This window comes from Rutidosis leptorrhynchoides, chromosome 4 (assembly GCF_046630445.1).
Source record: "Rutidosis leptorrhynchoides isolate AG116_Rl617_1_P2 chromosome 4, CSIRO_AGI_Rlap_v1, whole genome shotgun sequence".
Lineage (NCBI taxonomy): Eukaryota > Viridiplantae > Streptophyta > Magnoliopsida > Asterales > Asteraceae > Rutidosis > Rutidosis leptorrhynchoides.
This window is the reverse complement of record NC_092336.1, coordinates 216,287,150-216,431,328: the sequence shown is the minus strand read 5'-3', so window position 1 is coordinate 216,431,328 and position 144,179 is coordinate 216,287,150.

The window sequence follows — 144,179 nt, the reverse complement described above, 5'->3', positions numbered from 1 at the left end:
ACATACTAAGTAGTTTGCATAGTCTGCAAACCATGGAATTTCATTATAATCTATCTTCAATAGATATTCATCAGGAAAGTTGTTGTGTATGGCCGATTCATTTAGAACTTCTAATTCAGGATTTTCAAGACGAGAAAGATGATCAACGGCAAGATTTTCTGCTCCGTTTTTATCTCGAATTTCAATATCGAACTCTTGTAAGAGTAAGATCCAACGGATTAATCTTGGTTTAGCATCTTGTTTCAAAAATAGGTATCTAAGAGCAGAATGGTCGGTATAGACCACCGTTTTTGCTAGAACGAGATATGAACGAAATTTGTCAAAAGCAAAGACAATAGCAAGGAGTTCTTTTCCAGTAGTTGTGTAATTCGTTTGTGCTCCTTGTAATGTCTTACTAGCATAATATATAGGATGAAATCGTTTTTCAATCCTTTGTCCTAAAACGGCTCCTATTGCAAAATCACTTGCATCGCACATTAGTTCAAACGGTAGATTCCAATTTGGAGTTATCATAATCGGCGCATTAGTGAGTTTTTCTTTAAGAATATTAAAAGATTTGATGCATTCATCTGAAAAGATGAATGGAGCATCTTTTTCAAGGAGTTTATTCATAGGAGTGGCAATTTTAGAAAAATCTTTTATAAAACGTCGGTAAAAACCGGCATGACCTAGAAAACTCCTAATTCCTCTAACATTGGTGGGATGTGGAAGTTTAGCAATAACATCTACTTTAGCTCTATCCACTTCAATTCCTTCTTTTGAAATTTTATGACCAAGAACAATGCCTTCTTTAACCATGAAATGGCATTTCTCCCAATTAAGTACTAGATTTGATTGTTCGCATCTAATAAGCATTCGTTCAAGATTAACTAGACATGTTTTAAAAGTATCACCGAAGACTGAAAAGTCATCCATGAAAACTTCCATGCATTCTTCTATCATGTCGTGAAAAATCGCCATCATGCACCTTTGAAAGGTTGCAGGGGCGTTGCAAAGTCCAAATGGCATGCGTTTATAAGCAAAAGTACCATAAGGGCACGTGAATGTGGTTTTATCTTGGTCCTCGGGAGCTATTGGAATTTGAAAATATCCGGAAAAACCATCAAGAAAACAATAGTAACTATTTCCGGCTAATCTTTCCAACATTTGATCAATGAAAGGTAAGGGGAAGTGATCTTTTCTAGTGGCGTCATTTAATTTTCTATAATCAATACAAACACGCCATCCTGTTACAGTCCTAGTAGGAATAAGCTCATTTTTCTCATTTGTGATGACAGTCATGCCACCCTTCTTAGGTACGCATTGAACTGGGCTTACCCATGGACTATCAGAGATTGGATAAATTAAACCTGCATCAAGCAGTTTAATAATTTCTTTCTTAACAACATCTTGCATATTAGGATTTAGTCTTCTTTGGCGTTGCACATATGTTTTATGACCTTCTTCCATAAGGATTTTATGTGTGCAATACGAAGGACTTATTCCTTTAATATCATGAATCTTCCATGCAATAGCTGGTTTATGAGCTTTTAGCACAGTAATGAGTTTAGATTTTTCATTTTCAGTAAGAGAATACGATATTATTACAGGTAATTCAGATTCACCATGTAGAATAGCGTATTCCAAATGGTTTGGAAGTGGTTTTAACTCTAATGTCGGTGGTTCTTCTATCGATGATTTATATCGATATCTGTCTTCTTCTTTTAGCATTTGAATTTCTTCTGTTGTTGGTTCATATCCATTAGCCAAAAGTGTAGCTAACATTTCAGCTTCTTCAATTGGTTCAGTTCCTTTACTTAAAGAACATTCTCCTGTTCCTTGTAATTCTGGAAATTCTTCTAATAATTCTGCATGTGAATCTATAGTTTAAATATAATAGCATGTATCATCTGCAGATTGCGGTTGTTGCATGGCTCTATCAACTGAAAAGGTAACACTCTCGTCCTCTATACTTAAGGTCAGTTTCTTACTGAACACGTCTATTATTGCTTTAGCCGTGTTTAAGAATGGTCTTCCTAATATGAGAGGAACTCGAGAATCTTCTTCCATGTCCAGAATAAAAAAATCTACTAGAAATACTAAAGTACCAACTTTAACTAGCATGTTCTCCATTATCCCTCTAGGATATTTTACTGATCGATCTGCTAGTTGTATACTTATTCGTGTTGGTTTCAATTCTCCAAGGTCTTGTTTAGTGTATAGTGAATACGGCATTAAATTTATACTAACACCTAAGTCTGCCAATGCTTCTATTGAACTAAGACTACCCAGAAAACATGGAATTGTGAAACTTCCTGGATCAGATAATTTTTCTGGTATCTTATTCAACAGCACTGCAGAACAATTAGCATTCATAGTAACAGCCGAGAGTTCTTCCATTTTCTTTCTATTTGTGATTAGATCTTTCAAGAATTTAGCATATCTAGGCATTCCTGAAATCACATCAATGAAAGGAAGATTTACATTTATCTGTTTAAACATATCCAAGAATTTGGATTGCTCGACTTCAAGTCTCTCTTTTCTCATTTTACTCGGGTAAGGAAGTGGTGGTTGGTATGGTTTAACATAAGGTTTATCCTTAACTGTGTTATTTTCATTAACCTTTTCAACTACCGGTTCTGTTTCCTTATCTTGTTTAGATTGTGGTTCTTGTGGAGTAGGAATAGCTTCATCAGAAATTACAGGCATTTCAGGTGGTTTAAGTGTAATACCACTTCTTGTGGTAATGGCTTTAGCTGTTTCATTCCGGGGGTTAGCATTTGTATCACTAGGTAGACTTCCCGATTTTCTTTCACCTATCAACCTTGCTAGGTTACTTACTTCTTGTTCTAAATTTTGAATAGAAGCTTATTGATTTCTAAATGCTTGAGCATTTTGTTCATTGGTTTGTTTATGAGATGTGAAAAATTGAGTTTGAGATTCAACTAGCTTTGACATCATATCTTCTAAATTTGGCTTTTTATCATCGATTTGTGGTGGTTTGTTTTGAAAAATAGGTCTTTGCTGATTGTAAGTATTATTGGATACTTGTTGATTGCTAGGACCTTGTTGGTTATTGTAAACATTTCGGTTATAATTCTGGTTTTGATTGTAGATTGGTCTTGGCGGTTGATAATTATTCTGATAATTATTTCCAGGCCTTTGGTTTATGTATGAAACTTCTCTCTTTGTTCCATTGTTAGTTCAATACTGAGACAATATTTTATTAAATGTGGTCCTCCACACTGCTCACAACTAAATCTTATTGAGTGAATATCCCTAGTAATCTTTTCCATTCGTCTCTCGACAGCATCTATCTTTGCGGAAATGGAATCTAAGTCATGGCTAGAATCGGCTCTAGCTTCTTTAGATGATCTAAGGATCTCTTTTTCTTGATGCCACTCATGTGAGTCGGAAGCAATGTTATCAATAATTTTATAAGCATCAGTTGCTGTTTTCTTCATAATAGAACCACCAGCTGCTATATCGATGTCTTTCCTTGTAGTGATGTCGCATCCTTGGTAGAATATTTGTACAATTTGACAAGTGTCTAAACCATGTTGCGGACATCCTCTCAATAACTTTCCAAATATTGTCCACGCCTCATATAGAGTTTCATTTGGTTTTTGTGTGAACGTAACAATTTCTCCTTGAAGTCTCACGGCTTTAGATGCCGGAAAGAATTGTTTAAGAAATTTTTCAACTAAAACATCCCATGTATCAATCGCCCCTTCAGGTAACGATTCTAACCAATCTTTGGCTTCTCCCTTTAAAGTCCAGGGAAATAACATGAGATATATATGTTCATCCTCAACTTCTCGGATTTTAAATAAAGTACAGATCCTATTAAAAGTACGAAGATGTTCATTTGGATCTGCCTTCGGCGCACCACTAAATTGGCATTGATTAGTTACCATGTGTAGGATTTGTCTTTTGATTTCATAATCTGGCGCATTAATGTCAGGTTGAGTAATTGCGTGACCTTGGCCAGTGCGTTTAGCTCTCGTTCGGTCTTCCATACTTAGAGGTTCCAGATTCTCCATGATTGAATTTGTTGAATCTGAATCACTAGAGGATTCTGATTTAATGGGTTGTTCGTCGACAATCTCCGTTTGAATGATTGGTGGTTCCGGAGGAAAGATTAATGGTTCAGGATCTCTGAATTGTCCCTGACTATCCTCCGGATTCTCAATTGTGAGGTCGGGTTCAAAAAATGGATTATCGGAAATTTGAATTGGAGTACTTGGTCGACTGGATGATGATTCTAAAGAAAAATCAACGGCGACAATATTTGCTAAATGTCTTGATCGAGTTACAGGTGGTGAACGTATGAAAGATGGTGAACGTTTTGCTCGGTGCATTCACTGAATATCCTATTAGTTATAAAAGATAAAAATTATATAAGTTATCCAATTAATAGACTTTTCTGCTTTTGCCCACGTTTCGAATAGCCAAAAGTTGTAGCAGGGAGCCAGAATCCTTTAAATCGGAAGCTCACAACTCATCCACTAATAAATCCAACTATTACTACGAAGCAGAAAATTTAGGATGTCTATCAATTTAACCACTTAAAATAATTTTTCGTTGAAATTTAAAGAAATTTAGAGAAGAAATAGAAAATTCTATGTCCTAAAAAATAGGCGTCGAAAAATAAAAATAAGAAAGGCTCGCGTTGATACTTAAAAAGGAACTAAAAACTAAGAATTAAAAGTTACTTATAAAAATATTAAAGCTTAGAGAAATACTATATCCCAAAACGGCAATAACTTAAAAAGTACTAAAATATTAAAAACGACATCGCAAAATTCTAAAGCACTTAAATCTTAGTCTAAAGAAAAAGTACTTAAGGGATTTTACGGCAAAGCCTAAAAATCTAGAAATAAAAATAACTACGGCAAAAACTATGACTTAAAACTAAATACGAGCGAAAAATACAAATATTACGCTAAAACAAATAAAAAAATATAAACTTAAAGTTGTAAAAAGTATAATTGTTATAAAAATATTATTTTTTATATTATTTATTTATAAAAGTATTAATTTTATATATTATTAAAACTAATTAAACTAAATAATACAAATTAAATAATAAAACTAAACTAAATAATAAATAAATACCCTAACCCTAATTAGGGTTTTAATTAAATAATAATAATAATTATTACTCCATAATTATTGCAGTTGGCAGTCAAATGTGGCGTGTCAGACAGGGCCATGCGATCGTATGGTCCTCAAGTTAAAAATCCATGCGGTCGCATGGAGTAGGGTTTCGGGCCAAACTTTGGGCTGCTACAGTAACGGGCTGAGTACTTTTTTTTTTGTTTTAAATTTATACAAAATATATATAAATCAATCAAAAACTTAATTTAAAAAAAATAAAATAAAGAAATTTAATATTTTATATATATTTAACAAACTCTTAAAAATATATAAATTTTTATTTTTCTTTTCTTTTTATATTTTCGTAATTTTTTTTATATTTTTAAAAACGAAAATTTTTACAAAATAAAAAAAAACTTAACAAAATTTTAATAAAAATCTTTTTTTTATAGCGTTTCGCTTCCGGCGTTTATGTTGTTCCCCGGCAGCGGCGTCAAAAATACTTGATGTGTGCGAGGTGTACTAGGAAATAGTTATATATTTATTATGAAATACTATTAAATATGATACAATTTTACACAAGTTATTTATTTATAGAGTGGATACACCTAAACCTTGCTACAACACTTATAGGCAGTGTACCTAATCGTACAGTAGTGTAGTTTTTAATAAGTTCAGTTCGTCCACAGGGAACTCGCCAAGTTTAACGCTATATTTTTAACTTATAATTGTAAAAATACAAAAATATATATATAAGTAGTATTATTATTATAAAAGGGGGTTTTTACCGTTTAATAACCGGTTTGTCAATTTTTAAAACTTTAGTCGCAGTTAAAATCTAATGTAAAATATTAAAAATAAATATAACTTAATTTAAAGCGTAAAGTAAATAACGATAATGAAATTGCGATAAATAAAAATGCGATAAATAAAATAACGGTAAATAAAATTGCGATAATTAAAAAGTACGATAATTAAAATGACAATAAATAAAAGTGCGATAATTAAAAGTGCAATTAAATATGAAATAAAGGAAATTAAATATGAAATAAAGGAATTTAAATATGAAATAAAGGAATTATGCTTATTTAAACTTCCGTAATCATGATGTTCGACGTGTTGTTTTAGTTTATTACCATGGGTTAATTGTCCTTTGTCCTGGATTATTCGATATGTCCATACGGATTTGTCCATAATAGTCCATCAGTCATAATCATAAAGTGCGAAAGTCATCGTCAAATTATTCTTATTCCCGAAGTCAAATATTCTAACTAATTGGGGATTCGAACTGTAACAAGGTTTTATTACTTTGTTTAATGAATACACCAGGTTATCGACTGCGTGTAAACCAAGATTTTACTACTTTGTTAACAATTACACCAATTACCCTTGAATGTAATCCACCCCTGTTTTAACTAGTCCATTAACTATTAATCCAATTCCGTGTTCGGTAAAATGAACAATTATTGGTATTTATAGATATCCCGCCCACCGTACCCGATTAAGCGTATGTGGTTATTTATAGATACGTCAAATTATAACCTTTATATTAAATTAACGAGGTATCGTTAAGTTAATATAAAGCCCATTAATAGCCCATAGTCTAATTTTCACAAGTGTTGTTCTTTTATCCAAACCCCAATTATGGTCCAAAGCCCAATTATCCAATTTTAATATTTAGCCCAACATCACGATTGCTTCGGCATTAAATAAGCATAATAATAACTTAGCTACGAGACATTAAATTAAAAAGGTTGAACATAACTTACAATGATTAAAAATAGCGTAGCGTTACACGGACAGAATTTCGACTTACACCCTTACAACATTCGCTAACATACCCTTATTATTAGAATTTAAAATTAAAATTAAAATTATAATATAAATATAAATATATATACGTTGATAGATTGGAAGAGAAAAAGATGGTGTAAAAGATCGCTCAAAACCGCTAAATTTATAGGCCTGTGGCCACAAAAAGTGGCCCATGCGATCGCATGGAGAATAAGCCTACAGGCCATGTGATCGCATGGAGGTAGGTACCAGCTCACATCATTTTGTTTTCAAGCTTGTCGACGTTATTTTTAAATATATATAATATATAAATAATTTATATAATTATTTAAATATTATATTATATTCTTGTGCATAGTTGACTCATAATTTTTAGTCCGTTGCGTCGAGCGTTGAGAGTTGACTTTGGTCCCGGTTCCGGTTTTTCGAACGTCCTTGCGTATAATTTAATATCTTGTATTTTGCGTTTCGTGTCTTGTACTCTTGTAATTTTGAGACATTTCTTATCAATAATTGGAACCACTTTGATTGTATTTTGTACTTTTGAGCTTTTTGGTCATTTGCGTCTTCAATTCGATGAATCTGTCTTTTGTCTTCACCTTTTATTATTTAAACAAATATCACTTGTAAATAGAACAATTGCAACTAAAAGCTTGTCTTTCTTGAGGGATAATGCTATGAAATATATGTTCGTTTTTAGCATTATCAGATATAGACACCCTGGACACTTAAGGAAAAAGTTCTCAAATAGGAAAAACTTTGGACTTACTTGCGGTAGAGAAATCGTTATCTCAACTATGGAGAGTCGCATGGATTCTGATTATAGTTAGGGTATGATTCGTCACAACGTTTTATTCTCTCGAAGTTGTTGAATACTAGAGTGATAGAAACCTTAAATCTAAAGACCTTAGTGTTATGACTAATTGTAAGATCCTGTTTTCTTTTGGGTCTGGACGCCGTCCAACAATTTGGGACGCCGTCCTAGATCGAAGACCTGTACGCCGTCCAACAATTTGGGACGCCGTCCCAGATCGAAGACCTGGACGCCGTCCAACATTTTGGGACGCCGTCCAGGATGGCTGGCAGGCATGTCTTTTTGTTTTTAATATTTTAGATGGGTAAATTGGTAATTTCACTTGGTGGACGAATTAAAGGCCTTAGGATCAGTTTGGTGAGCTCATTACTTCATTTCTCAACCACCAAACATCATCCATTCATTCTAGAGAGAGAGGGGGTGGTTAAGTGTGAGAAAGCTTAAATCGGGGAAGAAGAAGCTCATTTTGGGTTAGAACTCGGGAGTTAAAGTTGTTCATCTCCTCGTTAGCTTCGTTTTGATTGTGGTGGTAAGCCCTAAAATTGATTTCTCTAGTAAATTTGTTTAAGGGTTAGGGTTAGGGTTAATGTTGTACATAAAACCCATGTATGAGTAATTTGGGGTTTTTGGGTAAGTTTGGGTCATGAAGACCCAATTGGTGACTAACTTAGGGTTTTGAAAGGGGAAATGGTGTAAATGGGTCTTAAAGACCTAAGTAAATACTAATACACTTATAGTTAATTGTTAGTGGGTGTGATTTGGGTTGTGGGTGACCCAAATGGGTGTGTTGACCTAGAAATGGGTCAAATGGGTTTTTGATGACCTAGGTTGTCTTGCATGTATGAAAACGAGTTAACTTTGTGGTTAAAAGTGTGTTAAGACCTTAATTGGCTAAAGTTAGGGTTTTTGGTGAAGTTAACCCATTACTAGGGTTAAAGGTGCAAAATGGGTCGGGATTGCACTTAGGGTCAAAAGACTCTAGATTGTTAAGTGAGTTGCTTGACCGACTTGAGTTGTAAATTGATTATGTGCTAAAATGTAATAGGTACGTTACATTGACGTTGCAAGTTCGATTATCTTACACGAAGACTTTGAGGTGAGTGGAATAATTATATGTGTAGATATATAATGTATCTATTTGTTGTAGCGTGAAATGTGTAGTGTCGAGGTGCTAAGACATCATGTTTCACGTGAAGAGTGTAGCATCGAGGTGTTAAGATGCCACTCGGGTGTAGCATCAAGGTGTTAAGATTCCACCTAGGAGTGTAGTGTCGAGGTGTTAAGACACCACTCTGTAAAATAATGAGTGTTGCATCGAGGTGTTAAGATGCCACTCGGGGTGATGTGCCGAGGTGTTAAGGTGCCACCCTAGGGGTTAGTGGTGCGAGGTGTTAAGTGCCCTAACGGATGTTATGAACACCGATGGCGTTTTCGCGAGCGCCGTTCCCTTGTACTATTGGTTAACCATGGTTATTTGTGTTGTAAGCATGTTATATTATTCGAGTTATATTTATATGCGGTTGTTATGCTAGCTTGGGGGTATTGGCGAATTATAGCTTGTTATTGCGACGATAAGCTAATGTTGTTTGCTAGCATGTTTGCGGTTGTGTAAGTGTATGCAAGTAGGTATAATTATATATGTATTCGTATAATTATTGCATTCACTAAGCTTTGCTTACCCTCTCGTTGTTTACTTTTTTTATAGGCTCGGGCGTTGACAAGGGTAAGAGCATTCAATTGGATTAGTGAACTCCCGCTTGTTTTGTTAGGGGATGCTTTTGGGTGTTAGCTTTTGGAGTTCGACCGAGATTGGGTAGTTTAACCCCAAACACCATGCTCTAGTGTCGTTTGGAACTTAAACTTATATTTGGTCGAAACTTTCATTTTAGAACGAAACTCGTAAAATGGGCGATGTGGACCCGTTGATGTAAAACTTGATTTGATGATGAAAATCTCTTAGTTTCACTTATATTGACTTGTGGTAAAAAGGTTTTCGTTTGAAAGTGTCGGGAAGCGGGTTTTCCGCTCATGTGAGTTGGACCCGTGATCAGTGGCTGGAAGGCCATTGGGACGCCGTCCCAATTCCTTGGACGCCGTCCCGGTTGGTTAAGCTGGACGCCGTCCCAAAACTCTGGACGCCGTCCCACCTTTCTGAGCTGGACGCCGTCCAGGATTCTGGACGCCGTCCAGATGCACTGACATACAAATTTTTTTTTTTGGTACGCGTTTCGAGTTTATGAAGTCGGGTTGTTACAAGTGGTATCAGAGCATGGTCTAAGGGATTTAGGTGACTTGAGATAGGCGCCTAGACTTAGACTTTTTGTGTGCGCGTTTATGCGGGACTTGTAGGACTTTGGGTCGGATCGGGATTGGTTTGTGCATAGGTTTATGTAAACTAATCATGTGCTATTTGTTATGTATGTTTAGCGGGCATCGAGCGAGATGGACGTTGTACTAGCAAGTTAATGCGACGTGCTCGCGTAACAATGATTAGCTACCATTGTTACGGGTGTAAATCGTGTCAAACAAGTAATGTACGACGATTGTTGAGCGAGATGGAGTAGTGTGGCGTATATGTATGTATATATGTAATCTGTCCTTCCGTTTGTGGTTTAACCTAATTCGTTTTATAGAATGAAGACGAGAAACGGTCCCGATCATGATAACGGAAGTACAAGCGAGGACGCCGAGTTCTCAACCAAGGTCGAGGCCGTCTTTAAGAAGTTGAAAGCGGATTTTCTTGCGGACGTTCGAAAGGTCTTTCAAGATTCGGTTGATGAGCAAATAACCGATCTAATTAATGAACGAATGAAGGCCACTATCGAAGAGGCCCTTGACGCTAGGAATATCTATCCTCGCGGTGAAGGAGGCGAAGGAAGGCGGGACTTCCACTACAAGAACTTCAAGGATGCTCAACCCCCGATGTTTAATGGGGTGCGAGATCCCTTGAAAAGTACATGTTGGATCTCCGATATTGAGGGAGCTTTCCATACCGCGGAATGTCCTCCCGAAAAGAAGGCGAGGTATGGCTCTAGTATGCTACGAGAAGAGGCTAAGTTATGGTGGGATGATAAAATCAACTTGTATGGTGAGGAACAATGTATGGGCTTGACGTGGGAAGAGTTTAAGAAGGAGTTTTTCAAGGAATACCGAACTTCTTCTGATCTCGATAGAATCCGGGACGAGTTGCACCATTTGCAACAAGGCTCAATGGACTTAGTTACTCTTAAGTCTACATTCTTGGCAAAGACTCATTTTTGCCCGAAATATGTGGGTGATGATCATAAGCTCATGAAGGATTTCTACCGTACTTTGAATGATGAGTACAAGGGGAAGATTAGTCGGGGTATGGCTAAGACTTTTGATGAATTGTTTGAGTTGGCTCGGGGTTTTGAGCCGGAGGTTCCAAGAAAGAGTGATTTCATGTTTTCCAAAAGAAAGTTTGAAGGTTTTAGTTACTCTAACGCCTCAAGCAAGAAGAGCAAGAGCAAGAGGGGGGCCGAAAGTGTCAATAGTGCAAAGAAGGGCACAACCGGTGGGTTTTCTTATACGTGCTACAATTGTGGGCAACCGGGTCATATGGCTCGTGAGTATTCGAAACCACGTTTCGGAAACAAAATCACTTGTTTTAATTGCGGCAAAGAGGGGCATAAGAAGCCGGAGTGTCCCGATTTGCGAAATGACAATGTGAAACGGTTAGAGAAGGCGGCGGGTACGGCTAGGGGTCGCAACTACTTGATGACCAATGATGAAGCCAAACAATCGCACGAAGTTGTCTCAGGTACTTACATGGTTAATTCTAATCCGGCAAGGATTCTTTTCGATAGCGGTGCAAATTTGTCGTTTGTGTCTCCTAAATTTGTGCCTAAACTTAATAGACCCTTAGCTAAGTTAAGTCGTCCGATAGAAGTCGAAATAGCGGACGGAAAGACGGTGCTAGTGGTTGATGTGTGTGAAAATTGTGATGTTGTTTTTGGTGCCGAAACCTTTAAAATTGATCTTATTCCAATGACCTTGGGCGACTTTGATATTGTCGTTGGTATGGATTGGCTCGATCGTTATAGAGCCGATATTGCATGCCATGATAAGTTTATTCGTGTGAAGACTCTAAGTGGGGGAGAGTTAATTATTCATGGTGATAAGCGAAGGAGACCGGTGCCGATATGCACTTTTGCACGGGCACGTCGTTTTGTTGTTAGTGGTGGCATGGCTTTCCTTGCTCATGTTGTTGATACTCGCAATGAGCCACCACCTATTCGTGAAATTCCGGTTGTTAGTGAATTCGAAGACGTTTTTCCGGACGAATTACCGGGTGTTCCGGCGGAAAGACAAGTTGAGTTTCGTATTGAGTTGGTTCCGGGAGCTACTCCCATTGCTAAAACTCCTTATCGTTTAGCACCAACGGAAATGCAAGAGTTGTTAAATCAAACCCAATAGTTGCTCGAGAAGGGTTTTATTCGACCGAGTGCTTTGCCATGGGGTGCTCCGGTGTTATTTGTGAAGAAGAAAGATGGTAGTATGCGTATGTGCATTGATTACCGTGAGTTGAATAAAGTGACGATCAAGAATCGTTATCCATTACCTAGGATTGACGATTTATTTGATCAACTTCAAGGTGCAACGTATTTCTCTAAGATCGACCTACGGTCCGGCTATCACCAAATGCGGGTCCGCGAGGAAGACATTGAGAAAACGGCTTTTCGAACGCGTTATGGGCATTTTGAGTTCGTGGTTATGCATTTTGGTCTTACGAATGCACCGGCGGCATTCATGGATCTTATGAACCGAGTGTGCCAACCTATGTTGGACAAGTCGGTAATAGTGTTCATTGACGACATACTAGTCTACTCGAAAAGTATGAACGAACATGAACGTCATTTGCGTGAAGTATTGAAGACGCTACGAAAGGAGAAGTTGTATGCAAAGTTCTCCAAATGTGAATTTTGGCTAAGGGAAGTTCAATTCCTTGGTCATATTGTGAACAAAAACGGTATTCAAGTAGATCCGGGGAAGATCGAAACGGTGAAGAGTTGGGGACGACCGACTGCGCCTACGGAAATCCGAAGTTTTCTCGGATTGGCCGGTTATTATCGTCGGTTTATCCAAGATTTTTCTAAGATCGCTTCTTCGTTGACAAAATTGACAAGGAAGAATGAGAGATTTGTTTGGGAGAACGAGCAAGAAATTGCTTTTCGATTGTTAAAAGAGAAGTTGTGTCAAGCTCTGGTGTTAGTGTTACCGGAAGGTGTTGAAGACATGGTGGTTTATTGTGATGCTTCCTTAAATGGTCTCGGGTGTGTTCTAATTCAAAGAGGTAAAGTCATCGCTTATGCCTCTCGACAATTAAAGGAACATGAAACGAGGTATCCGACTCATGATCTTGAGTTAGCGGTGGTAGTGCATGCGTTGAAAATTTGGCGCCATTACTTGTATGGTGTCAAGTGTACGATTTATTCGGATCATAAGAGTTTGAAACATCTCTTTAATCAACGAGATTTAAATTATCGCCAACGTAGGTGGATGGATGTGGTGAAAGACTACGATTGTGAAATACTTTATCATCTGGGTAAGGCGAATGTTGTCGCGGATGCCTTGAGTCGAAAGAGTCAACATCCGGCGATAAAAGTGGGATCGTTACGTTTGATTATTTCCAACGATTTTCTTGAGAGGCTTGGCGAGATTCAAATAGAGGCTTACGTTCACAACAAGCATGCGGAACGAATCGTGGGCCAATCGGAGTTCATTACTATGGGCTCGCGTGGTTTGTTGTCTTTTCAAGGAAGGGTGTGGGTGCCTAAGATGGGTGATTACCGACGGGTGCTACTTGATGAAGCACATAAGTCAAAATATTCCATTCATCCGGGCGCGACAAAAATGTATCATGACTTGAAGAGAAATTATTGGTGGCCGGGCATGAAACGTGATGTTGTAAAGTACGTTGAGCAATGTGTCACGTGTTTACAAGTAAAAGCCGAACACCAAAAGCCGTATGGTAAGTTGCAACCGTTAGAAATCCCGAAATGGAAATGGGAGCACATTACCATGGATTTCATTACAAAGTTACCTAAAACGGTGAGAACCCAATTCGATTCGATTTGGGTTATAGTTGACCGATTGACAAAAAGCACTTTCTTTCTTCCCATTAAAGAAGCGATATCGTCGGAGGCCTTGGCTAAGTTGTTTATCAAGGAAGTGGTCTCGCGACATGGGGTTCCTATATCTATTATTTCGGATCGAGATACCCGTTTTACATCTCGGTTTTGGGAAAAGTTTCATGAAGATATGGGTACGCAATTGAAGTTGAGCACGGCGTATCATCCTCAAACGGACGGTCAAACCGAACGTACGAATCAAACTTTGGAAGATATGTTACGGGCGTACATCATTGACTTTGGTGGTAGTTGGGATGAGCATTTGCCTTTGGTGGAATTCTCGTACAATAATAGTTATCATACTAGTATCGGGATGCCACCTTACGAAATGCTTTATGGGCGTAGGATTCGAACTCCCGTTTGTTGGGGAGAAGTGGGTCAAAGAGAGATCGGGAGTACCGATTTGGTTTTAGAGACGAACAACAAGATTGATATTATTCGGGATCACTTGAAGAAGGCTCAAGATAGACAAAAGTCGTATGCCGATAAACGTAGACGAACGATCGAATTTCAAGAAGGTGACATGGTGATGCTTAAGGTTTCGCCATGGAAAGGTATTATTCGATTTCGAAAACGGGGAAAGTTAGCTCCTCGGTTTATTGGGCCATTCAAAGTTTTAGCTCGTGTTGGTGAAGTTGCTTATCGTTTGGAATTACCCGAAGAACTTGCGGGGATCCATAATACATTTCATGTTTCCCATCTCCGTAAGTGTCTTGCGGATGATTCTTCGTGGGTGTCGTTAGATGAGATTGAGCTAAATAATAAGTTAGAGTATGTTGAGGAGCCGGTTGCTATACTTGATGAGAAGGTGAAAATATTGAGAAATAAGGAGGTGAGGACTTTTAAAGTTCAATGGCGTCGAAGTATAGGCTCCGAGTTTACTTGGGAGCCCGAAGAGTTTGTCTTGGTTTATCTTCCTGCTTGTCATGAGGCGTGGATTGCGAGGTCGCAATCCGGTTCAAGTGGGGGAGAGTTGTAAGATCCTGTTTTCTTTTGGGTCTGGACGCCGTCCAACAATTTGGGACGCCGTCCTAGATCGAAGACCTGGACGCCGTCCAACAATTTGGGACGCCGTCCCAGATCGAAGACCTGGACGCCGTCCAACATTTTGGGACGCCGTCCAGGATGGCTGGCAGGCATGTCTTTTTATTTTTAATATTTTAGATGGGTAAATTGGTAATTTCACTTGGTGGACGAATTAAAGGCCTTAGGATCAGTTTGGTGAGCTCATTACTTCATTTCTCAACCACCAAACATCATCCATTCATTCTAGAGAGAGAGGGGGTGGTTAAGTGTGAGAAAGCTTAAATCGGGGAAGAAGAAACTCATTTCGGGTTAGAACTCGGGAGTTAAAGTTGTTCATCTCCTCGTTAGCTTCGTTTTGATTGTGGTGGTAAGCCCTAAAATTGATTTCTCTAGTAAATGTGTTTAAGGGTTAGGGTTTGGGTTAATGTTGTACATAAAACCCATGTATGAGTAATTTGGGGTTTTTGGGTAAGTTTGGGTCATGAAGACCCAATTGGTGACTAACTTAGGGTTTTGAAAAGGGAAATGGTGTAAATGGGTCTTAAAGACCTAAGTAAATACTAATACACTTATAGTTAATTGTTAGTGGGTGTGATTTGGGTTGTGGGTGACCCAAATGGGTGTGTTGACCTAGAAATAGGTCAAATGGGTTTTTGATGACCTAGGTTGTCTTGCATGTATGAAAACGAGTTAACTTTGTGGTTAAAAGTGTGTTAAGACCTTAATTGGCTAAAGTTAGGGTTTTTGGTGAAGTTAACCCATTATTAGGGTTAAAGGTGCAAAATGGGTCGGGATTGCACTTAGGGTCAAAAGACTCTAGATTGTTAAGTGAGTTGCTTGACCGACTTGAGTTGTGAATTGATTATGTGCTAAAATGTAATAGGTACGTTACATTGACGTTGCAAGTTCGGTTATATTACACGAAGACTTTGAGGTGAGTGGAATAATTATATGTGTAGATATATAATGTATCTATTTGTTGTAGCGTGAAATGTGTAGTGTCGAGGTGCTAAGACACCATGTTTCACGTGAAGAGTGTAGCATCGAGGTGTTAAGATGCCACTCGGGTGTAGCATCGAGGTGTTAAGATGCCACCTAGGAGTGTAGTGTCGAGGTGTTAAGACACCACTCCGTAAAATAATGAGTGTTGCATCGAGGTGTTAAGATGCCACTCGGGGTGATGTGCCGAGGTGTTAAGGTGCCACCCTAGGGGTTAGTGGTGCGAGGTGTTAAGTGCCCTAACGGATGTTATGAACACCGATGGCGTTTTCGCGAGCGCCATTCCCTTGTACTATTGGTTAACCATGGTTATTTGTGTTGTAAGCATGTTATATTATTCGAGTTATATTTATATGCGGTTGTTATGCTAGCTTGGGGGTATTGGCGAATTATAGCTTGTTATTGCGACGATAAGCTAATGTTGTTTGCTAGCATGTTTGCGGTTGTGTAAGTGTATGCAAGTAGGTATAATTATATATGTATTCGTATAATTATTGTATTCACTAAGCTTTGCTTACCCTCTCGTTGTTTACTTTTTTTATAGGCTCGGGCGTTGACAAGGGTAAGAGCATTCAATTGGATTAGTGATCTCCCGCTTGTTTTGTTAGGGGATGCTTTTGGGTGTTAGCTTTTGGAGTTCGACCGAGATTGGGTAGTTTAACCCCAAACACCATGCTCTAGTGTCGTTTGGAACTTAAACTTATATTTGGTCGAAACTTTCATTTTAGAACGAAACTCGTAAAATGGGCGATGTGGACCCGTTGATGTAAAACTTGATTTGATGATGAAAATCTCTTAGTTTCACTTATATTGACTTGTGGTAAAAAGGTTTTCGTTTGAAAGTGTCGGGAAGCGGGTTTTCCGCTCATGTGAGTTGGACCCGTGATCAGTGGCTGGAAGGCCATTGGGACGCCGTCCCAATTCCTTGGACGCCGTCCCGGTTGGTTAAGCTGGACGCCGTCCCAAAACTCTGGACGCCGTCCCACCTTTCTGAGCTGGACGCCGTCCAGGATTCTGGACGCCGTCCAGATGCACTGACATACAATTTTTTTTTTTTGGTACGCGTTTCGAGTTTATGAAGTCGGGTTGTTACACTAATAAGCCATTAACAACCATGAGAGTTAAGTATTCTATAGGACAAGCTAATGGTAAGCTGACAGAGATAGAGGAATAATTTAAGGTAGTACCTTAAAGTTAACAGGTGGGTCATTTGGAGACGACCTCATGTCAACAAAACTTGAAAGTTTTAAAGTAATAGTGGAAAGGATTAGTTACCTACGCACAAGCAGATGTTATTTGAGAAGATTGATAGAATTTTTCACGGTAGTATAATAAGATTTGGTTGGAATGAACCTTAAGATTAACCTAACACCCATCAATTTGGGAAGCTTGATGCAATAGTTGGAATGGACTTTAGTATTAACCCAATACTCATCAAGTTAGGAAGCTTTGATGGAATAGTTGGAACGGACTGGCTTTCAAGGATGAAAGCGAAAGTTATTTATAGTGAGAAGATTATTCGTATACCTCGCGATAATGGTGAGCCAAAAGCCATTTGGGTTACTTCAACAACCCGAAATTCCACAATGAAAATGGTAAGGAATAACAATGGATTTCATCACGAAGCTACCGAAAACGGTAGGCAGTTATGACACTATCTGGGTTATCGTTGACCGCCTCACCAAATCTGCTCACTTTCTAGCCATGAAGGAAACCGATACAATGGACAAACTTGCACAATGATACATGAAGGAAATTGTATCCCGTCACTTCAGCGATTCAAATTCTATATTAAAGACTACCCAAGAATCTTATTTGATCCTCATTCTTACGCGACTCTAAATCCTAACTTATTCCAAGAGATTTCTTATTTGATGATAATCACACCATCATCCTTCTTACTTCGATATTAGTCATACCAGTTCAAAATATTTCCAAAATAAATGGGTGGTTAATTCTCATCCTCATACTCTCCCATTCGTATCTCACTTATAAGCAACAGCCTCACACTCAAGCATTTTTGGTCAAAGAACTTATGTGCTACTAATAGTCATCAACCACATTTACATTCAATAGTTTTCATTACCTCGTGACATTTTTTGCTCAAATATCACCCGAAATTTTCAAAAATCTTTTACTCGGTCCTCATCAATCTTTTTCCAACTTGTAACCTCCGAAATATGAAAATTTTGTTTACCACAATTTTACACACACTATTTTACGGAACGATCCTCTCGAAGTTTTATAAAAATAAATTTATTTTATTGCCATTTCGTGCAACTTTTTGAAATCGTATAGGTTATATAAAATAAAGTAAATAATTACTAATTTTTTACTAGTACATATAAAATTTTACGTTCACTTTTACAAATCAATTCTCTTATTCAAAGGATATTTTACTTAGAATAGTACATGTTGTACATAACTCTAGTTTACTAAGAACTTCGTTTCTTTTCTTACATTGTCACCTAAAACGATATCTATAAAATTTTCGTTGCTTATTATAATTTTTTTTCGTTGCTTATTCGTATCCAAGTCATCATGAAGACTTTACAACCGTTGAAACTGAGAGATTCATGTGTGTGTGTGTGTGTGTGATAAAGGCACTTACTGCCACGTCATGCAGAGCCTTCGGGCATCTACTAACACCTAAACCATTCAAAATTTTTACGTTACCCCAATGATCTTAATTGCCACACCTGTTGGAACGATGCTCTTTCTTAGATAACTCTAAGTCCTGACTTATTCCAAGGGATTCCCATTTAGTGATTTTAACACCATCAGTATTCCGACTTTAATATTAGTCATAACCTGTTTGGCATTTTGCAAAGTCAAGAAGCGATTAACTTCTCGACCTCATGCTCTATCCTTCATACCTCACTTTTTAACAACGGCTCCGCACGTGAACATTTTTGGCCCAAAGACTTATGTCCTGATAATTATCAAAATTACATTTAATTCATTAGTTTTCATTACCTAGTGACATGTCACCCGATAATTCAAAGATTTTTCACTTGATCTTTTTCAACTCGTAACCTTTGAAATACGAAAAACTATGTTATCAAATTTTTTTTTACACGGTGTTTATTTGTGCGGTCCTCACGAGATTTATGGACAAATGAAAGTAACAAAATTTATCTGTCAATTATGCGATTTATAAAATCATATATGTATGTATATAATTAAGTTAATAAATTTACCTTTACTTATTTTGGTTAGTACATACTAAGTTATACCATCAAATTATTTAAAATCGCTCCTTTATTGAGTTGTTTAACTTAAGTCAAATAGTTTTGTACAAAATGGTACACGTTGTACACACTTCTAAATTTACTAAGAACTTCGTTCCGTTTATGTTGTCACATCAAACGTTTAAAGGTTTTTCAAAACTTCCTTGGTTGATTTTATTAAAGGTTTTCGTATTAGTCTACACCATGTATGGATCACACTTCTTCTCGTCCTCCGTTTAGGGATAAAGCTTACGATTAAGATCTTTGTTAAAAACTCTTGAGGCACTTTGGATGGCAGTTTCATAAAATTTGTTAGGAGGTCTTTGCGCTCATAAAATGTTCCTCTTAAGGTTAGACATGGCAAAAACGTGGGCCGATAAATCAGTTTTCTGAGGTACGCTCAGTGGTCACCCCATTGTAGGAAAGGCACTAGGTGGGTTTATACTCGCAATATTTCACGGTTAATCGCAACACCCTCGTAAACATCATCTCTATGAATCAGTATGTTGAGGTACAAGAAATCATTTTTGAGATTCTTTTCACTTGGAGTAAACCATTCTTTATGACCAAGGGTTCACGTATCTTCTCATCCACGCATCCCCTTAAGTATAAGGATAAATTCAGATCAACTCACTAGTTGTAAGAATTCACTCTCGTTCAAAGATCACACCCTTCGTGCGATTTTCTTTCGGAAATGTAATGTAAATTACTTTAAAAATCTATGGATCTTGTTATCCTCTTGGAAGGGATTGCTTAAAACATCTATAACGCTGATGTGGTTACTCTATATATTTCTTCCTCCGTCAATTGCAGCTATGGTCTTTTTCCGAAATTAAGGGGTTAGTAAAATCCGTGGCTAACACTATCTGAAATGTCCCGTTCTTATTGATTAAAAACGTTCCATATTAATTGATTTCGTTGCGAGGTTTTGACCTCTAATGAGACGTTTTTCAAAGACTGCATTCATTTTAAAACAAACCATAACCTTTATTTCATCAATAAAGGTTTAAAAAGCTTTACGTAGATTATCAAATAATGATAATCTAAAATATTCTATTTACACACGACCATTACATAATGGTTTACAATACAAATATGTTACAACAAAATAAGTTTCTTGAATGCAGTTTTTACACAATATCATACAAGCATGGACTCCAAATCTCGTCCTTATTTAAGTATGCGACAGCGGAAGCTCTTAATAATCACCTGAGAATAAACATGCTTAAAACGTCAACAAAAATGTTGGTGAGTTATAGGTTTAACCTATATATATCAAATCATAATAATAGACCAAAAGATTTCATATTTCAATACACATCCCATACATAGAGATAAAAATCATTCATATGGTGAACACCTGGTAACTGACATTAACAAGATGCATATATAAGAATATCCCCATCATTCCGGGACACCCTTCGGATATGATATAAATTTCGAAGTACTAAAGCATCCGGTACTTTGGATGGGGTTTGTTAGGCCCAATAGATCTATCTTTAGGATTCGCGTCAATTAGGGTGTCTGTTCCCTAATTCTTAGATTACCAGACTTAATAAAAAGGGGCATATTCGATTTCGATAATTCAACCATAGAATGTAGTTTCACGTACTTGTGTCTATTTTGTAAATCATTTATAAAACCTGCATGTATTCTCATCCCAAAAATATTAGATTTTAAAAGTGGGACTATAACTTACTTTCACAGATTTTTACTTCGTCGGGAAGTAGGACTTGGCCTCTGGTTGATTCACGAACCTATAACAATATATACATATATATCAAAGTATGTTCAAAATATATTTACAACACTTTTAATATATTTTGATGTTTTAAGTTTATTAAGTCAGCTGTCCTTGTTAGTAACCTACAACTAGTTGTCCACAGTTAGATGTACAGAAATAAATCGATAAATATTATCTTGAATCAATCCACGACCCAGTGTATACGTATCTCAGTATTGATCACAACTCAAACTATATATATTTTGGAATCAACCTCAACCCTGTATAGCTAACTCCAACATTCACATATAGAGTGTCTATGGTTGTTCCGAAATATATATAGATGTGTCGACATGATAGGTCGAAACATTGTATACGTGTCTATGGTATCTCAAGATTACATAATATACAATACAAGTTGATTAAGTTATGGTTGGAATAGATTTGTTACCAATTTTCACCTAGCTAAAATGAGAAAAATTATCCAATCTTGTTTTACCCATAACTTCTTCATTTTAAATCCGTTTTGAGTGAATCAAATTGCTATGGTTTCATATTGAACTCTATTTTATGAATATAAACAGAAAAAGTATAGGTTTATAGTCGGAAAAATAAGTTACAAGTCGTTTTTGTAAAGGTAGTCATTTCAGTCGAAAGAACGACGTCTAGATGACCATTTTAGAAAACATATTTCCACTTTGAGTTTAATCATAATTTTTGGATATAGTTTCATGTTCATAATAAAAATCATTTTCTCAGAATAACAACTTTTAAATCAAAGTTTATCATAGTTTTTAATTAACTAACCCAAAACAGCCCGCGGTGTTACTACGACAGCGTAAATTCGGTTTTACGGTGTTTTTCGTGTCTCCAGGTTTTAAATCATTAAGTTAGCATATCATATAGATATAGAACATGTGTTTAGTTGATTTTAAAAGTCAAGTTAGAAGGATTAACTTTTGTTTGCAAACAAGTTTAGAATTAACTAAACTATGTTCTAGTGATTACAAGTTTAAACCTTCGAATAAGATAGCTTTATATGTATGAATTGAATGATGTTATGAACATCATTACTACCTTAAGTTCCTTGGATAAACCTACTGGAAAAGGGAAAAATGGATCTAGCTTCAACGGATCCTTGGATGGCTCGAAGTTCTTGAAGCAGAATCATGACACGAAAACAAGTTCAAGTAAGATCATCACTTGAAATAAGATTGTTATAGTTATAGAAATTGAACCAAAGTTTGAATATGATTATTACCTTGTATTAGAATGATAACCTACTGTAAGAAACAAAGATTTCTTGAGGTTGGATGATCACCTTACAAGATTGGAAGTGAGCTAGCAAACTTGAAAGTATTCTTGATTTTATGTAACTAGAACTTGTAGAATATATGAAGAACACTTAGAACTTGAAGATAGAACTTGAGAGAGATCAATTAGATGAAGAAAATTGAAGAATTAAAGTGTTTGTAGGTGTTTTTGGTCATTGGTGTATGGATTAGATATAAAGGATATGTAATTTTGTTTTCATGTAAATAAGTCATGAATGATTACTCATATTTTTGTAATTTTATGAGATATTTCATGCTAGTTGCCAAATGATGGTTCCCACATATGTTAGGTGACTCAAATGGGCAGCTAAGAGCTGATCATTGGAGTGTATATACCAATAGTACATACATCTAAAAGCTGTGTATTGTACGAGTACGAATACGGGTGCATACGAGTAGAATTGTTGATGAAACTGAACGAGGATGTAATTGTAAGCATTTTTGTTAAGTAGAAGTATTTTGATAAGTGTATTGAAGTCTTTCAAAAGTGTATAAATACATATTAAAACACTACATGTATATACATTTTAACTGAGTCGTTAAGTCATCGTTAGTCGTTACATGTAAGTGTTGTTTTGAAACCTTTAGGTTAACGATCTTGTTAAATGTTGTTAACCCAATGTTTATAATATCAAATGAGATTTTAAATTATTATATTATCATGATATTATCATGTATGAATATCTCTTAATATGATATATATACATTAAATGTCTTTACAACGATAATCGTTACATATATGTCTCGTTTAAAAATCATTAAGTTAGTAATCTTGTTTTTACATATGTAGTTCATTGTTAATATACTTAATGATATGTTTACTTATCATAGTATCATGTTAACTATATATATATCCATATATATGTCATCATATAGTTTTTACAAGTTTTAACGTTCGTGAATCACCGGTCAACTTGGGTGGTCAATTGTCTATATGAAACATATTTCAATTAATCAAGTCTTAACAAGTTTGATTGCTTAACATGTTGGAAACATTTAATCATGTAAATATCAATCTCAATTAATATATATAAACATGGAAAAGTTCGGGTCACTACAGTACCTACCCGTTAAATAAATTTCGTCCCGAAATTTTAAGCTGTTGAAGGTGTTGACGAATCTTCTGGAAATAGATGCGGGTATTTCTTCTTCATCTGATCTTCACGCTCCCAGGTGAACTCGGGTCCTCTACGAGCATTCCATCGAACCTTAACAATTGGTATCTTGTTTTGCTTAAGTCTTTTAACCTCACGATCCATTATTTCGACGGGTTCTTCGATGAATTGAAGTTTTTCGTTGATTTGGATTTCATCTAACGGAATAGTGAGATCTTCTTTAGCAAAACATTTCTTCAAATTCGAGACGTGGAAAGTGTTATGTACAGCCGCGAGTTGTTGAGGTAACTCAAGTCGGTAAGCTACTGGTCCGACACGATCAATAATCTTGAATGGTCCAATATACCTTGGATTTAATTTCCCTCATTTACCAAATAGAACAACGCCTTTCCAAGGTGCAACTTTAAGCATGACCATCTCTCCAATTTCAAATTCTATATCTTTTCTTTTAATGTCAGCGTAGCTCTTTTGTCGACTTTGGGCGGTTTTCAGCCGTTGTTGAATTTGGATGATCTTCTCGGTAGTTTCTTGTATAATCTCCGGACCCGTAATCTGTCTATCCCCCACTTCATTCCAACAAATCGGAGACCTGCACTTTCTACCATAAAGTGCTTCAAACGGCGCCATCTCAATGCTTGAATGGTAGCTGTTGTTGTAGGAAAATTTTTCTAACGGTAGATGTCGATCCCAACTATTTCCGAAATCAATAACACATGCTCGTAGCATGTCTTCAAGCGTTTGTATCGTCCTTTCGCTCTACCCATCAGTTTGTGGATGATAGGCAGTACTCATGTCTAGACGAGTTCCTAATGCTTGCTGTAATGTCTGCCAGAATCTTGAAATAAATCTGCCATCCCTATCAGAGATAATAGAGATTGGTATTCCATGTCTGGAGATGACTTCCTTCAAATACAGTCGTGCTAACTTCTCCATTTTGTCATCTTCTCTTATTGGCAGGAAGTGTGCTGATTTGGTGAGACGATCAACTATTACCCAAATAGTATCAAAACCACTTGCAGTCCTTGGCAATTTAGTGATGAAATCCATGGTAATGTTTTCCCATTTCCATTCTGGGATTTCAGGTTGTTGAAGTAGACCTGATGGTTTCTGATGCTCAGCTTTGACCTTAGAACACGTCAAACATTCTCCTACGTATTTAGCAACATCGGCTTTCATACCTGGCCACCAAAAATGTTTCTTGAGATCCTTGTACATCTTCCCCGTTCCAGGATGTATTGAGTATCTGGTTTTATGAGCTTCTCTAAGTACCATTTCTCTCATATCTCCAAATTTTGGTACCCAAATCCTTTCAGCCCTATACCGGGTTCCGTCTTCCCGAATATTAAGATGCTTCTTCGATCCTTTGGGTATTTCATCCTTTAAATTTCCCTCTTTTAAAACTCCTTGTTGTGCCTCCTTTATTTGAGTAGTAAGGTTATTATGAATCATTATATTCATAGATTTTACTCGAATGGGTTCTCTGTCCTTCCTGCTCAAGGCATCGGCTACCACATTTGCCTTCCCCGGGTGGTAACGAATCTCAAAGTCGTAATCATTCAACAATTCAATCCACCTACGCTGCCTCATATTTAGTTGTTTCTGATTAAATATGTGTTGAAGACTTTTGTGGTCAGTATATATAATACTTTTGACCCCATATAAGTAGTGCCTCCAAGTCTTTAATGCAAAAACAACCGCGCCTAATTCCAAATCATGCGTCGTATAATTTTGTTCGTGAATCTTCAATTGTCTAGACGCATAAGCAATCACCTTCGTTCGTTGCATTAATACACAACCGAGACCTTGCTTTGATGCGTCACAATAAATCACAAAATCATCATTCCCTTCAGTCAATGACAATATAGGTGCCGTAGTTAGCTTTTTCTTCAATAACTGAAACGCTTTCTCTTGTTCATCATTCCATTCAAATTTCTTCCCTTTATGCGTTAATGCAGTCAAAGGTTTTGCTATTCTGGAAAAGTCTTGGATGAACCTTCTGTAGTAACCAGCTAGTCCTAAAAACTGGCGTATGTGTTTCGGAGTTTTCGGGGTTTCCCACTTTTCAACAGTTTCTATCTTTGCCGGATCCACCTTAATACCTTCTTTGTTCACTATGTGACCGAGGAATTGAACTTCTTCCAACCAAAATGCACACTTTGAAAACTTAGCGTACAATTCTTCATTCCTCAATACTTCTAACACCTTTCTCAAATGTTCACCGTGTTCTTGGTCATTCTTTGAGTAAATAAGTATGCCATCAATGAAAACAATGACAAACTTGTCAAGGTATGGTCCACACACTCGGTTCATAAGGTCCATGAACACAGCTGGTGCATTAGTTAAACCAAACGGCATGACCATAAACTCATAATGACCGTAACATGTTCTGAAAGCAGTCTTTGGAATATCATCTTCTTTCACCCGCATTTGATGATACCCGGAACGTAAGTCAATCTTTGAATAAACAGACGAGCCTTGTAGTTGATCAAATAAGTCGTCGATTCTCGGTAGTGGATAGCGGTTCTTGATGGTAAGTTTGTTCAACTCTCGGTAGTCGATACACAACCTGAATGTACCATCTTTCTTCTTGACAAACAAAACAGGAGCTCCCCACGGTGATGTGCTTGGTCGAATGAAACCACGCTCTAAAAGTTCTTGTAATTGGCTTTGCAGTTCTTTCATCTCGCTGGGTGCGAGTCTGTAAGGAGCACGAGCTATTGGTGCAGCTCCTGGTACAAGATCTATTTGAAATTCAACGGATCGATGTGGGGGTAATCCCGGTAATTCTTTCGGAAATACATCGGGAAATTCTTTTGCAATGGGAACATCATTGATAACAAACTACATTGGCATAACTTGCTCCGACACTACTTGCTCCGCCATTACTCGTTCCGACACCGTTTGTCCCTTTCGTTCTATTAACCCCTGGTCCGTAGACCTCACACTTCGACGCGCTATGACCATTTCTTTTACACTTGTTGCAAAATTTGGTGCAGAACCCCGAGTGATACTGATAATGCTAAAAACGAACATATATTTCATAGCATTATTCCTCAAGAAAGACAAGCTTTTAGTTGCAATTGTTCTATTTACAAGTGATATTCGTTTAAATAATAAAAGGTGAAGACAAAAGACAGATTCGACGAATTGAAGACGCAAACGACCAAAAAGCTCAAAAGTACAAAAGACAATCAAAAAGGTTCCAATTATTGATAAGAAACGTCTCGAAATTACAAGAGTACAAGATTCAAAACGCAAAGTACAAAATATAAAATTGTACGCAAGGACGTTCGAAAATCCGGAACCGGGACCAGAGTCAACTCTCAACGCTCGACGCAACGGACTAAAAATTACAAGTTAACTATGTATATAAATATAATATAATATATAATTAATTATATTAATTATATATATATTATATATATATATTATAAAACCGTCGGCAGAGAAACTCCAAGGGTGTGAGCTGTAAATACATTCTCCGCGACTCGCGGAGTTTGAAGAGGATTTTGCCGCGAGTCGCGGAGCCCCAAAAATCAACTCTGGCTATAAAGCAAACCGAATTCTGATCATTTTTCATATTCTATTTTCTCTCTTCTCTATCTATACGATATATATATATATATATAATTTATATTTTAATTTTAATTTTAATTATAATTCTAATAATAAGGGTATGTTAGCGAATGTTTTAAGGGTGTAAGTCGAAATTCTGTCCGTGTAACGCTACGCTATTTTTAATCATTGTAAGTTATGTTCAACCTTTTTAAATTAATGTCTCGTAGCTAAGTTATTATTATGCTTATTTAAAACGAAGTAATCATGATGTTGGGCTAATTACTAAAATTGGGTAATTGGGCTTTGTACCATAATTGGGGTTTGGACAAAAGAACGACACTTGTGGAAATTAGACTATGGGCTATTAATGGGCTTTATATTTGTTTAACTAAATGAAAGTTTGTTAATGTTAATATAAAGATTTATAATTGGGCGTCCCTATAAATTACCATATACACTCAATCGGACACGATGGGCGGGGTATTTATATGTACGACTAATCGTTCATTTAACCGGACACGGGAATGGATTAATAGCCACTAGAATAATTAAAACAGGGGTGAAATTACATTCAAGGGTAATTGGTGTAATTGTTAACAAAGTAGTAAAACCTTGGTTTACACGCAGTCGATAACCTGGTGTATTCATTAAACAAAGTATTAAAACCTTGTTACAATTCGAATCCCCAATTAGTTGGAATATTTAACTTCGGGTATAATAATAATTTGATGAGGACACTCGCACTTTATATTTATGACTGATGGACTGTTATGGACAAAAACCAGACGGACATATTAAATAATCCAGGACAAAGGACAATTAACCCATGGGAATAAAACTAAAATCAACACGTCAAACATCATGATTACGGAAGTTTAAATAAGCATAATTCTTTTATTTCATATTTAATTTCCTTTATTTTATATTTAATTGCACTTCTAATTATCGCACTTTTATTTATTGTTATTTAATCGCACTTTTAATTATCGTACTTTTTAATTATCGCAATTTTATTTTATCGCATTTTTATTATTCACAATTTCATTATCGTTATTTACTTTACGCTTTAATTTAAGTCTTGTATTTATTTTATATTTTACATTAGGTTTTAACTTCGACTAAAGTCTTAAAATCGACAAACCGATCATTAAACGGCAAAAACCCCCCTTTATAATAATAATATTACTTATATATATATTTGTATTTTTATAAAAGTAAACTAATATAGCGTTGAGCTTTGTTTAAAGATTTCCCTGTGGAACGAACCGGACTTACTAAAAACTACACTACTGTACGATTAGGTACACTGCCTATAAGTGTTGTAGCAAGGTTTAAGTATATCCATTCTATAAATAAATAAATATCTTGTGTAAAATTGTATCGTATTTAATAGTTTTTCCTAGTAAAATATAAACTATTTTATATACACCTCGTACGACATCAAGTATTTTTGGCGCCGCTGCCGGGGACTTATCTTAAAAGCCGGAAGCGCAACGCTAATATAAAAAAAAAAAAAGATTTTTAGTTTACTTTTATTAAAAATTCGTTTTTGTAAAAATACGTTTTAAAAATTCAAAAATATAAAAAGAAAAAACAAAAATATAAGTATTTTTTTTTAAGATTTTGTTAAATATTTAAGTTTTATAAGTTTCTTTATTTTTATTTTAGTTTATAAAAATATAAGTTTAATTTTAATATCTTTTATTTATATAAAAATTAAAAACAGAAAATAAAATAAATAAATAAATAAAGAAAAACGCGTTTAAGATAAAACCTGTCAGCTGAATTCTGGAACCCCGCGACTCGCGGGGTTTGATGCAATAAATACCGCGACTCGCGGAGCCTTTCTGACACGCGAACAGATGCCCTAATTCAGCATTTATTACGGATTTTTAATTATTATTATTATTATTAACCCTAATTAATATTATAATTAAGTTTTATTTTAATTTAAGTTTTATTTAATTTATATTTTAGTTTAATTAAATTATAAAATTAGTAGTTTTATTAAATAAATAATATAAAAATAATATTTTTATAAAAATTGTAATTTTTACAACTTTTTGTATATTTTTATATTTTGTACCTTTTTAATCGTTGTAGCGTAATATTTGTATTTTTTAGCTCATATTTAATTTTAAACTTAGTTTTTGCTATAGTTATTTTTACTCCTAGATTTTTAGGCTTTGCCGTAGAATTCCTTAAGTGCTTTTTCTTTAGACTAAGATTTAGGTACTTTAGAATTTTGCGACGCCTTTTTAAGTTTTAGTTTCTTTTTAAGTTATTTCCATTTGGGATTTAGTTTTTCCTTGTAAGCTTTAATATTTTTAGACCTTTTACTATGTATCAATTATCATTCCAATTAGTAATTTCAATTTGCGATTATAATTTTAAGTTAGTTGTAGTAATAAGGTTAGGTTAGTCAAGTATTTTTAAGTTTTTATAAGTTTCTTTTATTTTTCCGTCACTTTTTATTTTTCAACCATTTTTTTTCTTTTTCGACCTTTTGCGACGAACTCTTTTTCTTTCTTATTTCTCGCTATTCTAGTTTTAGGACTTAGAATTTTTTCAACTTCTTATCTAAATTTCTTAAAATTACGAAAATTTATTTTAAGTGGTTAAATTAATAGACATCAAAATTTTCTGGTTCGTAGTAATAGTTGGATTTGTACGTGGACCGGGTTATTGGAGCCAAACAGTCCTCAATTATATTGAGACCAAACGAATCCTGCCCCTCTGCTGCATCTTTTGGCTATTCGAAACGTGGGCAAAATCAGAAAAGTCTATTGATTGGATAACTTATTATAATTTTTCTTTCCTTTTAAAAACTAATAGGATATTCAGTGAATGCACCGAGCAAGACGTTCATCACCTTTTGTACGTTCACCACCTGTAACTAGATCAAGACATCGTTTAACAAATATAACCGCCGTTGATTTTTCTTTAGAATCGTCATCCAGTCAACCAAGTACTTCAGTTCAAATTTCCGATAATCCATTTTTTGAACCCAACCTCACAATTGAGAATCCGGAAAATATTCAGGAACGGTTCATAGATCCTGAACCATTAAACTTTCCTCCGGAACCACCAATCATTCAAACAGAGATTGTTGAGGAACGAACTATTAAATCAGAATCATCTAGTGATACCGATTCAACAAATTCAATTATGGAGAATCTGGAACCTTTAAGTATGGAAGACCGAATGAGAGCTAAACGCACTGGCCAAGGTCACGCAATTACTCATCCAGACATTAATGCGCCAGATTATGAAATCAAAGGACAAATTCTACACATGGTGACTAATCAATGCCAATTTAGTGGTACGCCGAAGGAAGATCCAAATGAACATCTACGTACCTTTAATAGGATCTGCACACTATTTAAAATCCGAGAAGTGGAGGATGAACAGATATATCTCATGTTATTTCCCTGGACTTTAAAGGGAGAAGCCAAAGATTGGTTGGAATCGTTACCTGAAGGGGCGATCGATACATGGGACGTTTTAATTGACAAATTTCTTAAACAATTCTTTCCTGCATCTAAAGCCGTAAGACTTCAAGCAGAAATTGTTACGTTCACACAGAAACCAAATGAAACTCTATATGAGGCATGGACAAGATATGGAAAGTTATTAAGAGGATGTCCGCAACATGGTTTAGACACCTGTCAAATAGTACAAATATTCTACCGAGGATGCGACATCACTACAAGGAAAGACATAGATATAGCAGCTGGTGGTTCTATTATGAAGAAAACCGAAACTGATGCTTACAAAATTATTGATAACACTGCTTCCCACTCACATGAGTGGCACCAAGAAAAAGATATCATTAGATCATCTAAAGCAGCTAGAGCCGATTCTAGCCATGACTTAGATTCCATTTCCGCAAAGATAGATGCTGTGGAGAGACGAATGGAAAAGATGACTAAAGATATTCACTCAATACGAATTAGTTGTGAGCAGTGTGGAGGACCACATTTGACAAAAGATTGTCTTAGTATTGAATTAACAATGGAACAAAGAGAGAATATTTCATACATAAACCAAAGGCCTGGAAATAATTATCAGAATAATTATCAACCGCCAAGACCAATTTACAATCAAAACCAGAATTATAACCGAAATATTCCATACAACAACCAACAAGGTCCTAGCAATCAACAAGTATCCAATAATACTTACAATCAGCAAAGACCTAATTTTCAAAACAAACCACCACAACAAACCGATGATAAAAAGCCAAATTTAGAAGATATGATGACGAAGCTAGTTGAGTCTCAAACGCAGTTTTTCACATCTCAGAAACAAACCAATGAACAAAATGCTCAAGCATTTAGAAATCAACAAGCTTCTATTCAAAATCTGGAACAAGAAGTAAGTAACCTAGCAAGGTTAATAGGTGAAAGAAAACCGGGAAGTCTACCTAGTGATACAAATGCTAACCCCCGGAATGAAACAGCTAAAGCTATTACCACAAGAAATGGTACAACACTTACACCACCTGAAATACCTGTAACTTCTGATGAAACTATTCCTACTCCACAAGAACCACAACCTGATCAAGATAAGGAAAAAGAACCGGTAGTTGAAAAGGTTAATGAAGATAACACAGTTAAGGCTAAACCTTATGTTAAACCATACCAACCACCACTTCCTTACCCGAGTAAAATGAAGAAAGAAAAACTTGAAGCCGAGCAATCCAAATTCTTGGATATGTTTAAACAGATAAATGTAAATCTTCCTTTCATTGATGTGATTTCAGGAATGCCAAGATATGCTAAATTCTTGAAAGATCTAATCTCAAATAGAAAGAAAATGGAAGAACTCTCGGCTGTTACTATGAATGCTAATTGTTCAGCAGTGCTGTTGAATAAGATACCAGAAAAATTATCTGATCCAGGAAGTTTCACAATTCCATGTTTTCTGGGTAGTCTTAGTTCAGTAGAAGCATTGGCAGACTTAGGTGCTAGTATAAATCTAATGCCGTATTCACTATACGCTAAACTAGACCTTGGAGAATTGAAACCAACCAGAATAAGCATACAACTAGCCGATAGATCAATAAAATATCCTAGAGGGATAATGGAGAACATGCTAGTTAAAGTTGGTACTTTAGTATTTCCAGTAGATTTTGTTGTTTTGGACATGGAAGAAGATTCTCAAGTTCCTCTCATATTAGGAAGACCATTCTTAAACACGGCTAAAGAAATGATAGACGTGTTCGGTAAGAAACTGAACCTAAGTATAGAGGATGAGAGTGTTACCTTTTCAGTTGATAGAGCAATGCAACAGCCACAATCTACAGATGATACATGTTATTATATTCAAACTATAGATGCACATGCAGAATTATTAGAAGAATTTCCAGAATTACAAGGAACAGGAGAATGTTCTTTAGGAGAAGGTAATGAACCAATTGATGAAGCTGAAATGTTAGCTACACTTATAGCTAATGGATATGAACCAACAACAGAAGAAATTCAAATGCTAAAAGAAGAAGACAGATATCGATATAAATCATCGATAGAAGAACCTCCGAAATTAGAGTTAAAGCCACTTCCAAACCATTTGGAATACGCTTATTTACATGGTGAATCTGAATTACCTGTAATAATATCGTCTTCTCTTACTGAAAATGAGAAATCACAACTCATTTCTGTGTTGAAAGCTCATAAACCAGCCATTGCATGGAAGATTCATGATATTAAAGGAATAAGTCCTTCGTATTGCACACATAAAATCCTTATGGAAGAAGGTCATAAAACGTGTGTGCAACGCCAACGAAGACTAAATCCTAATATGCAAGATGTAGTTAAGAAAGAGATTATTAAACTGCTAGATGCAGGTTTGATATATCCAATTTCTGATAGTCCATGGGTAAGCCCAGTTCAATGCGTGCCTAAGAAGGGTGGCATGACTGTCATTACAAATGAGAAAAATGAGCTTATTCCTACTAGGACTGTAACAGGATGGCGTGTGTGTATTGATTATAGAAAATTAAATGACGCCACCAGAAAAGATCACTTTCCCTTACCTTTCATAGATCAAATGTTGGAAAGATTAGCCGGAAATAGTTACTATTGTTTTCTAGATGGATTTTCCGGATATTTTCAAATTCCAATAGCACCCGAAGATCAAGAGAAAACCACATTTACGTGCCCTTATGGTACTTTTGCTTACAAACGCATGCCATTTGGACTTTGTAACGCCCCTGCAACCTTTCAAAGGTGTATGATGGCGATTTTTCATGACATGATAGAAGAATGCATGGAAGTATTCATGGATGACTTTTCAGTCTTCGGTGATACATTTAAATCATGTCTAGTTAATCTGGATCGAATGCTAATTAGATGCGAAAAATCAAATCTAGTACTTAATTGGGAGAAATGCCATTTCATGGTTAAAGAAGGCATCGTTCTTGGACATAAAATTTCAAAAGAAGGAATTGAAGTGGATAGAGCTAAAGTAGATGTAATTGCTAAACTTCCACATCCCACCAATGTTAGAGGAGTTAGGAGTTTTCTAGGGCATGCCGGTTTTTACCGACATTTCATAAAAGATTTTTCTAAAATTGCCACTCCTATGAATAAACTCCTAGAAAAGGATGCGCCATTTATCTTTTCAGATGAGTGTATCAAATCTTTTAATATTCTTAAAGAAAAACTCACTAATGCGCCGATCATGATAACACCAAATTGGAATCTACCATTTGAACTAATGTGCGATGCAAGTGATTTTGCAATGGGAGCCGTTTTAGGACAAAGGATTGAAAAACGATTTCAACCTATATATTATGCTAGTAAGACATTACAAGGAGCACAAACAAACTATACAACTACTGAAAAAGAACTCCTTGCTATTGTCTTTGCTTTTGACAAATTTCGATCATATCTCGTTCTAGCAAAAACGGTGGTCTATACCGACCATTCTGCTCTTAGATACCTATTTTCAAAACAAGATGCTAAACCAAGATTAATCCGTTGGATCTTACTCTTACAAGAGTTTGATATTGAAATCCGAGATAAAAGAGGAGCAGAAAATCTCGCCGCTGATCATCTTTCTCGTCTTGAAAATCCTGAATTAGAAGTTCTGAATGAATCGGCCATACAAGACAATTTTCCTGATGAATATCTATTGAAGATAGATTATAAAGAAATCCCATGGTTTGCAGACTATGCAAACTACTTAGTTTGTGGATTCCTTGAAAAAGGATTATCGTACCAAAGACGAAAGAAATTCTTCAGTGATATAAAACACTATTTCTGGGAAGATCCACATCTGTTTAAAAGTTATCCCGATGGAATAATACGCCGATGTGTATTTGGAGATGAAGCTAGTAAAATTTTAAACCATTGTCACACAGGACCAACAGGAGGGCATTATGGGCCTCAACTAACAGCAAGAAAAGTTTATGAAGCTGGATTCTATTGGCCTACAATTTACAAAGACGCACACCTTCTTTGCAAATCTTGTGATGCATGTCAAAGGGCCAGAAAAATAAGTCAACGTGATGAAATGCCACAAAATGTCATCCAAGTATGTGAAGTATTTGACATTTGGGGTATTGACTTTATGGGTCCATTTCCAAAATCTCATAATAATCTATATATACTCGTAGCCATTGATTATGTATCTAAATGGGCGGAAGCACAAGCTCTCCCAACTAACGATGCACGAGTTGTAGTCAACTTTTTAAAACGTCTTTTTGCAAGGTTTGGAACACCGAAAGCTTTAATAAGTGATCGGGGTACTCATTTCTGTAATAATCAACTTGAGAAAGTTCTTAAAAGATATGGAGTAACTCATAAAATCTCCACCGCATATCATCCACAAACAAGTGGACAAGTTGAAAATACCAACCGAGCTTTAAAACGTATTCTAGAGAAAACTGTAGGATCAAATCCGAAGGAATGGTCCATTAAATTGGAGGATGCACTCTGGGCTTTTAGAACAGCCTACAAAACTCCAATTGGAACCACACCTTTTAGACTTGTTTATGGAAAAGCATGTCATCTTCCAGTAGAAATTGAACACAAAGCATTTTGGGCTTTGAAGACATGTAATCTTGATTTACATGAAGCCGGACGTCTACGATTAAGTCAACTAAATGAATTAGAAGAATTAAGACATGAAGCATACGAAAATTCGTTAATCTATAAAGAAAGAACGAAGAAATGGCATGATAAAAGAATCAGAAGTTCAAAAGAATTTAAAGAAGGAGACAGAGTTCTTCTTTTCAATTCACGATTCAAGCTATTTCCTGGAAAATTGAAATCAAGATGGTCTGGACCATTCATAGTCAAAAGAGTTTTCCCATACGGAGCGATAGAATTAATAAATTCAAATGGGATAGAATTTAAAGTTAATGGTCACAGAGTTAAACATTACATACATGGTCCGATGGAAGTCGACAACGAAGTTAATCACAATTTCGACACCACAGCTAACTAAGTGTGGGGAGAATCAAGTCTTTAAAGGATAATATGTATTTCTGTTAGAGTTAGATTGTCTGTTTTCGTGTAGTTCTCGAAAATGGAACCCGAATGGTCTTTCCCTAGCAGACCCTAAAGAACTAGTCTTCTCCCCCCATTCTGAATTTTTATTTTTTTTTAGGTTTTTACAAAATGAAGACTGCCTGTGAACTAAACCATGGTCTAATGCTACACGCTTTGATCACTAAACGTAATAATGACATACTACCGAGTGAAATAGTATCAGTAATCAGAGAAAGAATGGACGGAGTTAGAAAAGAATCCATATGCGAAGATAATAAGTTACAATTTGGTAAAGGAAAATCAAAATCCGCAGCGAAAAGAAGAGCACGACACCTAGAACGATGTCACAAATGCGGAAAATGGTCACATGGAGGTAAATGTTCAAATAATCAAACCTATTCAAATACCGAATTTGTTACTTTATGCAGAGACGGACCATTCATATGTTTAGAAGAAAAGATACTGAATGCTCGAGGTTACGCCTATGTAGCCATGGAAAATCAATTAAACCGACTATCTTATGAATGGAATAGATCATATAACTAAGAAATCTATTCCACAGGTATGTCTGTACAGTTTTTATTTTTATTTTTATTTTTAACCTTTTGATAATAAACGCTAATTTGTTCGCTAAAAAGTATTAAATTGGTATTAAATAAAATTAGGTTTGGAGACCGAAATTATTGATATCATTCAAAAATTTATTACATCACTGCAAAATTTAACGTTTATTCTTAAGGTATAAATATCTTTAATCAATCAAACCAAAATATTTCAAAAATTCGTCATGAGTTAAATTAGGTTTTGGAACCGAAATTACTTTACTGAAAAGAGGGGCGCATATTTTTGATAATATTTGATTAATTAAAGTGGGATAAAAAGACAAAAAGATTTTTAAATTTATTTTTTACCATGTTTTTAAAATTAATATTTAAATCTTAAATTAATATATTTAAAATTGTAAATATTTGAAAAATTAATATAAGTTTGATATGAATTTATAAATTTTTAAATTAAGTTTGGTGTGAATTTTTAATTTTTAAAATATTAATTTTTAATTTTATGCATTTCAAATTTTAAGTTTGGTATGAATTTTTAATATTAATTTTGAATTTTATATTTAAGTTGTGTGAATTTAAAAACAAAAATTTACTTTATCTCATTAAGTTAAGAATATGATTTTTAAAATTCGTCGTAAGTTGAAGACTAGGTCTTTGAACCGAAATTGCTTTACCCGAGGGAGGGACGAGAACTTTTATTATCATTATTTTTAATCTTATTGAATTAGAGTATGCCAAAAACATTGAAAAAACCCAAAAATCTTAGCTTTTAAAACAATCGCTACAAAAAGACAAATTTTAAAATTTTGTCGAAGGACGGACTAGGACATCGATCCGAAACGACCTCGTCCTAAATAACAAGGGAAACAAAATTTTAAAATTAATTTCTTAATTGTTTTCAAAAAGTTAATGATTTATAAAAAAAAAAAAAAAAAAATATACCAAACTCCGCGAGTCGCGGAGTTTGGAGGGTAAATCCCCGCGACTCGCGGAGGTACCGAAAATCAGAAAAAAAATAAAAAGAGCTGAACGATCAGTACACTCCCCCACCCAAAAACACTGCGAAGAACACAGCGAAAAAACCCCGAAAATACACGAAAAACACCCCCAAAAATCCCAATTTTTAACCGTTAATCACCAAATTTTTTACTAAAATCATGTTGAGAAGGATGCTATCTAAGAATTACTCAAGAAAAACGGTAAATTTCTACACCTAAACACCATTTAATTCGAAATTTGGTGTTCTTGAGCAAATTTTTCCCCAATTTGATTTTGATGCTTTTTAGTGTAATTAAGCTTAAATTGTTTATGTATTATGCTTGTATAACCTAGATTGATGCTGTTTAACATGATTAGAAGCCTTAAACTTCAAATTTTGAGTAATCTAGGGTTTGTGTTCTTGAGCAAATTTGGGGCTTTTTGATATAAACAGGTTATGGCCGATTTTTGTTATGAATTGTTGCTAAATTGAGTAGTGTAACATGTCTAGGTAGTTAAATGATCCAAACTTTGAGCCTAAACATGATTTTGAGAATTAAAGTGGACTTTTTCAAGTCTAAAATTCATGAACTTGATTTTTGAAAGATAATGCCATTTGAGACTTGTTTAATTGCTAGTAATGATTATTTTGACATGTTATTTGAGTTGAATGCTTATGAACTTGGCGAACATTTTCGTATATGCTTATTTGAAAAAGTGTAGATTTGATAAAAATGTGAAAATGAGCTTAAGTTTGATATAAATTGATAATGTCATTGTAATTATTTTGATTGATGATTTTGCTGACACTAATGCATATTTGGATGCACAAAAATTGTGTTTGATGTGTTTTGCAGAATGAAAGGGGTGAATCTTCATCCCAAGCCCGCAATGCTCCTGCTGAGAATTTGGAACAACAGGAGGTGGATAACTACTACAAGCAGGATGTACCTCATCCAGTCATGACCTTTTCCGATATGCATTTGGAAGAGTTGCACCCGAACCTAAGATTTGACAGACTTTGGATAGATTATCCAAAATATCAACGGGGTTTGCATACTCTTCATTCCAAGGTTGTTGAGGTACCGAGGGTCATAGAATGGGGACCCTTAGAAGCTGTAGAATTGGGCGGGCCAATTAGGGAATTACTTGTATAGAGGTATGGTAATTCTTCTTTTAATGACTGGATATGTTTATTCACCATACGCAGACCTGTATATAAAGTATGGTGTGAAGAATTGTTATGTAGTATAGAGTTGAATGATCGGGTAGCTAGTTTAACCGATCGTTCTTTTATTAGATTTTTGTTAGGCGGTTCGATGCGCCACATGTCTTTACTGGACATGGCTCAGGCTTTACGTATATATACGCCTGAGGAGTTAGCGTCTGCCGATTGTAGAGGATTGATACTAAACGGTAGAAAGATAGATGAAAATTTTGATACACACGGTGTGTGGAGTCAAATGACAAGCCATCACCGTTTCAAAGGGGGAAATTACTCTTATTTGGATATAGATAGAGCCGAATTAAGAGTGATACATAGGTTTTTAGCTAATTCGATTACACAAAGGGGTAAAAACAAGGAAAAAGTAAATGAACAGGATTTGTTTTACCATATGTGTATTCGAGACCCACAGAGCGCTGTAAGTATACCATATTGTGTGGGTTATTATTTATCAGCTATGGTTCGGGGGATGCGACCACATAGCATAATAGGAGGTGGAATTTTTATTACTTTGATTGGTGAATATCTCGGTGTGGATATAAGTCGGGGGGATTATTAGTAGAAGAACCAGAACCCCGCGATACTATAGGTTTAAATGTATACCATGGTGCGAAAGTTTTGAAGAGGCGAAATAACGCCGCAGTACGATACCATGGTAGACATCCACAGGTGGAGAGAAACCAGCAGCAAGGTAATGTAGGAGGGGGGAATGAGATGCAAGAAATGCATAGGTTTATAGCTTCTCAGGAATACGAAAATGCTAGACAGAGAGCATTTGAAGATTGGCAAGTTCATCAGAACCAGATCATAGCTCATTGCCAACATATAGGTAGAAACTATATTCCTACACCGAAACCCATCTTCCCTCCTTGGTCGATAGAGATGCAGCCACCATATCCTACGTATGACCCTGCCGAAGCATTCTATAGCACTTATGGTTATGCCTGGAACCCCTATTGGTACCAATATCATCCTTAGTTTACTTATTATTTTTTTTTATTTTGTAATTTGTAATTATTGATATGTTTAATACTTTTGTTAATATTGTAATCATTTTTATAATTATCTAACTTTTATTCTTAGACTTTAATAATTTTTGAATGTGGGGTAATATACCAAACTTCAAAAATATGTATATATGTTTGCAGTTTATCTTATGTACACAACAGGGTAAAACAACGCATTTTCAAAGACTGGCATTAAGTTCAGCAAAAGCAACTAATTTTGACGACAAGATGCAAAATATATGTGAAATAACAACAAGACGGAATGAACAAATGATGTGCACCATTTATCATTCAGCAAACAAACGCCAATATATTTGGAAACTTTGGTAAAAATTTAATCATTTTCACACAAATCACCCTCAATAATTTAAATTGTTACTGATTTCTTGCAAATGAGGGCATTGCAAGATCTTAAGTGTGGGAAGGGGTTAAATTCTTTCGGATTTTAAAATTTTTTACTTTATACACTTGGTTACCATTAAAAATACTAGTAAAGCAGTAGTTGTATTAGAATCTAGTGCTCTCTGATAAAAAAGAACAGCCCTAGTCTTATATACTGACTACCCAATTCTAGTAAAATTTTTGAAAATTTTCAATTAAATGAATTCAAAATCATGTTTATACATATTTATGAACGATAAAACTAGGTTTTAACACCGAAATTATTGTTACCTCGGAAAGGACATAAATTAAGAAACAAACTAAAATGTTAAAATTCATTTAAAATGGAATAGAGGACGATAAAAAGGAAAATAAAAGCCAAGTGTGGGAAAATTTACCAAGTTATCTTAAACATATGTCACATATATCTGTAACAAATAACTGAAAATACTTTTGCTTTGGACTAAACTAAACTGTTTTACCCAATGAAAGAAAAGAAAAGATGGATCTACACGATGAATCAATTCCATCATTAAAAGGAAGTAAAGTCTTCCGAAAAAGAAACGCGCTTCTTGATTTAGGTCATGAAGTTGTCGTTCAGACCAGCTGTAGGTTGACGAAAAATCTAGAAAAGTCATCACTAAAATCAGCAGGAAATCCACGGACCTCAGCATTAAACAGGGTCGCCAAGTGGTCAGATTTATCCTAACCATGAGAAGGATTTATCTCGTACAATGGGGGGCACCGTGCAAATTAGCTTGATAAGACTAATGAATCAGATCCCCAGAAAGGATAATCTCCTTAAAGATTAAAAATCAGCTTTTAAGACTGATATTACTCAATCCTAGAGATTGACCTTAAAGATTGAGAATTCAAACTCATGGAATTCAATGATATCTAAACTCGAGCTTAAACGAGAAAATATTTTGATCAAAATTACAAACCGATTTGTTTTCTGAAAACCCTATTTTCAATGCGTTCATTACCATTGAACGTAAAATCCTAGGAATTCACCTGGAATTCATTAGGTCACCTGAACCAAATCGGGTGTCAACCGTAAGAACGGTGGTTGCATAGTGGTCAAAGACAGGACCTTGTGCCAGACCTAAAAAATTATAAGGGTGAGCTTTACTATTGCTCCTACCAAGGATAGTAATTGCGTCCGACACGTTATAGACCATAATTAAAAGCATGTCAGGGGACATTGCCTTAACAGTTGCTTGTTCAACGCTTTCCTTTACAACCGGACGGTAGTTTACCGAAAGGTAATATACGGGACAAGTAAACTGGACGTGTTGCTTTCCAAATACAAGGTTAGCAAGTGGGTGACACAAAACCGCAAGTTTTGAGCTAAAATTTTCAAATCTGAAACCCACCAAACCCACAAAAATATTTTGCAAACACCGGTAAAAGGTTATTCCGGAAAACTTATCTAGGGTAAAAACTAGATTTAATTTTCAAAAGATCAAATGTTTTCATAAAGATCCAATTTCCTTAATGGATCTAAATTTTTATAGTCATGTGGGACTGTAAACCATATCGTTACTACCATTGTTTATACCGCCGTATAGAAATCACTGATGTACAAAGTGTGAAGAATAAAGAAGTGATTCTAGTATTTCAAGACAATATTGCTTGAGGACAAGCAACGCTCAAGTGTGGGAATATTTGATAATGCTAAAAACGAACATATATTTCATAGCATTATTCCTCAAGAAAGACAAGCTTTTAGTTGCAATTGTTCTATTTACAAGTGATATTCGTTTAAATAATAAAAGGTGAAGACAAAAGACAGATTCGACGAATTGAAGACGCAAACGACCAAAAAGCTCAAAAGTACAAAAGACAATCAAAAAGGTTCCAATTATTGATAAGAAACGTCTCGAAATTACAAGAGTACAAGATTCAAAACGCAAAGTACAAAATATAAAATTGTACGCAAGGACGTTCGAAAATCCGGAACCGGGACCAGAGTCAACTCTCAACGCTCGACGCAACGGACTAAAAATTACAAGTTAACTATGTATATAAATATAATATAATATATAATTAATTATATTAATTATATATATATTATATATATATATTATAAAACCGTCGGCAGAGAAACTCCAAGGGTGTGAGCTGTAAATACATTCTCCGCGACTCGCGGAGTTTGAAGAGGATTTTGCCGCGAGTCGCGGAGCCCCAAAAATCAACTCTGGCTATAAAGCAAACCGAATTCTGATCATTTTTCATATTCTATTTTCTCTCTTCTCTATCTATACGATATATATATATATATATATATAATTTATATTTTAATTTTAATTTTAATTATAATTCTAATAATAAGGGTATGTTAGCGAATGTTTTAAGGGTGTAAGTCGAAATTCTGTCCGTGTAACGCTACGCTATTTTTAATCATTGTAAGTTATGTTCAACCTTTTTAAATTAATGTCTCGTAGCTAAGTTATTATTATGCTTATTTAAAACGAAGTAATCATGATGTTGGGCTAATTACTAAAATTGGGTAATTGGGCTTTGTACCATAATTGGGGTTTGGACAAAAGAACGACACTTGTGGAAATTAGACTATGGGCTATTAATGGGCTTTATATTTGTTTAACTAAATGAAAGTTTGTTAATGTTAATATAAAGATTTATAATTGGGCGTCCCAATAAATTACCATACACACTCAATCGGACACGATGGGCGGGGTATTTATATGTACGACTAATCGTTCATTTAACCGGACACGGGAATGGATTAATAGCCACTAGAATAATTAAAACAGGGGTGAAATTACATTCAAGGGTAATTGGTGTAATTGTTAACAAAGTAGTAAAACCTTGGTTTACACGCAGTCGATAACCTGGTGTATTCATTAAAAAAAGTATTAAAACCTTGTTACAATTCGAATCCCCAATTAGTTGGAATATTTAACTTCGGGTATAATAATAATTTGATGAGGACACTCGCACTTTATATTTATGACTGATGGACTGTTATGGACAAAAACCAGACGGACATATTAAATAATCCAGGACAAAGGACAATTAACCCATGGGAATAAAACTAAAATCAACACGTCAAACATCATGATTACGGAAGTTTAAATAAGCATAATTCTTTTATTTCATATTTAATTTCCTTTATTTTATATTTAATTGCACTTCTAATTATCGCACTTTTATTTATTGTTATTTAATCGCACTTTTAATTATCGTACTTTTTAATTATCGCAATTTTATTTTATCGCATTTTTATTATTCACAATTTCATTATCGTTATTTACTTTACGCTTTAATTTAAGTCTTGTATTTATTTTATATTTTACATTAGGTTTTAACTTCGACTAAAGTCTTAAAATCGACAAACCGGTCATTAAACGGTAAAAACCCCCCTTTATAATAATAATATTACTTATATATATATTTGTATTTTTATAAAAGTAAACTAATATAGCGTTGAGCTTTGTTTAAAGATTTCCCTGTGGAACGAACCGGACTTACTAAAAACTACACTACTGTACGATTAGGTACACTGCCTATAAGTGTTGTAGCAAGGTTTAAGTATATCCATTCTATAAATAAATAAATATCTTGTGTAAAATTGTATCGTATTTAATAGTTTTTCCTAGTAAAATATAAACTATTTTATATACACCTCGTACGACATCAGATACTTTTCACACCTTTGGCATAGCTGCTTCTGATTGTTGTTGCTGTTGCGGTTATTATTGTTGTTGGGATGATTGTTGTAGTTGTTGTTGTTGTTGTTGTTGTTGTTGTTGTTGTTGTTGTTGTTGTTGTTGTTGTTGTTGTTGTTGTTGTTGTTGGGCCGTTTGTTGTAGTTGCGATTGATGTTGCGATTGTTGGGATAATTGTTGCGATTATTGTTGTAATTGCTGTTGTTGCTGTATTGGTGATTCTTATCACCGTTTTCCTCCCACTTTCTTTTGACTTGCTTCACATTGGCCTCTTCAGCAGTCTGTTCTTTAATTCTTTCTTCAATCTGGTTCACTAGTTTGTGAGCCATTCTACATGCCTGTTGTATGTAGGCGGGCTCGTGTGAACTTATATCTTCTTGGATTCTTTCCGGTAATCCTTTCACAAACGCGTCGATCTTCTCTTCCTCATCTTCGAATGCTCCCGGACACAATAGGCACAATTCTGTGAATCGTCTTTCGTATGTGGTAATATCAAATCCTTGGGTTCGTAACCCTCTAAGTTCTGTCTTGAGCTTATTGACCTCGGTTCTGGGACGGTACTTCTCGTTCATCAAGTGCTTGAATGCTGACCACGGTAGTGCGTACGCATCATCTTATCCCACTTGCTCTAGATAGGTATTCCACCATGTTAACGCAGAACCTGTGAAGGTATGTGTAGCGTACTTCACTTTGTCCTCTTCAGTACACTTACTTATGGCAAACACCGATTCGACCTTCTCGGTCCACCGTTTCAATCCGATCGGTCCTTCGGTTCCATCAAATTCCAAAGGTTTGCAGGCAGTGAATTCTTTGTAGGTGCATCCTACACGATTTCCTGTACTGCTAGATCCAATGTTATTGTTGGTATGTAGCGTAGCCTGTACTGCGGCTATGTTTGAAGCTAGAAAAGTACGGAATTCCTCTTCATTCATATTCACGGTGTGTCGAGTAGTCGGTGCCATTTCCTTCAAAATAGTCAAATGGAACAAGTTAATCATACAGAATATTAAGAGTAGTTAATAGTATTTCGTAGCATAATATGAACTCATTTATAAAAGCTTTTTCTTCATATTAGCGTTTTATAAGTTTAAATTCGGGTAGTACCTACCCGTTAAGTTCATACTTTGTAGCTAATATACAATTCAACTACTACAATTCTATATGAAAAACTGATTATAATAATATTTCGCGTTCAAACTTTTATACAATATTTTACAAACTTACAATACCGCTTATTTTACATAAAGCATGAAATATAGCACACAATAACTTTGATACAAGATAGTTGTGAAGATAATTCTAGCTAGTACACAAGTCGTTCAGCAAAGGCAATAAAGACACGTAATTCATACGTCCAGAAACAAGTCATGCATTCTGGTTTTACTAGGACTACTTCCCATCCTTGGTCTTGTGGAACATAACCGTTATGGCCGTTGATAAGACAGCGTGTTGTAACGTCGTTAAAGGGACGAGGGTTACGTAATGACCAACAGTCTCGTAATAACCTAAAAAACTCATTTCTAACCCCAATTACCGACTCCGTCACTTGTGGGAACGTTTTGTTTAATAGTTGTAGCCCGATGTTCTTGTTCTCACTTTGGTGAGAAGCGAACATTACTAATCCGTAAGCATAACATGCTTCTTTATGTTGCATGTTAGCCGCTTTTTCTAAATCACGAAGTCCAATATTCGGATATATTGAGTCAAAATAATTTCTTAACCCATTGCGTAAAATAGCATTTGGGCGTCAAAGTAAACACATCGTAACTTATGGATTTCCCAATGTGATATCCCCCATCTTTCGAACGAAAGCCTTTTATAAACCAAGGCATTCTTGGAACGTTCTTCGAATGTCTTACAAACTAATTTCGCCGTAAATAGTTGTGCCGAAGAATTCTGACCGACTATAGATAAGATTTCATCAATCATGTCTCCGGGTAGGTCTCTTAAAATATTGGGTTGTCTATCCATTTTGTGTTTTTATACTGTAAAATAGACAAGAGTTAGATTCATAAAAAAATACTTATTAATACAAGCAATTTTTACATATATCATAAAGCATAAGCACACTATATTACATATATTACACCACACGAATACAACTATCTTATTCCGACTCGCTTGTTTCTTCTTCTTCGGTTTTGGTTCGTTTTGCCAAGTTTCTAGGGATACATGATGTTCCCTTAATACGAGTCGTCGTTTTCCACATTGGTTTAGAAAAACCTGGTGGTTTAGAGGTTCCCGGGTCATTGTTACAACTTAAGGACTTCGGGGGTTGACGATACATATAAAGTTCATCGGGGTTGGAATTAGATTTCTCTATTTTTATGCCCTTTCTCTTATTATTTTCTTTTGCCTTTTTAAATTCAGTAGGGGTAATTTGTAATCCTCCCAATATTTTGCTTCCTTGGGAGAATTTGTAATCCTCCCAATATTTTGCCTCCTTGGCAGAAACACCATTGACCATAATTAACCTTGGTCGGTTAGTTGAGGATTTTCTTTTACTTAACCGTTTTATTATTTCCCCCACCGGTTCTATTTCTTCATCCGGTTCCGATTCTTCTTCCGGTTCCGATTCTTCTTCCGGTTCCTCTTCGGAAACTTGTGAATCAGTCCACGAATCATTCCAATTTATATTTGACTCTTCATTATTATTAGGTGAGTCAATGGGACTTGTTCTAGAGGTAGACATCTATCACATAATATCAAACGCGTTAAGATATTAATATATCACATAATATTCACATGTTAAAAATATATAGTTTTGAAGTGAAGCGAGGTGTATATAAAATAGTTATTATTTTACTAGGAAAACACTATTAAATACGATACAATTTTACACAAGATATTTATTTATTTATAGAATGGATATACTTAAACCTTGCTACAACACTTATAGGCAGTGTACCTAATCGTACAGTAGTGTAGTTTTTAGTAAGTCCGGTTCGTTCCACAGGGAAATCTTTAAACAAAGCTCAACGCTATATTAGTTTACTTTTATAAAAATACAAATATATATATAAGTAATATTATTATTATAAAGGGGGGTTTTTACCGTTTAATGACCGGTTTGTCGATTTTAAGACTTTAGTCGCAGTTAAAACCTAATGTAAAATATAAAATAAATACAAGACTTAAATTAAAGCGTAAAGTAAATAATGATAATGAAATTGCGAATAATAAAAATGCGATAAAATAAACTTGCGATAATTAAAAAGTACGATAATTAAAAGTGCGATAAAATAAAATAAATAAAAGTGCGATAATTAGAAGTGCAATTAAATATAAAATAAAAGAAATTAAATATGAAATAAAAGAATTATGCTTATTTAAACTTCCGTAATCATGATGTTTGACGTGTTGATTTTAGTTTTATGCCCATGGGTTAATTGTCCTTTGTCCTGGATTATTTAATATGTCCGTCTGGTTTTTGTCCATAACAGTCCATCAGTCATAAATATAAATTACAAGTGTCCTTGTCAAATTATTATTATACCCGAAGATAAATATTCCAACTAATTGGGGATTCGAATTGTAACAAGGTTTTAATACTTTGTTTAATGAATACACCAGGTTATCGACTGCGTGTAAACCAAGGTTTTTCTACTTTGTTAACAATTACACCAATTACCCTTGAATGTAATTTCACCCCTGTTTTAATTATTCTAGTGGCTATTAATCCATTCCCGTGTCCGGTTAAATGAACGATTATTTGTACATATAAATACCCCGCCCATCGTGTCCGATCGAGTGTATATGGTAATTTATAGGGACGCCCAATTGTAAATTTTTATATTAACATTAACAAACTTTCATTTAGTTAAACAAATATAAAGCCCATTAATAGCCCATAGTCTAGTTTCCACAAGTGTCGTTCTTTTATCCAAACCCCAATTATGGTACAAAGCCCAATTACCCAATTTTAGTAATTAGCCCAACATCATGATTACTTTGTTTTAAATAAGCATAATAATAACTTAGCTACGAGACATTAATATAAAAAGGTTGAACATAACTTACAATGATTAAAAATAGCGTAGCGTTACACGGACAGAATTTCGACTTACACCCTTACAACATTTGCTAACATACCCTTATTATTAGGATTTAAAATTAAAATTAAAATTAAAATATAAATTATATATATATTACGTATATATTGAGAGAGAGATTGAGAAATAAGATATATAATTTGATCAGAATTCGGTTTGCTTTATAGCCAGACTTGATTTTTGGGGCTCCGCGACTCGCGGCAAAATGCCCTTAAAACTCCGCGAGTCGCGGAGAGGTATTTACAGCTCACACCCTTGGAGTTTTCTCTGCCGACGGTTTTTAATATATATATATAATATATATATAATTAATATAATTAATTATATATTATATTATATTTATATACATAGTTAACTTGTAATTTTTAGTCCGTTGCGTCGAGCGTTAAGAGTTGACTCTGGTCCCGGTTCCGGATTTTCGAACGTCCTTGCGTACAATTTTATATTTTGTACTTTGCGTTTTGAATCTTGTACTCTTGTGATTTCGAGACGTTTCTTATCAATAATTGGAACCTTTTCGATTGTCTTTTGTACTTTTGAACTTTTTGGTCGTTTGCGTCTTCAATTCGTCGAATCTGTCTTTTGTCTTCACCTTTTATTATTTAAACGAATATCACTTGTAAATAGAACAATTGCAACTAAAAGCTTGTCTTTCTTGAGGAATAATGCTATGAAATATATGTTCGTTTTTAGCATTATCAAATATTCCCACACTTGAGCGTTGCTTGTCCTCAAGCAATATTGTCTTGAAATACTAGAATCACTTCTTTATTCTTCACACTTTGTACATCAGTGATTTCTATACGGCGGTATAAACAATGGTAGTAACGATATGGTTTACAGTCCCACATGACTATAAAAATTTAGATCCATTAAGGAAATTGGATCTTTATGAAAACATTTGATCTTTTGAAAATTAAATCTAGTTTTTACCCTAGATAAGTTTTCCGGAATAACCCTTTACCGGTGTTTGCAAAATATTTTTGTGGGTTTGGTGGGTTTCAGATTTGAAAATTTTAGCTCAAAACTTGCGGTTTTGTGTCACCCACTTGCTAACCTTGTATTTGGAAAGCAACACGTCCAGTTTACTTGTCCCGTATATTACCTTTCGGCAAACTACCGTCCGGTTGTAAAGGAAAGCGTTGAACAAGCAACTGTTAAGGCAATGTCCCGTGACATGCTTTTGATTATGGTCTATAACGTGTCGGACGCAATTACTATCCTTGGTAGGAGCAATAGTAAAGCTCACCCTTATAATTTGTCGGTTTGGCACAAAGTCCTGTCTTTGACCATGTTATGCAACCACCGTTCTTACGGTTGACACCCGATTTAGTTCAGGTGACCTAATGAATTCCAGGTGAATTCCTAGGATTTTACGTTCAATGGTAATGAACGCATTGAAAATGGGTTTTCAGAAAACAAATCGGTTTGTATTTTTGATCAAAATATTTTCTCGTTCAAGCTCGAGTTTAGATATCATTGAATTCCATGAGTTTGTAATTCTCAATCTTTAAGGTCAATCTCTAGGATTGAGTAATATCAGTCTTAAAAGCTGATTTTTAATCTTTAAGGAGATTATCCTTTCTGGGGATCTGATTCATTAGTCTTATCCAGCTAATTTGCATGGTGCCCCCCCATTGTACGAGATAAATCCTTCTCATGGTTAGGATAAATCTGACCACTTGGCGACCCTGTTTAATGCTGAGGTCCGTGGATTTCCTGCTGATTTTAGTGATGACTTTTCTAGATTTTTCGTCAACCTACAGCTGGTCTGAACGACAACTTCATGACCTAAATCAAGAAGCGCGTTTCTTTTTCGGAAGACTTTACTTCCTTTTAATGATGGAATTGATTCATCGTGTAGATCCATCTTTTCTTTTCTTTCATCGGGTAAAACAGTTTAGTTTAGTCCAAAACAAAAGTATTTTCAGTTATTTGTTACAAATATATGTGGCATATGTTTAAAATAACTTGGTAAATTTTCCCACACTTGGCTTTTTATTTTTCTTTTTATCGTCCTCTATTCCATTTTAAATGAATTTTAACATTTTAGTTTGTTTCTCAATTTATGTCCTTTCCGAGGTAACAATAATTTCGGTGTTAAAACCTAGTTTTATCGTTCATAAATATGTATAAACATGATTTGAATTCATTTAATTGAAAAATTTTACTAGAATTGGGTAGTCAGTATATAAGACTAGGGCTGTTCTTTTTTATCAGAGAGCACTAGATTCTAATACAACTACTGCTTTACTAGTATTTTTAATGGTAACCAAGTGTATAAAGTAAAAATTTTTAAAATCCGAAAGAATTTAACCCCTTCCCACACTTAAGATCTTGCAATGCCCTCATTTGCAAGAAATCAGTAACAATTTAAATTATTGAGGGTGATTTGTGTGAAAATGATTAAATTTTTACCAAAGTTTCCAAATATATTGGCGTTTGTTTGCTGAATGATAAATGGTGCACATCATTTGTTCATTCCGTCTTGTTGTTATTTCACATATATTTTGCATCTTGTCGTCAAAATTAGTTGCTTTTGCTGAACTTAATGCCAGTCTTTGAAAATGCGTTGTTTTACCCTGTTGTGTACATAAGATAAACTGCAAACATATATACATATTTTTGAAGTTTGGTATATTACCCCACATTCAAAAATTATTAAAATCTAAGAATAAAAGTTAGATAATTATAAAAATGATTACAATATTAACAAAAGTATTAAACATATCAATAATTACAAATTACAAAATAAAAAAAAATAAGTAAACTAAGGATGATATTGGTACCAATAGGGGTTCCACGCATAACCATAAGTGCTATAGAATGCTTCGGCAGGGTCATACGTAGGATATGGTGGCTGCATCTCTATCGACCAAGGAGGGAAGACGGGTTTCGGTGTAGGAATATAGTTTCTACCTATATGTTGGCAATGCGCTATGATCTGGTTCTGATGAACTTGCCAATCTTCAAATGCTCTCTGTCTAGCATTTTCGTATTCCTGAGAAGCTATAAACCTATGCATTTCTTGCATCTCATTCCCCCCTCCTACATTACCTTGTTCCTGGTTTCTCTCCACCTGTGGATGTCTACCATGGTATCGTACTGCGGCGTTATTTCGCCGCTTCAAAACTTTCGCACCATGGTATACATTTAAACCTATAGTGTCGCGGGGTTCCAGCTCTTCTACTAATAATCCCCCCCGACTTATATCCACACCGAGATATTCACCAATCAAAGTAATAAAAATACCACCTCCTATTATGCTATGTGGATGCATCCCCCGAACCATAGCTGATAAATAATAACCCACACAATATGGTATACTTACAGCGTTGTGTGGGTCTCGAATACACATATGGTAAAACAAATCTTGTTCATTTACCTTTTCTTTGTTTTTACCCCTTTGTGTAATCGAATTAGCTAAAAACCTATGTATTACTCTTAATTCGGCTCTATCTATATCCAAATAAGAGTAGTTTCCCCCTTTGAAACGGTGATGGCTTGTCATTTGACTCCACACACCGTGTGTATCAAAATTCTCATCTATCCTTCTACCGTTTAGTATCAATCCTCTACAATCGGCAGACGCTAACTCCTCAGGCGTATATATACGTAAAGCCTGAGCCATGTCCAGTAAAGACATGTGGCGCATCGAACCGCCTAACAAAAATCTAATAAAAGAACGATCGGTTAAACTAGCTACCCGATCATTCAACTCTATACTACATAACAACTCTTCACACCATACTTTATATACAGGTCTGCGTATGGTGAATAAACATATCCAGTCATTAAAAGAAGAATTACCATACCTCTGTACAAGTAATTCCCTAATTGGCCCGGCCAATTCTACAGCTTCTAAGGGTCCCCATTCTATGACCCTCGGTACCTCAACAACCTTAGAGTGAAGAGTATGCAAACCCCGTTGATATTTTGGATAATCTATCCAAAGTCTGTCAAATCTCAGGTTCGGGTGCAACTGTTCCAAGTGCATATCTGAAAAGGTCATGACTGGATGAGGTACATCCTGCTTGTAGTAGTTATCTACCTCCTGTTGTTCCAAGTTCTCAGCAGGAGCATGGCGGGCTTGGGATGAAGATTCACCCCTTTCATTCTGCAAAACACATCAAACACAAATTTTGTGCATCCAAATATGCATTAGTGTTAGCAAAATCATCAATCAAAATAATTACAATGACATTATCAATTTATATCAAACTTAAGCTTATTTTCACATTTTTATCAAATCTACACTTTTTCAAATAAGCATATACGAAAATTTTCGCCAAGTTCATAAGCATTCAACTCAAATAACATGTCAAAATAATCATTACTAGCAAATAAACAAGTATCAAATGGCATTATCTTTCAAAAATCAAGTTCATGAATTTTGGACTTGAAAAAGTCCACTTTAATTCTCAAAATCATGTTTAGGCTCAAAGTTTGGATCATTTAACTACCTAGACATGTTATACTACTCAATTTAGCAACAATTCATGACAAAAATCGGCCATAACCTGTTTATATCAAAAAGCCCCAAATTGCTCAAGAACACAAACCCTAGATTATTCAAAATTTGAAGTTTAAGGCTTCTAATCATGTTAAACAGCATCAATCTAGGTTATACAAGCATAATACATAAACAATTTAAGTCTAATTACACTAAAAAGCATCAAAATCAAATTGGGGAAAAAATAGCTCAAGTACACTAAAATTCGAATTAAATGGTGTTTAGGTGTAGAAATTTACCGTTTTTCTTGAGTAGTTCTTAGATATCATCCTTCTCAACATGATTTTAGCAAAAAATTTGGTGATTAACGGTTAAAAATTGAGATTTTTGGGGGTGATTTTCGGTGGTTTTCGGGTTCTTTTTTCGCAGTATTTGGGTGTTTATGTGTGTGGGAGAGTGAACTGATCGTTCAGCTCTTTTATTTTTTTTTCTGATTTTTGATCCCTCCGCGAGTCGCGGAGGTTTGCACTTCAAACTCCGCGAGTTGCGGAGTTTGGTATTTTTTTTTTTTTTTTTTTATATAATCTTTAACTTATAAATCAATTAAGTATTTAATTTTAAAATTTTGTTTCCCTTGTTATTTAGGATGAGGTCGTTTCGGATCGATGTCCTAGTCCGTCCCTCGACAAAATTTTAAAATTTGTCTTTTTGTAGCGATTGTTTTAAAAGCTGAGATTTTTGGGTTTTTTTTTTTATGTTTTTGGCATACTTTAAATCAATAAGATTAAAAATATTGATAATAAAAGTTCTCGTCCCTCCCTCGGGTAAAGCAATTTCGGTTCAAAGACCTAGTCTTCAACTTACGACGAATTTTAAAAATCATATTTTTAACTTAATGAGATAAAGTAAATTTTTGTTTTTAAATTCACACAACATAAATATAAAATTCAAAATTAATATTAAAAATTCACACCAAGCTCAAAATTTAAAATGCATAAAATTAAAAATTAATATTTTAAAAATTCACACCAAACTTAATTTAAAAATTTATAAATTCATACCAAACTTATATTAATTTTTCAAATATTTACAATTTTAAATATATTGTTTTTACAAAGTTTACAATATTAATTTAAGATTTAAATATTAAGATTAAAAACATAATAAAATTAAAAATCTTTTTGTCTTTTTATCCCACTTTAATCAATCAAATATTATCAAAAATATGCGCCCCTCTTTTCGGTAAAGTAATTTCGGTTCCAAGACCTAATTTAACTCATGACGAATTTTTGAAATATTTTGGGTTGATTGATTAAAGATATTTATACCTTAAGAATAAACGTTAAATTTCGCAGTGATGTAATAAATTGTTGAATGATATCAATAATTTCGGTCGCCAAACCTAATTTTATTTAATACCAATTTAATACTTTTTAGCGAACAAATTAGCGTTTATTATCAAAAGGTTAAAAATAAAAATAAAAATAAAAACTGTACAGACATACCTGTGAAATAGATTTCTTAGTTATATGATCTATTATATTCATAAGATAGTCGGTTTAATTGGTTTTCCATGGCTGCATAGGCGTAACCTCGAGCATTCATTGTCTTTTCTTCTAAACATATGAACGGTCCGTCTCTGCATAAAGTAACAAATTCGGTATTTGAATAGGTTTGATTATTTGAACATTTACCTCCATGTGACCATTTTCCGCATTTGTGACATCGTTCTAGGTGTCGTGCTCTTCTTTTCGCTGCGGATTTTGATTTTCCTTTACCAAATTGTAACTTATTATCTTCGCATCTGGATCCTTTTCTAACTCCGTCCATTCTTTCTCTGATTACTGATACTAATTCACTCGGTAGTATGTCATTATTACGTTTAGTGATCAAAGCGTGTAGCATTAGACCATGGTTTAGTTCACAGGCAGTCTTCATTTCGTAAAAACCTAAAAAAAATAAAAATTCAGAATGGGGGGAGAAGACTAGTTCTTTAGGGTCTGCTAGGGAAAGACCATACGTGTTCCATTTTCGAGAACTACACGAAAACAGACAATCTAACTCTAACAGAAATATATATTATCCTTTAAAGACTTGATTCTCCCCACACTTAGTTAGCTGTGTTATTGAAATTGTGATTAACTTCGTTGTCGACTTCCATCGGACCATGTATGTAATGTTTAACTCTGTGACCATTAACTTTAAATTCAATCCCATTTGAATTTATCAATTCTATCGTTCCGTATGGGAAAACTCTTTTGACTATGAATGGTCCAGACCATCTTGATTTCAATTTTCCAGGAAATAGCTTGAATCGTGAATTAAAAAGAAGAACTCTGTCTCCTTCTTTAAATTCTTTTGAACTTCTGATTCTTTTATCATGCCATTTCTTCGTTCTTTCTTTATAGATTAACGAATTTTCGTATGCTTCATGTCTTAATTCTTCTAATTCATTTAGTTGACTTAATCGTAGACGTCCAGCTTCATGTAAATCAAGATTACATGTCTTCAAAGCCCAAAAATGCTTTGTGTTCAATTTCTACTGGAAGATGACATGCTTTTCCATAAACAAGTCTAAAAGGTGTGGTTCCAATTGGAGTTTTGTAGGCTGTTCTAAAAGCCCAGAGTGCATCCTCCAATTTAATGGACCATTCCTTCGGATTTGATCCTACGGTTTTCTCTAGAATACGTTTTAAAGCTCGGTTGGTATTTTCAACTTGTCCACTTGTTTGTGGATGATATGCGGTGGAGATTTTATGAGTTACTCCATATCTTTTAAGAACTTTCTCAAGTTGATTATTACAGAAATGAGTTCCCCGATCACTTATTAAAGTTTTCGGTGTTCCAAACCTTGCAAAAAGACGTTTTAAAAAGTTGACTACAACTCGTGCATCGTTAGTTGGGAGAGCTTGTGCTTCCGCCCATTTAGATACATAATCAATGGCTACGAGTATATATAGATTATTATGAGATTTTGGAAATGGACCCATAAAGTCAATACCCCAAATGTCAAATACTTCACATACTTGGATGACATTTTGTGGCATTTCATCACGTTGACTTATTTTTCCGGCCCTTTGACATGCATCACAGGATTTGCAAAGAAGGTGTGCGTCTTTGTAAATTGTAGGCCAATAGAATCCAGCTTCATAAACTTTTCTTGCTGTTAGTTGAGGCCCATAATGCCCTCCTGTTGGTCCTGTATGACAATGGTTTAAAATTTTACTAGCTTCATCTCCAAATACACATCGGCGTATTATTCCATCGGGACAACTTTTAAACAGATGTGGATCTTCCCAGAAATAGTGTTTTATATCACTGAAGAATTTCTTTCGTCTTTGGTACGATAATCCTTTTTCAAGGAATCCACAAACTAAGTAGTTTGCATAGTCTGCAAACCATGGGATTTCTTTATAATCTATCTTCAATAGATATTCATCAGGAAAGTTGTCTTGTATGGCCGATTCATTCAGAACTTCTAATTCGGGATTTTCAAGACGAGAAAGATGATCAGCGGCGAGATTTTCTGCTCCTTTTTTATCTCTGATTTCAATATCAAACTCTTGTAAGAGTAAGATCCAACGGATTAATCTTGGTTTAGCATCTTGTTTTGAAAATAGGTATCTAAGAGCAGAATGGTCGGTATAGACCACCGTTTTTGCTAGAACGAGATATGATCGAAATTTGTCAAAAGCAAAGACAATAGCAAGGAGTTCTTTTTCAGTAGTTGTATAGTTCGTTTGTGCTCCTTGTAATGTCTTACTAGCATAATATATAGGTTGAAATCGTTTTTCAATCCTTTGTCCTAAAACGGCTCCCATTGCAAAATCACTTGCATCGCACATTAGTTCAAATGGTAGATTCCAATTTGGTGTTATCATGATCGGCGCATTAGTGAGTTTTTCTTTAAGAATATTAAAAGATTTGATACATTCATCTGAAAAGATGAATGGCGCATCCTTTTCTAGGAGTTTATTCATAGGAGTGGCAATTTTAGAAAAATCTTTTATGAAACGTCGGTAAAAACCGGCATGCCCTAGAAAACTCCTAACTCCTCTAACATTGGTGGGATGTGGAAGTTTAGCAATTACATCTACTTTAGCTCTATCCACTTCAATTCCTTCTTTTGAAATTTTATGTCCAAGAACGATGCCTTCTTTAACCATGAAATGGCATTTCTCCCAATTAAGTACTAGATTTGATTTTTCGCATCTAATTAGCATTCGTTCCAGATTAACTAGACATGATTTAAATGTATCACCGAAGACTGAAAAGTCATCCATGAATACTTCCATGCATTCTTCTATCATGTCGTGAAAAATCGCCATCATACACCTTTGAAAGGTTGCAGGGGCGTTACAAAGTCCAAATGGCATGCGTTTGTAAGCAAAAGTACCATAAGGGCACGTGAATGTGGTTTTCTCTTGATCTTCGGGTGCTATTGGAATTTGAAAATATCCGGAAAATCCATCTAGAAAACAATAGTAACTATTTCCGGCTAATCTTTCCAACATTTGATCTATGAAAGGTAAGGGAAAGTGATCTTTTCTGGTGGCGTCATTTAATTTTCTATAATCAATACATACACGCCATCCTGTTACAGTCCTAGTAGGAATAAGCTCATTTTTCTCATTTGTAATGACAGTCATGCCACCCTTCTTAGGCACGCATTGAACTGGGCTTACCCATGGACTATCAGAGATTGGATAAATTAAACCTGCATCTAGCAGTTTAATAATCTCTTTCTTAACTACATCTTGCATATTAGGATTTAGTCTTCTTTGGCGTTGCACATACGTTTTATGACCTTCTTCCATAAGGATTTTATGTGTGCAATACGAAGGACTTATTCCTTTAATATCATGAATCTTCCATGCAATGGCTGGTTTATGAGCTTTCAACACAGAAATGAGCTGTGATTTCTCATTTTCAGTAAGAGAAGACGATATTATTACAGGTAATTCAGATTCATCATGTAAATAAGCGTATTCCAAATGGTTTGGAAGTGGCTTTAACTCTAATTTCGGAGGTTCTTCTATCGATGATTTATATCGATATTTGTCTTCTTCTTTTAGCATTTGAATTTCTTCTGTTGTTGGTTCATATCCATTAGCTATAAGTGTAGCTAACATTTCAGCTTCATCAATTGGTTCATTACCTTCTCCTAAAGAACATTCTCCTGTTCCTTGTAATTCTGGAAATTCTTCTAATAATTCTGCATGTGCATCTATAGTTTGAATATAATAACATGTATCATCTGCAGATTGTGGTTGTTGCATGGCTCTATCCACTGAAAAGGTAACACTCTCATCCTCTATACTTAGGGTCAGTTTCTTACCGAACACGTCTATCATTGCTTTAGCCGTGTTTAAGAATGGTCTTCCTAATATGAGAGGAACTTGAGAATCTTCTTCCATGTCCAAAACAACAAAATCTACTGGAAATACTAAAGTACCAACTTTAACTAGCATGTTCTCCATTATCCCTCTAGGATATTTTACTGATCTATCGGCTAGTTGTATGCTTATTCTGGTTGGTTTCAATTCTCCAAGGTCTAGTTTAGCGTATAGTGAATACGGCATTAGATTTATACTAGCACCTAAGTCTGCCAATGCTTCTATTGAACTAAGACTACCCAGAAAACATGGAATTGTGAAACTTCCTGGATCAGATAATTTTTCTGGTATCTTATTCAACAGCACTGCTGAACAATTAGCATTCATAGTAACAGCCGAAAGTTCTTCCATTTTCTTTCTATTCGTGATCAGATCTTTCAAGAATTTAGCATATCTAGGCATTCCTGAAATTACATCAATGAAAGGAAGATTTACATTTATTTGTTTAAACATATCCAAAAATTTGGATTGCTCGGCTTCAAGTTTTTCTTTCTTCATTTTACTCGGATAAGGAAGTGGTGGTTGGTATGGTTTAACATAAGGTTTATCCTTAACTGTGTTATCTTCATTAACCTTTTCAACTACCGGTTCTTTTTCCTTATCTTGATTAGGTTGTGGTTCTTGTGGAGTAGGAATAGTTTCATCAGAAGTTACAGGTATTTCAGGTGATTTAAGTGTTGTACCACTTCTTGTGGTAATAGCTTTAGCTGTTTCATTCCGGGGGTTAGCATTTGTATCACTAGGTAAACTTCCCGGTTTTCTTTCACCTATTAACCTTGCTAGGTTACTTACTTCTTGTTCCAGATTTTGAATAGAAGCTTGTTGATTTCTAAATGCTTGAGCATTTTGTTCATTTGTTTGTTTTTGAGATGTGAAAAACTGCGTTTGAGTTTCAACTAGCTTCGTCATCATATCTTCTAAATTCGGCTTTTTATCATCGGTTTGTTGTGGTGGTTTGTTTTGAAAATTAGGTCTTTGCTGATTATAAGTATTATTGGATACTTGTTGATTGCTAGGACCTTGTTGGTTATTGTATGGAATATTTCGGTTATAATTCTGGTTTTGATTGTAAATAGGTCTTGGCGGTTGATAATTATTCTGATAATTATTTCCAGGCCTTTGGTTTATGTATGAAATATTCTCTCTTTGTTCCATTGTTAATTCAATACTGAGACAATCTTTTGTCAAATGTGGTCCTCCACACTGCTCACAACTGATTCGTATTGAGTGAATATCCTTAGTCATCTTTTCCATTCGTCTCTCGAAAGCATCTATCTTTGCCGAAATGGAATCTAAGTCATGGCTAGAATCGGCTCTAGCTGCTTTAGATGATCTAATGATGTCTTTTTCTTGGTGCCACTCATGTGAGTGGGAAGCAGTGTTATCAATAATTTTGTAAGCATCAGTTTCGGTTTTCTTCATAATAGAACCACCAGCTGCTATATCTATGTCTTTTCTTGTAGTGATGTCGCATCCTCGGTAGAATATTTGTACTATTTGACAGGTGTCTAAACCATGTTGCGGACATCCTCTTAATAACTTTCCATATCTTGTCCACGCCTCATATAGAGTTTCATTTGGCTTCTGTGTGAACGTAACAATTTCTGCTTGAAGTCTTACGGCTTTAGATGCAGGAAAGAATTGTTTAAGAAATTTATCAATTAAAAATCCCATGTATCGATCGCCCCTTCAGGTAACGATTCCAACCAATCTTTGGCTTCTCCCTTTAAAGTCCAGGGAAATAACATGAGATATATCTGTTCATCCTCCACTTCTCGGATTTTAAATAGTGTGCAGATCCTATTAAAGGTACGTAGATGTTCATTTGGATCTTCCTTCGGCGCACCACTAAACTGGCATTGATTAGTCACCATGTGTAGAATTTGTCCTTTGATTTCATAATCTGGCGCATTAATGTCTGGATGAGTAATTGCGTGACCTTGGCCAGTGCGTTTAGCTCTCATTCGGTCTTCCATACTTAAAGGTTCCAGATTCTCCATAATTGAATTTGTTGAATCGGTATCACTAGATGCTTCAGATTTAATGGTTCGTTCCTCAACAATCTCTGTTTGAATGATTGGTGGTTCCGGAGGAAAGTTTAATGGTTCAGGATCTACGAACCGTTCCTGAATATTTTCTGGATTCTCAATTGTGAGGTTGGGTTCAAAAAATGGATTATCGGAAATTTGAACTGAAGTACTTGGTCTACTGGATGACGATTCTAAAGAAAAATCAACGGCGGTTATATTTGTTAAACGATGTCTTGATCGAGTTACAGGTGGTGAACGTACAAAAGGTGATGAACGTCTTGCTCGGTGCATTCACAGAATATCCTATTAGTTTTTAAAAGGAAAGAAAATTTATAATAAGTTATCCAATCGATAGACTTTTCTGATTTTGCCCACGTTTCGAATAGCCAAAAGATGCAGCAGAGGGGCAGGATTCGTTTGGTCTCAATATAATTGAGGACTGTTTGGCTCCAATAACCCGGTCCACGTACAAATCCAACTATTACTACGAACCAGAAAATTTTGATGTCTATCAATTTAACCACTCAAAATAAATTTTCGTAATTTTAAGAAATTTAGATAAGAAGTAGAAAAAAATTCTAAGTCCTAAAACTAGAATAGCGAGAAATAAGAGAGAAAAAGAGTTCGTCGCAAAAGGTCGAAAAAGAAAAATGGTTGAAAAATAAAAGGTGACGGAAAAATAAAAGAAACTTATAAAAACTTAAAAATACTTAACTAATTTAACCTTATTACTACAACTAACTTAAAATTATAATCGCAAATTGAGATTACTAATTGAAATGATAATTGATACATAGTAAAAGGTGTCTAAAAATATTAAAACTTACAGGAAAAACTAAATCCCAAATGGAAATAACTTAAAAAGAAACTAAAACTTAAAAAGGCGTCGCAAAATTCTAAAGCACCTAAATCTTAGTCTAAAGAAAAAGCACTTAAGGAATTCTACGGCAAAGCCTAAAAATCTAGGAGTAAAAATAACTATAGCAAAAACTAAGTTTAAAATTAAATATGAGCTAAAAAAAATACAAATATTACGCTACAACGATTAAAAAGGGACAAAATATTAAAAGTTATAAAAAGTTATAAAAAGTACAATTTTTATAAAAATATTATTTTTATATTATTTATTTAATAAAACTATTAATTTTACAATTTAATAAAAACTAATTAAAACCAAATACAACAAATTAAATAAAAAGTAAAAATAAAACTAAAACTAAAACTAATAATAATTATAATAATAATTAGGTTTAATAATTAATAATAATTAATAATATCCGTAATTAATGCTCGATTAGGGCTTCCTTGTCGCCTGTCAGAGTATCTCCGCGAGTCGCGGCAAATAAAGAAGAAAACCCCGCGAGTCGCGGGGTTCAGGAATTCAGTTGACAGCTTTGTGTTTTTACGCGTTTTTCTTTATTTTTTTTTTTTATTTTATGTTTTCTGTTTTTTATATAAATAAAAGATTTCAAAATAAACTTATATTTTTATAAACTAAAATAGAAATAAAGAAACTTATAAAACTTAAATATTTACAAAATCTTAAAAATACATATATTTTTGTTTTTTCTTTTTATATTTTTGAATAATTAAAACGTATTTTTACAAAAGCGAATTTTTAATAAAAGTAACTAAAAATCTTTTTTTTTTTTTATATTAGCGTTGCGCTTCCGGCGTTTAAGAGTTTTTCCCCGGCAGCGGCGCCAAAAATAACTTGAAGTGAAGCGAGGTGTATATAAAATAGTTATTATTTTACTAGGAAAACACTATTAAATACGATACAATTTTACACAAGATATTTATTTATTTATAGAATGGATATACTTAAACCTTGCTACAACACTTATAGGCAGTGTACCTAATCGTACAGTAGTGTAGTTTTTAGTAAGTCCGGTTCGTTCCACAGGGAAATCTTTAAACAAAGCTCAACGCTATATTAGTTTACTTTTATAAAAATACAAATATATATATAAGTAATATTATTATTATAAAGGGGGGTTTTTACCGTTTAATGACCGGTTTGTCGATTTTAAGACTTTAGTCGCAGTTAAAACCTAATGTAAAATATAAAATAAATACAAGACTTAAATTAAAGCGTAAAGTAAATAATGATAATGAAATTGCGAATAATAAAAATGCGATAAAATAAACTTGCGATAATTAAAAAGTACGATAATTAAAAGTGCGATAAAATAAAATAAATAAAAGTGCGATAATTAGAAGTGCAATTAAATATAAAATAAAGGAAATTAAATATGAAATAAAAGAATTATGCTTATTTAAACTTCCGTAATCATGATGTTTGACGTGTTGATTTTAGTTTTATGCCCATGGGTTAATTGTCCTTTGTCCTGGATTATTTAATATGTCCGTCTGGTTTTTGTCCATAACAGTCCATCAGTCATAAATATAAATTACAAGTGTCCTTGTCAAATTATTATTATACCCGAAGATAAATATTCCAACTAATTGGGGATTCGAATTGTAACAAGGTTTTAATACTTTGTTTAATGAATACACCAGGTTATCGACTGCGTGTAAACCAAGGTTTTTCTACTTTGTTAACAATTACACCAATTACCCTTGAATGTAATTTCACCCCTGTTTTAATTATTCTAGTGGCTATTAATCCATTCCCGTGTCCGGTTAAATGAACGATTATTCGTACATATAAATACCCCGCCCATCGTGTCCGATCGAGTGTATATGGTAATTTATAGGGACGCCCAATTGTAAATTTTTATATTAACATTAACAAACTTTCATTTAGTTAAACAAATATAAAGCCCATTAATAGCCCATAGTCTAGTTTCCACAAGTGTCGTTCTTTTATCCAAACCCCAATTATGGTACAAAGCCCAATTACCCAATTTTAGTAATTAGCCCAACATCATGATTACTTTGTTTTAAATAAGCATAATAATAACTTAGCTACGAGACATTAATATAAAAAGGTTGAACATAACTTACAATGATTAAAAATAGCGTAGCGTTACACGGACAGAATTTCGACTTACACCCTTACAACATTTGCTAACATACCCTTATTATTAGGATTTAAAATTAAAATTAAAATTAAAATATAAATTATATATATATATTACGTATATATTGAGAGAGAGATTGAGAAATAAGATATATAATTTGATCAGAATTCGGTTTGCTTTATAGCCAGACTTGATTTTTGGGGCTCCGCGACTCGCGGCAAAATGCCCTTAAAACTCCGCGAGTCGCGGAGAGGTATTTACAGCTCACACCCTTGGAGTTTTCTCTGCCGACGGTTTTTAATATATATATATAATATATATATAATTAATATAATTAATTATATATTATATTATATTTATATACATAGTTAACTTGTAATTTTTAGTCCGTTGCGTCGAGCGTTAAGAGTTGACTCTGGTCCCGGTTCCGGATTTTCGAACGTCCTTGCGTACAATTTTATATTTTGTACTTTGCGTTTTGAATCTTGTACTCTTGTGATTTCGAGACGTTTCTTATCAATAATTGGAACCTTTTCGATTGTCTTTTGTACTTTTGAACTTTTTGGTCGTTTGCGTCTTCAATTCGTCGAATCTGTCTTTTGTCTTCACCTTTTATTATTTAAACGAATATCACTTGTAAATAGAACAATTGCAACTAAAAGCTTGTCTTTCTTGAGGAATAATGCTATGAAATATATGTTCGTTTTTAGCATTATCAAGTTTCCAACAAAATTTGTTAAGCAATCATTTTTCAAGTAAACACGGTCGAAGTCCAGACTCACTAATGCATCCTAACAAACTCGATAAGACACACTAATGCAAAATTCTGGTTCTCTAAGACCAACGCTCTGATACCAACTGAAATGTCCCGTTCTTATTGATTAAAAACGTTCCATATTAATTGATTTCGTTGCGAGGTTTTGACCTCTATATGAGACGTTTTTCAAAGACTGCATTCATTTTAAAACAAACCATAACCTTTATTTCATCAATAAAGGTTTAAAAAGCTTTACGTAGATTATCAAATAATGATAATCTAAAATATCCTGTTTACACACGACCATTACATAATGGTTTACAATACAAATATGTTACAACAAAATAAGTTTCTTGAATGCAGTTTTTACACAATATCATACAAGCATGGACTCCAAATCGCGTCCTTATTTAAGTATGCGACAGTGGAAGCTCTTAATAATCACCTGAGAATAAACATGCTTAAAACGTCAACAAAAATGTTGGTGAGTTATAGGTTTAACCTATATATATCAAATCATAATAATAGACCACAAGATTTCATATTTCAATACACATCCCATACATAGAGATAAAAATCATTCATATGGTGAACACCTGGTAACCGACATTAACAAGATGCATATATAAGAATATCCCCATCATTCCGGGACACCCTTTGGATATGATATAAATTTCGAAGTACTAAAGCATCCGGTACTTTGGATGGGGTTTGTTAGGCCCAATAGATCTATCTTTAGGATTCACGTCAATTAGGGTGTCTGTTCCCTAATTCTTAGATTACCAGACTTAATAAAAAGGGGCATATTCGATTTCGATAATTCAACCATAGAATGTAGTTTCACGTACTTGTGTCTATTTTGTAAATCATTTATAAAACCTGCATGTATTCTCATCCCAAAAATATTAGATTTTAAAAGTGGGACTATAACTCACTTTCACAGATTTTTACTTCGTCGGGAAGTAAGACTTGGCCACTGGTTGATTCACGAACCTATAACAATATATACATATATATCAAAGTATGTTCAAAATATATTTACAACACTTTTAATATATTTTGATGTTTTAAGTTTATTAAGTCAGCTGTCCTTGTTAGTAACCTACAACTAGTTGTCCACAGTTAGATGTACAGAAATAAATCGATAAATATTATCTTGAATCAATCCACGACCCAGTGTATACGTATCTCAGTATTGATCACAACTCAAACTATATATATTTTGGAATCAACCTCAACCCTGTATAGCTAACTCCAACATTCACATATAGAGTGTCTATGGTTGTTCCGAAATATATATAGATGTGTCGACATGATAGGTCGAAACATTGTATACGTGTCTATGGTATCTCAAGATTACATAATATACAATACAAGTTGATTAAGTTATGGTTGGAATAGATTTGTTACCAATTTTCACGTAGCTAAAATGAGAAAAATTATCCAATCTTGTTTTACCCATAACTTCTTCATTTTAAATCCGTTTTGAGTGAATCAAATTGCTATGGTTTCATATTGAACTCTATTTTATGAATCTAAACAGAAAAAGTATAGGTTTATAGTCGGAAAAATAAGCTACAAGTCATTTTTGTAAAGGTAGTCATTTAAGTCGAAAGAACGACGTCTAGATGACCATTTTAGAAAACATACTTCCACTTTGAGTTTAACCATAATTTTTGGATATAGTTTCATGTTCATAATAAAAATCATTTTCTCAGAATAACAACTTTTAAATCAAAGTTTATCATAGTTTTTAATTAACTAACCCAAAACAGCCCGCGGTGTTACTACGACAGCGTAAATCCGGTTTTACGGTGTTTTTCGTGTCTCCAGGTTTTAAATCATTAAGTTAGAATATCATATAGATATAGAACATGTGTTTAGTTGATTTTAAAAGTCAAGTTAGCAGGATTAACTTTTGTTTGCGAACAAGTTTAGAATTAACTAAACTATGTTCTAGTGATTACAAGTTTAAACCTTCGAATAAGATAGCTTTATATGTATGAATCGAATGATGTTATGAACATCATTACTACCTTAAGTTCCTTGGATAAACCTACTGGAAAAGATAAAAATGGATCTAGCTTCAACGGATCCTTGGATGGCTCGAAGTTCTTGAAGCAGAATCATGACACGAAAACAAGTTCAAGTAAGATCATCACTTGAAATAAGATTGTTATAGTTATAGAAATTGAACCAAAGTTTGAATATGATTATTACCTTGTATTAGAATGATAACCTACTGTAAGAAACAAAGATTTCTTGAGGTTGGATGATCACCTTACAAGATTGGAAGTGAGCTAGCAAACTTGAAAGTATTCTTGATTTTATGTAACTAGAACTTGTAGAATATATGAAGAACACTTAGAACTTGAAGATAGAACTTGAGAGAGATCAATTAGATGAAGAAAATTGAAGAATGAAAGTGTTTGTAGGTGTTTTTAGTCGTTGGTGTATGGATTAGATATAAAGGATATGTAATTTTGTTTTCATGTAAATAAGTCATGAATGATTACTCATATTTTTGTAATTTTATGAGATATTTCATGCTAGTTGCCAAATGATGGTTCCCACATGTGTTAGGTGACTCACATGGGCTACTAAGAGCTGATCATTGGAGTGTATATACCAATAATACATACATCTAAAAGCTGTGTATTGTACGAGTACGAATACGGGTGCATACGAGTAGAATTGTTGATGAAACTGAACGAGGATGTAATTGTAAGCATTTTTGTTAAGTAGAAGTATTTTGATAAGTGTATTGAATTCTTTCAAAAGTGTATAAATACATATTAAAACACTACATGTATATACATTTTAACTGAGTCGTTAAGTCATCGTTAGTCGTTACATGTAAGTGTTGTTTTGAAACCTTTAGGTTAACGATCTTGTTAAATGTTGTTAAACCAATGTTTATAATATCAAATGAGATTTTAAATTATTATATTATCATGATATTATCATGTATAAATATCTCTTAATATGATATATATACATTAAATGTCTTTACAACGATAATCGTTACATATATGTCTCGTTTAAAAATCATTAAGTTAGTAGTCTTGTTTTTACATATGTAGTTCATTGTTAATATACTTAATGATATGTTTACTTATCATAGTATCATGTTAACTATATATATATATCCATATATATGTCATCATATAGTTTTTACAAGTTTTAACGTTCGTGAATCACCGGTCAACTTGGGTGGTCAATTGTCTATATGAAACATATTTCAATTAATCAAGTCTTAACAAGTTTGATTGCTTAAAATGTTGGAAACATTTAATCATGTAAATATCAATCTCAATTAATATATATAAACATGGAAAAGTTCGGGTCACTACACTATCCAAGCATCAAATCGGATGGTTGTGATCACCATGTTTTCCATTCTATCTGTCAGCTTTGTATTGCGACATAAGCGCTCAATATTTTAGATGAGTTTGGTAACATTCATGATGCATTTCATGCATCCTGCTTACTGAAGACGCATGTAAGGCTAAAAACATCATATTTCCTTTTGTGGATATATATTCAGATGACATATTCATGTTAACAAGAAACGAAATCAATTTGTTGATCATAAGGTCAAGAGACTTAATAAATGGCATATACCTATTCTTACTTTTATACGCCCAAGTACCTTTCAAGGTAAATAGCCTACTTCTGAGCCCACGAGTCCCTCGGAACTTTGATACGCTTCTTTTTCTTCAAATTCGGTACTGTTGTTGGTCACTCCTCAAAATTTCGGGACGAAATTTTCTTTAACAGGTGGGTACGTAATGTAACGACCCAACTTTTTCAACTTATATTTTTGTGCTCTATACTTTCACGAAACTGCATATTTGTGCGTACTGAGCTAGTTTATTCTCTGGGATCTTTATTCATGATTAATTACTTTCGTTAATACCTTACAGCGTGTTATTAAGTGTTTAATCACTTAACTTGATCCTCGAATGCTTTTACGACAGTTAGTGTCACTTGTCGTTTGAAACGAGCTATGTACTTGGTACACGTTTAACTTTGGTCATAATTGGAATATTATGACTACTTGAAACTAATTGTTATTTTCTAATGACAATTACTTGGCTTATTGGTTGCTTAATTACGCTTAGTAATTTACTAATGCACACTAGTTAGTCTTATTGGATTTTTTGCCTTATTGGACTTAAGCACACCCTACTCTAGCTAATGGACTTTTAAGTTAGCCCAATTTTAAAGGAATTATGACCCAATTAAATGTAAGACAAAAATCCATTAAGATAAGTCAACATACTAGCATTTTTGTTAACCATTACTACATATGTTGCATGGGATCCCAACAATAAGCACCACCTTTAGACCACCACTAAGCAAAAAGCAAAAAGTTGTCCCCTTGTCCCCCCATACAACCTACGGCCTCCATCACCCTCACCACTATAAATACCAAGCTTATTCACCCATTTTAAACTTGATCTCATTCACATTTTACACACTTGCTCTCTAATTCTCTCTCTAGTCTTTCTCACACTAAAAATTGTAAGTTTTAAATTTTCTTCTTCTTCTTCTTTTCTTCTTCTACACGACATCATCATCATCATTAAAGGATCAAGCTTTTTAGCTTCTTGATCTTGTTATATCTTGAAGATTCAAACTTTGATTTGAATCCTTCAAGAACATGAAAGATTCAAGCTTTCTATCTTTGAATCTTCATTACTTTGTTGGATCTAAGTTTTCTAGCTTATGATCCCTTTATTTTATTAAAAAATCAAAACTTGTGTTTATGATCTTCATGAAACTTGAAGATCTAGCTTTTTGCTTTAAGGATCTTCAAGAACATTAAAGATCCAAGCTTTCTAGCTTAGGGTTTCATTATTTTGTTGAAGATCTTAGCTTTTTAGCTTATGGTCTCATTACTTTTACTAGATCTTAGCTTTCTAGCTTATGGTCTCATTAATCTTGTAAAGATCCAAGCTTTCTATCTTAGAGTTTCTTAATACTTAAAGATCTAAGTTATTATTGTAGATCTCACTTACTTGGAACCTTTTTTATGATTTTTATGGTGATAAAAATCAAGTCTTCATAATCTCATATGATGAAGATGCATAAACTTGTGTCAAAAGGACAAAGGTTGAAGCTTTATTGTGTTTATGCAATAAAGAGACAACCTTGATGTTCAAAATTTGTAGAATGTTAGCTTTTGCTCTTAGTTGTGTGTTGATGGTTGAAACTTGGTAAAAGTGATGCTAAAACATCAAAGAGTTGTACACTTGAAGCTTACACGCATCAAGGATGAGTACCGTGATGAGCATCAAGCACCAAGAAACCCACTGGAGCACTTGTTTTCTGTTTTTCAAGTTCTGATCAGACTCCTGGGACTTCTAGAAAATTGATTTTCAGATAGTTCAGTTCGAGTAGATGACTTTTCATTTAGGACTCGCCTAAATCCGATATACGGTTTAGGATTTATAGCCTTCCGAAAATCACTACGCCTTTGTAACGACGTGTTGAAAATTTTGACCTACTCGCGCTTGAACCGTCGCCACGGTCAAACGACATCGAGTTAGGATCTGAAAATTGGACAGAGGTACAAGGACTCACATACCGAGACTTGGCCACTAACCACGCATATTTTCAGTTTGTATAGAGGTCGTAGAAGCTGTCCGAAGTCAGCCTTTTGTTTCGATCTCTATTCTTGTTGAAAACTTACTTTGTCTTTTACGAATGATGATGATGATGATACTTGAGACTTAATTTATTCACTTTTAAACTTTTGGGGATAATTTACTGACCTAGTAACCTTTGACTTAGGTTGAGGACCTTTCGGACCGACTTACTACTTGCTTACATTTTCGTATCGATTTTACCGCACATTCACTGTGAGTTATAGCTTCCCTTTTTACTTTACTATTTTTGGGACTGAGAATACATGAGCTTTTTATGTTTCATACTAGACACGAGTTCTTAAACTTTATATATGTGTGGGTGACATAACGGCGCAAAGATTCCCCTTAGCTCGGTAACGTTTAGTCATTGGTTTATGAACCGGTGAACGCGAATCTTAGATATGGATCCATAGGGTTTGACATCCCCACTCGGGCTAGTCACGCTAGCATTCAACGGGTGTTTAATACTTCGTAAACAGAGGCATTCGCCAAGTGTACTTTTAGGGGGTAATAATACGTTAAGTTAGTTACCGGGTGCCCACGGATAAGCATATACTTTACCATACTGATTTGAATGACTGATTTGAAATGCTGGTTGAAGCACTGAAATCTCGTGGTCTACATTACATTACTGATTACAAACAAACTATAGCTCACAATCATTCGTGTTGACTTTTAAGCATGTATTTCTCAGGTGCTTAGACGTTGTTGCTTCCGCTGTTAGACTTGCTGTTATAGTCTTGGTGTTATAGACTTGCTGTTACAGACTCGCTGTGTTAGACTTCCGCTGCATTACTTAGAGATGTCTCAATCATGGAACTTTTACTTTGCATTCACAACTTATATTGCATATGAACAATGGCTTTGTAATGACTTTTGTGTCACGTACTTATGTTAATGCTTTCTATTCGTAGAGGCACGTTATCTTTGTAAAACACTTGACGTTGGTAAAGACGTCACCTTTTCATGAATGCAAAACTTGTTTTAAAACATGTAGTATTGTACCATGTAATGGAAATGTTGTTGATGATCCGTACACGTTGATTTTGTATGGGGCGTCACATTATCCACTAATATTTGGTACGTAGCTCCGGTATTCTTTAGTCCAAATGGCATATTTTGGTAACATTATATCCCTTTACTGGTGAAGAACGATGTCATCTCCTTGTCTTCTTATGCCATTTGTATTTGATGGTAACCTTTGTACGCATCCAAGAAACTTTTGAATTTATAGCCATTCAAGGATTCTACCTTCCAATCAATCTCCTGTAGGGGGTAGCAATCTTTGGGACAGGCTTTGTGATATTTCTGAAATCCACGCACATTCGCCAACCACCGTCAGATTTCTTTACCATCGCTGGATTGGCCACCCAAGATGGATACTTAGATTCTCGAATTATTCCAGCTTTCAATAGTTCTTCCACTTCTTTGCATGCGGCTTCGTCCCTTTCTGTTGCTAAGTTCATTTTCCTTTGGTGTACTGGTTCGAGGTGTTTGTATTCGTTGAGACGGTGCTCTGTGGAGAATGGTGATCCCTGTATGTTGATGGATCTTGGGATTCCTTTCATGTCGTTGTATTCCCAAGCGAATATATCAACGTTTTCCTGTAACCGTTTCCGAAGCTTTTGCTTCAATTCTGGGGGTAGGTTGCTACATATACTTACCTGTTGTTCGGGAAACATGGGATTAATGAATATTTTTTCCTCCTACGTCCCTTCCCCAGACTCTTCACTGTGTCTCTCTTCGGGTTCTTCTTCTGACTTTTTAATTGCTAGGACTACCTTCTCTTGGTCATAGGTGGAGACAAGTGTTCCAATTCTTGCTGGGGTGTGGAACTTGACTATCTGATGCACGGTTGATCCTATCATCCCCATATTTCTCGTCGCTCCTCTCCCCAACAAGATATCGTGCGGGGAAGTGACCGTACCACAACGAGATCTAGGGTTTCGATTCTTGTGAAAGTTGGTTCTCCCATTGTAAACTCTAACACAATTTCCCCGAGAGGCCAACATCTCTCTCCGTAGAATCCTACCAAAGGAGTCTGGGATGGTGTCAAAGGAGCCTTGATGGCGCAACTAAGCTGGACGAAACAATGTTCATACATGACATCGCAGGCGCTTCCTCCGTCTAGATAAACCCTGTGAAATGTTCTGTTAAAAATCTTTCCGCTTATAGTAACAGGTAATTCCGATGGGGTAAATGTGCCTAATGCAGGGAAAGTATGTCTCCCTCCTCCTTCGTACCATACCTTTTTTTGTCTTTTTAGGTCGGGTGTCTGAGAGTCTATTGTCAATACAGCTTTGTCTAGGCATTGTTTTTTCTGAATGATTCTAACCTGCGTGTGCTACTGCTCTGTTCGCCCTTTCTGTTATTCCGACCTAGTGCACTTGTGGGCGACTGGTCAAGGGCGAAGGAGATCTTCAAATTTTCACTGAGGACTCCCTCGTTTGGTATTCTCATTATTTCAGGATTGTTCTTTTGATGCGGTACCTACTCAGCTGGCTGATAACTTGGCATATCTCAGCCTAGGAAATTACACGGGAACGCTTCGAATGCTAACGAGGTACTTGGCAGGAAAGGTGTGGGCATCATTCCCACAAAGGTTGGGTTTTGATATATAGGTGGAAAGATCTGGGGTCCCATATATTGATTATGAGGCCTTAGTCATTCCACTATGGATATTGGAATAACGCAAGAGCGTTTGACGTTTGGAATAAGTCTACTGGAGGGGTTCTGGAGGTTACCTGATGCTGCAAGTTATGGGTTGTTCCCGTGTATTGGTGAGCTCGCGTCATTGCGTCTGTTTTCCTTTTGCCTACCTTATTTTTGAGTGTGAGAACCCTCCTACCTTTAAGAATCCCTTCTGCTCTAGCTCTTTGATGACTGTTCTGATGTGGTTATAATTGTCCAGAACAAATATTTTGTTTACTATCGGTAACGATTCTTCCGGTGGCGAAGCGTCGCTATAGATGAGGAGAGATGTGGTCGGTGTAGTCATCATCTCAGACTCTATTTGTAATCGGTCTTGGGTTGGTATTTCTATGGATTGAGTGAACCCAGGTGGTGTGTGACTGGAGTTGGTCATGGCGTCGATTTTGTACTTTTTTGAACAGAGTATGTATTTTGAGTCCCACCGGGTGTGCCAATTGTTTGTACAATTGTTGGCGAACCTTATCGAAGAGATAAGTATACCAATTTCACATCACAGAAATGATTAAATATGGGTAATGTAAGGGTTAATTTCTCTTCGTTGGCGATTCCCCAAAGGTAGCGAGTGTGTGAATCGCTTTACGCCATCGAATGAGTGTTGGGAGTGTGAAGGTATGAATTCTGATCCATTGTGTGTTTATGTTTTCGTTTTGCCCTCCTATTTATAGGAGAGCTTTTTCTTTCTTCAAGACTACTAATTCCTAGGTATTTTGGAGGTATTAGTTGAATTTCCTCTTTGTCTTCTTACACCATGAAGGTTATGTTGCCCCCTTTCCTTCTTTGTTTGAGCCGCCGGACTAGTGGTAGTAGGCGACTATTCCCTTGACTTCACTTTATTCAAGATTCGGTGCATGGTTTTGGATGTCACCGCTCCGTCAAGGTATGTCTTTGTTTCCTCTCTTCGAAAACTACTTCATATTTTACTTCGTGAGGGTGGGGTACGCTATCACTTTGCAAGTGAGTTTTCTCCTAGTGTGTGTGCGTGGTAATATGATTGCGAAGGTGATTAAGTCCCTTCTAGATGATGCCAAAACAGGCGTTAAAAGAAATGACCATGGAATTGTAAAGTAACTGATATTCTATAATCATTTGTTATACTCGTAGTCGGTCTTAGAAATACAGTTATCATGTAGTACATTTTAAAACTAAAAATAAATAATTATTGATAAATTAATGATTAATAATTTTTATATACAAATAATAGAGGTTTCTAATGTAAATTTAGTTAAGGAAAGACACATGAGTGTGAAGAGTCTTGGATCTGCATAGTCGCCGTTGAGGAAGGAGAATCACAGCTGCACATTTGCATGCTGACACCACTTGTATTTACTTATAGTCTCGTTATTTGGGTTACCTACCGTTTAACGGTTTCTCCAATAATTCAAGTTTTAGTTATCATTTAACTATCATAGGATTTTTATAAACAGAGCCTTGAGTGGTGAGGTTAACATTTTCACAATCTATCTATATATACTATATACAGAGGCGAAACTAGGATTTTTTTCACCGGGGGCAAAAAAAAAGTTTTTAACCGTAGCAATTTTTTTGGACAAAATTTGAAGATTTTTGGGCAAAAGTTGGAGATTTTGGGGCAAAAGTTGGAGATTTTGGGGCAAAATTTGAAGGTTTTGGGACAAAATATGTAGGTTTGGGGGCAAAAAAAAAAATTCACCGGGGGCAAAGTCAAAAAACCCAAAATTTTTACACTGAAAAAAAAAATCCACCGGGGGCGCCCGCCCCCCCTGCCCCATACCATCTTCGCCCCTGACTATATAGTCATATAAAGTTCTAAAAGGATGATGTCATCATTAAACTAATTACTCTTTAATTTTCATAATGATGATATCATACTTATATATTAATTTAATTAAAAAAATAATACCAAATCTTTTATAAAAAGAAATACTAATCTCTCCTAAATTGTAATTTTAATTTTCTAAAAAAAATTAAAAGACATTTATTATTACTAATAATAGTTATTAATATTAAAAATATAAATAATCAACTTTGAACGAACTTTATTATTATTATTTACTTTTAATATAATAATTATAATTATAATTATTATATTATTTATTCAAATATGGATTCTTTTTACGAATTTAATTACGTTACATATGTATGCGAAAATACATGTTTCTATATATTTGTAAAAACAACGATAAGTTTCTTAGTCAAATGGATCATTAAAATAAATGACTTTAGCATTTACATTCACTTAATACCTAAAACATGTCATAAAATTGTTTCGTTTAAACAAACACGTGATTTCACAGGTCATTTCACTAGTTTATTATAGCGTTGATATGCTAATTTTAAAAAGTCAGTTATTAAATCATTTAAAGATATTTACTAAATATGGGCTAAACTTTGTACCAGAATTATCTGGTATGTTTATAACAAGAAAAATTTCATGGTTGATCCTCAAACTTTGTACGAGTAATCAAGATATAGACTAAAGTTTAAAAGAATCACGTTTGTTCCCAACTTTTAAACATAATACATAACTGGTCCTAGCTTTTAACGCTCGTTAGTGAACCCCTATTAAATTACACACATGAAAAGCACATGATGGACAGTTTCGTCTACTGTTCCTTTGTCATTTAGTTATATTTTCCGTTTGTCATTTATTTTTCACTGGTCACCATCCGAGTGGCACGACAAATGAGTTGGTTAACCTCTCCCATGATTAGTGTTGAAAGGTTTGAAAAGAAACGAATAAAAGTTGATGGTGAGAAATTAATGATCGAGAAAAAAAATTGTAATCGTTGATGTCTACTTTGTGATTGGTGGGTGAAGCCGTGATATTTTACTCTTGGGCATGGATTTGAGTAAAAAAGTGTACCCACCGACAAGTCATGAGTTGATCGCGAACTTATACCATATTTACTTGTAAAACTTGATATGTAATATATCCATGAGAACGATTAGATTTAGGCACGGTTATACGCTTAGACCACGGATATCGCCGCGTTTGTAACCCACCCACCGTGAGGTGGCGCCACAAAGGCCAGACAAACGCCCGGACTGCAGAGTTTGTCGGCATTTATTGATCAGCGTTTGTCATCAAAAAATGCAGAGGAGAGAAGGCGTGAGGGGTACGTGTCAGTTTGTGATTGGTCAACGGATATATCCGTTACCTTTTTTTTCTATATAAACACATATATTCTTTCATTCTATTCATACAAACATCACATATTCTTCACTATAACTTATGAAAATTGGAATTTTTAGCTCAAAATATTGATCTTTTGTTTAATTCAACCTCGTCCGATGAAGAAGAAGATCGAAGTTCGAGAGGTCGAGAGGTCGTGTGCAACGAAACCCGCAGATATTCATAAATAGAGATCGTGAAACCGCGGGTATCAAATTGTGGAACGACTACTTTTCTCAAACTCCGACGTACTCACCACAGATATTTAAGAGACGATTTCGGATGCGGATTCAATTATTTCTCGGTATAAAAGAAGGTATTTTCTATTACTCATATTTTAATTTTAATGATGCTCGACAACATTTTATATATTTCCAAAAACATTTTATATTTTTTTTATTCATGTAACCTTTTTTTAATTCATGTAATGTTTTTTTTTATATATTTTAATAATGTCTTCTTTCTATTTTATGTAACGTTTATTTATATATTTATGTAATGTTTTATATTATTTAACTAAATAAAAAAATTAAAATAAATAAAACAGAAATTAAAATTAAATTCCACGTCATTGTTATTTTTTGATAAAAGCCCTCCATTAGAGCATTTCCAACGTTGTTGCCAATCCTTAGCCAATATCATGCCAATCCTATGCAACCGTTGGGAGTGAACAGCCAATTGTCTGCCAATCTTCTACCGTCTCCCATTTCGTGAATGTTTGCCATTTTCCTTCACGATTGTAAAAGGCTATAGTAGTATTTAATTTTTATATTTTATTTTCATATGAAAAGGAAAAAAAATGGTGGATTGGTTATTTATGGTTGAAAATATGGGTTGGTGAAGTGACAAAGGGAAGAAGATGACGATATTATCTTTAGATTATTTTTTATTTTTGTTAATTGTGGGGCCTATCAATATGAAAAATGAATATATAATATAGACAAAATTGCTTATTTTGTCCATGTGTTTTTCACTTTTTGCCCGTTTGTGTGTTTTATTTTCTGAATTATTCATCCTTAAAAGCATTTTAAAGTCTCAATTTCATCCCTCACCCTAACGAAAGTTAACTAAGTCGGTTAAAACTATTCACAGGGGCTATCCACATAATCTTCAACTATATAAAACTTAAATCAAAATCGTAGGTCAAGAGGAAAACTTCCCGCAACTTCCTCCTAAAGAAACAAAAGTGGTTTCATGGGCATTGATATATCCAACATGATTTTTACTTCATCCACAATAACTGTGCATTAACAAACTGTACAGTACAACATGTTATTGCATAACTTATAGTGAATGAAGTAAAAATAGTGGTGGATATATCATCACGCTAGCCACGTTTTTAAATCAAGTAGCCTAATTAAAGACAACTTGAAGACAATACTATCCATTTCTCACCTAAGTTACATGATCACTTTCTAATTATTGTAATGTACATGTACTCGTTAAACTTCGTTAAACTTGAATCATGATACTTTTTTAGTCTGTTATATAAGCTAATAAAAAAATTCATTTGACCCATAATGATATTTGATTATTATGAAGTTTCCACCAACTCACACACACACATATATATATATATATATATATATATATATATATATATATATATATATATATATATATATATATATATATATATATATATATATATATATATATATATATATACATATATATATATATATATAGAGAGAGAGAGAGAGAGATAGATATGTATCTGTGTGTCCATATATATGTGTATGTTGAATTATAGCCGAGCTCGGGTTTCTACCCTATCAAACGAGTCGAACTCGAACCGATCTTGAGTTAGTCAAACGATCCAAGATCGAGTTCATTTTATTAGCCTCGAAACAAGCCGAGCTCTTTGAATTTTTAAACAAACCGAACTCCACGTCTTTTTACACTCTAGTTGGCTAGTTGCATTGGTAGTGAGGTGTAGGGAACGACACAATATATCTATTATCTTATAGCCATATGATATGACCGAAACGGACGGTTTTATTCGTGCGGTGTCTTTAGGCCGCAGGGCATCAGAATTAGCTAATCAGAATAGCGAACAATGGTTTATAATTTATATTGTGCGGGGCCTAAATTTACTTTTAACTTTCTAAGATGTAGAAAGTGTAAGTTAACCTAGGGTCGTATTTTTGAATGGTTTAACGAATTGAAGATCAAGTGGATAATTGTCATTGATTAAATTACCTAGATAAAGGATAGTAGTAGTTTTAAGCTAGTGGTCCTAATTGCAGAAAAGTAAAGAAAGTGGAAGGATATCCGGAGTATGCAGATCATGGAAATGTTGACCAAGATATTAGTTTCAGTTAGGTTAAGGTAATTATGTTTATGTTAAGGCTAAATTTGGAATGGTGTAGATCTGGTTGGATGAGCCAATTACACAGACCTACTTATCTCTAGACTATCAGAGTTCTCGTTGAGTAGTGAAAAACATGTCACTTGGTTGTATAATCGAAAGGTAACTATACCTTGGAGGTTATCCTCAGTAAAGCACTAGGTTTATTAGTGAGTTGAGTTCTAATCCTAACCCTCATTATTAGTTTGGATAACTGAATACCAACGTGCCGTGTTGATTGAACATTGATCACAAACGGAAGGAGTCCGTCGAGTTAAGTTGACAAAACCTTAAATGAAGACTAACAACAACCATTTCATCATACTAGTGAGATCATACCAAATCAATGATTATACAACATTACAGTTGATATACTGAAAGTAAAGCAAATAGAAATCTAACAAATACCTAAACAGTTGATATGATTTAATCCCAGGGCAACAATAAGACAAGAACATGCAATAGGGTTGGATCATACAGTTAAGGCACTAGCTAGATCTTAACAGCTCCTAAGAGGTCTCTTTGGAATAGTCAATAGGCATACAAGGTCATTCATGTCTCAATTCCTAGGTTCCGTGTCCTAAAAGCGCATTATATGCCTCTCGGGAACTCTGGCCATACCGAGTTCATAGAATCTTCAGATATAGTATAACCAGGGGTCTTAATCCTATGAAGTAGCTAAGTTCATATAGGTGGACAAGTCCTGATCACAACCTAGGTTGGTCAATCCTTAAGATGCTAGCATACAGATCAACCGTACTAATTTAACATAACTACGCTAACCCAGACTTCTATCATGGAAACATACAGATTAATTAAGCTAACATGGTAATATCAGAACGTATTATTAAACATAAATGGTAACATAACATTTTTAATACAAAAGACTAGCGTTTCGGATATTAACCTGAAAAGGCTGAAGAAATCTGCCCGAGATCGCGGGGACTCGCCGGGATATCCTCCGAAAAATAAAAGCTAAGCTAGCTACTACTAAAAACTAACTAAAAAGCTTGAAAATATAAAGCGAAATACAAATTGAATGTGTGTTGAAATGGATGGAAGGAGCCCTTTAAATAGACTTGGATTTTGCCTGCAAACGCCTGGCAGGCCGTTTGGCAAGCCCTTTGCCGAGGCTGTTTGGCTTGATTAGCCATTTCTGATGCCCGTTTTCTTGAACCGTGTGGCAGGTCATTTGCCATAGTGGCAGACCGTTTGGCAGGCCGTTTAGTGCCCTGGTCAGCTTGTTTTCTGGATCGTAACTTGACTTTCACCGTGTTCGCTCTAGATTATTCGTTTTAGCTCCGTTTTACTTGATTCTTTTGCATCGCCTTCGTAATCACTTAATCTACAAAATCAACCGACAAAGCAATAAATTTTGCGATAAATTTTGGAACTTTATGAATTTAGGGCTTAATAACGGGGGTAAAAACGTGACTTACTGTGACGAACCAGAAATTTCCGACCAAATTTAAACTTAATCTCTGTATGATTTCAACAAGATAAGAAAAGTCTGTTAGATTGAGTCTAAAAATTTTGAACTATTTCATGAAATCATTTGACCTTGATTACTCCCGACGATTCACGAACTACTGTGTGTAAAAAAAATATGTAAATAAATATATATAAATATAAACATAAGTGTATATATGATATATTGAGTAATAAAATAAAATTTATTAAATTAAAATTAAACATATAAAATAATAAACAATTAATTGTTAATATATAAATATATACATGAAATATATATATAAGAAATTACTACCCAATGTAAGTTATTACATAATATAGATATTACATAAACAATAATATGTATTATTAATATATTAAAAATTAAAAATACAATTAATATATCAATAATACTACTCCCATTACTAGTGGTAATATATATAGATATGAAGTGTGATAAACATATGTTATTATTACTAATGTTATTATATAATATGAGTATTACATAATTAATGAAATGTAATATTATTATATTAAATTTAATTACAAGTTAAAATATAGTTATTATATTACTTTCATTATTAATACTGATATTTGTATTATAAATATTATTAATTTAATATATAATATATATAACTATGAGGTTTGATAAGCATAATTTGTTATATCAGTATTATAAGTATTACTCTCATTATTATTATTAGTATTAATATCTGTATTGTTAATAATAATATAATATATAATATATAGATATAAAAGTTTAAAATATGTAACTTGTTATTATTAGTAATATTATTATGTTTTGTCATTAAGAATCATTATTATTTTTATTATTGATATAAAAATAATATAATTTATTTATATTATTAAAAACATCATTATTATGATAAATATTATTATTATTAGGATAACTATTATTAATTGTATTATTATTACGTTATTATTGTTAATAATATGCAGTATTATTATTATGTATTATTAATAGAAAGATTATTATTAATTTTATTTTTATAAAAGATAATCAAGAAAAGGAAGTCAATTCAGTTGCTGGTACCTATCAAACTTTATATAAATTGTTTCTTGTCTATAACTGTGTAATGAGAATCGAAATCCAAAACATATATAGCCAAAATCTGTTACCCATCTATATATCCATCTTATTTATTTTTTTATTATTTATGTTTATGTATTTGATTGAAATTCTTGTCGAGTACTCCTGCTATAAACCGAGCAATTCAGCATAATAGGGAATTCATTTAACCTTCCGCTACCATTATCAATTACACAATAACTTCTAACAGCTGTTAAATTAATTTTTTTTTTTAAAAACCGCTCGATATACTCTGTTCATGTTCATTTTTCTCAAACCCCGATTTCGAAAACAACATCAAAATGTAATAATGCAATTTTGTTGGGAATCTTTTACTTAAATGATCTGGAAAGTTTCAAGTCTCACTTTTTACTAACGAATTCCAATTTTGAAATCAAAGTTTTTATTTTAAAAAGTCAAACATCGTTCTTCCATTAAATTCGAGTTCAATATGGTGTTTCCAGTTAAATTAATAATGGAGAAAGTTTCTAGGAATGATTTATCATCTTTTTCATGTTTTAATCTTTGACTAAAACACATTTAAATTTCTAAATTAGATTTGGGTTTACATCGTGTTTATCTTCATGTCACAGCGAAATTTTGTTTACCCTTTGTTGTTTTGATTAATCCAATAAATCCTTAAATGATTCTGTGTTATTTTCAAATTTTAAATTAGTAAAACTATTAATCATTAACGGGATTTGAACTCTGATTGAAATAAAAGGGAGGAAGAAGATGAACATGCTCAGAATGAATTACGGGTTATGTTAATTACTATGGGGCTATAAAATAGAAAATGGGCAACAGCCCAACGGTTAAGTGTATGTTCGTGGGAGCGAGAGGTCGGGGGTTCGAGACCCGACGGTGGCGTATTTTTTTTTTTTTTTGGAACCTGTTTTCTTCAAAGGTTGTACATTTAAACTTATTATTTTTATTATTTCATTATAATTTTTATTTTTATTATTATTATTATTATTATTATTATTATATTATTATTATTATTATCATTATTTTCATTATTATTATTATTATTATTATTATTATTATTATTATTATTATTATTATTATTATTATTATTGTTATTATTATTATTATTATTATTATTATTAGTTATTGTTATTATTACTTGTATTATAGTTACTAGTATTATTATTAATAAAAGTATTAGTTACAATTTATTATTATTATTATCATAATTATAATTACAATTATGATTATTATTATTGTTGTTGTTATTACTAATATTATTATCATTACTAAGTAGTATTATTACTAATATTATCATTAGTACTATTATAAGTACTACCAATATTATTACTATTATTAATTTTACCATTTTAGTATTATTATTATTATTATTATTATTATTATTATTATTATTATTATTATTATTATTATTATTATTATTATTATTATTATTATTATTATTATTATTATTATTATCATCATTTTTAATGTAAGTAGTATAATTGTTGAAACTAATTTTTATCAATATTATCATTTTTATTATTAGAATTATTATTATTATTATTATTATTATTATTATTATTATTATTATTATTATTATTATTATTATTATTATTAGAATTATTATTATTTTTATTATTATTATTTTATTATCATTTTTATTATTATTTCTAACACTAAAATTATTATTTTTATCATTATTATTAGTATTATTAATATATCAATAAAGATATTCTATATAAAAATATATTATTTACATAAAACATAACTATATTAATATGTTTGTAATAAATATAAATTATCTATTTAATGTATATAAAAATAAATATAGTTAATTTAATTATTAATGAAACGTACAAATTACTAAAATAACACTTAATAATAATACCTAAATTTGTTCGATTACTATTATATGTGTTAATATACATATAAATGATATAGGTTCGTGAATCTGAGGCCAACCTTGCATTGTTCAGTGTCGTCATATGTATTTTTACTACAAAATACAGTATTGTGAGTTTCATTACTCCCTTTTTAAATGCTTTTGCAATATATATTTTTGGGACTGAGAATACATGCGCTGCTTTTATAAATGCTTTACGAAATAGACACAAGTAATCGAAACTACATTCGATGGTTGGATTATCGAAATCGAATATGCCCCTTTTAGTCTGGTAATCTAAGAATTAGGGAACAGACACCCTAATTGATGCGAATCCTAAAGATAGATCTATTGGGCCCAACAAGGCCCATCCAAAGTACCGGATGCTTTAGTACTTCGAATTTATCATGTCCGAAGGGAGTCCCGGAATGATGGGGATATTCTATATGCATCTTGTTAAGGTCAGTTACCAGGTGTTCACCATATGAATGATTTTTATCTCTATGCAGTTTGCGAAATGCCTGATATGAGAATGATGTTTATGAAAATATGAAATCTTGTGGTCTATTAAAATGATGAAAATGAATGTTTATGATAAACTAATGAACTCACCAACCTTTTAGTTGACACTTGAAAGCATGTTTATTCTCAGGTTTGAAAGAAATCTTTCGCTGTGCATTTGCTCATTTTAGAGATATTACTTGGAGTCATTCATGACATATTTCAAAAGACGTTGAATTTGATTCGTTGAGTTCATCAAGATTATTATTAAGTCAATTATAGTTGGATGTATTATGAAATGGAATGCATGCCGCCAACTTTCATTGTAATGAAAGTATCTCTTTTAAAAACGAATGCAATGTTTGTAAAATGTATCATATAGAGGTCAAGTACCTCGCGATGTAACCAAATGTAATGTATTCGTCCAGATGGATTAGGAAGGGTCATTAGAGTTGGTATCAGAGAGGTGGTCTTAGCGAACCAGGTCTTGCATTAGTGTGTCTAACTAGTAGTTGTTAGGATGCATTAATGAGTCTGGACTTCGACCGTGTCTGCATGTAAAAAATTTTGCTTATCATTTATTGTCGAAAATTACCTACTTATCATTCTTAGGTAATTACTTGCTTATCATCTTAAGTCTAGACACGTCTTACTGCATTTAGTGCATCGATAGTGTATAGACAAAATTCATATCTTAGCGTATCTGTTACTATAGACTTTTCCTGACAGCTTCCGTAGATTCCTCCGTAACTTATGGGATTTTAGTATTATATATTCATATGTAAATCATGTATTGCAGGGTACTAATCTACATCCTATAATATATATCATATCGAAAATCTTTCATCTGATCATACGATATGGATCCCTCAACCAGTTCGAATTCCTCAGATTCCGATAGCTATTCCGATAGTTATTCAGACAGCTATTTCGACATGGATATTCACCTAAGCTCCGAAAGCAGTGTCACCAGAATGAATCAACCAATTCATCTGATGGGTTCGTAGTCTACTTAATCATTGGAGACAAAAAGAAGGTGATCCTTTCCATCAACCAAATTCACCTCTTGGCGAAGAACCTGAAGCACTTATCGGTGAACCAGTCCGAAATATCATTTTCACCCTCATTTCCCGAATATTTCGTCATGATTACATAATATCTCAGATTCTAAACCTTAGTCATTTGCTCGTTCTTACCAACAATCATCCCGGAGTAATCGAAGAAGTCAACGAGCTTCACACCTGAGTAATGATTTTTGGAGAATATGGTGCAAAATTTACCATCTTCAGCAACATCATCGGCACCAACAATACCATCAGTAACAGCACCAGTACCATCAACAATACATGCCTCAACATCTCATTCTGTACCTCGAGTATAATTATCGTTCTACGTATCGTTCTGCATCAATTATCTTCGTTCTTCATGGTGATTATGTAATCTCTAATGTTATAGAGATTATGTATTCAAGTTTTGACGGTAAACCAAATGAGTTTAATACTATATTAACTCATTAAATCCATGATTACATCTGAAGAAAATATATATGTAAGTATATTTTCACAAAGATTGTAATTAAAAATTCTTTCGTACAAACTGTTAATGGTGAAAATATTTTAACGGGTAGGTAATACCCGGGGAATATTTAGATTTCACATTAATAAGTTACAATGTACATTCTTCGAATCTGATTCAATAATCATTCACTATCCTACTTACATCCACAGATATACGTATCCGTTCACCGCAGAATAACTATTTTCATTCAATTTCATATTTGGATTTTGACCTATCAGAATTCAACAAGTGGCATAATGAAGAAAATATTGGACAAAAATAAAATTTGTTAGAAACAAACAAATTAACTATGAGAAATTTTGTTAAGAATCCACGCTAACTTTTCCAAGCTAACTGTTAATTCAGTATTACATTTTAATTATCGCAATTTAATTATCGCAATTTAATTATCGCAATTTTAATTCACGCAATATTATTTATCGTCATTTAATTTCTGTTATTTATTTTACGCATTTTATTTATCGTCATTTAAATACTGTTAATTACGCATTTTAAATATCGGGACACGTATACAAGGTTTTGACATATCATATCGACGCATCTATATATATTATTTGGAATAACCATAGACACTCTATATGCAGTAATGCTTGAGTTAGCTATACAGGGTTGAGGTTGATTCTACAATAATATATATACTTTGAGTTGTGATCGAGTCTGAGACATGTATATAATGGGTCACGACACGTATTAATTAATTCGAATATTATATATTAAACTATATATGAATTGTTGTCCTACTAATTGTGGACTACGAACCGTGGACTAAGGACATTGGACAATTAAAATGAATTAAAATATTGATTATAACATATGAAACTAAACATCTCTTCAAGTTTGCCACTTGATTTCAACTTAAACCTCATTTATATCTTGATGATTCCAATCTGTGTTTAAACCTTTCATGATTCTTGAAAACACCTCAATCGAGAGGAGGAACCAACCGCACTTCATCTACGGAAGTAAAGATTGATGCATATAGTTATGCACCTGAAAACACTCGGAACCTGAGCAAACATTTAACACGTATTTGTGCTAGCTCCTTTGGCGTTGTTATTACCGAAAATAACTTTGCAATCCCTTTCCAAAGTAGCCAATTTTGTCACAGCTCCAGCAAGTCAACTTCAACTTTTCAATCGTACTAGTCTTATTATAACCTTGATGTATACGATTACCCTCTCGTCATCACTACCGGGGAACCGTTTATATCTCACCATATTAGCAGTAAACTTACCAGCAACTTCATTACTCATTGGCTTAAGTCTCTCCGCAGAACCATATTATTTGTTCGTTAAGACTTTATCATATACCCACCTACATCTTGTAACGAGAATTGCCATACCAATTACCAGAAATCAGCAATCAGTATTTTGAATCTCACAGCGTTTCTACATCAACAGTTATATGTATACATATAACATTTATCTCTTAGAATTATGATATTCCATCCTGAAATTCTGAAAAGCACCCAGTCTACAAATCAATACTCTGAATTTTGAAAAATGCTGATGAAGTAGCAAAAACTGTAAATGACCTTAACAGTCAAAAGTTTGATGATAAAGAATTGTATGTTGGCAAAGCTCAGAAAAGTTGGAACTGGAAAACGGATTGAGCAAACCATGAAGGAGGCCGTGGACAAATCACAAAGACCAAATATGCCTTCAAAGAATCCAAATGATTGAGTATCTACTGAAATCATTAACGAATACCTTACTCCTGACTTTACACTTTTGCGGACAAATCTTCATCATCATCCATCGATATTAGTAATTCTAAGATATCATTGTATCTTTCATTATAAATATCCTCCATATTTCTGAAAATAGTTTCATAACTATTCTTATCTGAAATCATTTATCTCTTCGCGTTATCTGTATTACATCATAAAGGAAACTGTTTAGTTTCTATATTCTATAAACCTTCAAGTTTAAGTTATGAATGTTTTTGAAGTAGTGTTGAGAACTGAAGCTTGAGTTAGTATAAGATAATGACATTTGATCAACGTGATTATATTACTGTAAGTCATGCTGAGTTTCTAATGGAAAGCGATGATTCACAGACCATAACGTCATCATGGACCATGTTATACGACTCTTACATTCTACCTAATCTCCAAACATATCAAGAATATATCTTCCTGATAGTTCTATCTTTTCTCTTGAATTATGGTAAGTTAACCAATTAAGATCGTGCTATTACAATTTCTCTCTTAGAACATTAGTCATGTTCATTCGAAACTCTATAACTACGAATTCTGGACCATTAGTTGTTTGACTTAAAGTCGGGAAGAGAAAACAAAAGTAGAGAACTCCAAAATATAAAGGAAATGAAGAGGGTGGATTTATAGTGAAATAACTGACAGAGCAATCGAAACAGATTACCGCATTTAATCAAAGAGGATCCTAATTTCCTTAAATTCCGAAGAAACAAATCTTATTACAAAGATTTTCTCTAAATCCTTTGAATTTTCAGAAATCAACCGTGACTACGTCACCGGTTAAGACAAACCGGCATTTATTCATTTCATTTTTTGGTGATAGCTTCACTTATACTTTTCGAGTAATCGAATCATTATATCCATATTACTTTATGGTAATAAAAATTTTATTTTATCAACTCATATTCGTCATGAAAATATTTTTATTGTTAGCCATGACCACCTCACTCAAATTTCGGGACGAAATTTCTTTAACGGGTAGGTACTGTGATGACCCGGAAATTTCCGACCAAATTTAAACTTAATCTCTGTATGATTTCGACAAGATAAGAAAAGTCTGTTAGATTGAGTCTAAAAATTTTGAACAGTTTCATGAAATCATTTGACCTTGATTACTCCCGACGATCACGAACCATTGTATGTAAATAAATATATATAAATATAAACATAAGTGTATATATGATTGATAATACTAAAAACGAACATATATTTCATAGCATTATTCCTCAAGAAAGACAAGCTTTTAGTTGCAATTGTTCTATTTACAAGTGATATTCGTTTAAATAATAAAAGGTGAAGACAAAAGACAGATTCGACGAATTGAAGACGCAAAGGTCCAAAAAGCTCAAAAGTACAAAGTACAATCAAAGAGGTTCCAATTATTGATAAGAAACGTCTCGAAATTACAAGAGTACAAGATTCAAAACGCAAAGTACAAGATATTAAATTGTACGCAAGGACGTTCGAAAATCCGGAACCGGGACCAGAGTCAACTCTCAACGCTCGACGCAACGGACTAAAAATTACAAGTTAACTATGTATATAAATATAATATAATATATAATTAATTATATAAATTATATATATATTATATTTATATAAAAATCCGTCGGCAAGAAAGGAGCCAAAATGGAGTGAGCTGTAAAATAAAACTCCGCGACTCGCGGAGTTTGAAGAGGAAAAGTGCCGCGAGTCGCGGAGATTCCCTGGACTCAAATCCCTATAAAAGGCAACGAAGTTTGATCGTTTTTAATACCATAAAATCATCTTTTTCTATCTCTCAATATATCTATACGTAATATTTATACTTATATTTTAATTTTAATTTTAATTTTAATTCCTAATAATAAGGGTATGTTAGCGAATGTTGTAAGGGTGTAAGTCGAAATTCTGTCCGTGTAACGCTACGCTATTTTTAATCATTGTAAGTTATGTTCAACCTTTTTAATTTAATGTCTCGTAGCTAAGTTATTATTATGCTTATTTAATCCGAAGTAATTATGATGTTGGGCTAATTACTAAAATTGGGTAATTGGACTTTGTACCATAATTGGGGTTTGGACAAAAGAACGACACTTGTGGAAATTAGACTATGGGCTATTAATGGGCTTTATATTTGTTTAACTAAATGGTAGTTTGTTAATTTTAATATAAAGATTTACAATTGGACGTACCCATAAATAACCATATACACTCGATCGGACACAATGGGCGGGGTATTTATATGTACGAATAATCGTTCATTTAACCGGACACGGGAATGGATTAATAGTCACTAGAATTATTAAAACAGGGGTGAAATTATGTACAAGGACACTTGGCATAATTGATAACAAAGTATTAAAACCTTGGGTTACACGCAGTCGATAACCTGGTGTAATTATTAAACAAAGTATTAAAATCTTGTTACAGTTTAAGTCCCCAATTAGTTGGAATATTTGACTTCGGGTATAAAGATAATTTGATGAGGACACTCGCACTTTATATTTATGACTGATGGACTGTTATGGACAAAAACCAGACGGACACATTAAATAATCCAGGACAAAGGACAATTAACCCATGGGCATAAAACCAAAATCAACACGTCAAACATCATGATTACGGAAGTTTAAATAAGCATAATTCTTTTATTTCATATTTAATTTCCTTTATTTTATATTTAATTGCACTTCTAATTATCGCACTTTTATTTATTGTTATTGTATTTAATTGCACTTTTAATTATCGTACTTTTTAATTATCGCAAGTTTATTTTATCGCACTTTTATTTATCGCAATTTCATTATCATTATTTACTTTACGCTTTAAATTAAATTGTATTTATTTTTAATATTTTACATTTGGTTTTAACTGCGACTAAAGTTTCAAAATCGACAAACCGGTCATTAAACGGTAAAAAAAACCCCCTTTTATAATAATAATATTACTTATATATATATTTGTATTTTTATAAAATAAAACTAATATAGCGTTAAGCTTTGATTAAAGATTCCCTGTGGAACGAACCGGACTTACTAAAAACTACACTACTGTACGATTAGGTACACTGCCTATAAGTGTTGTAGCAAGGTTTAAGTATATTCATTCTATAAATAAATAAATATCTTGTGTAAAATTGTATCATATTTAATAGTATTTCGTTGTAAAAATAAAACTATTTTATATACACCTCGCATAACATCAAGTATTTTTGGCGCCGCTGCCGGGGAATCTCAATTTCTTGTTTAAAAGCCGGAAGCGAAACGCTAATATATAAAAAAAAAGATTTTTATTTTTAGTTTACTTTTATAAAAATACGCTTTTATAAAAATACGTTTTAAATATTCGAAAACATAAAAAGAAAACAAAAATATAAATTAAGAGTTTGTTAAATATTTAAGTTTTATAAAGTTTCTTTATTTTTATTTTATAAACATATAAGTTTTATTTAAATATTTTGTTTTTATTTAAAACATAAAAATTAAGAAAACCGAAAAAAATATATATATATAAATCTATTTTTAAGATTTTTTTTAAATTATAATGTATCTTTATTTTTATTTTAGTTTTTAAAAGATAAGTCTTATTTAAATTATATAAATATTTTAATTAAATTAAAAACAGAAAAATAAAAATATATATATATATATATATATATAAATAAAAAACAGAAACCGAACGATTTTAGCCTGGTACACGTTTGAAAATACAAACCCCGCGACTTGCGGGGGTTTGTAACTGGAAACACCGCGACTCGCGGAGCCTTCTGACACGGGCACACAGAAGCCCTAATCAGGCATTAATTACGGTGTAATTATTATTATTATCATTATTTAATTAAAAACCCTAAATAGGTTTTATTTATTTATTAATTAGTTTAGTTTATTTATTTAATTTGTTTTATTTAGTTTTAATTAGTTTAATTAGTTTATAAAATTAATACTTTTATAAAATAAATAATATAAAAATAATATTTTTATAAAAATTGTACTTTTTACAACTTTTAGTATATTTTTATATTTTGTCCTTTTTTAATTGTTTTAGCGTAATTTTTGTATTTTTCGCTCGTATTTAGTTTTAAAATATAGTTTTTGCCATAGTTATTTTTACTTCTAGATTTTTAGGCTTGGCCGTAAAATTCCTTAAGTGCTTTTTCTTTAGACTAAGATTTAGGTGCTTTAGAATTTTGCGATGCCTTTTTAAGTTTTAGTACCTTTTTAAGTTATTGCCATTTGGGATATAGTTTTACTTGTAAGCTTTAATATTTTTAGACGCCTTTTACCTATGTATCAATTATCACTCCAATTAGTAATCTCAATTTGCGATTATAATTTTAAGTTAGTGATAGTAATAAGGTTGGGTTAGTCGAGTGTTTTTAAGTTTTATAAGTCACTCTTTTTCTTTCTTATTTTTCGACGCCTTTTATTTTTCGACCTTTTCTTTTTCAACCTTTTTCGACGCACTCTTTTTCTTTCTTATTTCTCGCAATTCTAATTTTAGGACATAGATTTTTATTCTACTTCTTATCTAAATTTCTTAAAATTACGAAAATTTATTTTAAGTGGTTAAATTGATAGACATCAAAATTTTCTGGTTCGTAGTAATAGTTGGATTTGTAAGTGGACCGGGTTATTGGAGCCAAACAGTACTCAATTATATTGAGACCAAACGAATCCTGCCCCTCTGCTGCATCTTTTGGCTATTCGAAACGTGGGCAAAATCAGAAAAGTCTATTAATTGGATAACTTATATAATTTTTCTTTCCTTTTAAAAACTAATAGGATATTCAGTGAATGCACCGAGCAAGACGTTCACCACCTTTTGTACATTCACCACCTGTAACTAGATCAAGACATCTAGCAAATATTACCGCCGTTAATTTTCCTTTAGAATCGTCATCCAGTCAACCAAGTACTCCAATTCAAATTTCCGATAATCCATTTTTTGAAACCGACTTCATAATTGAGAATCCGGAGAATATTCAGGAACGATTCATAGATCCTGAACCATTAATTTTTCCTCCGGAACCACCAATCATTCAAACAGAGATTGTTGAGGAACGAACCATTAAATCAGAATCCTCTAGTGATTTAGATTCAACAAATTCAATTATGGAGAATCTGGAACCTTTAAGTATGGAAGACCGAATGAGAGCTAAACGCACTGGCCAAGGTCACGCAATTACTCATCCTGACATTAATGTGCCAGATTATGAAATCAAAGGACAAATTCTACACATGGTGACTAATCAATGCCAATTTAGTGGTGCGCCGAAGGAAGATCCAAATGTACATCTTCGTACCTTTAATAGGATCTGCACACTATTTAAAATCCGAGAAGTGGAAGATGAACAGATATATCTCATGTTATTTCCCTGGACTTTAAAGGGAGAAGCCAAAGATTGGTTGGAATCGTTACCTGAAGGGGCGATTGATACATGGGACGTTTTAGTTGAAAATTTTCTTAAACAATTCTTTCCAGCATCTAATGCCGTAAGACTTCAAGGAGAAATTGTTATGTTCACACAGAAACCGAATGAAACTCTATATGAGGCGTGGACAAGATTTGGAAAGTTATTGAGAGGATGTCCGCAACATGGTTTAGACACCTGTCAAATAGTACAAATATTCTACCAAGGATGCGACATCACTATAAGGAAAGACATAGATATAGCAGCTGGTGGTTCTATTATGAAGAAAACAGAAACTGATGCTTACAAAATTATTGATAACACTGCTTCCCACTCACATGAGTGGCACCAAGAAAAAGATATCGTTAGATCATCTAAAGCAGCTAGAGCCGATTCTAGCCATGACTTAGATTCCATTTCTGCAAAGATAGATGCTGTCGAGAGACGAATAGAAAAGATGACTAAAGATATACACTCAATACGAATTAGTTGTGAGCAGTGTGGAGGACCACATTTGACAAAAGATTGTCTCAGTATTGAACTAACAATGGAACAAAGAGAGAATGTTTCATATATAAACCAAAGGCCTGGAAATAATTATCAGAATAATTATCAACCGCCAAGACCGATTTACAATCAAAACCAGAATTATAACCGAAATATGCCATATAACAACCAACAAGGTCCTAGCAATCAACAAGTATCCAACAATACTTACAACCAGCAAAGACCTAATTTTCAAAACAAACCACCACAAACCGATGATAAAAAGACAAATTTAGAAGATATGATGACGAAGCTAGTTGAAACTCAAACGCAGTTTTTCACATCTCAAAAACAAACCAATGAACGAAATGCTCAAGCATTTAGAAATCAACAAGCTTCTATTCAAAATTTGGAACAAGAAGTAAGTAACCTAGCAAGGTTAATAGGTGAAAGAAAATCGGGAAGTTTACCTAGTGATACAAATGCTAACCCCCGGAATGAAACAGCTAAAGCCCTTACCACAAGAAGTGGTACAACACTTAAACCACCTGAAATACCTGTAAATTCTGATGAAGCTATTCCTACTCCACAAGAACCACAACCTGAGCAAGATAAGGAAACAGAACCGGTAGTTGAAAAGGTTAATGAAGATAACACAGTTAAGGATAAACCTTATGTTAAACCATACCAACCACCACTTCCTTACCCAAGTAAATTGAAAAAAGAGAAACTTTAAGCCGAGCAATCCAAATTCTTGGATATGTTTAAACAGATAAATGTAAATCTTCCTTTCATTGATGTGATTTCAGGAATGCCTAGATATGCTAAATTCCTGAAAGATCTAATCTCAAATAGAAAGAAAATGGAAGAACTCTCGACTGTTACTATGAATGCTAATTGTTCTGCAGTGCTGTTGAATAAGATACCAGAAAAATTATCTGATCCAGGAAGTTTCACAATTCCATGTTTTCTGGGTAGTCTTAGTTCAATAGAAGCATTGGCAGACTTAGGTGCTAGTATAAATTTAATGTCGTATTCACTATACGCTAAACTAGACCTTGGAGAGTTGAAACCAACACGAATAAGCATACAACTAGCCGATCGATCAATAAAATATCCTAGAGGGATAATGGAGAACATGCTAGTTAAAGTTGGTACTTTAGTATTTCCAGTAGATTTTGTTGTTCTGGACATGGAAGAAGATTCTCAAGTTTCTCTCATATTAGGAAGACCATTCTTAAACACGGCTAAAGCAATGATAGACGTGTTCGGTAAGAAACTTACCCTAAGTATAGAAGACGAGAGTGTTACCTTTTCAGTTGATAGAGCAATGCAACAACCGCAATCTGCAGATGATACATGCTATTATATTCAAACTATAGATTCACATGCAGAATTGTTAGAAGAATTTCCAGAATTACAAGGAATAGGAGAATGTTCTTTAGGAGAAGGAACTGAACCAATTGATGAAGCTAAAATGTTAGCTACACTAATAGCTAATGGATATGAACCAACAACAGAAGAAATTCAAATGTTAAAAGAAGAAGACAGATATCGATATAAATCATCGATAGAAGAACCTCCGAAATTAGAGTTAAAGCCACTTCCAAACCATTTGGAATACGCTTATTTACATGGTGAATCTGAATTACCTGTAATAATATCGTCTTCTCTTATTGAAAATGAGAAATCACAACTCATTTCAGTGTTAAAAGCTCATAAACCAGCCATTGCATGGAAGATTCACGATATTAAAGGAATAAGTCCTTCGTATTGCACACATAAAATCCTTATGGAAGAAGGTCATAAAACGTATGTGCAACGCCAACGAAGACTAAATCCTAATATGCAAGATGTAGTTAAAAAAGAAATTATTAAACTGCTAGACGCATGTTTAATTTATCCAATTTCTGATAGTCCATGGGTAAGCCCAGTTCAATGCGTGCCTAAGAAGGGTGGCATGACTGTCATCACAAATGAGAAAAATGAGCTTATTCCTATTAGGACTGTAACAGGATGGCGTGTTTGTATTGATTATAGAAAATTAAATTACGTCACCAGAAAAGATCACTTTCCCTTACCTTTTATTTATCAAATGTTGGAAAGATTAGCCGGAAATAGTTACTATTGTTTTCTTGATGGATTTTCCGGATATTTTCAAATTCCAATAGCACCCGAAGACCAAGAGAAAACCACATTCACGTGCCCTTATGGTACTTTTGCTTACAAACGCATGCCATTTGGACTTTGCAACGCCCCTGCAACCTTTCAAAGGTGCATGATGGTAATTTTTCACGACATGATAGAAGAATGCATGGAAGTTTTCATGGATGACTTTTCAGTCTTCGGTGATACTTTTGAAACATGTCTAGCTAATCTTGAACGAATGCTGATTAGATTCGAACAATCAAATCTAGTACGTAATTGGGAGAAATACCATTTCATGGTTAAAGAAGGCATCGTCCTTGGACATAAAATTTCAAAGGAAGGAATTGAAGTGGATAGAGCTAAAGTAGATGTAATTGCTAAACTTTCACATCCCACCAATGTTAGAGGAGTTAGGAGTTTTCTAGGGCATGCCGGTTTTTACCGACGTTTCATAAAAGATTTTTCTAAAATTGCCACTCCTATGAATAAACTCCTAGAAAAGGATGCTCCATTCATCTTTTCAGATGAATGTATCAAATCTTTTAATATTCTTAAAGAGAAACTCACTAATGCGCCGATCATGATAACACCAAATTGGAATCTACCGTTTGAACTAATGTGCGATGCAAGTGATTTTGCAATGGGAGCCGTTTTAGGACAAATGATTGAAAAACGATTTCAACCTATATATTATGCTAGTAAGACGTTACAAGGAGCACAAACAAATTACACAACTACTGAAAAAGAACTCCTTGCTATTGTCTTTGCATTTGATAAATTTCGATCATATCTCGTTCTAGCAAAAACGGTGGTCTATACCGACCATTCTGCTCTTAGATACCTATTTTCGAAACAAGATGCTAAACCAAGATTAATCCGTTAGATCTTACTCTTACAAGAGTTTGATATTGAAATCCAAGATAAAAGAGGAGCAGAAAATATCGCCGCTGATAATCTTTCTCGTCTTGAAAATCCTGAATTAGAAGTTCTAAATGAATCGGCCATACAAGACAAATTTCCTGATGAATATCTATTGAAGATAGATTATAATGAAATTCCATGGTTTGCAGACTATGCAAACTACTTAGTATGTGGATTCCTTGAAAAAGGATTATCGTACCAAACACGAAAGAAATTCTTTAGTGATATAAAACACTATTTCTGGGAAGATCCACACCTGTTTAAAAGTTGTCCAGATGGAATAATACGCCGATGTGTATTCGGAGATGAAGCTAGTAAAATCTTAAACCATTGTCACACAGGGCCAACAGGAGGGCATTATGGGCCTCAACTCACAGCAAGAAAAGTTTACGATGCTGGATTCTATTGGCCTACAATTTACAAAGACGCACACCTTCTTTGCAAATCCTGTGATGCTTGTCAAAGGGCCGGAAAAATAAGTCAACGTGATGAAATGCCACAAAATGTCATTCAAGTATGTGAAGTATTTGACATTTGGGGTATTGACTTTATGGGTCCATTTCCAAAATCTCATAATAATCTCTATATTCTCGTAGCCATCGATTATGTATCTAAATGGGCGGAAGCACAAGCTCTCCCAACTAACGATGCACGAGTTGTAATCAACTTTTTAAAACGTCTTTTTGCAAGGTTTGGAACACCGAAAGCTTTAATAAGTGATCGGGGTACTCATTTCTGTAACAATCAACTTGAGAAAGTTCTTAAAAGATATGGAGTAACTCATAAAATCTCCACCGCTTATCATCCACAAACAAGTGGACAAGTTGAAAATACTAACCGAGCTTTAAAACTTATTCTAGAGAAAACCGTAGGATCAAATCCGAAGGAATGGTCCATTAAATTGGAGGATGCACTCTGGGCTTTTAGAACAGCCTACAAAACTCCAATTGGAACCACACCTTTTAAACTCGTTTATGAAAAAGCATGTCATCTTCCAGTAGAAATTGAACACAAAGCATTTTGGGCTTTGAAGACATGTAATCTTGATTTACATGAAGCTGGACGTCTACGGTTAAGTCAATTAAACGAATTAGAAGAATTAAGACAAGAAGCATACGAAAATTCGTTAATCTATAAGGAAAGAACGAAGAAATGGCATGATAAAAGAATCAGAAGTTCAAAAGAATTTAAAAAAGGAGATATAGTTCTTCTTTTCAATTCACGATTCAAGCTATTTCCTGGAAAATTGAAATCAAGATGGTCTGGACCATTCATAGTCAAAAGAGTTTTCCCATACGGAACGATAGAATTAATAAATTCAAATGGGATTGAATTTAAAGTTAGTGGTCACAGAGTTAAACACTACATAGATAGTCCGATGGAAGTCGACAACGAAGTTAATCACAATTTCGATACCACAGCTAACTAAGTGTGGGGAGAATCAAGTCTTTAAAGGATAATATATATTTCTGTTAGAGTTAGATTGTCTATTTTCGTGTAGTTCTCGAAAATAGAACCCGAATGGTCTTTCCCTAGCAGACCCTAAAGAACTAGTCTTCTCCCCCCATTCTGAATTTTTATTTTTTTTAGGTTTTTACGAAATGAAGACTTCCTGTGAACTAAACCATGGTCTAATGCTACACGCTTTGATTACTGAACGTAATAATGACGTCCTTCCAAGTGAAATAGTATCATTAATCAGAGAAAGATTGGACGTAGTAAGAAAAGAATCCAGATGCGAAGATAATAAGTTACAATTTGGTAAAGAAAAATCAAAATCCGCAGCGAAAAGAAGAGCACGACACCTTGAAAAATGTCACAAATGCGGAAAATGGTCACATGGAGGTAAATGTTCAAATAATCAAACCTATTCAAACACCGAATTTGTTACTTTATGCAGAGACGGACCGTTCATATGTTTAGAAGAAAAAACACTGAATGCTCGAGGTTACGCCTATGTAGCTATGGAAAACTAATTAAACCGACTATCTTATGAATGAGATAGATCATATCACTAAGAAATCTATTTCACAGTTAAGTCTTTACAGTTTTTATTTTTATTTTTATTTTTAACCTTTTGATAATAAACGCTAATTTGTTCGCTATAAAGTATTAAATTGGTATTGAATAAAATTAGGTTTGGCGACCGAAATTGTTGATATCATTCAAAAATTTATTACATCACTGCGAAATTTAACGTTTATTCTTAAGGTATAAATATCTTTAATCAATCAACCCAAAATATTTCAAAAATTTGTCATGAGTTAAATTAGGTCATGGAATCAAAATTACTTTACCGAAAAGAGGGGCGTATGTTTTTGATAATATTTGATTGATTAAAGTGGGATAAAAAGCCAAAAAGAATTTTAATTTTATTTTTACCATATTTTTAAAATTAATATATAAATATTAAATTAATATTGTGAACTTTGTAAAATCAATATATTTAAGTTTATCAATATTTGAAAAATTAATATTTTTAATATAAGTTTGTATGTATAAAAACAAAATTTAATATATGTTTGATGTGAATTTATAATATGAATTTTTAATTTAAGTTTGGTGTGAATTTTTAATTTTATGCATTTTTAAATTTAAGTTTGTGTGAATTTAAAAACAAAAATTTACTTTATTTTGCTAAGTTAAAAATATGATTTTTAAAATTCGTCGTAAGTTGAAGACTAGGTCTTTGAACCGAAATTGCTTTACCCGAGGGAGGGACGAGAACTTTTATTATCATTATTTTTAATCTTATTGAATTAAAGTATGACAAAAACATTAAAAAACCCAAAAATCTTAGCTTTTAAAACAATCACTACAAATAGACAAATTTTAAAATTTTGTCGAAGGACGGACTAGGACATCGATCCGAAACGACCTCGTCCTAAAACAAAGGAAAACAAAATTTTAAATTTATTTTATATTTGTTTTATAAGTTAAGAAGTAAAAAAAAAAAAAAAAAAAAAAAGCACCGCGACTCGCGGAGTTTGTGAGGGTCAACCACCGCAAGTCGCGGAGAGACCAAAATACAGAAAAAAAATAAAAACGCTGGAACTGATCAGTTGCACCCACAACCACACTCCAAACTGCGAAAAAACCCGAAAATACACACACAAACACATCTCAAATTCGCAATTTTTGACCATTTTTCATCAAATCTTTTACAAAATCATGTTGAGAAGGATGTTATCAAGGAATTACTCAAGAAAAACGACTGAAAGGGGTGAATCTTCATCCCAAGTTCGCAATGCTCCTCCTGAGAATGCGGAACAATAGGATGTTGATAGCTATTACAAACAAGATATACCTCATCCAGTTATGACATTTTCAGATATGCACTTAGAAGATTTGCACCCGAACTTGAGATTTGACAGACGTTGGATAGATTATCCAAAATACCAAAGGGGCTTGCATACTCTTCATTCTAAAGCTGTTGAAGTACCTAGGGTAATAGAATGGGAACCGTTAGAAGCTGTAGAATTGGCCGGGCCAATTAGGGAATTACTTACGCAGAGGTATGGTAATTCTACTTTTAACGATTGGGTACGATTATTCAACATGCGTAGACCTGTATATAAAGTATGGTGTGAAGAATTATTGTGTAGTATAGAAATAAATGATCGGGTAGCTACTTTAACCGATCGATCTTTTATTATATTTTTATTAGGAGGTTCGATGCGCCACATGTATTTACTAGACATGGCTCAGGCCTTACGTATATATACGCCTGAGGAGTTAGCATCTGCTGATTGTCGAGGGTTGATATTAAATGGTAGGAAGATAGACGAAAATTTTGATACGCATGGTGTATGGAGTCAAATGACTAGCCATCACCGATTTAAAGGGGGAAATTACTCTTATTTGGATATAGATAGAGCTGAATTAAGAGTAATTCATAGGTTTTTAGCTAATTCGATTACACAAAGAGGTAAGAATAAGGAAAAGGTAAATGAACAGGATTTGTTTTACCACATGTGTATTCGAGACCCACAAAGCGCTGTAAGTATACCGTATTGTGTGGGTTATTATTTATCAGCTATGGTTAGGGGGATGAGACCGCACAGTATAATAGGAGGTGGTATATTTATTACATTAATTGCTGAGTATCTCGATGTGGATATAAGTCGGGGGGGATTATTAATTGAAGAACCAGAACCCCGCGATACAATAGGTTTAAATGTATAGCATGGTGCGAAGGTTTTGAAGAGGCGAAATAACGCCGTAGTAGCATAACATGGAAGACATCCACAAGTTGAGAGAAATCAACAGCCAGGTAATGTGGGAGGGGGAAATGAAATGACAGAAATGCAAAGGTTTATAGCTTCACAAGAATATGAAAATGCTAGACATCGAGCATTTGAAGATTGGCAAGGTCATCAAAACCAAATCATAGCTTATTGCTAACATATAGGTAGAAACTATATTCCTACTCCAACGCCCATATTTCCTCCCTGCTCTATAGAGATGCAACCACCGTATCCTACTTATAACCCTACCGAAGCATTTTATAACACATATGGTTATGCATGGAACCCCTTCTGGTATCAGTATCATCCCTAGTCTACTTAGTTTTATTTATTTTATTATTTGTAATGTTGATACATTTAATACTTATGTTGGAATTGTATTAGTTTTTATAATTTTCTAACTTTTATTATTAGATTTTAATAATTTTTGAATGTGGGGTAATATACCAAACTTCAAAAATATATATATATATGTTTGCAGTTTATCTTATGTACACAACAGGGTAAAACAACGCATTTTCAAAGACTGGCATTAAGTTCAGCAAAAGCAACTAATTTTGACGACAAGATGCAAAATATATGTGAAATAACAACAAGACGGAATGAACAAATGATATGCACCATTTATCATTCAACACAAACAACAATATGTTTGGAAACTTTGGTAAAATTTAATCATTTTTCTACGCTAATCACCCTCAATAATTTAAATTGTTACTGATTTCTTGCAAATGAGAGCATTGCAAGATCTTAAGTGTGGGAAGGGGTTAAATTCTTTCAAATTTTTAAAATTTTTACTTTATACACTTGGTTACCATTAAAAATACTAGTAAAGTAGTAGTTGTATTAGAATCTAGTGCTCTCTGATAATAAAGAACAGTCCTAGTCTTATATACTGACTACCCAATTCTAGTAAAATTTTTAAAAAAAATTTCAATTAAATGAATTCAAAATCATGTTTATACATATTTATGAACGATAAAACTAGGTGTTAACACCGAAATTATTGTTACCTTGGAAAGGACATAAATTAAGAAACAAACCAAAATGTTAGAATTCATTTAAAATGGAATAGAGGAGAACAAAAAGGAAAAATAAAAGCCAAGTGTGGGAAAATTCACCAACTTATTTTAAACATATGTCACATATTTTTGTACAAATAATTGAAAATACTTTTGTTTTGGACTAAAATAATCAGTTTTACCCGGTTTACGGTAATACTTTTGAAAGAACGATGGATCTACACGATGAATCAATTCCATCAATAAAAGGAAGTAAAGTCTTCCGAAAAAGAAACGCGCTTCTTAATTTAGGTCATGAAGTTGTCGTCCAGACCAGCTTTAGGTTGACGAAAAACCTAGAAAAGTCATCACTAAAATCAGCAGGAAATCCACGGACCTCAGCATAAAACAGGGTTGCCAAGTGGTCAGATTTATCCTAACCATGAGAGGATCTGTCTCGTAAAATGGGGAGGAATCCGTGCAAATTAGCTTGATAAGACTAATGAATCAGACCCCCAGAAAGGATAATCTCCTTAAAGATCAAAAATCAGCTTTTAAGACTGATATTACTCAATCCTAGAGATTGACCATAAAGATTGAGAATTACTAACTCATGGAATTCGATGATATCTAAACTCGAGCTTGAACGAGAAAATATTTTGATCAAAATTAAAACCGATTTGTTTTCTGAAAACCTATTTTCAATGCGTTCATTACCATTGAACGTAAAATCCTAGGAATTCACCTGGAATTCATTAGGTCACCTGAACCAAATCGGGTGTCAACCGTAAGAACGGTGGTTGCATAGCATGGTCAAAACAGGACCTTGTGCCAGACCGACAAATTATAAGGGTGAGCTTTACTATTGCTCCTACAAAGGATAGTAATTGCGTCCGACACGTTATAGACCATAATTAAAAGCATGTCAGGGGACATTGCCTTAACAGTTGCTTGTTCAACGCTTTCCTTCACAACCGGATGGTAGTTTATCGAAAGGTAATATTCGGAGCAAGTATACTGGATGTGTTGCTTTCCCAATACAAGGTTAGCAAGTGGGTGACACAAAATCACAAGTTTTGAGCTAAAATTTTCAAATCTGAAACCCACCAAACCCACAAAAATATTTTGCAAACACAGGTGAAGGGTTATTCTGGAAAACTTATCTAGGGTAAAAGCTAGATTAAATTTTCAAAAGATCAAATGTTTTCATAAAGATCCAATTTCCTTAATGGATCTAAATTTTTATAGTCATGTGGGACTGTAAACCATATCGCTACTACCATTGTTTATACCGCCGTATATAAATCACTAATGTACAAAGTGTGAAGAATAAAGAAGTGATTATAGTATTTCAAGACTATATTGCTTGAGGACAAGCAATGCTCAAGTGTGGGAATATTTGATAATGCTAAAAACGAACATATATTTCATAGCATTATTCCTCAAGAAAGACAAGCTTTTAGTTGCAATTGTTCTATTTACAAGTGATATTCATTTAAATAATAAAAGGTGAAGACAAAAGACAGATTCGACGAATTGAAGATGCAAAGGTCCAAAAAGCTCAAAAGTACAAAGTACAATCAAAGAGGTTCCAATTATTGATAAGAAACGTCTCAAAATTACAAGAGTACAAGATTCAAAACGCAAAGTACAAGATATTAAATTGTACGCAAGGACGTTCGAAAATCCAGAACCGGGACCAGAGTCAACTCTCAACGCTCGACGCAACGGACTAAAAATTACAAGTTAACTATGTATATAAATATAATATAATATATAATTAATTATATAAATTATATATATATATATTATATTTATATAAAAATCCGTCGGCAAGAAAGGAGCCAAAATGGAGTGAGCTGTAAAATCAAACTCCGCGACTCGCGGAGTTTGAAGAGGAAAAGTGCCACGAGTCGCGGAGATTCCCTGGAGTCAAATCCCTATAAAAGGCAACGAAGTTTGATCGTTTTTAATACCATAAAATCATCTTTTTCTATCTCTCAATATATCTATACGTAATATTTATATTTATATTTTAATTTTAATTTTAATTTTAATTTTAATTTTAATTCCTAATAATAAGGGTATGTTAGCGAATGTTGTAAGGGTGTAAGTCGAAATTCTTCCGTGTAACGCTACGCTATTTTTAAAATTGTAAGTTATGTTCAACCTTTTTAATTTAATGTCTCGTAGCTAAGTTATTATTATGCTTATTTAATCCGAAGTAATCATGATGTTGGGCTAATTACTAAAATTGGGTAATTGGACTTTGTACCATAATTGGGGTTTGGACAAAAGAACGACACTTGTGGAAATTAGACTATGGGCTATTAATGGGCTTTATATTTGTTTAACTAAATGATAGTTTGTTAATTTTAATATAAAGATTTACAATTGGACGTACCCATAAATAACCATATACACTCGATCGGACACGATGAGCGGGGTATTTATATGTACGAATAATCGTTCATTTAACCGGACACGGGAATGGATTAATAGTCACTAGAATTATTAAAACAGGGGTGAAATTATGTACAAGGACACTTGGCATAATTGATAACAAAGTATTAAAACCTTGGGTTACACGCAGTCGATAACCTGGTGTAATTATTAAACAAAGTATTAAAATCTTGTTACAGTTTAAGTCCCCAATTAGTTAGAATATTTGACTTCGGGTATAAAGATAATTTGACGAGGATACTCGCACTTTATATTTATTACTGATGGACTGTTATGGACAAAAACCAGACGGGCATATTAAATAATCCTGGACAAATGACAATTAACCCATGGGCATAAAACCAAAATCAACACGTCAAACATCATAATTACGGAAGTTTAAATAAGCATAATTCTTTTATTTCATATTTAATTTCCTTTATTTTATATTTAATTGCACTTCTAATTATCGCACTTTTATTTATTGTTATTGTATTTAATTGCACTTTTAATTATTGTTCTTTTTAATTATCTCAAGTTTATTTTATCGCACTTTTATTTATCGCAATTTCATTATCGTTATTTATTTTACGCTTTAAATTAAATTGTATTTATTTTTAATATTTTACATTTGGTTTTAACTGCGACTAAAGTTTCAAAATCGACAAACCGGTCATTAAACGGTAAAAAAACCCCCTTTTATAATAATAATATTACTTATATATATATATATATATATATATATATATATATATATATATATATATATATATATATATATATATTTGTATTTTTATAAAATAAAACTAATATAGCGTTAAGCTTTGATTAAAGATTCCCTGTGGAACGAACCGGACTTACTAAAAACTACACTACTGTACGATTAGGTACACTGCCTATAAGTGTTGTAGCAAGGTTTAAGTATATCCATTCTATAAATAAATAAATATCTTGTATAAAATTGCATCATATTTAATAGTATTTCGTTGTAAAAATAAAACTATTTTATATACACCTCGCATAACATCAATGATATATTGAGTAATAAAATAAAATTTATTAAATTAAAATTAAACATATAAAATAATAAACAATTAATTGTTAATATATAAATATATACATGAAATATATATATATATATATATAAGAAATTACTACCCAATGTAAGTTATTACATAATATAGATATTACATAAACAATAATATGTATTATTAATATATTAAAAATTAAAAATACAATTAATATATCAATAATTCTACTCCTATTACTAGTGGTAATATATATAGATATGAAGTGTGATAAACATATGTTATTATTACTAATGTTATTATATAATATGAGTATTACATAATTAATGAAATGTAATATTATTATATTAAATTTAATTACAAGTTAAAATATAGTTATTATATTACTTTCATTATTAATACTGATATTTGTATTATAAATATTATTAATTTAATATATAATATATACAACTATGAGGTTTGATAAGCATAATTTGTTATATCAGTATTATAAGTATTACTCTCATTATTATTATTAGTATTAATATCTGTATTGTTAATAATAATATAATATATAATATACAGATATAATAGTTTAAAATATGTAACTTGTTATTATTAGTAATATTATTATGTTTTGTCATTAAGAATCATTATTATTTTTAATATTGATATAAAAATAATATAATTTATTTATATTATTAAAAACATCATTATTATGATAAATATTATTATTATTAGGATAATTATTATTAATTGTATTATTATTACGTTATTATTGTTAATAATATGCAGTATTATTATTATGTATTATTAATAGAAAGATTATTATTAATTTTGTTTTTATAAAAGAAAATCAAGAAAAGCAAGTCAATTCAGTTGCTGGTACCTATCAAACTTTATATAAATTGTTTCTTGTTTATAACTGTGTAATGAGAATCGAAATCCAAAACATATATAGCCAAAATCCGTTACCCATCTATATCCATCTTATTTATTTTTTTATTATTTATGTTTCTGTATTTGATTGAAATTCTTGTCGAGTACTCCTGCTATAAACCGAGCAATTCAGCATAATAGGGAATTCATTTAACCTTCCACTACCATTATCAATTACATAAAAACTTCTAACAGCTGTTAAATTAATTTTTTTTTAAAACCGCTCGATATACTCTGTTCATGTTCATTTTTCTCAAACCCCGATTTCGAAAACAACTTCAAAATGTAATAATGCAATTTTGTTGGGAATCTTTTACTTAAACGATCTGGAAAGTTTCAAGTCTCACTTTTTACTAACGAATTCCAATTTTGAAGTCAAAGTTTTTATTTTAAAAAGTCAAACATCGTTCTTCCATTAAATTCGAGTTCAATATGGTATTTCCAGTTAAATTAATAATGGAGAAAGTTTCTAGGAATGATTTATCATCTTTTTCATGTTTTAATCTTTGACTAAAACACATTTAAATTTTGAAATTAGATTTGGGTTTACATCGTGTATATCTTCCTATCACAGCGAAATTTTGTTTACCCTTTGTTGTTTTGATTAATCCAATAAATCCTTAAATGATTCTGTGTTATTTTCAAATTTTAAATTAGTAAAACTATTAATCATTAACGGGATTTGAACTCTGATTGAAATAAAAGGGAGGAAGAAGATGAACATGCTCAGAATGAATTACGGGTTATGTTAATTACTATGGGGTTATAAAATAGAAAATGGGCAACAGCCCAACGGTTAAGTGTGTGTTCGTGGGAGCAAAAGGTTGGGGGTTCGAGCCCCGGTGGTGGCGTATATTTTTTGGAACCTGTTTTCTTCAAAGGTTGTACATTTAAACTTGTTATTTTTATTATTTTTATTATTTCATTATAATTTTTATTATTATTATTATTATTATTATTATTATTATTATTATTATTATTATTATTATTATTATTATTATTATTATTATTATTATTATTATTATTATTGTTATTATTAGTTATTGTTATTATTACTTGTATTATAGTTACTAGTATTATTATTAATAAAAGTATTAGTTATAATTTATTATTATTATTATCATAATTATAATTACAATTATGATTATTATTATTGTTGTTGTTATTACTAATATTATTATCATTACTAAGTAGTATTATTACTAATATTATCATTAGTACTATTATAAGTACTACCAATATTATTACTATTATTAATTTTACCATTTTAGTATTATTATTATTATTATTATTATTATTATTATTATTATTATTATTATTATTATTACTATTATTACTATTACTATTACTATTATTATTATTATTATTATTATTATTATTATTATTATTATTATTATTATCATTTTTAATGTAAGTAGTATAATTGTTGAAACTAATTTTTATCAATATTATCATTTTTATTATTAGAATTATCATTATTATTATTATTATTATTATTATTATTATTATTATTATTATTATTATTATTATTATTATTAGAATTATCATCATTTTTATTATTATTATTTTATTATCATTTTTATTATTATTTCTAACAATAAAATTATTATTTTTATCATTATTATTAGTATTATTAATATATCAATAAAGATATTCTATATAAAAATATATTATTTACATAAAACATAACTATATTAATATGTTTGTAATAAATATAAATTATCTATTTAATGTATATAAAAATAAATATAGTTTATTTAGTTATTAATGAAACGTACAAATTACTAAAATAACAATTAATAATAATACCTAAATTTGTTCGATTACTATTATATGTGTTATTATACATATAAATGATATAGGTTCGTGAATTTGAGGCCAATCTTGCATTGTTCAGTGTCGTCATATGTATTTTTACTACAAAATACAGTATTGTGAGTTTCATTACTCCCTTTTTAAATGCTTTTGCAATATATATTTTTGGGACTGAGAATACATGCGCTGCTTTTATAAATGCTTTACGAAATAGACACAAGTAATCGAAACTACATTCTATGGTTGGATTATCGAAATAGAATATGCCCCTTTTAGTCTGGTAATCTAAGAATTAGGGAACAGACACCCTAATTGACGCGAATCCTAAAGATAGATCTATTGGGCCCAACAAGCCCCATCCAAAGTACCGGATGCTTTAGTACTTCGAATTTATCATGTCCGAAGGGAGTCCCGGAATGATGGGGATATTCTATATGCATCTTGTTAAGGTCGGTTACCAGGTGTTCACCATATGAATGATTTTTATCGCTATGCAGTTTGCGAAATGCCTGATATGAGAATGATGTTTATGAAAATATGAAATCTCGTGGTCTATTAAAATGATGGAAATGAATGTTTATGATAGACTAATGAACTCACCAACCTTTTGGTTGACACTTGAAAGAATGCTTATTCTCAGGTTTGAAAGAAATCTATCGCTGTGCATTTGCTCATTTTAGAGATATTACTTGGAGTCATTCATGACATATTTCAAAAGACGTTGCATTTGAGTCGTTGAGTTCATCAAGATTATTATTAAGTCAATTATAGTTGGATGTATTATGAAATGGAATGCATGCTGTCAACTTTCATTGTAATGAAAGTTTGTCTTTTAAAAACGAATGCAATGTTTGTAAAATGTATCATATAGAGGTCAAGTACCTCGCGATGTAACCAAATGTAATGTATTCGTCCAGATGGATTAGGAAGGGTTGTTAGAGTTGGTATCAGAGAGGTGGTCTTAGCGAACCAGGTCTTGCATTACTGTGTCTAACTAGTAGTTGTTAGGATGCATTAATGAGTCTGGACTTCGACCGTGTCTGCATGTCAAAAGTTTTGCTTATCATTTATTGTCGAAAATTACCTACTTATCATTCTTAGGGAATTACTTGATCATCATCTTAAGTCTAGACACGTCTTACTGCATTTAGTGCATCGATACTGTATAGACAAAATTCATATCTTAGCGTATCTGTTACTATAGACTTTTCCTGACAGCTTCCGTAGATTCCTCCGTAACTTATGGGATTTTAGTATTATATATTCATATGTAAATCATGTATTGCAGGGTACTAATCTACATCCTATAATATATATCATATCGAAAATCTTTCATCTGATCATACGAGATGGATCCCTCAACCAGTTCGAATTCCTCAGATTCCGATAGCTATTCCGATAGTTATTCAGACAGCTATTTCGACATGGATATTCACCTAAGCTCCGAAAGCAGTGTCACCAGAATGAATCAACCAATTCATCTGATGGGTTCGTAGTCTACTTAATCATTAGAGACAAAAAGAAGGTGATCCTTTCCATCAACCAAATTCACCTCTTGGCGAAGAACCTGAAGCACTTACCGGTGAACCAGTCTGAAATATCATTTTCACCCTCATTTCTCGAATATCTCGTCATGATTACATAATATCTCAGATTCTAAACCTTAGTCATTCGCTCATTCTTACCGACAATCATCCTGAAGTAATCGAAGAAGTCAATGAGCTTCGCACCTGAGTAATGATTTTTGGAGAATATGGTGCAAAATTTATCAGCTTCAGCAACATCATCGGCACCAACAGTACCATCAGTAACAGCACCAGTACCATCATCAATCCATGCCTCAACATCTCATTCTGTATCTCGAGTATAATCATCGTTCTACGTATCGTTCTACATCAATTATCTTCGTTCTTCATGGCGATTATGTAATCTCTAATGTTATAGAGATTATGTATTCTAGTTTTAATAGTAAACCAAATGAGTTTAATACTATATTAACTCATTAAATCCATGATTACATCTGAAGAAAATATATATGTAAGTATATTTTCACAAAGATTGTAATTAAAAATTCTTTCGTACAAACTGTTAATGGTGAAAATATTTTAACGGGTAGGTAATACCCGAGGAATATTTATATTTCACATTAATAAGTTACAATGTACATTCTTCGAATCTGATTCAACAGTCATTCACTATCCTACTTACATCCACATATATACGTATCCGTTCACCGCAGAATAACTATTTTCCTTCAATTTTATATTTGGATTTTGACCTATCAGAATCCAACAAGTGGCATAATGAAGAAAATATTGGACAAAAATAAAATTTGTTAGAAACAAACAAATTAACTATGAGAAATTTTGTTAAGAATCTACGCTAACTGTTCTTAGCTAACTGTTAATTCCGTATTACATTTTAATTATCGCAATTTAATTATTGCAATTTAATTATCGCAATTTTAATTCACGCAATTTTATTTATCGTCATTTAATTTCTGTTATATATTTTACGCACTTTATTTATCGTCATTTAAATACTGTTAGTTACGCATTTTAAATATCAGGACACGTATACAAGGTTTTGACATATCATATCGACGCATCTATATATATTATTTTGAATAACTATAGACACTCTATATGCAGTAATGCTTGAGTTAGCTATACAGGGTTGAGGTTGATTCTACAATAATATATATACTTTGAGTTGTGATCGAGTCTGAGACATGTATATAATGGGTCACGACACGTATTAATTAATTCGAATATTATATATTAAACTATATATGAATTGTTGTCCTACTAATTGTGGACTACGAACCGTGGACTAATGATATTGGACAATTAAAATGAATTAAAATATTGATTATAACATATGAAACTAAACATCTCTTCAAGTTTGCCACTTGATTTCAACTTAAATCTCATTTATATCTTGACGATTCCAATCTGCGTTTAAACCTTTCATGATTCTTGAAAACACCTCAATCGAGAGGATGAACCAACCGCACTTCATCTACGGAAGAAAAGATTGATGCATATAGTTATGCACCTGAAAACACTCGGAACCTGAGTAAACGTTTAACACATATCTGTGCTAGCTCCTTTGGCGTTGTTATTACCAAAAATAACTTTGCAATCCCTTTTCAAAGTAGCCAATTTTGTCACAGCTCCAGCAAGTCAACTTCAACTTTTCAATCGTAATAGTCTTATTATATAACCTTGATGTATACGATTACCCTTTCGTCATCACTACTGGGGAACCGTTTATATCCCACCACATTAGCAGTAAACTTACCAGCAACTTCATTACTCATTGGCTTAAGTCTCTCCGCAGAACCATATTATTTGTTCATTAAGACTTTATCATATACCCACCTACATCTTGTAACGAGAATTACCATACCAATTACCAGAAATCAGCAATCAGTATTTTGAATCTCACAGTATTTCTACATCAACAGTTATATGTATACATATAACATTTATCTCTTAGAATTATGATATTCCATCCTGAAATTCTGAAAAGCACCCAGTCTACAAATCAATACTCCGAATTTTAAAAAATGCTGATGAAGTAGCAAAAACTGTAAACGACCTTAACAGTCAAAAGTTGGATGATAAAGAATTGTATGTTGGCAAAGCTCAGAAAAGTTGGAACTGGAAAACGGATTGAGCAAACCATGAAGGAGGCCGTGGACAAATCACAAAGACCAAATATGCCTTCAAAGAATCCAAATGATTCAGTATCTACTGAAATCATTAACGAATACCTTACTCCTAACTTTACACTTTTGCGGACAAATCTTCATCATCATCCATCGATATTAGTAATTCTAAGATATCATTGTATCTTTCATTATAAATATCCTCCATATTTTTGAAAATAGTTTCATAACTATTCTTATCTGAAATCATTTATCTCTTAGCGTTATCTGTATTACATCATAAAGGAAACTGTTTAGTTTCTATATTCTGTAAACCTTCAAGTTTAAGTTATGAATGTTTTTGAAGTAGTGTTAAGAACTGAAGCATGCGTTAGTATAATATAATGACACTTGATCAACGTGATTATATTACTGTAAGTCATGCTGAGTTTTTAATGGAAAGCGATGATTCACAGACCATAACGTCATCATGGACCATGTTATACGACTATTACATTCTACCTAATCTCCAAACATATCAAAAATATATCTTCCTGATAGTTCTATCTTTTCTCTTGAATTATGGTAAGTTAACCAATCAAGATCGTGCTATTACAATCTATCTCTTAGAACATTAGTCATGTTCATTCGAAACTCTATGACTACAAATTTTGGACCATTATTTGTTTGACTTAAAGTCGGGAAGAGAAAACAAAAGTAGGGAAATCCAAAATATAAAGGAAATGAAGAGGGTGGATTTATAGTGAAATATCCGATAGAGCAATCGAAACAGATTACCGCATTTAATCAAAGAGGATCCTAATTGAAATGTCCCATTCATATTGATTATAAACGTTCCATATTAATTGATTTCGTTGCGAGGCTTTGACCTCTATATGAGACGTTTTTCAAAGATTGCATTCATTTTTAAAACAACCATAACCTTTATTTTATCAATAAAGGTTTTAAAAGCATTACGTAGATTATCAAATAATGATAATCTAAAATATACTGTTTACACACGACCATTACATAATGGTTTACAATAGAAATATATTACATCGACATATGTTTCTTGAATGCAGTTTTTACACAATATCATACAAACATGGACTCCCAATCTTGTCCTTATTTTAGTATGCAACAGTGGAAGCTCTTAGTATTCACCTGAGAATAAACATGCTTTAAACGTCAACAAAAAATGTTGGTGAGTTATAGGTTTAACCTATATATATCAAATCGTAACAATAGACCACAAGATTTCATATTTCAATATACATCCCATACATAGAGATAAAAATCATTCATATGGTGAACACCTGGTAACCGACATTAACAAGATGCATACATAAGAATATCCCCATCATTCCTGGACACCCTTCGAATATGATATAAATCTCGAAGTACTAAAGCATTCGGTACATTGGATGGGGTTTGTTAGGCCCAATAGATCTATCTTTAGGATTCGCGTTAATTAGGGTGTCTGTTCCCTAATTCTTAGATTACCAGACATAATAAAAAGGGGCTTATTCGATTTTGATAATTCAACCATAGAATGTAGTTTCACGTACTTGTGTCTATTTTGTAAATCATTTATAAAACCTGCATGTATTCTCATCCCAAAAATATTAGATTTTAAAAGTGGGACTATAACTCACTTTCACAGATTTTTACTTCGTCGGGAAGTAAGACTTGGCCACTGGTCGATTCACGAACCTATAACAAATATGTACATATATATCAAAGTATGTTCAAAATATATTTACAACACTTTTAATACATTTTGATGTTTTAAGTTTATTAAGTCAGCTGTCCTAGTTAGTAACCTACAACTAGTTGTCCACAGTTAGATGTACAGAAATAAATCGATATATATTATCTTGAATCAATCCACGACCCAGTGTATACATGTCTCAGGCTAGATCACAACTCAAAGTATATATATTTTTGGAATCAACCTCAACCCTGTATAGCTAACTCCAACATTACTGCATATAGAGTGTCTATGGTTGTTCCAAATAATATATATACATGGGTCGATATGATATGTCAAAACATTTGCATACGTGTCTATGGTATCCCAAGATTACATAATATATTAGAATACATGCATAATATAATATAAGTTAGCCAGGATATGATTTGTATAGAATTGTTAATATTTCCCGTAGCTACAAAAATCAAAAAAATATCCAATCTTGTTTTACCCATAACTTCTTCATTTTAAATCCGTTTTGAGTGAATAAAAATGCTATGGTTTCATATTGAACTCTATTTTATGAATCTAAACAGAAAAGTATAGGTTTATAGTCAGAAATATAAGTTACAAGTCATTTTTGTAAAAGGTAGTCATTTCAGTCGAAAGAACAACGTCTTGATGACCATTTTGAAAAACATACTTCTACTTTGAGTTTAACCATGATTTTTGGATATAGTTTCATGTTCATAAGAAAAATCATTTTCCCAGAAGAACAACTTTTAAATCAAAGTTTATCATAGTTTTTAATTATCAAACCCAAAACAGCCCGCGGTGTTACTACGACGGCGTATGTCTAGTTTTACGGTGTTTTTCATGTTTCCAGGTTTTAAATCATTAAGTTAGCATATCATATAGATATAGAACATGTGTTTAGTTGATTTTAAAACTCAAGTTAGAAGGATTAACTTTTGTTTGCGAACAAGTTTAGAATTAACTAAACTATGTTCTAGTGATTTCAAGTTTAAACCTTCGAATAAGATAGCTTTATATGTATGAATAGAATGATGTTATGAACATCATTACTACCTCAAGTTTTATGGATAAACCTACTAGAAAAGCGACAAATGGATCTAGCTTCAAAGGATCTTGGATGGCTTGAAAGTTCTTGAAGTAGAATCATGACACGAAAACAAGTTCAAGTAAGATTTCCACTCGAAATAAGATTGTTATAGTTATAGAAATTGAATCAAAGTTTGAATATGAGTATTACCTTGTATTAGAAAGATATCTTACTATAAATAAGAAAGATTTCTTGAGGTTGGATGATCACTCTACAAGATTGAAAGTAAGCTAGCTAACTTGGAAGTATTCTTGATTTTATGAAACTAGAACTTGTAGAATTCATGAAGAACACTTAGAACTTGAAGATAGAACTTGAGAGAGATCAATTAGATGAAGAAAATTGAAGAATGAAAGTGTTTGTAGGTGTTTTTGGTCGTTGGTTTATGGATTAGATATAAAGGATATGTAATTTTCTTTTCATGTAAATAAGTCATGAATGATTACTCATATTTTTGTAATTTTATGAGATATTTCATGCTAGTTGCCAAATGATGGTTCCCACATGTGTTAGGTGACTCACATGGGCTGCTAAGAGCTGATCATTGGAGTGTATATACCAATAGTACATACATCTAAAAGCTATGTATTGTACGAGTACGAATACGGGTGCATACGAGTAGAATTGTTGATGAAACTGAACGAGGATGTAATTGTAAGCATTTTTGTTAAGTAGAAGTATTTTGATAAGTGTCTTGAAGTCTTTCAAAAGTGTATGAATACATATTAAAACACTACATGTATATACATTTAACTGAGTCGTTAAGTCATCGTTAGTCGTTACATGTAAGTGTTGTTTTGAAACCTTTAGGTTAACGATCTTGTTAAATGTTGTTAACCCAATGTTTATAATATCAAATGAGATTTTAAATTATTATATTATCATGATATTATGATGTACGAATATCTCTTAGTATGATATATATACATTAAATGTCGTTACAACGATAATCGTTTCATATATATCTCGTTTCAAAATCATTAAGTTAGTAGTCTTGTTTTTACATATGTAGTTCATTGTTAATATACTTAATGATATGTTTACTTATCATAATATCATGTTAACTATATATATAACCATATATATATCATCATATAGTTTTTACAAGTTTTAACGTTCGTGAATCACCGGTCTACTTGGGTGGTCAATTGTCTATATGAAATCTATTTCAATTAATCAAGTCTTAACAAGTTTGATTGCTTAACATGTTAGAAACACTTAATCATGTAAATAACAATTTCATTTAATATATATATAAACATGGAAAAGTTCAGGTCACTACAGTACCTACCCGTTAAATAAATTTCGTCCTGAAATTTTAAGCAGTTGGAGGTGTTGACGTATCTTCTGGAAATAAATGCGGGTATTTCTTCTTCATCTGATCTTCTCGTTCCCAGGTGAACTCGAGTCCTCTACGAGCATTCCATCGAACCTTAACAATTGGTATCTTGTTTTGCTTAAGTCTTTTAACCTCACGATCCATTATTTTGACGGGTTATTCGATGAATTGAAGTTTTTCGTTGATTTGAATTTCGTCTAACGGAATAGTGAGATCTTCTTTAGCAAAACATTTCTTCAAATTCGAGATGTGGAAAGTGTTATGTACATTCGCGAGTTGTTGAGGTAACTCAAGTCGGTAAGCTACTGGTCCGACACGATCAATAATCTTGAATGGTCCCATATACCTTGGATTTAATTTCCCTCGTTTACCAAATCGAACAACGCCTTTCCAAGGTGTAACTTTAAGCATGACCATCTCTCCAATTTCAAATTCTATATCTTTTCTTTTAATGTCAGCGTAACTCTTTTGTCGACTTTGGACAGTTTTCAACCGTTGTTGAATTTAGATGATCTTCTCGGTAGTTTCTTGTATTATCTCCGGACCCGTAATCTGTCTATCCTCCACTTCACTCCAACAAATCAGAGACCTGCACTTTTTACCATAAAGTGCTTCAAACGGTGCCATCTCAATGCTTGAATGGTAGCTGTTGTTGTAGGAAAATTCTGCTAACGGAAGGTGTCGATCCCAATTGTTTCCGAAATCAATAACACATGCTCATAGCATGTCTTCAAGCATTTGTACCGTCCTTTCGCTCTGCCCATCAGTTTGTGGATGATAGGCAGTACTCATGTCTAGACGAGTTCCTAATGCTTGCTGTAATGTCTGCCAGAATCTTGAAATAAATCTGCCATCCCTATCAGAGATAATAGAGATCGGTATTCCATGTCTGGAGATGACTTCCTTCAAATACCGTCGTGCTAAGTTCTCCATCTTGTCATCTTCTCTTATTGGCAGGAAGTGTGCTGATTTGGTGAGACTATCAACTATTACCCAAATAGTATCAAAACCACTTGCAGTCCTTGGCAATTTAGTGATGAAATCCATGGTAATGTTTTCCCATTTCCATTCCGGGATTTCGGGTTGTTGAAGTAGACCTGATGGTTTCTGATGCTCAGCTTTGACCTTAGAACACGTCAAACATTCTTCTATGTATTTAGCAACATCGGCTTTCATACCGGCCACCAAAAATGTTTCTTGAGATCCTTGTACATCTTCCTCGTTCCAGGATGTATTGAGTATCTAGTTTTATGAGCTTCTCTAAGTACCATTTCTCTCATATCTCCAAATTTTGGTACCCAAATCCTTTCAGCCCTATACCGGGTTCCATCTTCCCGAATATTAAGATGCTTCTCCGATCCTTTGGGTATTTCATCCTTTAAATTTCCCTCTTTTAAAACTCCTTGTTGCGCCTCCTTTATTTGAGTAGTAAGGTTATTGTGAATCATTATATTCATAGATTTTACTCGAATGGGTTCTCTGTCCTTCCTGCTCAAGGCGTCGGCTACCACATTTGCCTTCCCCGGGTGGTAACGAATCTCAAAGTCGTAATCATTCAACAATTCAATCCACCTACGCTGCCTCATATTCAGTTGTTTCTAATTAAATATGTGTTGAAGACTTTTGTGGTCGGTATATATAATACTTTTGACCCCATATAAGTAGTGCCTCCAAGTCTTTAATGCAAAAACAACCGCGCCTAATTCCAAATCATGCGTCGTATAATTTTGTTCGTGAATCTTCAATTGTCTAGACGTATAAGCAATCACCTTCGTTCGTTGCATTAATACACAACCAAGACCTTGCTTTGATGCGTCACAATAAATCACAAAATCATCATTCCCTTCAGGCAATGACAATATAGGTGCCGTAGTTAGCTTTTTCTTCAATAACTGAAACGCCTTCTCTTGTTCATCCTTCCATTCAAATTTCTTCCCTTTATGCGTTAATGCAGTCAAGGGTTTTGCTATTTTGGAGAAATCTTGGATGAATCTTCTGTAGTAACCAGCCAATCCTAAAAATTGACGTATATGCTTAGGAGTTTTTGGGGTTTCCCACTTTTCAATGGTTTCAATATTTGTCGGGTCCACCTGGATACCTTCTTTGTTCACTATATGACCGAGGAATTGAACTTCTTCTAACCAAAATGCACACTTTGAAAACTTAGCGTACAGTTTTTCTTTCCTCAATACTTCTAGCACTTTTCTCAAATGTTCTTCGTTCTCTTGATCATTCTTTGAGTAAATAAGTATGTCATCGATGAAAACAATGACAAACTTGTCAAGATATGGCCCACACACTCGGTTCATAAGGTCCATGAACACAGCTGGTGCATTAGTCAATCCAAATGGCATAACCATAAACTCGTAATGACCATAACGCGTCCTAAAAGCAGTTTTTGGAATATCATCCTCCTTTACTCGCATTTGATGATATCCAGAACGTAAATCGATTTTAAAATAAACCGACGAGCCTTGTAGTTGATCAAATAAGTCATCAATTCTCGGCAGTGGATAACGGTTGTTGATGGTAATTTTATTCAACTCTCTGTAGTCAATACACAACCTAAATGTACCATCCTTCTTCTTGACAAACAAAACCGGAGCTCCCCATGGTGATGTGCTTGGTCGAATGAAATCACGTTCTAATAGTTCTTACAGTTGGCTTTGCAGTTCTTTCATCTCGCTGGGTGCGAGTCTGTAAGGAGCACAAGCTATTGGTGCAGATCCTGGTACAAGATCTATTTGAAATTCAACGGATCGATGTGGGGGTAATCCCGGTAATTCTTTCGGAAATACATCGGGAAATTCTTTTGCGACGGGAACATCATTGATGCTCTTTTCTTCAGTTTGTACTTTCTCGACGTGTGCTAGAACAGCATCGCAACCTTTTCTTATTAGTTTTTGTGCCTTCAAATTACTAATAAGATGTAGCTTCGTGTTGCCCTTTTCTCCGTACACCATTAAGGGTTTTTATTTTTCTCGTATAATGCGAATTGCATTTTTGTAACAAACGATCTCTGCTTTCACTTCTTTCAACCAGTCCATACCGATTATCACATCAAAACTCCCTAACTCTACTGGTATCAAGTCAATCTTAAATGTTTCACTAACCAGTTTAATTTCTCGATTCCGACATATATTATCTGCTGAAATTAATTTACCATTTGCTAATTCGAGTAAAAATTTACTATCCAAAGGCGTCAATGGACAACTTAATTTAGCACAAAAATCTCTACTCATATAGCTTCTATCCGTACCCGAATCAAATAAAACGTAAGCAGATTTATTGTCAATAAGAAACGTACCCGTAACAAGCTCCGGGTCTTCCTGTGCCTCTGCCGTATTAATATTGAAAACTCTTCCGTGGCCTTGTCCATTCGTGTTCTCCTGGTTCGGGCAATTTCTAATAATGTGGCCCAGTTTTCCACATTTATAACAAACTACATTGGCATAACTTGCTCTGACACTACTTGCTCCACAATTACTCGTTCCGACACCATTTGTTCCTTTCATTCTGTTAACCCCTGGTCCGTAGACCTCACACTTAGCCGCGCTATGACCATTTGTTTTACACTTGTTGCAAAGTTTGGTGCAGAACCCCGAGTGATACTTTTCACACCTTTGGCATAGTTGCTTCTGATTGTTGTTGTTGTTGCTGTTGTTGCGGTTGTTATTGTTGTTGGAATGATTGTTGTAGTTGTTGTTGTTGTTGTTTTGCCGTTTGTTGTAGTTGCGATTGATGTTGCGATTGTTGGGATAGTTGTTGTTGTTTTGGTGACTCTTATCACCGTTTTCCTCCCACTTTCTTTTGACTAGCTTCAAGTTGGCCTCTTCGGCCGCCTGTTCTTTAATTCTTCCCTCAATTTGGTTCACTAGTTTGTGAGCCATTCTACATGCCTTTTGTATGGAGGCAGGCTCGTGTGAACTTATATCTTCTTGGATTCTCTCCGGTAATCGTTTCACAAACGGGTCGATCTTCTCTTCCTCATCTTCGAACGCTCTCAGACACAATAGGCACAATTCTGTGAATCGTCTTTCGTACGAAGTAATATCGAATCCCTGTGTTCGTAACCCTCTAAGTTCTGACTTGAGCTTATTGACCTCGGTTTTAGGACGGTACTTCTCGTTCATCAAGTGCTTGAATGCTGACCACGGTAGCGCGTAAGCAGCATCTTGTCCCACTTGCTCTAGATAGGTATTCCACCATGTTAACGCAATACCTGTGAAGGTATGCGTAGCGTACTTCACTTTGTCTCCTTCAGCACACTTACTTATGGCAAAGACCGATTCAACTTTCTCGGTCCACCGTTTCAATCCGATTGGTCCTTCGGTCCCATCAAATTCTGAAGGTTTGCAGGCAGTGAATTCCTTGTAGGAGCATCCTACACGATTTCTTGCGCCGTTAGCTGTATTGCTAGATTCAGAGTTATTGTTGGTATGTAGCGCGGCCTGTACTGCGGCTATGTTTGAAGCAAGAAAGGCACGAAATTCCTCTTCGCTCATATTCAAGGTGTGTCGAGTAGTCGGTGCCATTTCCTTCAAAATAGTCAAATGAAACGAGTTAATCATATAGAATATCAAGAGTAGTCAATAGTATTTCGTAGCGTAATATGAACTTATTTATAAAAGCTCTTTCTTCATATTAGCATTTTATACTCTTTAATTCGGGTAGTACCTACCCGTTAAGTTCATACTTAGTAGCTAACATACCATTTCAACTACTACAATTCTATATGAAAAACTAATCACACAAAAAATATATCATATTCAAACCTTTATACAATAACTTGCAAACTTACAATACCGCTATTTTACATATAGCATGAAATATAGCACATAAAACTTTGATACAAAGTAGTTGCGAAGATAATTCTAGTTAATAAATAAGGCGTTCAGCAAAGGCAATAAAGACATGTAATTCATACGTCCAGAAACAAGTCATGCATTCTGGTTTTACTAATACCACTTCCCATCCTTGGTTTTGTGGAACATAACAGTTGTGACCGATAGTAAGACAATGTGTTGTAACGTCGTCAAAAGGATGAAGGTTACGTAATGACCAACAGTCTCGTAATAACCTAAAAACCTCATTTCTTACCCCAATTACCGACTCCATCACTTGTGGGAACGTTTTGTTTAATAGTTGTAGCCCGATGTTCTTGTTCTCACTTTGGTGAGAAGCGAACATTACTAACCCGTAAGCATAACATGCTTCTTTATGTTGCATGTTAGCCGCTTTTTCTAAATCACGAAGTCCTATATTCGGATATATTGAGTCAAAATAATTTCTTAACCCGTTGCGTAAAATAGCATTTGGGTTCCCCACAATATATGCGTCAAAGTAAACACATCGTAACTTATGGATTTCCCAATGTGATATCCCCCATCTTTCGAACGAAAGCCTTTTATAAACCAAGGCATTCTTGGAACGTTCTTCGAATGTCTTACAAACTGATCTCGCCTTAAATAGCTGTGCCGAGGAATTCTGACCGACTCTAGACAAGATTTCATCAATCATGTCTCCGGGTAGGTCTCTTAAAATATTGGGTTGTCTATCCATTTTGTGTTTTTATACTGTAAAATAGACAAGAGTTAGATTCATAAAAAAATACTTACTAATACAAGCAATTTTTATATATATCATAAAGCATAAGCACACTATATTACATATATTACACCACACGAATACAACTATCTTATTTCGACTCGCTCGTTTCATCTTCTTAGGTTTTGGTTCATTTTGCCAAGTTTCTAGGGATATATGATGTTCCCCTAATACGAGCCGTCGTATTCCACATTGGTTTAGAAAAACCTGGTGGTTTAGAGGTTCCCGGGTTATTGTCACAACTTAAGAAATACGGGTGTTGACGATACATATAAAGTTCATCGGGTTTGGAATCAAATTTCTCTATTTTTATGCCCTTTCCCTTATTGTTCTCTTTTGCCTTATTAAATTGTTTTGGGGTAATTTCTATAACATCATCGGAATCCTTGTCGGGATCCGATTCATCGGAGAATTGGTAATCCTCCAAATACTTTGCTTCTTTGGCGGAAACACCATTGACCATAATTAACTTTGGTCGGTTGATTGAGGATTTTCTTCTACTTAACCGTTTTATTATTTCCCCCACTGGTTCTATTTCTTCTTCCGGTTCCGATTCTTCTTCCGGTTCCGACTCTTCTTCCGGTTCCTCTTCGGGAACTTGTGAATCAGTCCACGAATCATTCCAATTTACATTTGACTCTTCATTATTATTAGGTGAGTCAATAGGACTTGTTCTAGAGGTAGACATCTATCACATAATATCAAACACGTTAAGAGATTAATATATCACATAATATTCACATGTTAAAAATATATAGTTTCCAACAAAATTTGTTAAGCAATCATTTTTCAAGTAAATACGGTCGAAGTCCAGACTCACTAATGCATCCTAACAAACTCGATAAGACACACTGATGCAAAATTCTGGTTCTCTAAGACCAATGCTCGGATACCAACTGAAATGTCCCGTTCATATTGATTATAAACGTTCCATATTAATTGATTTCGTTGCGAGGCTTTGACCTCTATATGAGACATTTTTCAAAGACTGCATTCATTTTTAAAACAACCATAACCTTTATTTTATCAATAAAGGTTTCAAAAGCATTATGTAGATTATCAAATAATGATAATCTAAAATATACTGTTTACACACGACCATTACATAATGGTTTACAATAGAAATATATTACATCGACATATGTTTCTTGAATGCAGTTTTTACACAATATCATACAAACATGGACTCCAAATCTTGTCCTTATTTTAGTATGCAACATCGGAAGCTCTTAGTATTCACCTGAGAATAAACATGCTTTAAACGTCAACAAAAAATGTTGGTGAGTTATAGGTTTAACCTATATATATCAAATCGTAACAATAGACCACAAGATTTCATATTTCAATATACATCCCGTACATAGAGATAAAAATTATTCATATGGTGAACACCTGGTAACCGACATTAACAAGATGCATATATAAGAATATCCCCATCATTCCGGGACACCCTTCGGATATGATATAAATTTCGAAGTACTAAAGCATCCGGTACTTTGGATGGGGTTTGTTAGGCCCAATATATCTATCTTTATAATTCGCGTCAATTAGGGTGTCTGTTCCCTAATTCTTAGATTACCAGACTTAATAAAAAGGGGCATATTCGATTTTGATAATTCAAGCATAGAATGTAGTTTCACGTACTTGTGTCTATTTTGTAAATCATTTATAAAACCTGCATGTATTCTCATCCCAAAAATATTAGATTTTAAAAGTGGGACTATAACTCACTTTCACAGATTTTTACTTCGTCGGGAAGTAAGACTTGGCCACTGGTCAATTTACGAACCTATAACAAATATGTACATATATATCAAAGTATGTTCAAAATATATTTACAACACTTTTAATACATTTTGATGTTTTAAGTTTATTAAGTCAGCTGTCCTCGTTAGTAACCTACAACTAGTTGTCCACAGGTAGATGTACAGAAATAAATCGATATATATATTATCTTGAATCAATCTACGATCCAGTGTATACACGTCTCAGGCTAGACCACAACTCAAAGTATATATATTTTTGGAATCAACCTCAACCCTGTATAGCTAACTCCAACATTGCTGCATATAGAGTGTCTATGGTTGTTCCAAATAATATATATACATGGGTTGATATGATATGTCAAAACATTTACATACGTGTCTATGGTATCCCAAGATTACATAATATATTAGAATACATGTATAATACAATATAAGTTAGCTAGGATATGATTTGTATAGAATTGTTAATATTTCTCGTAGCTACAAAAATCAAAAAAATATCCAATCTTGTTTTACCCATAACTTCTTCATTTTAAATCCGTTTTGAGTGAATCAAAATGCTATGGTTTCATATTGAACTCTATTTTATGAAACTAAACAGAAAAGTATAGGTTTATAGTCGGAAATATAAGTTACAAGTCGTTTTTGTAAGAGGTAGTCATTTCAGTCGAAAGAACGACGTCTTGATGACCATTTTGAAAAACATACTTCTACTTTGAGTTTAACCATAATTTTTGGATATAGTTTCATGTTCATAAGAAAAATCATTTTCTCAGAAGAACATTTTTTAAATCAAAGTTTATCATAGTTTTTAATTATCAAACCCAAAACAGCCCGCGGTGTTACTACGACGGCGTATGTCCAGTTTTACGGTGTTTTTCGTGTTTCCAGGTTTTAAATCATTAAGTTAGCATATCATATAGATATATAACATGTGTTTAGTTGATTTTAAAAGTCAAGTTAGAAGGATTAACTTTTGTTTGCGAACAAGTTTAGAATTAACTAAGCTATGTTCTAGTGATTTCAAGTTTAAACCTTCGAATAAGATAGCTTTATATGTATGAATCGAATGATGTTATGAACATCATTACTACCTCAAGTTTTGTGGATAAACATACTGGAAAAGAGATAAATGAATCTAGCTTCAAAGGATCTTGGATGGCTTGAAAGTTCTTGAAGTAGAATCATGACACGAAAACAAGTTCAAGTAAGATTTCCACTCGAAATAAGATTGTTATAGTTATAGAAATTGAATCAAAGTTTGAATATGAGTATTACCTTGTATTAGAAAGATATCTTACTGTAAATAAGAAAGATTTCTTGAGGTTGGATGATCACTCTACAAGATTGGAAGTAAGCTAGCAAACTTGGAAGTATTCTTGATTTTATGAAACTAGAACTTGTAGAATTTATGAAGAACACTTAGAACTTGAAGATAGAACTTGAGAGAGATTAATTAGATGAAGAAAATTGAAGGATGAAAGTGTTTGTTGGTGTTTTTGGTCGTTGGTGTATGGATTAGATATAAAGGATATGTAATTTTGTTTTCAAGTAAATAAGTCATGAATGATTACTCATATTTTTGTAATTTTATGAGATATTTCATGCTAGTTGCCAAATGATGGTTCCCACATGTGTTAGGTGACTCACATGGGCTGCTAAGAGCTGATCATTGGAGTGTATATACCAATAGTACAAACATCTAAAAGCTGTGTATTGTACGAGTACGAATACGGGTGCATACGAGTAGAATTGTTGATGAAACTGAACGAGGATGTAATTGTAAGCATTTTTGTTAAGTAGAAGTATTTTGATAAGTGTCTTGAAGTCTTTCAAAAGTGTATGAATACATATTAAAACACTACATGTATATACATTTAACTGAGTCGTTAAGTCATCGTTAGTCGTTACATGTAAGTGTTGTTTTGAAACCTTTAGGTTAACGATCTTGTTAAATGTTGTTAACTCAATGTTTATAATATCAAATGAGATTTTAAATTATTATATTATCATGATATTATGATGTACGAATATCTCTTAATATGATATATATACATTAAATATAACAACCCTCACTTTTCAACTTCCGATTTTACTAAAATACCTAGAGTTGTTATATACGAATAAATTTCACGTTGACCGAATAAACGTACCCTTAAAATAAATAATATAATTATAAATATTATAAATAAGGTTATGTTATATAATATAACATAATTACATCAATGAATATATATAATATTTATATTACTTTTGTTATTTAGGTAATAGAACATATAATTAACTAAATAATAAATAATATTATAACATTTATAAAACTAATAAAAACTATAAAGTAATAATCATAAATATTAATTTTAATTATAAAAACTGAATATAATAATAATTTTTATATAAAATTCGTATTTAATAATTAAACAAATATAGAAATAAAATGTTAAATGTTCTTAGAAATGTATTAAAAGATTTTTTTTAGAATTTTATAAAAAAAATCAAAACTATATCTACTTTTAATAAATAAATACAAAAATATAAACTACTTTTTCTTATTTTAACTTTTAAGATTTACTTTTAATAAAAATACAAACTACTTTTTCTTATTTTAACTTTTAAGATTTACTTTTAATAAAAATACAAACTACTTTTTCTTATTTTAACTTTTAAGATTTACTTTTAATAAAAATACAAACTACTTTTTATTTTAACTTTTAAGAATTACTTTTAATAAAATTACAAACTACTTTTTCTTATTTTAACTTTTAAGATTTACTTTTAATAAGATTACAAACTACTTTTTCTTATTTTAACTTTTAAGATTTACTTTTAATAAAATTACAAACTACTTTTTCTTTTAAGATTTACTTTTAATAAAGATACAAACTACTTTTTCTTATTTTAACTTTTAAGATTTACTTTTAATAAAAATACAAACTACTTTTTCTTATTTTAACTTTTAAGATTTACTTTTAATAAAAATACAAATTACTTTTTCTTATTTTAACTTTTAAGATTTACTTTTAATAAAAATATAAACTACTTTTTCTTATTTTAACTTTTAAGATTTACTTTTAATAAAAATACAAACTACTTTTTCTTATTTTAACTTTTAAGATTTAATTTTAATAAAAATACAAACTACTTATTCTTATTTTAACTTTTAAGAATTACTTTTAATAAAAATACAAACTACTTTTATTATTTTAAGATTTAATATATATTTTTCTTTTTATTTCTTTTACTTATTTTATTTTTTTACCTAACATTTTCAACTATAAATACAACATACATTTCTCATTTCAAACTTGTACCTTAATCTCTCATTTTTCTCTTAAAGAACTACTTCTAGTTGATATCCCGGTCACTTACTTGCTTTACTTTCCTTTCTTGCGTGGAATACTTCAACTGCTATTTAAGGTGAATTCATAGCGCCTCTTTATTACTAGTAAAACTTACTTACTTTTGGGGTGAGACACATGCTATTTTTTTTTTTTTACTTTTTACACTTTAGACACAAGTACCAAACTGCTTAAACTATGCTATACCCGGCTTTGTTCGGCTAAAGTCCCTACAGTGATATTTTTAAGTGCTCGGCATGCTAGGTTATTGGGGGTAGGCCTATCGGGAGTAACGTCCCCGATACATTTGACTATGTCTTTGTATTAGTTGATAATGAAATTAAACCAACAAGTAGAACTAACTTGTCATGAGGCATACTATCGTTTAGTTTAAATATCACGAATTGGCATAACTATTTCTTTCGATCTTTCGAGATCAACTTTACAAACTAAATCTTGTGGTCTAAAACAACGGTCAAACTTTTTGTTAAACCTATGAACTTCACTCAACCTTTTTGGTTGACACTTTAAGCATGTTTTGTCTCAAGTGACGAATAAGATGATTGCCATGACTGCTACTTGATGAATTGAATGCTGCTACATGGAGTCTTCATTTCATTACATTTACTTTACATTAAGAGTACTATTATTATTTCAGTTTGAATTTGATGTAAAACTTTTAATGCTTCCGCTGTTTTATTAATAAATGTTTTATTCAAAACGTCTCATATAGAGTCATTCTCGTTTATACAACTGTGATTTGATATAATTAGTCACAAATACCCTAGGCCCTATTTGGGGGTGTGACATTAAATGTCGTTACATATATATCTCGTTTCAAAATCATTAAGTTAGTAGTCTTGTTTTTACATATGTAGTTCATTGTTAATATACTTAATGATATGTTTACTTATCATAATATCATGTTAACTATATATATAACCATATATATGTCATCATATAGTTTTTACAAGTTTTAACGTTCGTGAATCACCGGTCAACTTGGATGGTCAATTGTCTATATGAAACCTATTTCAATTAATCAAGTCTTAACAAGTTTGATTTCTTAACATGTTGAAAACACTTAATCATGTAAATAATAATTTTATTTAATATATATATAAACATGGAAAAGTTCGGGTCACCACACTAATTTCCTTAAATTCCGAAGAATCAAATCTTATTACAAAGATTTTCTCTAAATCCCTTGAATTTTCAGAAATCAACCGTGACTACGTCACCGGTTAAGACAAACCTGCATTTATTCATTTCACTTTTTGGTGATAGCTTCACTTATACTTTTCGAGTAATCGAATCATTATATCCATATTACTTTATGGTAATAAAAATTTTATTTTATCAACTCATATTCGTCATGAAAACATTTTTATTGTTAGCCATGACCACCTCACTCAAATTTCGGGACGAAATTTCTTTAATGGGTAGGTACTGTGACGACCCGAAAATTTCTGACCAAATTTAAACTTAATCTCTGTATGATTTCGACAAGATAAGAAAAGTCTGTTAGATTGAGTCTAAAAATTTTGAACTATTTCATGAAATCATTTGACCTTGATTACTCCCAACGATCACGAACCATTGTATGTAAATAAATATGTAAATAAATATATATAAATATAAACATAAGTGTATATATGATATATTGAGTAATAAAATAAAATTTATTAAATTAAAATTAAACATATAAAATACTAAACAATTAATTGTTAATATATAAATATATACATGAAATATATATATAAGAAATTACAACCCAATGTAAGTTATTACATAATATAGATATTACATAAACAATAATATGTATTATTAATATATTAAAAATTAAAAATACAATTAATATATCAATAATACTACTCCCATTACTAGTGGTAATATATATAGATATGAAGTGTGACAAATGATAATGCTAAAAACGAACATATATTTCATAGCATTATCCCTCAAGAAAGACAAGCTTTTAGTTGCAATTGTTCTATTTACAAGTGATATTCGTTTAAATAATAAAAGGTGAAGACAAAAGACAGATTCGACGAATTGAAGACGCAAACGACCAAAAATCTCAAAAGTACAAAATACAATCAAAGTGGTTCCAATTATTGATAAGAAACGTCTCAAAATTAAAAGAGTACAAGACGCAAAACGCAAAATACAAGATATTAAATTATACGCAAGGACGTTCGAAAATCCGAAACTGGGACCAAAGTCAACTCTCAACGCGCGATGCAACGGAGCAAAAGTTACAAGTCAACTATGTACATAAATATAATATAATATATAAATAATTCTTAAAATTATTTATATATTATATTTATTTATTAAACCGTCGGCAAGAAGTAAACAAAATCATGTGAGCTAGAAAAGCAGGCCATGCGATCGCATGGCCTGAAAGTGAAATTTCCATGCGATCGCATGGGTCACTTTTTCTGGCCACACCCCTATAAAAAGCAGTTTGGTGATCGAACAATAACACATCTTTTTCTCTTCTTACTCTCAAACGTGTATATATATATATATATATATATATATATATATATATATATATATATATATATATATATATATATATATATATATATATATATATATATATATATATATATTATAATTTTAATTTTAATTTTAATAATAAGGGTATGTTAGCGAATGTTGTAAGTGTGTAAGTCGAAATTCTGTCCGTGTAACGCTACGCTATTATTAATCATTGTAAGTTATGTTCAACCTTTTTAAATTAATGTCTCGTAGCGAAGTTATTATTATGCTTATTTAAGCCGAAGTAATCGTGATGTTGGGCTAAATATTTAAGACAGGGTAATTGAGCTTTGTACCATAATTAGGGTTTGGACAAAAGAACGACACTTGTGGAAATTAGACTATGGGCTATTGATGGGCTTTTTATTTGTTTAATTAAATGATAGTTTGTTAATTTAATATAAAGATTTACAATTGGACGTACCTATAAATAACCATATACACTCGATCGGACACGATGGGCGGGATATTTATAAGTACTAATAATCGTTCATTTAACCGGACACGGGAATGGATTAATAGTCAATGAAATTATTAAATTAGGGGTGAATTATATACAAGGACACTTGGTGTAATTATAGTTTAAGTCCCCAATTAGTTGGAATATTTGACTTCGGATATAAGGATAATTTGACGAGGACACTCGCACTTTATATTTATGACTGATGGACTGTTATGGACAAAAACCAGACGGACATATTGAATAATTCAGGACAAAGGACAATTAACTCATGGGAATAAACTAAAATTAACACGTCAAACATCATGATTACGGAAGTTTAAATAAGCATAATTCCTTTATTTCATATTTAATTGCACTTTTAATTATCGCACTTTTATTTACTGTCATTTCATATTTAATTGCACTTTTAATTATCGCACTTTAATTTATTGTCATTTTATTTATCGCACTTTTATTTATCGCAATTTCATTATCGTTATTTACTTTACGCTTTAAATTAAGTTATATTTATTTTTAATATTTTACATTAGGTTTTAACTGCGACTAAAGTTTTAAAATCGACAAATCGGTCATTAAACGGTAAAAACCCTCTTTTATAATAATAATACTACTTATATATATTTATATATTTACAAATATAGTTTTAAAAATATAGCGTTAAACTTGGCTAAGATCCTTGTGGAACGAACCGGACTTACTAAAAACTACACTACTGTACGATTAGGTACACTGCCTATAAGTGTTGTAGCAAGGTTTAGGTATATCCATTCTATAAATAAATAAATATCATGTGTAAAATTGTATCGTATTTAATAGTATTTTGTAGTAGAAATATAAACTATTTCATATACCCCTCGCATAACATCAAGTATTTTTGGCGCCGCTGCCGGGGATCGCTAAACGCCGAAAGCGCAATTTTAAAAAAAAAATTTCTAATGTTTTTATTAAGTTCTTTTTATAAAAATATTCGTTTTAAAAATTAAAAATACAAAAATATAAAAAGAAATATATTTTTAAGAGTTTGTTTAAAATATACAAATTATAAAATATTTCTATTTTTATTTTAGTTTGTAAAAAAAATAAGTTTTTATTTATTATACTTTATATAATTATAAAAACAGAAAAAAATTAAAAATAAATAAATAAAAATAGTAATTAGGCTGAGCCTGTCGAAGCCCAACTCCTGGCCTGGTATCTGTTTTCATGCGGTCGCATGGCCCGCACGGTTAAAATTCATGCGGTCGCATGACCTGCTGTGATAGGAAACCTAGTACGCATTTATTACATAATTAGGGTTAAATAAATTAATTATTATTATTATTAACCTAATTCGGGTTTAGTAAATTAATAATTTAGTATTAGTTTTAATTAATTTGTTTTTTTAAGTTTAATTAGTTTTATTAATATTATAAAATTAATACTTTTATAAAATATTAATATAAAAATAATATTTTTAGAAAAATTGTACTTTTTACAACTTTAAGATTATTTTTATATTTTATATCTTTTTATTTGTTTTAGCGTAATATTTGTATTTTTCGTTCGTATTTAGTTTTAAGTCATAGTTTTTGCCGTAGTTTATTTTTATTTTTAGATTCTTAGGATTTGCCGTAAAATCCCTTAAGTACTTTTTCTTTAGACTAAGATTTAGGTGCTTTAGAATTTTGCGACGCCGTTTATATATTTTAGTACTTTTTAAGTTATTGCCGTTTTGGATATAGAATTCCTTTTAAGCTTTAATACCTTTAGACGTAAGTTTTTATATTTAGTTTTTAGACTTTTAAGTTTTGATGCTTTACTTTCTTTTTATTATTTTTCGACGCTTATTTTCTTATTTTTATTTTTCGACGTTTTTCGACGCGCTCTTTTTCTTTCTTATTTCTCGACGCTCTAGATTTTTAGGACATAGAATTTTCTATTTCTTCTCTAAAATTTCTTTAAATTTCAACGAAAAATTATTTTTAGCGGTTAAATTGATAGAAATCCAAATTTTCTGCTTCGTAATAATAGTTGAATTTGTTAGTGGCTGAGTTGTGAGCTTCCGATTTAAAGGGTTCTGGCTCCCTACTACATCTTTTGGCTATTCGAAACGTGGGCAAAAGCAGAAAAGTCTACTAATTTGATAACTTATATAATTTTTATCTTTTATAACTAATAGGATATTCAGTGAATGCACCGAGCAAAACGTTCACCACCTTTTATACGTTCACCACCTGTATTGTCGCCGTTGATTTTTCTTTAGAATCGTCATCCAGTCGACCAAGTACTCCAATTCAAATTTTCGATAATCCATTTTTTGAACCTGACCTCACAATTGAGAATCCGGAGGATATTCAGGGATAATTCAGAGATCCTGAACCATTAATCTTTCCTCCAGAACCACCAATTATTCAAACAGAGATTGTCGAGGAACAACCCATTAAATTAGAATCCTCTAGTGATTCAGATTCAACAAATTCAATCATGGAAAATCTGGAACCTCTAAGTATGGAAGACCGAATGAGAGCTAAACGTACTGGCCAAGGTCACGCAATTACTCAACCAGACATTAATGCGCCAGATTATGAAATGAAAGGACAAATCCTACATATGGTAACTAATCAATGCCAATTTAGTGGTGCGCCGAAGGAAGATCCAAACGAACATCTTCGAACCTTTAATAGGATCTGTACTTTATTCAAAATCCGAGAAGTGGAGGATGAACAGATCTATCTCATGTTATTTCCCTGGACTTTAAAGGGAGAAGCCAAAGATTGGTTAGAATCGTTACCTGAAGGGGCAATTGATACATGGGACGTTTTAGTTAAAAATTTTCTTAAACAATTCTTTCCGACATCTAAAGCCGTAAAACTTCAAGGAGAAATAGTTACGTTCACACAAAAGCCAAATGAAACTCTATATAAGGCATGGACAAGATTTGGAAAGTTATTGAGAGGATGTCTGCAACATAGTTTAGACACTTGTCAAATAGTACAAGTATTCTACCAAGGATGCGACATCACTACACGAAAAGACATCGATATAGCAGCTGGTGGTTCCATTATGAAGAAAACCGCAACTGACGCTTACAAAATTATTGATAACACTGCTTCCCACTCACATGAGTGGCACCAAGAAAAATATATCATTAGATCATCTAAAGCGGCTAGAGCCGATTCTAGCCATGACTTTGATTGCATTTCTGCAAAGATAGATGCTGTCGAGAGACGAATGGAAAAAATGACTAAAGATATTCACTCAATAAGAATTAGTTGTGAGCAGTGTGGAGGACCACATTTGACAAAAGATTGTCTCAGTATTGAACAAACAATGGAACAAAGAGAGAATGTTTCATGCATTAACCAAAGACCTGGAAATAATTATCAGAATAATTATCAACCGCCAAGACCAATCTACAATCAAAACCAGAATTATAACCGAAATGTTCCATACAACAACCAACAAGATCCTAGAAATCAACAAGTATCTAATAATACTTACAATCAGCAAAGGCCTATTTTTCAAAACAAACCACCACAAACCGAAAATCCAAATTTAGAAGATATGATGTCGAAGCTAGTTGAATCTCAAACACAGTTTTTCACATCTCAGAAACAAACGAATGAACAAAATGCTCAAGCATTTAGAAATCAACAAGCTTCAATTCAACATCTGGAACAAGAAGTGAGCAACCTAGCAAGGTTGATAGGTGAAAGAAAACCGGGAAGTCTACCTAGTGATATAAATGCTAACCCCTGAAATGAAACAGCTAAAGCAATTACCACAAGAAGTGGTATTACACTTAAACCACCTAAAATACCTGTAATTTCTGATGACGCTATTCTTACTCCACAAGAACTACAACCTGAGCAAGATAAGGAAACAGAACCGGTAGTTGAAAAGGTTAATGAAGATAACACAGTTAAGGCTAAACCTTATGTAAAACCATACCAACCGCCACTTCCTTACCCGAGTAAAATGAGAAAAGAGAGACTTGAAGCCGAGCAATCCAAATTCTTGGATATGTTTAAACAAATAAATGTAAATCTTCCTTTCATTGATGTGATCTCAGGAATGCCTAGATATGCTAAATTCTTGAAAGATCTATTCACAAATAGAAAGAAAATGGAAGAACTCTCGGCTGTTACAATGAATGCTAATTGTTCTGCAGTGCTGTTGAATAAGATACCAGAAAAACTTTCAGATCCAGGAAGTTTCACGATTCCATGTTTTCTGGGTAGTCTTAGTTCAATAGAAGCATTGGCAGATTTAGGTGCTAGTATAAATTTAATGCCGTATTCACTATACGCTAAACTAGACCTTGGAGAATTGAAACCAACACGAATAAGCATACAACTAGCCGATCGATCAGTAAAATATCCTAGAGGGATATTGGAGAACATGCTAGTTAAAGTTGGTACTTTAGTATTTCCAGTAGATTTTTTTATTCTGGACATGGAAGAAGATTCTCGAGTTCCTCTCATATTAGGAAGACCATTCTTAAACACGGCTAAAGCAATAATAGACGTGTTCGGTAAGAAACTGACCCTAAGTATAGAGGACGAGAGTGTTACCTTTTCTGTTGATAGAGCCATGCAACAACCGCAATCAGCAGATGATACATGTTATTATATTCAAACTATAGATTCACATGCAGAATTGTTAGAAGAGTTTCCAGAATTACAAGGAACGGGAGAATGTTCTTTAGGAGAAAGAACTGAACCAATTGATGAAACTGAAATGTTAGCTACACTTATGGCTAATGGATATGAACCAACAACAGAAGAAATTCAAATGCTAAAAGAGGAAGACAGATATCGATATAAATCATCGATAGAAGAACCACCGACATTAGAGTTAAAGCCACTTCCAAACCATTTGGAATATGCTTATTTACATGGTGAATCTGAATTACCTGTAATAATATCGTCTTCTCTTACTGAAAATGAAAAATCTCAACTCATTTCCGTGCTAAAAACTCATAAACCAGCTATTGCATGGAAGATTCATGACATTAAAGGAATAAGTCCTTCGTATTGCACACATAAAATCCTTATGGATGAAGGTCATAAAACGTATGTGCAACACCAACGAAGACTAAATCCTAATATGCAAGATGTTGTTAAGAAATAAATTATTAAACTGCTTGATGCAGGTTTAATTTATCCAATTTCTGATAGTCCATGGGTAAGCCCAGTTCAATGTGTACCTAAGAAGGGTGGCATGACTGTCATCACAAATGAAAAAAATGTGCTTATTCCTACTAGGACTGTAACAGGATGGTGTGTTTGTATTGATTATAGAAAATTAAATGACGCCACCAGAAAAGATCACTTTCCCTTACCTTTCATTGATCAAATGTTGGAAAGATTAGCCGGAAATAGTTACTATTGTTTTCTTGATAGTTTTTCCGAATATTTTCAAATTCCAATAGCACCCGAGGACCAAGAGAAAACCACATTCACGTGCCCTTATGGTACTTTTGCTTACAAACGCATGCCATTTGAACTTTGCAACGCCCCTGCAACCTTTCAAAGGTGCATGATGGCGATTTTTCACGACATGATAGAAGAATGCATGGAAGTTTTCATGGATGACTTTTCAGTCTTTGGTGATACATTTGAATCATGTCTAGTTAATCTTGAACGAATGCTTATTAGATGCGAACAATCAAATCTAGTTCTTAATTGGGAGAAATGCCATTTCATGGTTAAAGAAGGCATCGTTCTTGGACATAAAATTTCAAAAGAAGGAATTGAAGTGGATAGAGCTAAAGTAGATGTAATTGCTAAACTTCCACATCCCACCAATGTTAGAGGAGTTAGGAGTTTTCTTGGGCATGCCGGTTTTTACCGACGTTTCATAAAAGATTTTTCTAAAATTGCCACTCCTATGAATAAACTCCTAGAAAAGGATGCTCTATTTATCTTTTCAGATGAATGTATCAAATCTTTTAATATTCTTAAAGAGAAACTCACTAATGCGCCGATCATGATAACACCAAATTGGAATCAACCGTTTGAACTAATGTGCGATGCAAGTGATTTTGCAATGGGAGCCGTTTTAGGACAAAGGATTGAAAAACGATTTCAACCTATATATTATGCTAGTAAGACGTTACAAGGAGCACAAACAAATTATACAACTACTGAAAAAGAACTCCTTGCTATTGTCTTTGCTTTTTACAAATTTCATTCATATCTCGTTCTAACAAACACGGTGGTCTATACCGACCATTCTGCTCTTAGATACCTATTTTCGAAACAAGATGCCAAACCAAGATTAATCCGTTGGATCTTACTCTTACAAGAATTCGATATTGAAATCCGAGATAAAAGAGGAGCAGAAAATCTTGCAGCTGATCACCTTTCTCGTCTTGAAAATCCTGAATTAGAAATTCTAAATGAATCGGCCATACAAGATAACTTTCCTGATGAATATCTATTGAAGATAGATTATAGTGAAATTCCATGGTTTGCAGACTATGCAAACTACTTAGTATGTGGATTCCTTGAAAAAGGGTTGTCGTACCAAAAACGAAAGAAATTCTTTAGTGATATAAAACACTATTTCTGGGAAGATCCACATTTGTTTAAAAGTTATCCCGATGGAATAATACGCCGATGTGTATTCGGAGATGAAGCTAGTCAAATCTTAAACCATTGTCACACAGGACCAACAGGAGGGCATTATGGGCCTCAACTCACAGCAAGAAAAGTTTACGATGCTGGATTTTATTGGCCTACAATTTTCAAAGACGCACACCTTCTTTGCAAATCCTGTGATGCATGTCAAAGGGCCGGAAAAATAAGTCAACGTGATGAAATGCCATAAAATGTCATTCAAGTATGTGAATTATTTAACATTTGGGGTATTGACTTTATGGGTCCATTTTCAAAATCTCATAATAATCTCTACATTCTTTTTGCCATTGATTATGTATCTAAATGGGCGGAAGCACAAGCTCTCCCGACTAATGATGCACGAGTTGTAGTCAATTTTTTAAAACGTCTTTTTGCTAGGTTCGGAACACCGAAAGCTTTCATAAGTGATCGGGGTACTCATTTTTAAAATAATCAACTTGAGAAAGTTCTTAAAAGATATGGAGTAACTCATAAAATCTCAACCACTTATCATCCACAGATAAGTGGACAAGTTGAAAATACCAACCGAGCATTAAAACGTATTCTAGAGAAAACCGTAGGATCAAATCCGAAGGAATGGTCCATGAAATTGGAGGATGCACTCTGGGCTTTTAGAACAGCCTACAAAACTCTAATTAGAACCACACCTTTTAAACTCGTTTACAGAAAAGCATGTCATCTTCCAGTAGAAATTGAGCATAAAGCATTTTGGGCTTTGAAGACATGTAATCTTGATTTACATGAAGCTGGACGTCTACGGTTAAGTCAACTAAACGAATTAGAAGAGTTAAGACATGAAGCATACGAAAATTCGTTAATCTATAAAGAAAGAACGAAGAAATGGCATGATAAAAGAATCAGAAGTTCAAAAGAATTTAAAGAAGGAGACAGAGTTCTTCTTTTCAATTCACGATTCAAGCTATTTCCTGGAAAATTGAAATCAAGATGGTCTGGACCATTCATAGTCAAAAGATTTTTCCCATATGGAATAGTAGAATTAATAAATTCAAATGGGATTGAATTTAAAGTTAATGGTCACAGAGTTAAACATTACATCGATAATCTAATGGAAGTTGAAGATGAAGTTAATCACAATTTCGACACCACAGCTAACTAAGTGTGGGAAGGTTCGAATCTTTTTAGGGTAATATATATTTATGTTAGAGTTAGATATTATGTTTTCGTGTAGTTTCCGATAATGGAATTCGAATGGTCTTTCCCTAGCAGACCCTAAAGAACGAGTCTTCTCCCCCCATTCTGAATTTTTATTTTTTTAGGTTTTACGAGATGAAGAATTCCTTTGATCTGAACCATGGTCTAATACTACACGCTATGATTACTAAACGTAATAATGACACACTTCCGAGTGAACTGGTATCATTTATAAGAGAAAAAATGGACGGAGTAAGAAAAGATCATTATAAGATACATTTTGGTAAAGGAAAATCAAAATTCGCAACAAAAAGAAGAGCACGACACCTTGAAAGATGTTATAAATGCGAAAAATGGTCACACGAAGGTAAATGTTCAAATAATCAAACATATTCAAATACCGAATTTGTTACTCTATGCAGAGAATGACCGTTTATATGTTTAGAAGAAAAAATATTGAAGATTCGAGGTTATGCTTACGTAGCTATGGAGAACCAAATCACACGACTCTCCTATGAGTCGGCTAAAGCAGGTCTCTGAGAATTCTTTCTCATAGGTAAGTATGTATAGTTTTTATTTTTATTTTTATTGCTTTTAACCTTTTGATAATAAACGCTGAATCGTTCGCTATAAAGTATTAAATTGGTATTCAATAAAATTAGGTATGCGTAACCGAAATTATTGATATCATACAAAAAATTATTACATCAATGCGAAATTTACCGTTTATTCTTAAGGTATAAATATCTTTAATCATTCAACCAAAAATATTTCAAAAATTTGTCAGGAGTAAAACTAGGTTATGGAACCGAAATTACTTTACCGAAAAGAGGGGCATATATTTTTGATAATATTTGATTGATTAAAGTGGGATAAAAGACCAAAAAGATTTTTAATTTTATTTTTTACCATGTTTTTAAAATTAATAAATTAATATTAAATTATTATTGTAAACTTTTTAAAATCAATATAATTAAGTTTGTAAATATTTGAAAAAATTAATATTTTTTAATATAAGTTTGTATGTTTAAAAACAAAATTTTTAATATAAAGTTTGTATGTATAAAATTTTTTAATAAAATGAATTTTTAATTTTTTGCATTTTAAATTTAGGTTTAGTGTGAATTTAAAAATAAAAATTTACTTTATTTCACTAAGTTAAAAATGTGATTTCTAAAAATTCGTCGTGAGTTGAAAACTAGGTCGTTGAACCGAAATTGCTTTACCCAAGGGAGTGACGAGAACTTTTATTATCATTATTTTTAAATATTATTGAATTAAAGTAAGCCAAAAACATTAGAAACCCCAAAAATCTTTACTTTTAAAACCACGCTTAAAAAGTAACCAATTTTAAAACTTTGTTGAGAGACGGACTAGGACAACGATCCGAAATGCCCTCACTCATAAAAAGAAACAAAATTTTCAAATTTATTGATTTTTGTTTTAAAAAAGTATAAGGTTTTTATATAAAAAAAATAAAATAAAATAAAAAAGAAACAGACCCCATGCGATCGCATGGGGTTCCTTCACAAAAACCATACGGTTGCATGGGGACTGAATTTTGGCCAGAAATAAAAGAGCAGCTCGCTGTTCTGCTGCTTCCCACAAAAACACACACATACACGAACATACTCCCCAAACTCTCTCAATTTTCATCAATTTTTCATCAAAATCAACCAAATTTCTTGCTATAATCTGCTCTAATCATGAATTTGATAAGAAGTTTATCAAGAAGGGTAACAATTACACCCCTAAACCTCTTTAAATATGATTTTTAGTGTTCTTGAGCTATAATTTTCCTAATTTGATTTTGTTAATTTCTAGTGTAATTAGAGTTAAATTGTTAGTATATTATGCATGTATAACCTAGATTGATGCTATTTAACATGATTTGAAGCCAAAAACTTCAAAAATTTTAGGAATCTAGGTTTTGTGTTCTTGAGCAATTTGAGGCTTTTTGATATAAACAGGTTATGGCCGATTTTTTTCATGAATTATTGCTAAATTAAGTAGTGTAACATGTTTAGGTAGCTAAATGATCCAAACTTTGATCCTAAACATAATTTTTGAGAATTAAAGTGGACTTTTTAGGTATAAAATTCATGAACTTGATTAAATTGATGTAAATGCCATTTGAAACTTGTTTAATTGCTAGTAATGGTTATTTTAACATTTTATTTGAGTTGAATGCTTATGAACTTTGTAAACATTTTCATATATGCTTATTTGAAAAAGTGTAGAATTGTTAAAATTGTGAAAATGTGTATAAGTTTAATTTTGATTAAACATGTTATTGTAATTGTTTCAAGTTGTTATTTTGCTAACACTAATGCATATTTGGATGCACAAAATTTGTGTTTAATGTGTTTTGCAGAGATTTACTAATACTGATGGTGCATCATCATCATCTAGACAACCTGCTCCAGAACCTGAACCAGAAATGCAATATGAACCTGAACAGGAGCAACAACATGAACAACAATAACAACCTGATCAACACGTTCCATATTATGATCCGCAACTAGAATATATTGATGCCTACGTAGTATTTCCGATGCATCCGATAGTACAACACCCAACGATTCATGAAGAACAGTTGCATCCTAATCTGAGGTTTGATCGAAGTTGGAGAGATTACCCGACATATCAAAGTAACAAATTCAAACTGGTACCGAAAAATGTAGAAGTGCCAAGGGTAATCGATTGGGAGCCTTTGGAAAGGTTCCAACTTGCTAACTCAGTTAGACAGCATCTGATCCAAAGGTATGGCAGCTCTTCTTTTCCCGATTGGGAACGTTTATTCACCATTCGTAGGCCTGTATATAAGGAATGGTGCGTTGAGCTTATGAGTAATATCGCGTTAAATGCGGATGTAGTTAGATTAGATGATAGAAGTTTTCTTAGATTTATACTTGGTCGTAGGATGTACAGGATGTCCATGCTGGACATGGCTAGGCTTTACAGATATATACGCCCGCTGAATTACTATTACCCGATTGTACAAATTTGATTTATCATGGTGAAAGGGTAGATAGGAATTTTGATGCTAACGCCGTCTGGAGGCGTATGTCAGATTTTAATGTTTTTGGACGGGCAGGAACACATACCTACTTACATATTAACAAAGCCGAGCTTCGTATAATTCTTAGATTTTTGGCTAACTCGATTACACAGAGAGGTCACAACAAGGAGAAAATGACCTTACATGATTTATTCTACCTTAAGTGTATTCGAGACCCAAGAGGCTTTGTTAATATCCCCCTACTGTGTTGGTTTTTATTTGTCAAAGATAGTGGAAGGAATACAGGAAGGGGGAATAATAGGAGGAGGTATTTTTGTTACTCTCATTGGAGAGTATTTGGGTGTAGATAGGGATCAAGGGGGTCCACTCTTGGTCTGTAGGGAACAGGATGATACTTTAGGATTGAAGGTCTATCAGGGTGCTAAGGTATTGAAGAGCAGACGAAATCAGGCAGTACCCTATGTTGGTCATCATCCACAGGTAGAGAGAGGTTCAGATGAGGAAATGGAGGAAGCGGATGACATTAGGGATGTCATTAGGGAGGCTATGACTGACGTCTACCAGCGTATAGATGAGGTAGAAATAACAAACCAGGATAGACATAATCGATACGAGCAGTGGCAAGCCCAGAATGAGTACGAGCATTCTAGGCAATGACAGCATGATAGATGGGACTATCATCATCGTCAGATCATGAGCCAGCTATCACCTCAGGATCACTACGTACCGACCCGACCTGCTTACTATCCTCCACACAAGCCCGAGATGAGACCACCATTTACTCTCTACGACCCTAACCAGGCCTATCAGTACACCTATCACCAACCATGGAACCCGACCGATGACATGAACTGTAACCCCTATCCAGATTGATATAGTTCCGTTGGGTGATTTTTATGATTTTTATCTTTTTATTATTTTTATTTATTTATGTTTAAACATACAAATATTGATACTTTTATTGTAATATTTAATATTTTTATTTTGTTGTACTAATATTTCATATTTGATTTGAAAGTGGGATGTTAAGTCCCATTTCAAATTACCATGCATGTTTATATTTGTATTGTATGTATTTTATTTCATGTACACAACATGGTAAAAACAGCGCATTTTCAAAGACTGGAATTAAGTTCAGCAAAAGCTACTAATTTTGATGACAAAACGAAAAACAAATGTGATGTAACAACAAGACGAAATGAACAAATGATGTGCACCATTTATCATTCAGCAAACAAACGCCAATATGTTTGAAAACTTTGGTAAAATTTAATCATTTTTCTACGCTAATCACCCTCAATAATTTAAATTGTTACTGATTTCTTGCAAATGAGGGCATTGCAAGATCTTAAGTGTGGGAAGGGATTAAATTCTTTCAGATTTTTAATATTTTAACTTATACACTTGGTTACCATTAAAAATACTAGTAACGCAGTAGTTGTATTAGAATCTAGTGCTCTCTTATAATAAAGAACAGCCATAGTCTTATATACTGACTACCCAATTTTAGTAAAAATTTTCAAAATTTTCAAATATATGAATTCAAAATCATATTTATACATATTTATGAACGATAAAACTAGGTGTTAACACCGAAATTATTGTACCTCGGAAAGGACATAAATTGAGAAACAAACTAAAATGTTAGAATTCATTTAAAATGGAATAGAGGACAATAAAAAGGCAAAGAAATGAAAATAAAAGCCAAGTGTGGGAAAAATTTACCAAGTTATTTAAAACATATATCACATATTTTTATACAAATAACTGAAGATACTTTTGTTTTGGACAAAATATCAGTTTTACCCAATTTATTATAATATATTTGAAAGAAAAGATGGATCTACACGATGAATCAATTCCATCATTAAAAGGAAGTAAAGTCTTCTGAAAAAAAAACGCGCTTCTTGATTTAGGTCAGGAAGTTGTCGCCCAGACCAGTTGTAGAGTCTACGAAAATCCTTGAAAAGTTTTCTCAAAAATCAGCTGGAAATCCACGGACCTCAGCATCAAACAGGGTCGCCAAGTGGTCAGACTTATCCTAACCATGAGGGGATCTGTCTCGTAAAATGGGGAGGGCGCCGTGCAAATTAGCTTGATAAGACTAATGAATCAGATCCCTAGAAAGGATAATCTCCTTTAAAGATCAAAAAATCAGCTTTTAAGACTGATACTACTCAATCCTTGAGATTGACTTTAAAGATTGAGAATTACAAACTCATGGAATTCGATGATATCTAAACTCGAGCTTGAACTAGAAAATATTTTGATCAAATTACAAACCGATTTGTTTTCTGAAAACCCATTTTTAATGCGTTCATTACCATTGAACGTAAAATCCTAGGAATTCACCTGGAATTCATTAGGTCACCTGAACTAAATCGGGTGTCAACCGTAAGAACGGTGGTTGCATAGCATGGTCAAAGACAGGACCTTGTGCCAGACCGAAAACTATAGGGTGATCTTTACTATTGCTCCTACCAAGGATAGTAATTGCATCCGACACGTTATAGACCATAATTGAAAGCATGTCATTGGACATTGCCTTAACAGTTACTTGTTCAACGCTTTCCTTTACAACCGGACGGTAGTTTACCGAAAGGTAATATACGGAGCAAGTATACTGGACGTGTTGCTTTTCCAATACAAGGTTAGCAAGTGGGTGATGCAAAACTGCAAGTTTTGAGATAAAATTTTCAAATTTGAAACCCACAAAACCCACAAAAACAATTTTTCAAACACCGGTGAAGGGTTATTCTGGAAAACTTATCTAGGGTAAAAGCTAGATTGAATTTTCAAACGATCAAATATTTTCATAAAGATTCAATTTCCTAAAGGATCTAAATTTTTATAGTCATGTGGGACTGTAAACCACATCGTTACTACCATTGTTCATACAGCCGTATAGAAATCATTGATGTGCAAAGTGTGAAGAATAAAGAAGTGATTCTAGTATTTTTATTTCAAGACTATATTGCTTGAGGACAAGCAACGCTCAAGTGTGGGAATATTTGATAATGCTAAAAACGAACATATATTTCATAGCATTATCCCTCAAGAAAGACAATCTTTTAGTTGCAATTGTTCTATTTACAAGTGATATTCGTTTAAATAATAAAAGGTGAAGACAAAAGACAGATTTGACGAATTGAAGAGGCAAACGACCAAAAAGCTCAAAAGTACAAAATACAATCAAAGTGGTTCCAATTATTGATAAGAAACGTCTCAAAATTAAAAGAGTACAAGACGCAAAACACAAAATACAAGATATTAAATTATACACAAGGACGTTCGAAAATCCAGAACAGGGACCAAAGTCAACTCTCAACGCGCGACGCAATGGAGCAAAAATTACAAGTCAACTATGTACATAAATATAATATAATATATATATAATTCTTAAAATTATTTATATATTATATTTATTTATTAAACCGTCGGCAAGAAGTACACAAAATCATGTGAGCTGGAAAAGCAGGCCATGCGATCGCATGGCCTGGAAGTGCAATTTCCATGCGATCGCATGGGTCACTTTTTCTGGCCACACCCCTATAAAAAGCAGTTTGTTGATCGAACAATAACACATCTTTTTCTCTTCTTACTCTCAAACGTGTATATATATATATATATATATATATATATATATATATATATATATATATATATATATATATATATATATATATATATATATTATAATTTTAATTTTAATTTTAATTTTAATAATAAGGGTATGTTAGCGAATGTTGTAAGGGTGTAAGTCGAAATTCTTTCCGTGTAACGCTACGCTATTATTAATCATTGTAAGTTATGTTCAACCTTTTTAAATTAATGTCTCGTAGCTAAGTTATTATTATGCTTATTTAAGCCGAAGTAATCGTGATGTTGGGCTAAATATTAAAGACGGGGTAATTGGGCTTTGTACCATAATTGGGGTTTGGACAAAAGAACGACACTTGTGGAAATTAGACTATGGGCTATTGATGGGCTTTATATTTGTTTAATTAAATGATAGTTTGTTAATTTAATATAAAGATTTACAATTGGACGTACCTATAAATAACCATATACACTCGATCGGACACGATGGGCGGGATATTTATAAGTACTAATAATCGTTCATTTAACCAGACACGGGAATGGATTAATAGTCAATGGACTTATTAAAACAGGGGTGAATTATATACAAGGACACTTGGTGTAATTATAGTTTAAGTCCCCAATTAGTTGGAATATTTGACTTCGGATATAAGGATAATTTGACGAGGACACTCGCACTTTATATTTATGACTGATGGACTGTTATGGACAAAAACCAGACGGACATATTGAATAATCCAGGACAAAGGACAATTAACCCATGGGAATAAACTAAAATCAACACGTCAAACATCATGATTACGGAAGTTTAAATAAGCATAATTCCTTTATTTCATATTTAATTGCACTTTTAATTATCGCACTTTTATTTACTGTCATTTCATATTTAATTGCACTTTTAATTATCGCACTTTAATTTATTGTCATTTTATTTATCGCACTTTTATTTATCGCAATTTCATTATCGTTATTTACTTTACGCTTTAAATTAAGTTATATTTATTTTTAATATTTTACATTAGGTTTTAACTGCGACTAAAGTTTTAAAATCGACCTACCGGTCATTAAACGGTAAAAACCCCCTTTTATAATAATAATACTACTTATATATTTATATATTTACAAATAAAGATTTAAAAATATAGCGTTTAACTTGGCTAAGATCCCTGTGGAACGAACCGGACTTACTAAAAACTACACTACTGTACGATTAGGTACACTGCCTATAAGTGTTGTAGCAAGGTTTAGGTATATCCATTCTATAAATAAATAAATATCTTGTGTAAAATTGTATCGTATTTAATAGTATTTTGTAGTAGAAATATAAACTATTTCATATACCCCTCGCATAACATCAATAAACATATGTTATTATTACTAATGTTATTATATAATATGAGTATTACATAATTAATGAAATGTAATATTATTATATTAAATTTAATTACAAGTTAAAATATAGTTATTATATTACTTTCATTATTAATACTGATATTTGTATTATAAATAATATTAATTTAATATATAATATATAACTATGAGGTTTGATAAGCATAATTTGTTATATCATTATTATAAGTATTACTCTCATTATTATTATTAGTATTAATATCTGTATTGCTAATAATAATATAATATATAATATATAGATATAAAAGTTTAAAATATGTAACTTTTTATTATTAGTAATATTATTATGTTTTGTCATTAAGAATCATTATTATTTTTATTATTGATATAAAAATAATATAATTTATTTATATTATTAAAAACATCATTATTATGATAAATATTATTATTATTAGGATAATTATTATTAATTGTATTATTATTACGTTAATATTGTTAATAATATGTAGTATTATTATTATGTATTATTAATAGAAAATTATTATTACTTTTATTTTTATAAAAGAAAATCAAGAAAAGGAAGCCAATTCAGTTGCTGGTACCTATCAAACTTTATATAAATTGTTTCTTGTCTATAACTGTGTAATGAGAATCGAAATCCAAAACGTATATAGCCAAAATCCGTTACCCATCTATATCCATCTTATTTATTTTTTTATTATTTATGTTTCTGTATTTGATTGAAATTCTTGTCGAGTACTCCTGCTATAAACCGAGCAATTCAGCATAATAGGGAATTCATTTAACCTTCCACTACCATTATCAATTACACAAAAACTTCTAACAGCTGTTAAATTAATTTTTTTTAAAAACCGCTCGATATACTCCGTTCATGTTCATTTTTCTCAAACCCCGATTTCGAAAACAACTTCAAAATATAATAATGCAATTTTGTTGGGAATCTTTTACTTAAACGATCTGGAATTCAAGTCTCACTTTTTAGTAATGAATTCCAATTTTGAAGTCAAAGTTTTTATTTTAAAAAGTCAAACATCGTTCTTCCATTAAATTCGAGTTCAATATGGTGTTTCCAGTTAAATTAATAATGGAGAAAGTTTCTAGGAATGATTTATCATCTTTTTCATGTTTTAATCTTTGACTAAAACACATTTAAATTTTGAAATTAGATTTGGGTTTACATCATGTATATCTTCCTGTCACAGCGAAATTTTGTTTACCATTTGTTGTTTTGATTAATCCGATAAATCCTTAAATGATTCTGTGTTATTTTCAAATTTTAAATTAGTAAAACTATTAATCATTAACGGGATTAGAACTCTGATTGAATTAAAAGGGAGGAAGAAGATGAACATGCTCAGAATGAATTACGGGTTATATTAATTACTATGGGGTTATAAAACAGAAAATGGGCAACAGCCTAACGGTTAAGTATGTGTTCGTGGGATCGAGAGGTCGGGGGTTCGAGCCCCGGCGGTGGCGTATTTTTTTTTGGAACCTGTTTTCTTCAAAGGTTGTACATTTTAACTTATTATTTTTATTATTTCATTATAATTATTATTATTATTATTATTATTATTATTATTATTATTAT